The sequence below is a fragment of the Dioscorea cayenensis genome, chromosome 19, assembly GCF_009730915.1.
Source record: "Dioscorea cayenensis subsp. rotundata cultivar TDr96_F1 chromosome 19, TDr96_F1_v2_PseudoChromosome.rev07_lg8_w22 25.fasta, whole genome shotgun sequence".
Lineage (NCBI taxonomy): Eukaryota > Viridiplantae > Streptophyta > Magnoliopsida > Dioscoreales > Dioscoreaceae > Dioscorea > Dioscorea cayenensis.
Window position 1 is genome coordinate 110,281 of NC_052489.1, and position 116,164 is coordinate 226,444.

Genomic DNA, 116,164 nt, shown 5'->3' on the forward strand with positions numbered 1-116,164 from the left:
ACAAGACAAATAGACTGGGGCCGATCCGGCAGCTGAAATAAACGAACGAAATACTCCCAAATAAATTGGGCAGAGTGCGTTTTTTACATAGCAAAAATAATAAATAAATAAAATAAAATGCCAAATATATGTTCACCATAGGATTAATCTTGATCTTGATGGATGGTCATGAACACCAATAGTCTTTCAATCTAAAATATCATTATTGGGGTTGAATTGAGGGTGGCGCACTCATAAACCTCTGTAATTCATCTACTACGCACCATTAAAGTTTGCTCATCCTCTAAGCCCTCTCCCTCTTGATGTCTTATGCCCCTTCTGCAAGCTGACCAACAAGTGGTGGTGTCTAAGCTCAAATAGATGTTTCACAGTTAGTCTTTTTATTGGTTTTTAAACAACACTGGGCTACATTGTGGCATGACTTTGATCTTTTGGAAGAATTTTAATAAAGAACCTCTCAATAGAGAAGCTGATTTATTGAAGAAAGAAAAACCGAATTGCTAAACAAACACCAAAATACAAATAAAGTTACAACTAACGACGAACTGAATTAAAAGACCCGAAATCAGTGAAGGATCTCATTATCCAGTAAGGTAATTCCCTGCCAAACAAGAAAAGATTAAGAGATTGATGCAAGAGGCCATAAGAAGCCAAATTGATTGTAGGAGTCATCCAAGAATGAGGAATCTCATGAATGTGGGCATTGCTAGTCATATCAAGAAGAAATCTGATATTGGAAATTTGAGTGTTTAGCCGCTAGGTGATAACGTGATTCGAACTTCTTAGGTTGGTAAAATCAGGTTGATGGACGCTAAAGAAATGCTTGACGGGAAGTTGGAAGTCTAGCGCAAATTGAAGGGCAACCTCCAAGGCAAGCAAAGCATATGAAGAATTTTCATCTGCAAGCTGAGAAAGGCATCCTGCGAATGAAAAGATGTAATTAGCATTGGATAGGAAAAAACCGATAGCTCTTACCTGGTTGCTACCGTTAAGAATCACATGAGTGAATAAAAAGTGATCATCAGCGCCTGTGAAGTTATTTAAAATGAGCTTCTTGCCGAGGAGACTTCTGCTACTGTTGGAATGGTCCCTTGCATGAGCAAGAGCTCTGCTGACAATGGCGTAATAATTTGGAGGGGTGTTTTTAAAAATAGCATCACAACAACTCTTCCAAATAAACCAAGCACCAGCTACAATTGCAGCAAGTATAAACTGAGAGTAATTGCAATCAGTGAGCTAATTCCTGAAGAGAATCCATCAGGGAAAAAGATGGTGATATTTACATTGTTACTGATATGATCCCAAACCAAAAGAGCTTATCACCTTTGGTCCCAAAAGGGCAACTGCATTCCGGGATTCGAGTCTCTGCTTACTCTGACTCTGACTCTCCTCTGTCTTGATCCTTTGTACTCTCCTCCATCGTTCCCCTCTTGCCATGACAAGCGGGGACCGGCCCCCGGTCCCTCCTCCTCATTCTTCGTAGCCCAAATACTGGGCACAAATTGCTTCCTCCCTCCGGCAGTCGACTGATAACTCTCCTCTTCATAATGCCAACATTCTCAACAAGCTCAAAGAGACCACTTCTGATTTCATTCGAATTGATGGTGATAGCATGAGTCGAGCCAGAATGAAGTTTCAACATGAGCTTTGCAGGAAACTCTTCGGCAAACCTTCTTCCTTCAATGAAGTTAAAATAGAACTGCTCGCCAAATGGAGTGCCTATGGCGAAGTCACAATCTCCGACCTCCCCAACGGGTTCCTCCTAATCAGGTGTTCCTCTCAGAAAGCTATGCAGCACATCTTTCTTGACGGGCCCTGGTCCGTCAACGGCATCATGCTTCAGCTATCTCCGTGGAAACCCTTCTTCGAGCCCACCTTCGCCAAACTCAGCACCGCAGCCATCTGGTTGCAACTCCACAATCTTCCTGTGGAGTTCTGGGACGGCGAAATGTTAGAGACCATTGCCAACCAGTTTGGAACCTTACTCAAGGTTGATGATTTCATAACCTCTCTTAGTAGGTCCAAATATGCTTGAATTTGTGTTGAAATTTATCTATCCAAACCACTAAGTCGCGGCTTCTGGATCGGTGAGGATCTGCACAACGTGTTTGTTGTCGTTTAGTATGAGCGTCTGCCGACGTTTTGTTACTCATGTGGAATGATCGGACACGGTAGTAATTCTTGCTCTCGTTCTGGAATGACTGGTGCCGTTAGAACCAAACTGTCCCACCCAACCTGGTCGGTTGGGACTGGTCCTAGCCCGGTACCGGTTGACCAGGACCAACGCATGGATGATGATCCCCCTCTGGACCGCCCCTCGTTGGAAAGTTTGGAGAAAATAGTGCAAAATCCTTCTGATTCCGACTACGGACCCTGGCTTCTGGTCTCTCGCCGGCGTGGCAGTGCTCGGGGCCGCGGAGGCGGCACACGTGCCACTCACGTGACTCGCAGAGCCACAGCTGCACCGAATTCTGAAGTTGCCTTGTCCCGAGGTTCTGACATGCGTAACATACATGGCGGGAGGAGAGCTATTCCTAGTGGGCGGCCGCCTCCTTCCCCTGTCACGTCCCCTGCTGGCGTTGTCGTCGAACAGTCACCTAATCAATGCATCTCCACTAACCCACCCGTTGTCGCTTCATCTCCCGATGTTTCACTTATTGCATGTGAGGTCCAAGATGGTGAACAACCCCCACTTTGTGCTTTGCCGCCCGTAACGTCCAATTAAGAGTCCTCTCTTCACACATCCCCACATACAGAGATAGGCAGTGGATCTCGCCGCCCATGCTCTCCACCTCTGTGCTTTGTTCTTCGATACAACCATCAATAGACGTCCCCTCTCGTCTAATCAACACCCCCACTTCATTCTCGTCGACAGGGTCTCCAATGCTCTCGAAGAAGAGGATATGGACGAATATGGTAGTTAGGGTGAAGATGATGGTGACGATATGTCCTTTGATGAAGATGATGGTGATGATATTTCCAAGGAGGCCCCTTCGGATATCACAGCCCAGATGATGACATGACTCTTTTCCAGTATCAGTCGGAGGCCCGTCGAGAAGCCCTAGTTCGAAAAGGATCAAACATGCATAGTACCTCTCCAAAGAAGGGAAGACTGGAACCTGGAGAGCCTTGCTCTTAGCCGTCATTCGTTCTTCTTCTTCCTTAGGAAGTGTCTCTCCTTTTTACCTATTTCCATGGTTTTTATGAGTTCAATTAAAATTATCTGCTGGAACTGTAGGGGTATCTCTGCCGGAGATAACTCTTCTCGTGTTCTCCGACTCATTAAAATGCATAAGCCCGCTATTGTTTGTCTTGTTGAAACCAGAGCAAATACTGATAGACTGGAGCATTTTTGCAGGAATGTACCCCGAAGCTGGGATTGGGTTGCTATCCTCTCCGATGGATATTCAGGCGGCATCATTGTGTTTTGGCTTAAATCCATCGGCGTAGTTACTCCCCTTGCAGCTTCCAGACGGGCTCTCCATATTATTATTACCCATAATACTTCTAAAACTTTTCTTATTTCTGTTATTTACAACTCGTCTCGATTTCGAAATCAATGCTTCCTTTGGCATGAGCTCTCTAAGCTTTCTTCTTTGCAGGTCCCCTAGCTTGTTGTAGGAGATTTCAATTCTATTCTCCATCGGGACGAGCATTTGCGGGGTCCTTTTATTCATTACCATAGAAAATCTCGGTTCTTTGGCGACTTTGTTGAGACTAATAACTTGATTGATCTTAATTATTCAGGCCCTCATTTTACTTGGTGCAACAATCAGCTGGGGCTTGCTCGTCGCTAGGCTAGACTCGATAGATGCCTGAGTCTGACTTTTTCAGGATCAATACTCTCAAGCATCTCCCCCCGCCCGTTTTCAGATCATTCCCCTCTCTTTTTGACTTCCTCTCTTTCTCTTACTACTTTTAAAAATATTTTCAGGTTTAATAGCGTTTGGTTTGACTTTTTAGAGTGCCATAACGCTGTCCGGGCGACTTGGAGCAAGCATCCTCATGGCAACCCCATGCAAGCTTTCACTCACCTTCTTTCTTGTGCTCGCAACAATCTTCGTCAGTGGCGTAGAAGTGGTATTAACAAAATTAAGTCTGATTTGATGAATATAGAAGCTGAGATCAGTAACCTGGAACATTCCGACTTTAATCTCTTTTTGCAAACTCTTTTAATGGATTCCTACTCTAACCTCTTGGTCTTGCAGCGTCAGAACAATAATATTTGGGCCCAGCGTGCTCATTTGTCGTGGCTCAAGGATGGCGACAAGAATACCGGTTTTTTCCATGCTATGACTAGAATTCGCGCTCATAATAATTTCATATCTCAGGTTGATGATTCTTTTGGTAATCGTTGCCAGAACCAATCCAGTATTGAGAATGCTTTTCTTGCTTTTTATCAAAATCTCTGGAGCGCCCCGACTGTCTATTCGGTTAGCATTTTTTATACTTTTCCTAGTACTTTCCCTTGCATCTCAGACCTCGATGCTGCATCTCTCATTTGGGAAGTTACTAAGGAGGAAGTCTTTCAAACTATTTTAGACCTCCCCGCTGGTAAGTCTCCAGGCCCTGACGGCTTTAGCGTGGAATTTTATAGAAATTTTTGGTCTGTTATCAGTGATCATTTGTTCTCGGCCATCAGTTTTTTCTTCGATAATGCGGTTCTTCCTTCTTCGTGGGGTAAAACATTTATCACTCTTATCCCCAAGAAGGATAGACCCAAGACGGTTTTGGATTTTCGCCCCATTTCTCTTTGCAACGTGAATTTTAAAATCATTTCTAAAATATTGGTCAATCGCTTGAAGCTTGTTCTCCCTAATATGATAGGTCGAGAGCAACCTGGCTTCGTGTCTGGCTGGTGCTCGTTCGACAATATTATTGTAGTGCAAGAGATCGTCCATTCTTTAGAAACTGATTTCAAAAACCCCCCTAGGATGATCATTAAGCTCGATATCGAAAAAGCCTGCGATAATGTAAATTGGAGTGCAATTCTTGTTGTACTTACTCATATGAACTTTCTAGCGCTTTGGATCTCCTGGATCTCTACTTGTTTACAATCTTGTTCTTTCTCTCTTCTTGTCAATGGTAACACCTCCCCTTGGTTCTCTTCGTCCAGAGGAGTTCGCCAAGGGGATCCCATTTCTTCTTACATATTCATTATGGTGTCTCAAGTCCTTACCTCTTTGTTCAATTCCAGCCTTGTTAATGGTTCGATCCTTGGCTTTTGCCAAAGTCTTAATTCGAATTTTAATCATCTCATATACGCCGATGATTTAATTGTTGTTACCCAAGCCTTTAGGCGTGTCGCTCGGAGCATTAATCAGTGTTTAGATGTTTATGGTTCTTTTTCCGATCAACGACCAAATTTTTCCAAGTCTCAGATCTTCTTTCCCACCTGGTGTAATAAGCATGTGTCTTCTCGTATCTGTTCTATCTTAAACCTCACCCAAGCTTCCTTCCCTTTTAAGTACCTCGAAATTATCATTTCTCCCAAACGCCTTGCCGTCTCTACTTTTAATCCCATGATTAACAAAATCAGGCACCAGTGTAACCGTTGGAGTAACTTTAATCTTTCCTCTGCTGCAAAAGCCACCTTAATTAACTCCTCTCTGCTTTCCATTCCCACTCACTACCTCTCTGTATATTCTATTCCTGAGGGTGTTATTTCTGAGATCACCAAAGCTGTTAGGAAGTTCTACTGGAGTAGGAATGGCAATGGAAAGGGCATCCACAATGTGAGTTGGAAAATTATTAGCGAAGGTAAGCCTGAGGGGGGCATTGGAATCAGAAACCTATCTCTTGCTAAGTTTTCTCTTTTAGCCAAGCACGTTTTTGGTTATTTAAACAAGGAGGATAAGATTTGGGTCGACATTGTGTGCCATAAATATGGTAATCTGAACTTTTGGAACAACTCTGCTCCCGTGACTTGCTCGTGGTTTTTCTGAAGCCTTTTTAAAGCTGCTATGCACATCAAACCTTTTTGCCGTATTATTTAGATCAACCCCACCCATACTTCCTTTTTTTGGGACCCTTGGATTTTTGACATCCCGATTGCCGTCAAACCTGCATTTTTAAACATGAGTATCGATGAGATTTCGATTACCATTTCTGATGTTATTATCGGTGATCGCTGGTGTGAGGCTAGTTTGCTTCATGTGTTTGGTCCTAACTTGAATATGCAGGATCTGTGTTCTTCCTCTATTGATTTTATTTCTGGTAATTATTGGATGTGGAATCCTCCTACCAAGCAACACAAAATTTCCTCCACTGTTTACACACATTTAAACCATAGTACTCCTCAGGTGGATGCTTGGCATGGCTGGAGATTAATTTGGGAGCTCTGCATTGCCCCCAGAACTAAACACTTTATTTGGACCCTCTTCCATGGTCGTTTGTCTACTTCTAACTTTTTATATCATTTGAATCTTGGTCCTGACAATCCTTGTATGCTGTGTGACACCTCCCCTGAAACTATAGACCATCGTTTTTTGTCACTGTTTCAAAACCAAGCAGATTTGGTCCTATCTCAGTTTGAAAACTAATACTTGTATTCAATTTCCAAACGGTTTTGGTTCATGACTCTGGCTCTTTGAGGGCATTTACTCAACTTATATTACTTCAGTCATCGCTGCCACCTCTTGGATGATCTGGAAATCCCATTGTGATATTATTTTTCGTAATGCTCGTTTCAATGTTCCTACTGTTGTTTGTAGAGCAATTGCTCATGTGCAGGATCACGTCGACTGCAGTGGAAGTTTATTCGGTCAAAAGCTCATTCTGAACAATCTCTTCAAGTTCGATGACTTCATTTTGTTCTCATACACCAATGTCCATCAAGCCTCCAAGGTATGTTCTGTGGGATTCTTTATCTCCAATACTAACTACATCATTCAATCTGCAGGTTGTTGCTCGTTTGCGTTGGATGATTCATCTCTGGAGGATCTCTCTGCACTCATTACTGCTCTTCAATCTGCCCATGATCATCGTCTTCGCATCAAGCATATCTTTGTTCATTCTCCTACAACGGCAACTACAATTACGACTCCTAATCCGGTCATCACTTGGAGATTCAATTCATAGATTGCTAATATTAGACACCTATTGAACGTCCATGATTCCCCTGCTATACATTGCATTCCTCGACATTGGATGATGCAGTTGTTCAATTAGCCTCTTACGGACTCAATTCCTCCTCCTTAAATCTCTTCCTTTTTGGACGAGACCTTCCTCGTTGGATTAAGAATGCTTTCAATGAGTCTGGGTTTCTTTTCTAGATGTTTTAGCATCCTTGTTCAGTTGTTCTGGTTCCTTTGTCTTTTATTTCTTGCTTAGTTCTTTGTATTTCTTCTTAGTTTCTCTTCAATATATTAGCCCTTGAGGTTCTTTAAAAAAAAAAAAACCAAAAGACCTTTGGGGCATTGACCAAATAAATGGTCAATAGATTCCCAAGAGATGCCACAGAGAATACAAGGATTATCTGGGCCTAAATGCAAATTATAAAGTAATGCAGATGTAGACAAACGGCTTTTAAAACAAAGCCAGGAAAAATGTTTCAAAGGAGGTGCAATATGAAGATGCCAAAGCATTTTCCAGCCAATCCAATTCTCAGTTGAAGAAGAGTTAAGATTCAAATGATGATATACAGTTGCAGAAATTTTGCTGCAAATAGATTTCGGTTGCCACACCCAACAATTATCAAATTCAAAATTAATTGTACCCAAGCTGCTAGAAGAAGAGTCAATATGAATCCCAAAGATGAAATTAAGGCTATTAACATCCCAATTATTGCCAGAAGTCATATCAGAGATGTTAATATGATGGAAATCAGCATTTATATTAAGAAAGGTGGGTTTAAGGGCAATGGGGATGTCATAGCACCAAGGGTCCATCAAGTGTTGATGGGATTAACAGAGTGAATTTTACAAAAATGCTTGATATGAGCAGCATAATTGCAAAGACAACGTAAAAACCAAGAACATTTAGCCAAAGCATGATCAATCCAGAAATTAATCTTCCCATATTTAGTGTTCAAGATGTCAACCCAGAGAACATTATCATTATTCAGGTATCTAAAAATATGTTTCACCATAAGAGAATGCTTGGCTCACCTGAATCAACCATATCTTAACACTAGAGAATTTAACTAACAGGAGATATAACAAGTTATTGATTGCTACATATGTTTTTTTGTCACATAGTGGTTGAATCAGCTGACCACCTATTCATCCACTTCCCTTTTGTGGTGCAGGTCTAGAATCACTTATGGTCCTTACTTTGATTATCCTTTTACCCTAGCTTTACAAGCGACTTGTGAGCATCTTGACAACTTTCTTGGATGTCGGTATATTTTAAAGGAATGTTTGCATTTGTAAAAAGTAAAACTGTTCACATTTGGTGATTCTCATAAAGATTAATCACTTGTTTTTTTTGGATGTCGGTATATTTTAAATGAAGCTGAAGGACTCATTCCTAATGATCAAGCAAAGTTTCGATTTCTTGTTGTCCCACGCAAGCGAAGCGAGTAGTCTTAAAGAACCGACCTCCAAAATAGGTGCAAGTGATACATAACAAGCCAAAATATGCATTCTTGGAGTGATCCTCCCATCTCTCGGTGTGCAACGTCATTCTAAGGATTGTCTTATATTTCAATTTTTTTTTATGTTTTCTTTCTCTTGTTTGATCCATTGCTAGTGGATGTGTTTGACATTTTAATCGTATATTCCCCGTGTTGTCTTATCTTTATAATTATATGAACATGTTTTATCCATTTTTTTTCAAAAAATAAAAAATAAAAAAATAATCACCATATTAGTTGAGCGTAATGCAATTAAAAGGTCAGAATTTGACTTATTTCTAAATTATTTATATATAGTTGGCTATTTAAAATGTGTGGGATAATTTATGCCTATTATAAGAACCAAGGTATAGTCTAGTGGTTTCCTATCTTGTTTGTGTTTGGAAGGTCTCGAGTTCGAAACCTCTCAAACACATCTACAAATAAATAAAAAAAGATCGTTTATCGCTAATTTGTCGAAATATTCCTATTATCGTGTATATATACACACACAAATATGTTTTATACTTTCCCTAAACCCTTTAACCCTGAAGCAAACGGAGTGAGAATCCAATTCCATGGTTTTTCCATCTTTTAAATAAATAAAACAAAAGCGTGAAGAGATCATAATGTACGAGAAAGACGATGCGATGCTTCTTCGACCATTCTCAATTCCAGTGTAAGTGCAGTAATATCTAGATGCTCCTTTGATGTCATTGTGCCTGTTGGGTATTCCTTTCTGATATTTAATTAGTGTTGAATGCTGGGTTTCTCTCTTAGATATCATACTTGCTCGTCTGAAATCTTTATTCATAGTTCTGAGTTTCTTCTCTAGGTTCATGATTGTGAAATTACCCAAATTTGATTATGTTTATAAAACTCAAGATAGTGAGAAAAGGAAATGTAAAGCTTTGGTTTTTTTTTTAAAAACAAAGTGGATAAATCACAGAGTCAGAAATCACAATGATTTGGTCTATATTCATCTGTCAATGCCCTCCAAATAAAATTCAACAATATCTTCTATATTGATTCTTTCATTATAATGCATTGCATTGCTAGTGGCATGTATCTCACTTCACTAATTTGGAACAAGATGATAGATCTTACTCTTTATCTTGGATGCTGTAGTGGAATTGGGAGTTGGACCGAGGATGTTGGTTGGTCAATGTTGGATGAATTGTTGAGATGTTTGCGTTCTTTTTTTTGGGGATTTTTTTAGGTGGTTGTTAGATTAGGATTTTATATAGAATAAATTGTAATATGATAAAGAAGTTAAAGTTTTCATTTACAGTTTCTCATAATGTTCCATGAATTCACTCACATGTTACTATAGAAAAATATTTTGGGTTGTCTCAAGAGTTTTTCACTGAACTATAGTTAATATTTGCATGAAATTAATATATATTAGCAAAATTTGCATGCTTGTTGCCTTATCTACTGTTAGAAGTTAGAATTAGGTCAACATCTTCTGTCTGTCCCTAATCATCTGCACTTACCAGAGCTGGGCTACCACCTTCTATCTAGACAGTTTATACATCTACACAACCTGACTAAACACTGGGATGTACAGAATAAGATACTTGCTGAAACAAATTGCTACTCTAGACCAAATCATTTGATTTGAGCTGCTGATTGTCTTTCATTCAAGCAACATAGCTTATCAAACTGTCTGCTCTGTATTATCATTTAAGTCTTGTTCTGATATTCATTCAAAGACAACTGATCAATTAGTTGGTTCTGGTTGTCTTCAATTTGGTGTTTTTAATTATGTAAGTACAGCATATACCTATTTAATATGGGCATGCCCTTGGCATTCTAGATCACTGTTGCACATGTTGGTATTGATAAAAGTTTTGATTCATATTTATGCAATGATAACCTCTAAATACAATTGATTTTACTCCATTAGCTTACCTTTGGGAATTACTTATTTAATATTGTAAAGCTTGAAACTTCCTGTATACCATTGGGGATTTCCTTTTTGTTTGTCATTTTTGTTGTTTTGTGTGTGCCTCTCATTCTTCTGTTCTAAATTCTTTTAACAGAAATAAAAACTCACTTTTCTGTCACTATTAATCCTTTTGAATCCTAAATTAAATTCCTCTATTTATTGTCTGTTTCATTGTTAATGAACTTGTGCACATTCAGCAGTTTCTTGAATAGATTTTGTTTTTGTTCTCCTTTGTTTTTGTGTTTTTTTTTTTCCCAGGCTAACAACTTCAGGCAGCAGGCTATACAACAAATACGACAAATACTTACAATGTGGCAAGCTGCAAGTGTGCTTATTGCCACCAGCGATTATCAGTCATACCTTCTCTCCATGGGTTCTTCTTGGAAAACGGAAATATAACAGAAGCATGGCAGGTGAGTTGGCACCATCTGATCTTGGTGAACCAATGCCTGTGTGATGAAGGTAGCTCTTGTTTGCAATCATTCGACAATTCCCTTAACTAGAGAAGATGAAAGAAAATGCATTGTATGATGCTCGTGCTTGTTGTCGTAATTGTCAATCCTTAGACTATTAGTTTATCATAGCATGCAACTTGGTTATATGATATATCATAAAGAGTTTTGAGCCGGATATTTTTACAGTAGAACTATCTGAGACCTGCTCAATTTAGCTTGAGGTGTTTGGTTTAGTTGATTTATTAAGCTGCATAACTTCTAATAAGTTGCTGATCATTATCGAAATTTTAGTGATGGGAGGAGTTATCTCAGCTGGTGTTAATTTCTTTTGCCACAACAACAATGACATGAACCTCTTACATCTTATTTCTAAGTTACTATTGATCATTAGCTATTAGTTTAGCAAGATCGAACCTTGAGATACAACTTCACCTTATAATATACTTCTTTTAGTGATGGCAAACTCTGAGCCTACTGTGTACTTATTAATGCATTTAAGTTAGAACCCTTATAAATCTAGTTTAGTTTTCAATCTTAATTTGGTAATCACACATTTAGGGATGAGACTAGTAAATTCTTGATAGCGCCAATCAAACACTGTTTCAACGGAAAGTATAAGAATAGGAATATTTGTTGATCTCTTTTATTAGCTACATTTAGGAAAAAAAAGACTCATGCAGGATGGCTTTTTTTATATCTATGAACTCCTCTTTGATGATCTTCCTTATATCAAAAGTTGTTTTCCATTTCAATTTTTGAATGTTATTTATATTAATTTGTTTGTCTATAGTAGGTTGCTGAGTTGCTTCTCTGTTATGTGCACACACACACTCCAATCCTGCAGTAATTGTGATGGTTTTTTTTTCCCATTCATTTTTATTATTGCTTATTTTTCTCCTTGAACATCCATCTTCACTTAGGCATATTTATTCTTTCGATTGACAACTGATTCAGGAATAGCATCTTCAATATTTGGGACATCAAAATGACAACAAATCGCTGTACAATGTAAGGCCGAACTGTGTTGTAGTATCACTTGACAACTGAATCTAGGATATGCACATCCAAGTGGGTGTTTTTTCAAGAATTAATTGTCAGATACCTTGGTCACTAGGTACTAATGTTACTAGGATATGGATAAAGGGGTATCCAAGTATTCAAGACTATTTGGCATGTTAATTTGGTGAAAAGCATGCGCACCTCGTAAAAACAAGGACACCAATTGCATTGATTTTAGAGAATAAAGGACACTGTGCCAGAACATTTTGTTTTTAGAAAAAAAGAACACTGAAGCAAAATACACTATTTGTTTTGGTAGAGCAAGGCATCATGAAGTAATAATTTATAAAAGATTGTTGTTTATCTTCACTTCAGAAGGTTTTGGACGGAAATGCAGCCAATGTGAAATGGGAGGTGTTGTTGGGGAAAGAGAAGTCCAACTTTCTGACTTTCCCAACTTAATTCCCTTAAATCCTTGATCTAAATTGAATTTGTGGAATGATAAACACCATCTAAATAGGATTTGAGAAATAAAAATTAATAGAAAAAAATTATGGGAAAATTTAAAAAAACAACAGAAGCAGCAAAACTATCTTTTTCAGCCTGTAGTCCTGTACTACTGCAAATACAAATAGTGAAGTCCCATTTGATATTAAGAAATTATAATAAAAATTTACAACTAGGGGAAGACAGAGGAAGAAATTCTCTCTCGTGGTTAAGTTTGGATTGAAGGAAAATGGGAGAAAGTAGAGATAAAAAAGTTATGGTTAAACTGACTAATTTACATTAATAGATAGACAGAGGCTAATCCTTCTAGATGATCATTTAAACATGTGATCAGAATTAACATCATCCATGATGAAGACTAAGATGCAAAATGTCAACTGAGAAGTTGCTTCATCATTTCAGTCTTCTTTTCTTTTTTTTTTTATCTTTTTTTGCTTTCTACGGTTGGAAAACCATGATGTTAATCGTTCCATAATTAGTCCTCCTTGGGATTTCTTTTATCTGTTCCCATCCCCTACCCAAATTGTTCAACTGGCGGTTCCCTTTTGCATTTGTATATCTCTTGTATAAGTTCCTAAATATATTTACATATATAAAATGCAACGAGTGCAAGTGATTTCTAACAGATCAGGCTACTGATTTATCTCATTTATAATTGAAAATGGTAAAATTAGTTAATATGGTTGGTTTAACTTTTAGAATCATTTTCTTTTGTCAAACCATATTAGGATCTGTTGGTGTTGCAGGGCACTTGGTTAAGATTGCAACTTCTTAATTCCATACTTAAGTTCACTCATGAAGGCAGACAGAATTTTTAATTGTTTAAACTGTCAGTTCTTGCCCCTCTGATTTTTTACTTCCGGAGCAGCTAGCTTGTAGTTGAGAGATCTTTGTCCTATCTGTCTGAGAGAGTCTAAATCTCTTACTAATAATTTGCTGATGCGCACAAATGAGTGGTTCAGTATAAGCAGCCATAGTTGACTAACATGGCTAGAAGGACCAATCGTTTTAGAAGACAAATTTTTAAAAATACAAATAAACAGACGCGGTAATGAGGAAGAAGGAGAAGAGATTCCACTTTATTCCAAAAAGCCTCACAAATTCCCCATAGGAATTTTTCTGAAACCTTCCCTTTGATCTCTCTATACTCACATTAGAGAGATGGCAATGGCTTGCTGATATCTGACAGACTGACACCATGGCTGGAGAAGCAGTTCTATCAGCTTTCATGCAGGTTCTCTTTGACAAATTGGCTGCTGCTGCTTTGGATGAATATCGATCACTCCGTGGCGTAAAGAAAGAGCTGCAAAACCTATCCGGCACGCTCTCTATGGTGCAGGCTGTGCTTGAAGATGCAGAGGAGAAACAACTGACAGAAAAACCAGTGCGGCTTTGGCTCATGAAGCTCAAGGACATTGCATATGAGATTGATGATTTGCTGGATAAGTACGCAGCAGCCGATCTACATTCAAAGTTGGAAAATCAAAAGGTCAGTAGTAATTTCCGTTTCACTTGCTATTGCTGGAAAAAGTGTTTGCTTGACCATAAAATAGCACACAAGATAAAAGGTGTCCACGAGAAGTTAGAAAAAATTGCTAGAGAACGAGATGTTCTTGGCTTGCAAGTGTTGGGCAGCATGAACAGGCTTGGAATTGAACAGCGGCCGCAGACCAGCTCCTTGGTTGATGGATCAAATGTTTTTGGAAGAGAAGAAGATAGACAGAAGATTGTGAGGTTGTTGCTCGGAAGTGAAGGATCTACTGCTTTTAATAATGTTTCCATTCTCCCTATTGTTGGTATGGGGGGACTTGGGAAGACCACCCTCACCCAGCTTGTCTATAATGACAGTAGAATCAAGGAACACTTTCAGCTGAGGATGTGGGTGTGTGTCTCTGAGCACTTTGATGAAAGGAAGCTGACCAGAGAAACATTGGAGTCAACTGTGAGTGGCTACTCAACCACCACAACAAACATGAACCTTTTGCAAGAAGAGCTGTTTGAGAAGTTGAAAGGGAAGCGATATTTGCTTGTTTTGGATGATGTTTGGAACGAGAACCATGAGAAATGGCGAAGTTACTATGCTGCATTGGTTGCTGGAGATAGAGGGAGCAAGATCATTGTGACAACTCAGAATGAAAATGTTGGGAGGATCATGGGTGGTTTGCCACCATACCATTTGAAGCGGTTGTCTGATGATGACTGCTGGTCATTGTTCAGAAATTGTGCTTTTGTTGGTGGCAACTCAAGCGGCCACCATAAATTGGAGGAAATTGGCAAGGAGATCGTCAAGAAGCTGAAGGGATTGCCCCTGGCAGCGAAGGCACTGGGAAGTCTATTATATTCCAAACTAGATGAAGATGCATGGAGAAATATACTAAGAAGTGAAATTTGGGAGCTGCCAACAGATCAGAACAACATATTGCCGGCTCTCAGACTGAGTTACAAGCATTTACCACCAAATCTAAAGCAATGTTTTGCATTTTGTGCTGTGTTTCACAAAGATTATGTGTTTGAAAGGGATAATTTGGGGCATTGTGACCAAGGATCTCAACACAGCTGGGCTCGCGAGCAACCGTCCTCTCTCTTTGAGTTAGCTTTGCTTTCAGCCCTGCTCTGCTCCTCTCTCTTAGTCGCTCCCCCTTGCCATGGCAAGCGGGGACCGACATTCGGTCCCTCCTCCTTCCCCGGCGCAACCCAAGTCTTGGGCTCAAGTCGCCTCTTCCCTTCGTCAACCTTCAGACAATTCCCCCTTGCATAATCCCCATATTCTCTCCAAACTCAAAGAAAACACTTCAGCTTTCATCAAACTTGATGGTGATTCTTTGAACAGAGCCTGTCTGAAGTTCCAGCATGCTCTTTATGGGAAGCTCTTCGGCAAGTCCCCCCCTTTCGCCGAAGTCAAAGCTGATCTTCTTGCTAAATGGAGTTCCTTCGGTGAAATTTCTATATCTGATCTTCCCAATGGCTTCCTTCTTATTCGTTGTTCTTCGCAGAAAGCAATGCAAAGCCTTCTTCTTGATGGACCTTGGTCGGTCAACGGAATTATCTTGCAACTCTCGCCGTGGAAGCCGTTCTTCGAGCCCACATTTGCTAAGCTTTCCTCTGCAGCTATTTGGATACAACTTCACAACCTTCCTGTTGAGTTCTGGGAAGGAGAGACCTTGGAAGCCATTGCTAGTCAGTTTAGGACCCTTCTGAAAGTTGATGAATTTACCGCTGCTCTTACCCGATCCAAATTTGCTCGCATCTGTGTTGATGTCGATCTGTCCAAACCTCTCAGTAGAGGTTTTTGGATAGGCGACGATCACCATCGAGTCTTTGTCATCGTTTTGTATGAGCGCTTACCTACCTTTTGCTATTCCTGTGGTTTGATCGGTCATGGGACCAACTCTTGTAATTCTTCTGCGACTCCCGGTGCTACTAGACCTAATCCGTCTCGCCCAGTGTGGCAGACTGGAACTGGATCTAGTTTGGTATCAGGAGTCGAGGATCAACAAATGGATGACTCTGACCCCTCTTCGGACGCTCCCCCGTCGGCTCTTCTGGACGGCAAGAATTCTGATACTGATTATGGCCCTTGGCTCTTGGTTTCTGCCGGGCGTGGTAACACTTTCGCGGTCGTGGCGGTGGCGCTCGCTCCATTCGCACGACCAGCGGTGTTGCGACCCGATCCGAGTCCCGAGATTGTCGCCCCCCGAGGATCCGCTCCTCGCAGCCTACGTGGCGGTAGATCCTTCACCCATAGTGGGCGGCCCCCCACTACTCACATCAATCCTACAGTGGAGACAGCTGTTTCCCCAGACCCTTCACTCATTGATCCCTCGGTTCAGAGATCGCCCGTTATCTCCCCCTCGATTTTCGCTCCCACTCCCCTCTCCGAGTCCCAAGATGAGACCTTGCTTACTTCCAAAGTCCCTCCGCCCAGCTTGACCAAGTCCCAAGACGGGACCTTACTTGCTCCCAAAGCCTCACCGCCCATCATGACCAATCAAATCACCTCCTTTCACCCTCCCCCAGAAAAAGCAGAGCGCTTCATTCCAAGGCGTCAGACCTCCCCACCTCCCACTCTTCGGTCCTCTCTCCAGCCCCCTTTCACCTCCTCTTCCCATCCAAACCCTTGTTCTCATTCAGTTCTAGTCGAGAAAATTTCTGCTGCTCTTGAGGTGGAGGGCACGGAAGAAGATGACTGTCAGGATGAGGATTTCTCTGATGAAGATGATGACGATGAGATGTCGGAGGAAGAGATCCTTCCTGATAGTCCGGATGATGATATGACTTTAGCTCAATACCAAACCGAGGCCAGACGTGATTCTCTTGTTCGGAAAGGGTCTAACATTCCCAGTTCGTCTCCCAAGAAGGGGAGAGTGGAACCCGGAGAAATCGAACCCTGCTCCTAGGGAGTCTTTCTCTTCCCTCCTTATTTATCTTGTTTTTCCATGAATACAACTAAAATCATTTGCTGGAATTGCAGGGGTATTTCTGCGCGTGATACCTCCACTCGTGTCTTCCGTCTTATGCGTTCTCACAAACCAACTGTTGTTTGTCTTGTTGAAACCAGAGCTAACACTGATCGTCTTTTTCGCTTCTGCAGGAAACTTCCCAAAAACTGGGATTGGGCCGCCATTCTTTCCGATGGTTTCTCTGGCGGCATTATTGTCCTTTGGCTTAAATCTGTTGGGGTTGTCACCCCTATCTCTGTGTCTAAACGCGCTCTCCATCTCATTATTACTATTAACTCCTCTAAAACCTTTCTTATTTCAGCTATCTATAACTCTTTGCGTTTTCGTAAACAATGTTGTTTGTGGAGTGAGCTTTCGAAACTTTCTGCTTTACATATCCCCTGGCTCATCCTGGGAGACTTTAACTCTATTCTCCACAGGTTCGAGCATAAAGGTGGCACATTTGCTTACTATGATCGTAAAGCTAGATTTTTTAGAAATTTTATTGAGCTTAATAACCTGATTGACAGTAATTTTTCTGGCCCTCATTTTACTTGGTGTAACAATCAGATGGGTCTTGCTCGTCGCTGGGCCAGACTTGATAGATGTCTGTTTAACCTTGATTGGGCCAATTCCTTTGCTTCTAACTCTCTTAATCATCTTCCCCGGTCTTTCTCCGATCACTCGCCTCTTCTTCTCTCCTCTTCCCCGTTCCCTACCCGTACTTCTAGAATTTTTCGCTTCGATATTAATTGGTTGAATTTTGTTGGTTGCCACGATGCTGTTTGTGATGCTTGGAACTGTCATCCCCATGGGAATCCCTTACAAGCTTTCTCGCATCTCCTCTCTCGCGCTCGTTATCAACTCTCCAACTGGCATAGATCGGGTGTCAATTCGCTTGAGACGGACCTTTTATCCAGTGAAATCACCATTAGTAATCTTGAGAATTCTGATTTCAATTCTATTTCCCAATCTCTCTTAATGCAAGAATATGCTAATTTCGCTTCTTTGCAGAATCAATGTAGTATTAAATGGGCCCAGCGTGCCCGCATGCTTTGGATCAATGATGGCGACCGGAACACCAGTTTTTTCCATGCCTCTACTCGCATTCGCGCTCACACTAATTTCATCTCTCAGGTTATCGATGCTAATGGCTCCCGCTGTCAAAATCACTCTAGTATTGAAGATGCTTTTTTGGACTTCTACAAAAACCTTTGGTCAGCCCCCACCACTGATAACGACATCTTAATCGATCTTCTACCGGTCAATTTCCCCCGCCTCACTGACTCAATCGCTCGCTCTCTAATCCGGGAGGTTACCAAGGAGGAAGTATATCTCACTCTTCTTGATCTTCCCACAGGTAAGTCTCCTGGTCCTGATGGTTTCAGCGCTGAGTTTTATCGTAGTTTTTGGCCCATTGTTGGGGACCATTTGTTCATGGCTGTTCGCTGTTTTTTAGAAAGATCCATTCTCCCTCCGTCTTGGGGTAAAACTTTCATCACTCTCATTCCTAAGAAAGATCGCCCCCTTTGTGTTTCTGATTTTAGACCCATATCTCTTTGCAATGTTAATTTCAAAATTATTTCCAAACTTTTAGCGAATCGAATGCAGCTTGTTCTCCCTAGTTTAATCGGTCGAGAGCAGGCTGGCTTTGTTTCCAATCGTTGCTCTTTCGATAACATTATTGCTGTGCAAGAGATTGCCCATACTTTAGAATCTGATATCAAAAACCCCCCCAGGATGCTTATCAAACTTGACATTGAGAAAGCCTACGATACTGTTAATTGGAATGCAATTCTTGCTGTTTTTGCCCGCATGAATTTTCCTGCACTCTGGATTTCTTGGATTTCGGCTTGCCTTCACTCTTGCTCCTTCTCTCTTCTTATTAATGGTAATCCTTCCCCCTGGTTCCCCTCGTCCCGGGGTGTCCGTCAGGGGGACCCTATTTCTTCTTACCTTTTTATCCTGGTTTCCCAGATCCTAACCACCAATCTCAACCACGGTCTCTCTTCTGGCTTGATCCCTGGTTTTCTCCCGAATCACAATCATAATTTTAACCACCTTATGTTTGCTGATGATTTAATTCTTATAACTAATGCCTCTAGGAAAGCTGCTAGGAATATCAACCAGTGTTTAGAGTTGTATAATCACATTTCCGGTCAACGACCCAATCGCACCAAATCTCAAATTTTCTTTCCAACCTGGTGTAACAAACATGTTTCCTCCCGTATCTGCTCTATTCTCAATCTCACTCAATCTTCCTTTCCTTTTAAATACCTTGGTATTTTAATTTCCCCTAAGCGTCTTGCTGCTTCCTCATTTAACCCCTTGGTTGATAAGATTCGTCACCTTTGCTCTAGATGGAGCAACTACAACCTCTCTCAAGCAGCTAAAACCATTCTGATTAATACTACTATTCTTTCTATCCCCATCTTTACCCTTTCAGTCTATCCCATTCCTGACTTCATTGTCTCTGAGATTTCCAGAGTTGTGCGAAAATTTTTTTGGTGTAGAAGCAGCAATGGAAAGGGCATTCATAACTTGAATTGGAACACTGTCACTGATAGTAAGGCTGAGGGGGGTATTGGTATTAGAAATCTTTCTCTTGCTAAATATTCTCTGATGGCTAAACACTTTTTTAATTTTCTTAACAATGGTGATGCTATTTGGGTGGACATTTTGCGGTCTAAATATGGTGATTTTAATTTTTGGAGAAACAATCCTCCTTCCAAGTGCTCCTGGTTTTTTCGCTACCTCACGAGGATTGCTACTCGAATTAAGCCTAATTGTCGTATTAACTCCATTAATCCGGACAGAACATCTTTTTTATGGGACCCTTGGTGCTTTGAGATCCCCATTGCCCTCAAGCCTACCTTTCTTAATGTTGATACTGATATTGATTCTCTTGCTATTTCTGATTTCATTAGTGGTGATTGCTGGAATGAGCCTCTGTTATTCCATGTTTTTGGCCAGAACTTTAATTTTCATGATCTCTCCTCCAGTATTATTGATTCCAATTCCTGCAATCATTGGGTTTGGAACCCCTCCACTAAACAGCACAAGATTGCTGCCACTGTCTATAAGCATTTGAATAAGTCTGGTATTCTGTCTGAATCTTGGTCTGGTTGGCATGTCCTCTGGAAACTGTTTATTGCCCCTCGGGCTAAACATTTCCTTTGGCTCTTATTTCATGGGCGCCTCTCTACTTCTAATTTCTTATTTCAATTGAGATTGGGCCCTGATAACCCTTGTATTTTGTGTGGCTTATTCCCTGAAACAATCGAGCACCTTTTTTGTCAATGCAGTCTTACTAAACAGGTTTGGAACTTCCTCGGCTTGAAGCTTAATGCTAGTATTTATTTCCCTAATGGGTTTGCTGAGGGCTCCTGGCTCACTAATGGGAACTTCTCTATGCATTACATCTCTGTCATTGCTGCTGTCGCTTGGTTCATTTGGAAATCCCGCTGTGATGCCATCTTTCGAGATACTCCTATTAACATTCCTGTCATTGTCTGTCGAGCTCTTTCCCATGTTCAGGAATACACCACTTGTCACAGTGGCCTTGCCGGACAAAAACTCATCCTTCACAACTTTACCATTGCTGACGAGCTGTTCTTGTTCTCCCATTCCAATTTCAATCCGGCTTCTTCGGTAAGTTCTGCAGGTTTTTTCCTATCAAACTCTAATTATGTTGTGTCTCTTGCAGGTTGCTGCACTTTGATTCAATCCAATTCTGCTGTTGATGAGATCTCTGCCCTTGCTGTTGCACTTCAGTCTGTTCTGGATAATTCTCTGAGCATCAAGCACATCTTCATCAATTCGAATGAAACTATCTCTTTGCTCAGACATCCTGATCTTGTCACCCAATGGAGATTCAGCTCTCAGTTTACCCATATTCGATCTCTTCTCGCTGATTTAAACTTTCCTAAAGTCCATTGTATTCCCTCTACTTGGATGATTCCCGCAGTCACTCTTGCCGCCCACGGAGCCAACTTCTCTAACCTTAACTTGTTTCTTTTTGGTCGCGACCTCCCTCGCTGGGTTATGAAATCGTTCATCGATTCTGGTTTTATATTTTAATGTCTGTCTTGTTTTTTCAGTTCTTCTCCTTGTATTTTTGTTCTATTTACTTCTTTTCAATAAAACAGCCCCTGCGGTTCTTTTTTTAAAAAGGGATAATTTGGTGCAGATCTGGATGGCGCTTGGTTTTATTCAGCCTCAGCGAAGGAGAAGGATGGAAGACATTGGTTACAGTTATTTTGATGATTTAGTTAGCAGGTCCTTCTTTCAAGCACACAAAGGCAATTATGTGATGCATGATGCAATCCATGAGCTGGCACAATACATCTCTATCGAAGAATGTGTTAGATTAGAGGATGGGCTGCGAACCATTGGCTCAAGAAAAGCTCGCCATTTATCCTTTTCCTGCAGTAACTCAGTGAACACTTCATTTGAGCAGTTTTACAATTTTAAACAGCTGCGAACTCTCCTACTCTTGCAAGGATACAAATCTAAGACTTGCTTGGTTTCTGACGATTTGTTCTTAAAGCTGAAATTTCTTCGAGTGTTGGACCTGCATCGGCGAGACATTGATAAGCTGCCAGACTCCATTGGGAGTTTACAACAACTACGGTATCTATGCCTATCAGGTACAGGAATCAACACATTGCCCTTATCTATTTGCAGGTTGTACAATCTGCAGACTTTGAGACTGAAACATTGTGATGGATTGAGAGAGCTGCCGAAAGATGTGACTAACCTGATCAACCTAAGACATCTGGAGGCAAGAACTTCACTGATCACAGAAATATCAGGTATAGGGAAACTAACCTGCCTCCAGAAATTGGATGAATTTGTTGTTCGACAGAGCAAAGGTTTCCAGGTGACTGAACTCAAGGGCATGGTGGAGCTCCAGGGAAACCTTCGAGTCTCCTGTCTCGAGAATGTGACAAGTGTTGAAGAGGCAATTGATGCTGATTTGAGTAACAAGAGATCCCTCATTGCGTTGGAGCTTGTATGGTCCGATAAAAGCCAGTATGGTGCACAAGAATGTCTTCAAGAGGAGGTGCTTGGAGGCCTCCAACCACAAACTGAAATTAGAGAGCTTACAATCAAGGGCTATTCAGGATTCTACTTTCCGAAATGGCTAGGCAGTTCATCATTCTCCAGCCTGCACACCATTCGCCTGTCCAACTGTGAGAACTGCAAGTTCCTCCCACCTCTTGGACAGCTGCCGTTCCTGAGATCTCTAGATATCGGTGGAATGTACAGTTTGACACACATTGGGCAAGAGTTTTCAAGCAATGGTGAAATTATTAGCTTTCCATCACTGAATGAACTAGTGCTCGAAGACATGCCATATTTGGAGGAATGGCAAATTTCAGAAGGCCATAAGGCACAATTCCCCTGCATAACTGACATCTGGATTAGCCAATGCCCATTTCTGAGAGAGCTGCCACAACTTCCATTGACAGTGACCAGGTTAACAATATCAGAAGCTGGATTGACCTGCCTTCCAGAGTTGAGGCCGTCATCAACTTACTCAGCAGCACTTTCATTCTTGAATGTCTATGACTGTCCCAACCTGACATCTTTACAGGGAGGATTGTTAAGCCAAAATCTGGGTTCTCTCAAGGAGTTGACAATTGCTAATTGTCAAGAGTTGGTCTCATTGCCAGCTGAATGCTTCAGGCCACTTGTTTCACTGAAAAACCTTCACATCTACAACTGCCCCAAACTTAGTTGCGCTCATATGGAGTTTGATGCCAGCATGCTTCCAGGAACACTGGAAGGCCTGGGGATCAGCTCATGCAGTCTGGAGTTCGTCAACCCAATGCTAAAATCTCTGACCAGTCTCACATCACTGACTCATTTGAAGATTGATGAATGCCCTGAACTATATTGTTTTCCTGCTGGGGAGGTGTTACCAAGGATGCTCAAGTCCCTGGTACTGTGTAATTGTGCCAACCTCCAGTCTGTTCCTCCACTGTGGCATGTTTTGAAGCTGCAGAGCTTGTTGATCAGCAATTGTCCGATGGTGATGTGCCTGCCTGAAGACGGCCTGCCAGTGGAGCTTCAAGAAGTGAACATCAATGGGTGCCCAATGCTGAAGGGCGTGCTGGAATGCGAGAAACACGAGTGGGACAAGATTGCTCATGTACCCAAAGTGGAGATTGATGATTAGATGAGATGAGCAGACAAAGAGGAAGTTGAATGCTTATGTTTTTAGTAAGATTATTTGTTGAATCATTTTCAAAATTTTAAGATTAAGATTATTTAATACAATTGTAGAATTCATAGGCACGAGAATTTATGAACTATGATTTGATTATTCATTTATAATTTTAAAATGGACAAGCAAACTTTGATGCGTCTGAAAACAAATTAAGTTGAAATCCACTTCACCGGTACCCTTGCGCAAGTGATTCAACTCCGAGTTCCAAGCCTCCACTTGATAGAGCCAAATGCTGCCTTGCCATCCATTCCTGCTCTCCGGACATGATCAATCTCCACCTTGGATACAGGGGCAATCTTAGCCCATTCCCTCCCACTGTCATCTTCAAGCAGGTCAATCAACAATGGACAGCCATTGATGCACAATTCTTGGAGCTCCGCAGGGAGGCCCTCTTCCGGAAGGCAGCTCACTAATGGACAGTTGCTGATGACCAAGCTCTCGAGGCCTGAAACATGCAGCAACGGAGGCAACCGCCAGAGCTTAACGCAGTTCCAGAAAACCAAGAACTTGAGCATGTTTGGCAGCTGGGCTTCCTCAGGAAAATGGCTGAGCTGAGAGCAATCGGTCAAGTTCAAGTGCGTTAGTGATGTGAGACACGATAAACATTTGAGCATTGGGTTGATCAGCTCTGTACTGCATGAGCTGATTCTCAGGTCTTCAAGTGATTCTGGAAGCAGATCTGTGGCCTCCGGAAGACCACACTTGAGCTTTGGGCAGTTGTAGATGTGAAGGTTTGTTAATGAGACAAGCGGTTTGAAGCCATCCATTGGCAGTGACACCAGCTCTTCACAGTTGGCAATTGTCAATTCCCTGAGAGAGTTCAGCTCCTGGCTCAGCAATCCATTACTCAGTGATTTCAAACTGGAGCATTCATGTACATATAAGGATGAGAGTGCAGTACTAGTAGTATTTGCTGATGTCTTCTTGAGTTGAGGAAGGCAGTTCACTCCCACTTCTGATATTGTCAACCTGTTTACCGTCGGAGGTACTGGTGGTAGCCTTCTCAGCTTGGGACATTCACTAACCTGGATTTCGGTGATGCAAGGCAACACTATTTGGCCTTCTGCCACCGACCATTCCTCCAAGTAAGTCATGTCTTGGAGCACTAGTACATTCAATGATGGAAATCCCATGATTTCACCTTGGCCTAAAATCTCTTGCCCAATGTGTGTGACTGCTTGCAATCCATCTATGTCCAGGCGTTTGAGGAAGGGGAGCTGCCCAAGAGGTGGGAGGAGCATGCACTTGTTGCAGTTTGACAGCTGGATGGTGTGTAGACTGGACAGTGACGAACTCCCCAGCCATCCCGGAAAGCGGAATCCTGAGTATCCCTTGATTATAAGCTCTCTCAATTCTACATGCGGATGGAGGCCTCTGAGGACATCTTGCTGGATTGACTGGCCGTCCATGAGGCTTTCATTGCACCAAACAAGCTCCAGTGAGGAAAGGGAACTCTTGGCACTCAACATAGCCTCAACAGCCTCATCACCACTGGTCACATTCTCAAGACCAGAGATGCGAAGATGACCCCGAAGTTCCGCCATGTGCTTTAGCTCTGTTATCCTGAATCCATTGCTCCGGCGAACCAAGAATTCAGCGAGTTTTTGAAGGTGGGCGAGCTTCCCAATTCTGGCAATATCCAAGATCAGTGAGCTGTTTACTTCAAGATGTCTGAGGTTGATTAGGTTAGTCACATCAACTGGTAGATGGCTCAGTTCGGTGCAATATTTCAGCTTGAGCGTCTGCAAACCGCACAGCCTGGTAAGGGATGATGGCAGTGCTTTAATACCAGTTCGAGATAGGCAGAGATATCGCAGTTGTTGCAGATTTTCAATTGAGGATGGCAGCTTATCGATGTCTCTGCGCTGCAGGTCCAACACTCGCAGGAATTTCAGCTTTAAGAATAGATCATTTGGAATTGGCCTAGTCCTGGATTTGTATCCTTCCAGGACCAACAGAGTTCTTAGGCTTTTGAACCCATAAAACTGTTCAAAGGAAGTGTCCATTGTGTTACTGCAGGAAAACGAGGAATGGCGGGCTTTCTTCGAGAAGGTAGTGTTTTGCCAACCATCTTCCAATCTAACACATTCCATTGCAGCGACTGATCGCGCCAGCTCATGGATTGCATCATGCATGAAATAACTGCCATTTTGGGCTTCAAAAAAGGATCTGCTTACTAAATCATCTAAATAACCATTTCCTATGTCTTCCATGCTTTTCCTTCCTTGAGGCTGAATGAAACCAAGGGCCATCCACATCTGCACCAAATTATCCTTTTCAAACACGTAATCTTTGTGAAACACTGCACAAAATGCAAAGCACTGTTTCAGATTTGGGGATAAATGCTTGTAGCTCAGTCTAAGAGCTGGCAATATGTTGTTGTTCTGGTCTGGCTGCAGCTCCCAAATTTCACTTCTCAAGATGTTTTTCCAATCATTTTCATCTAATTTGGAATACAAGAGACTCCCCAGGGCCTTTGCTGCAAGGGGAAATCCTTTGAGATTTTTGACAATCTCCTTTCCAATCTCCTCCAGTTTCGGATGCCCGCTTGAGTTACCATCAACAAAAGCACAATTCCTGAACACAGACCAACAATCATGGTCTGACAATGGTTTCAAATGGTAGGCCGGCAAGCCACCCATAATCCTCCCAACATTTTCATTCTGGGTTGTCACCATGATCTTGCTCCCTATGTCTCCAGCGGTCAATGCGGCATAGTACCTCTGCCATCTCTGATGGTCCTCATTCCAAACATCATCCAAAACGAGCAAAAACCGCTTCCCCTTCAACCTCTTGAAAAGATCTTCTTGCAGCATGTTCATGTTTGTGGTAGTGGTGGTGGTGGTGGTGGTGCTGTGGTTGCTGTTGTTGTGGTTGTAGTCAACTAGAGTCCCCTCCAGTGTTTCTCTGGTCAGCTTCCTCTCATCAAAGTTCTCAGAGACACACACCCACATTCTCAGCTGGAAGTGTTCCTTGACTCTGCTGTCATTGTAGACAAGCTGTGTGAGTGTGGTCTTGCCTAGCCCACCCATGCCAACAACAGGGAGGATTACAACTTTACGACGATTGTTGAATCCCAATCCTTCACTAGAGGTTAGCAGCAATTTGACTACATTTTCTTTATCTTGTTCTCTTCCGAAAACATGAGAACCATCAACCAGCGAGCTTGTCTGAGGCCTCTCTTCAATTTCATTTTCAATTTCAATTTCAATTCTTCTGCCCAACACTTGAAGACCGAGAACATCTCGTTCTCTAAAGATATTTTCTAACCTCTTATTGATGCCTTTGATCTTGCGTGCTATTTTAGAAGTAAGCAAAGCTTCGTTGACGCAAAAATTGCAAGTGAGAAGATGTCTTGTTACCTTTGGACGTGGAGTTGCCGCTGTGTACTCGTCTAGCAGGTCATCGATGTCATAGGCCACATCTTTGAGCTTCATAAGCCAACGCCGCACCTGCTTCTCCTTCACCTGCTTATTCTCTGCATCCTCAAGCAAGTCTTGTATTGATGACAATGTGTTGCGGAGGCTTCGCAGTTCTTTCTTTGTGTTCCGGAGAGATTTGTATTCATCCAAAGCAGCAACAGCCAACTTCTCAAATAGAACCTGCATGAAAGCAGATAGAACTGCTTCTCCTGCCATTGTGCTCTTCGTGTTGACAGAGTTGACTTGGCCGGAGGAGGTTAGAGATGGGTGATGGTAATTCTTTTAAGTCTGGATATTGATAAGCTTGAGTTGTTGTTGACTGACCCTTAATCGAGCACTTGACTTCCATTGCCATGTAATTTCGAGAGTTTTGTTTCCATTACCATATGATTTCGACGTAACTAGTTTATAATGTTTTGTTATTTAAATATTAGAGTATGACCTTTGTTCTGTTAGAAAAGGACGAAAAGGGCCCTGCTGCTGACACGCTGAGGCTGAGCTGCCGCGGAGCACATGTGCTCTTAGTCTTATAGGCTAATAAGTAAAAAAACCCTGCATCATAATGTAATTTTGCTAATGTTTAATGCAAGGAAGTCTTTGTTTCATACTCCACCAACCATAATAGATCCACCTTTGTGACTTGTCACTCAAAAAAATTTGGCCACCTGTAAACTGGTGTGTATGTGTGTATATATATATGCATACATATACATATACATATGTATAAAAATAACCTGAGACATGTAGACACCATAGGCAACCAAAGTTGACTAAGAAACTATCCAGGCAGGACTCGATCAACAAGTCAAGCTTATCAAATTTCACACAGAAATAGGCACCATCTCTCTTTCTCTCTCCCTGTGTGTGTGTGTCTGCCCCGATCGAACAGCACAAATCACAATGGCAGGAGCAGCAGTTGTATCTGCTTTCCTGCAGATTCTGTTTGAGAAATTGGCTGTTGCTGCCTTGGACGAATACCAATCCCTCCGGAATGCTAAGAAAGAGTTTCAGTACCTGTCCAATACGCTGTCATCCATACAAGACCTGCTTGAAGATGCAGAGGAAAAACAGTTGAAGGATAAACCAGTCAGAGGTTGGCTCGTGAAGCTCAAGGATGTCGCCGTTGACATTGATGACTTGCTGGACAAAAACAAAACTGCAGTTCAACGTTCAAAATTGAAGAACCAAAAGGCAAGCAGGTATCTCTCTTGCTATTTCTTCAACAAAGTTTTTCTTGATTATAAATTGGCACACAAAATCAAAGGCATCAATGAGAGATTAGACAAGATATCTAGAGAACGAAATGTTCTTGGCCTGCAAGTGCTGAACAACCACGCGAGCAGGCTTGAAATCGAAGAGAAACCTCAGACCAGCTCACTGGTTGATGATTCTCGTGTTTTTGGTAGAGAACAAGATAAAGAGAATATAGTGAAATTGTTGTTAGCCACGGGTGACGGATTCAACAATCATTTTAATGTTCCAATCCTCCCTGTTGTTGGTATGGGGGGGCTTGGGAAGACCACTCTTACCCAGCTTGTCTACAATGATAATAGAGTCAAGGAACACTTCCAGCTAAGGATGTGGTTGTGTGTCTCTGAGAATTTTGATGAAAGGAAGCTGACCAGAGAGACATTAGAGTGCACTCTGAGCGACTACTCTAACACCAACACAAACACCACAAACCTGAACTTGTTACAAGAGGATCTGTTTCAAAAGCTGAAAGGGAAGAAGTTTCTACTTGTTTTGGATGATGTTTGGAATGAGAACCGGGAGAAATGGAGCAGGTACTATGCCGCTTTAGCTGCAGGAGAAAGAGGAAGCAAAATTCTGATGACAACTCGAAATGAAAACGTCGGACTGATCATGGGTGCTTTGAAGCCGTACTACTTGAATCAATTATCAGACGAGGATTGCTGGTTATTGTTCAGAAGTTGTGCATTTGTGAATGGCAGCTCAAGTGGGCATCCGAAGTTGGAGATAATTGGCAAGATGATTGTCAAGAAGCTCAAGGGATTGCCCTTAGCAGCAAAGACACTGGGGAGCCTCTTATATTCCAAACTCGATGAAGATGAATGGGAAAACATCTTGAGAAGTGAAATTTGGGAGCTGCCAACTGACCAGAACAACATAATGCCAGCTCTTAGATTGAGTTACAAACATTTGCCACCGAATCTCAAGCAGTGTTTCGCATTTTGTTCTGTCTTTCATAAAGATTATGTGTTTGGAAGAGATGATCTGGTGCACATGTGGATGGCTCTCGGTTTCATTCAGCATCAAGGAAGGAAAAGGATGGAGGACGTTGGTTACAGTTATTTTGACGAGCTAGTAAGCAGGTCCTTCTTTCAAGCTCAAAAAGGCAATTATGTAATGCATGATGCCATCCATGATCTAGCACAATCTATCTCCATTGGTGAATGTGTTAGATTGGAGGATAAGTTGCAGAATGATATGACTGATAAAGCTCTTCATTCATCATTCTCATGCAGTCACACAATGCATACTTCATTTGTGCCATTCTACAGGTTCAATCGACTAAGAACACTACTGCTCTTGCAAGGTTACAAATCTAGTACTGGCCTGATCCCAGATGATCTATTCATGAGACTAAAATTTCTGCGAGTTCTGGACCTAAACCGCCGAGATATTGATGAGTTGCCAAACTCGATTGGCAATTTAGATCAGCTAAGGTATCTAGGTCTCTCTGGCACTGGAATCAGAGCGTTGCCTTCTTCTATCAGCAAGTTATACAATTTACAAACACTGAGACTGAAACATTGCAATGAACTGAGCCGTCTGCCAAGAGGAATCACTGGTCTGGTCAATTTAAGGCATCTGGAAGCAAACAGACTACTCATATCAGAGATAGCAGGAATAGGGAAACTAACCTGCTTGCAGAAGCTTGGGGAATTCAACGTTCGCCAGAGGATGGGATTCCACATAACTGAGCTGAAGGACATGACAGAGCTTCGGGGACATCTTTGCATCTCTGATCTTGAGAATGTGATCAGTGGAGAAGAGGCGAGAGAAGCTATGCTGAACGCCAAAGCATCACTCACTTCACTAGAGCTTATATGGTCTGAGGAAATACATGTTGCTAGTTTAGAAGAATGTATCCAAGTAGAGGTGCTCAGATATCTGCAACCACAGAATGAGATCAGAGAGCTCTCAATCAAGGGCTATTCAGGATTCCTCTTTCCAGATTGGCTAGGCAGCTCATCACTCTCCAGTCTACACACCATTCACTTATCCAACTGCAAGAATAGCAAGTTCCTCCCACCTCTGGGGCAGCTCCCATTCCTCAGATATCTAGACATTGGTGGAATGGATAGTGTCACACACATTGGGCAAGAGTTCTTGGGTTTTGAAGGATTTCCATCATTGATCGAACTAGTGCTTGAAGACATGCCTTGTTTGGAGGAATGGGTGATTGCACAAGGTGAAGGCGTGTTCCCTTGCATCACGGAAATTCAGATAAGAGAATGTCCGGAGTTGAGAGAGCTGCCACAACTTCCTCCAACACTGATGAAGCTAACTGTATTGGAAGCAGGAGTGAGCTGCCTTCCGCAACTCAAGACAGCAATCTCATCATCATCATCATCATCATCATCAGCAGCAGCAGCAGCAGCACTCTCATATATGTACATACATGATTGTCCGAATCTGACATCGCTGAGAAATGGATTGCTGAGCCAGGAGCTGAAGTCTCTAAGGGAATTGACTATTGCCAACTGTGAAGAGCTTGTATCACTGCCAATGGATTTGTTCAAACCACTTGTTTCATTAAAAAACCTCCACATATACAATTGTCCAAAGGTCAGCTGCAGTTTTCAGGAGGCCACAGGCCTGCTCCCAGCATCACTAGAAGACCTCAGGATCAGCTCATGTAGTGTGGAGCTCATCAACCCAATGCTCAAATGTTTAGGGAGCCTGACAACATTAAGACATTTGAAGATTTGTGACTACTCTGAGCTCAACTATTTTCCAAAGGAGACCAGGCTGCCAGACATGCTCAAGCTTTTGACGTTGTGCAACTGTGCTAATCTCTTGTGCTTGCCTCCACTGCTACATGTCTCAGGCCTCGAGACTTTGGTTATTAGTGACTGTCCATTGGCGATGTTACCTGTAGATGGACTGCCTGCAGAGCTGCAGGAGCTGCACATTGACGGCTGCCCAGTCTTAAAGAACCTGTTGGAACAGGATGATGGAAGAGAATGGGCTAAGATCGTTCATGTACCCAAGGTAGTGATTGATAGTGAAAGGAGGACGATAACTGGGAACACTTCCAAACATATCTGACATCCCAGCAACTGGCAGAGCTGTTGGTGATGAAGAGTTTCAGATTGAGGGTTCTTTACTCTGCTATGGAATCAGAAGGATTGAAGAAATTGTCAGGCTGAGGTTACTCTGAAGCTACTCTGATTTTCGGAGAGGATTTTGAAGACTTGAAGCTGAAACGGTTAACTTGGTTGATGCTGAGTCAGCCTCCAGATCAGCAGAGTTTTTTCTGTTTCATTGGTCGACGTCATCATAAGTTTGTTATAACTGTAGCCACGTTAGCTAAATTACTTATGCTTGTACTTATAAATATCATTGTATTCACTTCAGAGTTCAGACAGCGATTAAACAATGAGAATTTTGAATCCATTCTCCTTCCTTTCACTCTGATTTTTCATTTGATTTGCTCTTCCTTCATCTAAACAATGGATTCTGCATTGTTTTTCTCAAAAATCATCATGTTATCAGAGCTACAGGGGTGAATTTTTTGGTTTTTGTACTGAATTTTCTTCAATAGTTGTTCTTTTTCTGCTGCTGGTTTCTTGGTTTCCTGGTTTCTTGGTGTTCTTGTTGTTCAATCTCGCTTCAATGGCTGATGTGAATGATCCTTCTAGCCCTTTGTTCTTAAATCCTTCTGATTATCCTGGAAACATTCTTGTTTCTCAAAGCTTTGATGGGACTGGTTTTGGTCCATGGAAAAGAGCAAGGACTATAGCTTTATCTTCAAAGAATAAACTAGTGTTTGTAGATGGATCTTGCCTGAAGCCTGATGATAGTTCACCATATTTACAGCAATGGATTCGGTGTAATAATATGGTGATTTCCTGGATTTTGAATTATTTAACAAAAGAGAAATCAGAGAGTGTTCTCTTTCAAGTTTGTCTTATCAGATTTGGATAGAACTTGAAGACAGATATGGACAATCTAATGGGGCTCAACTCAATGAAATCCAAAAGGAATTATCTCAGACTTCCCAGGCTGCAAGCAGTATTGCAGCAAACTATACAAAGATCAAAAGATTATGGGATAGAGTACAATTTTTATGGGTCTTTCCTCCTTGTTCTTTTGGTTCAGTTGCTATTTTACTGAAATTTGAAGAAGAACAGAAGTTAATATAATTCTTGATGGCTTTAAATGAGCAATATACCACTGTAAGAGGCAATATATTGATGATGAAACCATTACCATCTGTCACACAGGCTTATTCTTTTTTTAATTCAAGAGGATCAACAAAGAGAGATATATTCAAATTCTAGGAAGAAAAAGTTGATATGTGATTATTGTAAGAAACCAGGACATGCAAAGGAAAGATGTGTTACAAGTTACATGGGCATCCAATGTGGTGTTGAAGGTCCCAAGGAAAGGAAGTTTGCATCTCAGGTTCATGCTGAGGTCTCTAAAGACACTGCAGGAGTACTCACATACCTGAACTCACAGAGGCTCAGTATGCTAAATTGCTGCAATTCTTGAATCAAACAACATGAGGGGAGTCATCATCACAGCTCACTGGTTCTTTTTTTTTTTTTTTGATAAAGAACTTCTCAACTGAGAAGCTGATTTATTAAGAAATAAAGGACAGAGCTGAACAAAAAAACTACAAAAAACACCAATATAAACAACTAGAAACAAACAGAATTAAAAAAACAAAACCAAAATCAAAGAAGGATTTCATAATCCAATAGGGAAGATCTTTTCCAAACAAGAAGAGGTTAAGAGATTGATGCACGAGACCATAAGAAGCAAACAAAGTTGCTGGAGCCATCCAGGAGTGAGGAATTTCATGAATGTGAGCATTGCCAGTCATAGCCAGAAGAAACCTGATATTGGAAATTTGAGAGTGTAGACGCCAAGCTATAACATGATCAGGTCTCTTCAACATGGCTAAATCAGTATGATAGGCGCTAAAAATATGCTTGACAGGAAGTTGAAAGTCCAGCGCAAATTGGAGAGCAACATCCAAAGCGAGCAAGGCTTCTGAAGAGTTATCATCTGCAGGCTGAGAGAGGCAACCTGCAAATGAAACAAGGAGATTAGCACTGGATAAGAAAAAACCAATTGCTCTTACCCGTCTGCTCTCATTGAGAATCGCATGGGTGAATAGAAAATGATCATCAGCTCCAGAGAAGTTGTATAGAATGAGTTTTTTGCCAAGGAGGCATCTGTTGCTGTTAGAATGTTCTCTAGCATGAGCAATAGATCGGTTAACAATGGCAGAGAAATTTGGAGGGGAATTGTTGAAAATAGCATCACAGCGGCTCTTCCAAATAAACCAAGCACCCGCCACAATAACAGCAAGAGTAAACTGTGAATAACTGGTTCTGAAAATTTTGCTTGTATAATTACTAATACTTGTGAGCATTTGCCCTCTTCACATAACCTTTGGACCCTAGACACGGGTGCTAGTGACCATATATGCCATGATCCTAGCATTTTCATGAACCTATCAATCACCAATAACAAAAACCTTCAAAATTAATAACCTTACCAACTGGATACAAGGTCACAGTCACTCATTGTGGAAATGTTCAAGTAGCATCCACGTCAGCATAAGTTTGTTATAACTATGGCCATGTCAGCTACATTGCCTATGCTTGTACTAATAAATATCATTGTATTCACCACTTCAGACAGCGATTGATGAATGAGAATTTTGAATTCATTCTCCGTCTTTTCACGCTGATTTTTCATTTAAACAATGGATTCTTCATCGTTTTTCTCAAAGATCAACAAGAGCGGGTATGGATGGATGATCAAACGAGTCATCATTTTTTGCCCGGGTTTTCTTCCAGTTACTAGTACCTTTTATGTTATCTTTCCAGTACTCCTCTCTTTTTTTACTGCATTCCATTTACCTTTTATTTGTAGCAGCTGTATTTTTAATATGTTTTGTGTGATTTATTTAAGCTTGAGCTGATGAGACCCTTCTCCCCTTGAACATGAGCTGATGATTTCACGAGCTTGGTTGACAACAGCATTTATACCATCGTCATAACAATGAATGATAAGGTCATTAACTCTAATGTTGAAGATCAAGAGTTCATTTTTTTTTTAAAACAAAACTACAGATTTAAAATATTTGTATCGAATGGCTTGCTACTTTGTCATTAAAAAAAAATTCATGTAATAGTTTATCTTTTTGAATAAGGTGGATAAACCACTAATTTATTAAAAAAGAAATACAGGGAAGTACATGAGTACAAAAGTAGCAGTGAGAAAAAAGCTAGAAAGATATAAATCAGTAAAACCCTCACCGGAGATGAGGAGAGCAGAGAGCGGAGGAAACATGAAAAAAACACACAATAAAAGGGAAAAAAATCTAGAGCTGCAAGTCAATCATCTGAAGACATAGGCCTGTCCAGAAACGGATGTAACAGATTACTCCTGGTTTCGGCTGGGCGCCAGCTCGCTGGAGAAGTCGGTGGATCTGGAGCTCGTGAAGCTTAGGAGCGCTTGATCTTCCGAATGTCCTCTCAAGCTTCCTGCGGATGAGATTCGAGTCCGCAGATAACCAAGTAAGAACCAAGTTAGCTGTTTTGTATAAGATAGAAGAAATAGTAGAACAACTATGATTAAAAATACGATTGTTGCGTTCCAGCCAAATAATCCAGAAAATGGCTCTGGTACAAAGATCCCAGAGATTTCTAATGGAGGGATTCAAAGAGGTAATCCAGTTGGTCCAGATAATTGAGACTGAGGAAGGTAGGGTTTCAGAATCAAAAAGGCACTTGAAAAAGGACCAAATACGAGAAGAGAAGATACAGTTTATCAATAGGTGATCCACTGATTCAGAATTATTGTGACAAAGAATGCATGTGTCAGTGGCGTTCGGATTGCAACCTTTCTTGAATAAGTTTTCAAGTGTAAGAATCTTGTTATCCTAGGCTAGCCAACAGAATAAAGTAATTTTGCTAGGAGATTTAGATTTCCAAAAATTGGAATAGAGTTGGGAGCGGAGACCTCCGTCTATTAAGAAATTATAGAAAGATTTGACGGAGAAATTTCCGTTTTTATCTAAAGACCAGGAGTATGAGCCTTCAGTATCCATTGCACAATCCGGTAAAAAATGTGATAAAAAGTCATAATCTTCAGTTGTGGCTGTTCGAAAAGGATTAACATGGGAATTAATCATGAATAGTTTATCTTTCTTTATCACTCTATTATTTTATTTTTTTTTTTGAATAAAGTGGATAAACCACTAATTTATTAAAAAGAAGGAATCAGAAGAGTACAGTAGCACTCTATTATTTTTTTATTTAATTTTTTTTAAAAGATGGATAAACTATTTTAAATTTTTTTAAAAAAAAGGCAAGGTACAAAGAGCGCACCACAAAGAAGTGATACGAACTTTATCACTCTGTTGAACTTGGAATTTGTTTTTTATTTTTGACTTTTTTTTTTATATGCCTATTATTTAACAATTTTATATAAAAAATAATTTTTTTTTTTTTGAAAAAGTGGATGAACCACATTTATTAAAATAGAAAACATACAAAAAAAGACAAAGCTCTTCAAAAGCACCACCAGGAATGGTAAGAGGAAAAAGACCAAGGTCCTACAAAAGGAGAAAGAAAAAGAGAAAAGAGAGGGAAGACCCTAGAGGAGGAGGAGATCCTTTAGGGGTACATGACAGAAGTGCTAAGTCTCGCCCGGGGAAGGAGGCCTCGGCGGCAGAACAGTCTGCTCAGCAACTCTGGGGCTCAGAAACTCCAGACTTCTCTTGATCTTGGAAACGGGATCCTCAAGTTTTGCCTTTTTAGGCTCGCAAATCCCAAAAAGGATTTTTTTTTTGTCTATTAGATGTTTTTTTTTTGAAAAAAATGGATAAACCACAAATTTATATGTGTATTAGATGTTAAAAATTAATTTAAAGTTGAAGATCCGTCCCAATATAAATGGTGGGAGAAGAATGAGGCTGGACTAGGAGTTTGCTAATCTTATTTTTTATTTTTTATTTTTTTACATCGTATTTGAGATTTCATAAAGTGATAATTTCTATTATGTAATATATATATACAAATGTGATAAACCTAATTTGATAATTTTGTACTTGTTTTGATTTGAATTTCTATAACTGTTTTTTTATATATTTTTTTTTTTTGAAAAGGTGAATAAACCACTTCAATTAAAGATAAAGACCCTCCATAACTTAGAAATTACAGAAACAACCACAAGAAGTGGAGAAACAGCCTTTTTATGTAATTTTATGTTTGATTTTTAAAAAAAAAATGTTTGATTTTTTTTAAAAAAAAAAACATGAATATATCATTGAAAATTAAAAAAAAATCAGCTGAAATATTAAAAAATTAAGAGAAATAACCCTTAAAAAGAGAATTTTTGGCCACATGTTATTGGCGCCATAAAAAAAAATTTAAATGGTCTGTTCATGTTTTTTTTTTTATCAGAAAGAAATATTTTTAAAAAAATCAACCATTAGATAGCCCAATGGTATGACACCAAAGTATAAGGGGGAGGTCATGGGTTCAAATTCCTCCCCTGACAGTACTGTTCATCGTACTGTTTATATACTGTTTATCCAGGATTCTTATACTATTCTCACACTGTACATATACTGTACATCCGAGTTCCAGTACTGTTTGGTACTGTTTATATTCATATAAAAAGGGCGCTTGTCATCTATTATTATTCAAAATATTTTAAAAAAGTAATAAATGTAGGCTTTTTTTAAAAAATATTGTAGAAAAAATAAAAAATTACCGAAATACGCATGTTCTGTATTATTCACCGAAATGCGCATATTTGGGGAAAACGGAAAAAATTTTCCCGTTTTCTATTTTTTATTTTTTTTAATTATTAAATAGGAAAATGGGAGAGTTTCTCCCGTTTTCGTTTTTAAAAAGAAAATAAAAATTGGAAAACGGGATTTTCTCTCCCGTTTTTCATTTTTTTATTAAAAAAAATTGGAAAACGGGAGAAAATCTCCCGTTTTCCACTTTTTGATTTAAAAAAATATAATATATATATATATAACCCTTGCTTTTAAGTCAGGAACCCATATTATTTATTTAATGGCTATAATTATTTCCATTGAATTTTATTATTATTATTATTATTTTTATATAATACCCACTTCCCACTTCATATCATCTCCCCTCCATTCTCATTTTATCCCATTTTAGTTTTATTTCAACTTTTAATTACTGATTGGTGCAGATTTGATTGATCTACTTTGTACTAATTATTGACCGGTGCAAATTTGACCAACCTACTTTGTGCTAAAGTCATCGACCGTCGCAGGGTTTCACAGTCCCTACTTTGTGCTAATTACAAACCGGGTCAGGGTTTGACCGACCGCTTTAGTATTAATTCATCGACCGGCAGAGTTTGATCGACCTACTTTGATGCATTATCGACGTGCGGCAGTTTGATCGACCCTACTTGATAGTAATTACATACAAGTGTAAGTACTTAGTACAAAGTAGGACTGGCCAAACCCTACACCGATCAATAATCAAGACAAAGTAGGTCCTGGAAATTTGCGACCCCGACAAGAATTAGTACAAAATAGATCGGTCAAACTTGTACCGTTTGTAATTAGCACAAAGTAGGACTGTGAAACCCCGCGACCTGGCCAAGATCTTAGCACAAAGTAGGGTTGATCAAACTTAGACGGCTCAATAATTAGTACAAATTAGATCGATCAAATCGCACCCATCAAGAATTAAAAAGTTGAAATAAAATTAAAATGGATAAAATGAGAATTGATGAGATTAGATGAGTGAAGTGGATTATATAAATAATAATAATAATAATAATAATAAAATTCAATGGAAATAATTAAAGCCATTAAATAAATAATATCGGTCCTGATTTAAAAGTGAGGGTTATATATATATATATAATATTATTTTAAAATCAAAAAGTGGAAAACGGTAGATTTTCTGCCGTTTTTCAATTTTTTTTTTTAATAAATAATGAAAAACGGGTGAGAGAATCCCGTTTTCAACGGGGAAATTTTTTCCGTTTTCTTCAAATATGCGCATTTCGGTAAATAATACAGAACATGTGTATTTCAGTAATTTTTTATTTTTTTTTACAATATTTATAAAAAAAAAAGCCAATAAATGTATAGTGTCTTGTTTTCCATTAAATCAAGGTGTTAACTTACGAATCAGAGAGAGAGCCGTCGGACAGAAGCGTGAAGTTTCTGCCGAACTCTGCGTCGCTGGCCGAGGCCCGGTGTCGCGTGATTGATTTCTTTAAGAACGCACGCCGATCGATCCCTACCATAATGGAGATCGATGTCATCACGGTCCCCCAGCTTCGCTAAACCATCTCCTCCAGGATCCGCAAAAACGCCCACCTCTCTAACCCCAACCCCAAGGTATCTAATCCGTCAAAATTCCATCTTTTGTTTTACTTCTCTCAATTACTTATAAGTTCTAGGTCGAGTTCATCTATATTCGTTCAGATTGTGTTTTCATATTTAGAAATTACGAAACTTTTTGAAGTTTTAGGCTGAATTTGAACAATTAAGCTTGATTGGAGGAAATTACAAAACAAACAGAAACTGCTTCCCCTTCAACCTCTTGAAGATATCTTCTTGCAGCTTGTTCATGTTTGTGGTGGTGGTGTGGTTATTGTTGTTGTGGTTGTAGTCAGCTGGATGTATTCCTTGACTCTTCTGTCATTGTAGACGAGCTGTGTGAGTGTGGTACCCATGCCAACAACAGGGTGGATTACAAATTTACGAGGATTGCTGAATTCTAATGCTTATATTCTCTTTATCTTGCTCTCTTCCAAAAACATGAGAACCAGCAACCAGTGAGCTGGTTTGAGGCCTCTCTTCAATTTCATTTTTAATTTCAAGTTCAACCCGGTTGTGCCTGCTTCTGCCCAACACTTGAAGACCAAGAACACCTTGTTCTTTAAGAGATACTTTCTAACCTCTTATCGATGATGCCTTTGATCTTTCGTGGAAGCAAGCAAACCTTTGTTGACGCAATAATATCAAATGAGAAGATGCCTTGTTACCTTTGGACGTGGAGCTGCCGCTGTGTACCCGTCTAGCAGGCCATCGTTGTCATAGGCCACATCTTTGAGCTTCATGAGCCAACGCGGCACCGGCTTAAGGGGTTGTTTGGATTGGTTTTTAAAAAAAGTGTTTTTTTTTAATTTTGCAGAAGCACTTTTGGAAAAAGTACTTTAAGAATAAGTTAAGTGCTTATGCATATTTTTTCGTTTAGATGTATTAGTTTCAGAAACACTTCTGTAGTTGTGAAAATGTTTGGATGTTTATTTAAAAATTATTTTTACAGCAAAAAAATTACTAAAATACTTTTTTACTGGATTGACTGAGGGTATTTTAATAAATGCACTTAACCAAATAGCTTATCAAAAACAGCTTATTTCCATAAGCTAGTCTTTGGCAGCTTATAAAATAAGCTGTATTTGAGTTTATTTCACAGCATGAGCTTATTCAAAAAAGCCCATCCAAACATAATATAAAATCTCATAAGCACTTAACTTATAAAATAAGTGTAGCTGATCCAAACAACATCTAATTATCCTCTGCATCCTCAAGCAAGTCTTGTATGGAACCATTATGCTCTTCTTGACAGAGTTGAATTGGTCGGGCGAGCTTCGAAATACTGGTTATTCTTGAAAGTCTGGCAAATGATAACCTTGGGCTGTTGACTGACCCCTCCAGCACTTGACTTCCATTGCCACTTGGCTCCTACAGTTTTGTTTATATCAATATGAGCTTTGTTCTGTTGGAACGGACGAAATGGACACTGCTGCTGACACGCTGAGCTGCTGCTGAGCACATGTGCTCTTTTAGGCTAAAAAGTTTCAAACCATCGCATCATTATGTAATTCTGCTGATGTTGAACGTAAGGAAGTCCCTGTAGACACTATAGACAGCCAATAAATTGTGGCCAGCGGTAGGTGGTGTATGTATGTGTGCGTGTGTGTGTGTGTGTGTGTGTGTGTGTGTGTGTACACTAACATTCATACATTCATAGAAATGTTATGTGGACACTATGGGCAGCCAAAGTTGACTAAGTAACCAACCATCCAGGACTCGATCAAAGCCAAGCTTCTCAGTTTTCAAAGGAAAATAGCCATCATCAGCCTCAGGAAAATAAGCATCATCTCTCTCTCTCTCGGCCCCGGTGAGCACAGCACAAATCACAATGGCAGGAGCAGCAGTTGTATCTTCGTTCCTGCAGATTCTGTTTGAGAAATTGGCTGTTGCTGCCTTGGACGAATACCGATCCCTCCGGAATGTTAAGAAAGAGTTTCAATGCCTGTTCAGCACGCTGTCATCCATACAAGACCTACTTGAAGATGCAGAGGAAAAGCAGTTGAAGGATAAACCAGTCAGACGTTGGCTCGTGAAGCTCAAGGATGTAGCTGTTGACATTGATGACTTACTGGACAAACACACAGCTGCAGTTCAACGTTCAAAATTGATGGTCCAAAAGACAAAGGTACGCAGGCATCTCTCTTACCATTTCTTCAACAGAGTTTTTCTTGATTATAAATTGGCACACAATATCAAAGACATCAATGAGAGATTAGACAAGATATCTAGAGAACGAGATGTCCTTGGCCTGCAAGTGCTGAACAACGGCACAAGCAGGCTTGAAATTGAAGAGAAACCTCAGACAAGCTCACTGGTTGATGGTTCTCGTGTTTTTGGAAGAGAACAAGATAAAGAGAATATAGTGAAATTGTTGTTAGCCACCGGTGACGGATTCAGCAATCCTTTTAATGTTGCAATCCTCCCTATTGTTGGTATGGGGGGACTTGGGAAGACCACTCTCACACAGCTTGTCTACAATGACCATAGAGTCAAGGAACACTTCCAGCTGAGGATGTGGTTGTGCGTCTCTGAGAATTTTGATGAAAGGAAGCTGACCAGAGAGACATTAGAGTACACTCAGAGTGACTACACAAACACCAACACCAACACAACAAACCTGAACTTGTTGCAAGAGGATCTGTTTCATAAGCTGAAAGGGAAGAGGTTTCTACTTGTTTTGGACGACGTTTGGAATGAGAACCGGGAGAAATGGAGCAGGTACTATGTCGCTTTAGCTGCAGGAGACAGAGGGAGCAAAATTCTGGTGACGACTCGTAATGAAAATGTCGGACTGATCATGGGTGGTTTAAGGCCCTACTATTTGAAGCAATTATCAGACGAAAACTGCTGGTCATTGTTCAGGAGTTGTGCATTCGTGAATGGCAACTCGAGTGGGCATCCAAAGTTGGAGGAAATTGGGAAGGAGATAGTCAAGAAGCTCAAGGGATTACCCCTGGCAGCAAAGACACTGGGAAGCCTCTTATATTCCAAACTTGATGAAGATGACTGGAAGAACATCTTGAGAAGTGAAATTTGGGAACTGCCAACAGACCAGAACAACATAATGCCAGCTCTTAGATTGAGTTACAAACATTTGCCACCCCATGTCAAGCAATGTTTTGCATTCTGTGCTGTGTTTCATAAAGATTATGTGTTTGGAAGGGATGATCTGGTGCAGATGTGGATGGCTCTCGGTTTCGTTCAGCCTCAAGGAAGGAAAAGGATGGAGGACGTTGGTTACAGTTATTTTGATGAGCTAGTAAGCAGGTCCTTCTTTCATGCTCACAAAGGCAACTATGTAATGCATGATGCCATCCATGATCTAGCACAATCCATCTCCATTGATGAATGTGTTAGATTGGGGGATAAGTTGCAGAGCAATACGACTGATAAAGCTCTTCATTCATCCTTCTCGTGCAGTCACTCAATGCATACTTCATTTGAGCCATTCTACAGGTTCAAAAGACTAAGAACACTCCTGCTCTTGCAAGGATACAAATCTAGGACTGGCCTGATTCCAGATGATCTATTCTCAAGGCTGAAATTTCTGCGAGTTTTGGTCCTAAACCGCCGAGATATTGATAAGGTGCCAAACTCCATTGACAATTTACATCAGTTAAGGTATTTAGGCCTCTCTGGTACGGGAATCAAAATGTTGCCATCTTCTATCAGCAGGTTGTACAATTTACAGACACTGAGACTGAAACATTGCAATGAACTGAGCTACCTGCCAAGAGGAATCACTGGCCTGATCAATTTAAGGCATATGGAAGCAAACAGTTTACTCATATCAGAGATAGCAGGAATAGGGAAACTAACCTGCTTGCAGAATCTTGGGGAATTCATAGTTCGCCAGAGGATGGGATTCCACATAACTGAGCTGAAGGACATGACACAGCTTCGGGGGCATCTTTGCATCTCTGATCTTCAGAATGTGATCAGTGGAGAAGAGGCGCGCAAAGCCAAGTTGCACACCAAAGAATTACTAACGTCACTAGAGCTTGTTTGGTCCGCTGGAAACCGTGTTGCTAGTTCAGAAGAATGTATCCCAGAAGAGGTGCTCAGATGTCTGGAACCACAGAGAGAGATCAGAGAACTCTCAGTCAAGGGCTATTCAGGATTTCACTTTCCAGATTGGCTAGGCAGTTCATCACTCTCCAGTCTACACACCATCCACCTATCCAATTGCAAGAACTGCAAGTTCCTCCCACCTCTCGGACAGCTTCCATTCCTCAGATATCTTGATATTGGTGGAATGGATAGTGTCACACACATTGGGAAAGAGTTCTTGGGTGTCAAAGGATTTCCATCATTGATCGAATTAGTGATTGAAGACATGCCTTGTTTGGAGGAATGGGCGATTGCACAAGGTGGAGTGTTCCCTTGCATCACTGAAATCCAGGTGAGAGACTGTCCGGAGCTGAGAGAGCTGCCACAACTTCCTCCAACACTGACAAAGCTAACAGTATCAGAAGCAGGAGTGAGCTGCCTTCCACAACTCAAGTCACCAACCTCATCATCATTAGCAACAGCAGCACTCTCATCCATGTTCATACATGATTGTCCCAATCTGACATCACTAAGAAATGGATTGCTGAGCCAGGAGCTGAGTTCTCTAACGGAATTGACTATTGCCAACTGTGAAGAGCTGGTATCACTGCCGATGTACTTGTTCAAACCACTTGTTTCATTAAAAAACCTCCACATATACAATTGTCCAAAGCTCACCTGCAGTTATCAGGAGGCCACAGGCCTGCTTCCAGCATCACTGGAAGACCTCAGAATTAGCTCATGTAGTGTGGAGCTCATCAACCCAATGCTCAAATGTTTAGGAAGCCTGACAACATTAAGGCATTTGAAGATTTCTGACTGCTCTGAGCTCAACTATTTTCCAGAGGAAACCAGGTTGCCTGACATGCTCAAGCTCTTGGTGTTAAGCAACTGTGCTAATCTCTTGTGCTTGCCACCATTGCTGCATGTCTCAGCCCTTGAGACCTTGGTTATTTGGCATTGCCCGTTGGTGATGTTACCTGTAGATGGACTGCCTGCAGAACTGCAGGAGCTGCATATTAACGGCTGCCCAGTTTTGAAGAACCTGTTGGAACAGGATGATGGCAGGGAATGGGCTAAGATCGCTCGAGCACCCAAGACAAAGATCGATTGTAGATGATGTGCCGTATATCAGAATCACTCTTTTTTAGTCAGAACTACATACTATTTGTCCTATTTAATTTTAAGCTTGAGCTGATGATTTTCTTTTTTACTTTCCTTTTTCCTGAATATCAGCTAATAATGATTGTATCAGCCAGGTTGACAACAATTATCTAATGGTTTATCCTTGCTTTATCATTCTGATAAATTTGGAAAATAATTATTTCTTGTAGTTTGTAACTCACTTTTTATTAATATATGATTTTGATTTATCAATTTTTTTTTTTTTTTGAGTAAAGTGGATAAACCACAAATTTATTGAAAAGGAGCAAACTGAAAGCAACAAAGTACAAAAGAAAGTACAACAAGCATAGGAGCTAAGCAGAAGTCTGTTATCCTCACCAGAGATGAGAGTAATAGAAAACAAGGAAAGCAAAAAGAAAGATAAAAGAGGAGCGATCTGAAGCCGGCGAAGTCAACCATATGGAGGCACAGGCCAGCTCAGAGGAGGAGGAGACGGACTACTCCTGAATCTGATTTATCAATTTTTATTTAAAAATTTAAAAAATAATTACTTCTCTTGTTATTAGATTTTAATAGTAAAAAATTGATTTTCAGTATCCTGTTTTGACGAATAAAATTATCGAAATATAGGTTAGAACTTATTGTAACATGTGTGAGTTGTAAAGAACATGGGTGAGAAAAGATTTTCCATAATTTTAAAAATAAGAAAAAAAATTTGTTATTTAAATTTAAATAGGTTACATATTAAAATATTAAAATGTAGAATTTTTGGGCATATCTTAAAAATTTATGGTCAAATGATATTGCTTCTTTGCAATCAATATCATACATAATTTTTTTTTATAAAAAATAAATAAACCACATTCATTAAAAAAACATAAGATTCAATTCAACTATGGTATGCAATGTTGGAACTTGTACCCTAGGCAGTCGGGTCGTGTGTCCTTCTTTTGGAAAGGGGTGATGAGCTGTCTGCCGGCTCTTAGAGGTTGTGTTTTGCATGGAGTTAATTCTGGAACGGAGACCCTGTTTTGGAAAGATCGGTGGGTTAATGGCAAGGCACCTATGTACATCTAGCCGGAGGAATTCAGTAGGACACGGGCGCCCAATGGTACTATAAGTGAGCTCTTGAGCTTCTTTGATACTGCCCCCTTCTCGGCTGATCTTGATATTCAGGCAATTAGCACACGTATTAGGGGGTCTGTTGGTTGGGTGGGGGACAGAAAATGGTGGAGACTCACAGGAAATGGAACATTTACTGTGAAATCCTTTTATTATTTCCTGATTGATGGGGGGGTTCGGTGTCCGGTTACGAGATTCTTCTGGCGTAATCTCTGTCCCAAAAAGATTACTGTCTTCAACTGGCTAGCGTGGAATGATCGTATTCTCACCCTTGAGAATTTAGAAAAGCGTAGATGCAACAAACTCCCTACGGCTACTTGTGTTTTATGTCATGCTGGCTTGGAAACGGTTGATCATCTCTTCCTGCATTGTGATTTTACAAAGCAGGTGTGGAGTCATTATGTGGAGATTTTGCGACTCCCGGAACCTCCCAGTTCTTTGAGTTTGATCTGGGGTTCTTGGAGATATTCAGTTAGACCTGCATGTAGGGATATGGGGGATCTTGTGGTCAAGGCTGTTGTGTGGAATATTTGGATTGCTAGAAATGATTGCATTTTTAATGCTACTTGCTTGTCTGCACATGCTCTTATGATTAAAATTGATCGTATGTTATTGGCGTGGTTCTCTACAGTGGCGGAGGGACCTAGAGCGAAGTTGGTGGAGTCTTGTGATGCCATCCGGCGCAGTCTAGACTTTGCTGGACCTCGGGCGGAGGTGGATAGAGGGGGTCTTCCCCCTAACGAGGATGGAGGAGATATTCCTTCTGAGGAGACGCAGATGCAATCCACGGGCTAGCTAGTTGCTCTCTCCAGGCTCGTTGTGGTGGCCTGTTTTTCCGTTGTGTTGTCCTGTTTTTCTCTTTTGGTTCTGTCCCTTTTGGTTTCTTGTGCCACTTCTTGTGGTTTGTTCAGTTTCGCTTTTGTCCTGCGGTTGTTTGTGTGACGCTATGGGGTGCTGTTTTTTGTACTTCGTTTATGTTTCTTTCTAATTGAAGTGGTTTATCCACCTTTTCAAAAGACAACCATATCACTAATACATAAATTTTAAAATAATAAATTTAAATTTTGTTTGATATGATAATGATAATGATAATGAATTTCGGATTGTAGGTTGGAATTTACTATCAAAACCGGTATCACCATGTGTGGATTCATATTATTGTTCAAGTACCACATGCACAATTCACTTTTATTTTTTACAAATGTCCACACATTCATGAATGATGAATTCATTTTATATATATATATATATATAGATATATATAATATTTAAATAAAGAGAATACATGATTATATATAATATAATATTATTTTAAAAATAATATTTTTTTAAAAAAAATTAAAAAATAGATAAATTATAAATTCATTGCAAGGAAAAGTAATAAATTTTAAACCAATGATTTATATTTATACAAGCATCTTGTTTTCGGTGAAGTCAAGGGGTTTTTCAATATATGTAGAAAGAATGAGGGGCTATTTGTAAGCTACCCAACCCCGATTAAGGCCAGCCCAAATCCGATTCCGCTTACAAGCGAGAGAGAGAGAGAGAGAGAGAGAGAGAGAGGCGCCGGAGAGAAAGAAGACGAAGAGAAGAGGGATGGCGTTCACTATGAGAAGCGTGAAGGTGCCGCCCAACTCTGCGTCTCTGGCCGAAGCCCGAAGTCGCGTTATTGATTTCTTTAAGAAGTCATGCCGATCGATCCCTGCCATAATGGAGATCTACAATCTCCACGATGTCGTCACGGTCTCCCAGCTCCGCTCCACCATCTCCTCCGAAATCCGCAAAAACGCCCACCTTTCTAACCCCAAGGTATCCAATCCGTCAAAATTCCATCTTTTGTTCTATTTCTTCCATTTACTTGTACGTTCTGGGTCGAGTTCATCTATATCTGTCCAGATTGTGTTGTTTATTTTAGAAATCATGAAACTTTCCGAAGTTTTATAGCTAAATTTGAACCATTAAGCTTCTTCGGATGAAATCGCAAACATATTTTGAGTAAAGATGGTGCATTGCCGTCAAGTTATGACAGAGCCTTATGACTAATCCTTTTTAACCAGGATAACTGGTCCTTATGATGGAATATATTGATTTTCATTCAGTGGTAGGAATCGGTAGATTTGGGTGATTAGGCTGCCATCAACGGTGGTCCATTTATGGTTGGAATGTTATATAAGCTGATAATGGAATTAAGAACCATGAAATTAATGTGGTCTTGATCCACATTGTTCACCATCTTGCCCAAAGACAGGAAGATCTCATGTGGCTCTCACTTTTGAGTGCTGGTCAAATGTGTTGTATTCTTCGTGCTATTTACATGTCTGCCTGCCAAGTACTGTGATTCACCTGGGTTTACTTCAAGACACTTAAGTAGCAATACATATTGATAGCAAATAATTATGATAAAGCCTAAATGCTATATTGCTATCATAGAAAATCTAGTAAGATAGGCTATACCATTGCTGTTGACTGGTAGTTTGTAGTTGCAATCATGACAGTTGTGGTATTTCTATGAACACCAATAATGAGGATCTTCTCGTTCTTGTATGTTTCATGGTTCAAAGGCAAATAGAAATCATGCCTTCGGCTGTTTTTAATCAAAACAATTCCTTTTTACATCTGTATCCAAAGTTAGGTCGTTGTCCTTCTCTGAGAATGACCCTTTAGTTCTAAGTTTCTTAGGAGTTTGATGATTCAATACCCAAGGTATTGTATCACTGTGAAATTTTGACTTAGTGTTCATGTACTTGAAGGCTGAATTCAGTTCTTAATCTAAGTTCATGACTTGAATTGCCAAGTTCAAGAGAATTTGAGAATGCAATCCAGAATCTTAAATCTTAACTTTTCTCGAATTAGGTTGTTAAGAGTTTAAATAAACAATGTAAGTCAAGTACTGAATTCCACAAGTTGCTTATTAGTTATTAGAACAAATTAAAAATCCTTATGCAGCATCCTTTACAATGGGGTTGCTAACTACTAACATGGTGAAAGGAGTGATAAACTTTGATATAAAATTAGTAAAATTTAAATTTGTGATTTATTAAAATTATAGATTTACTGTACTATTTACTTGTCACTGCATCACTTACTAGTTCTGAGTCAGCTACACAAGCCACAAGCTAACATTTTCTACTAGGTGATCAGTTATAAAGTTGTCCTTTCTGATGCTAAGGTATGGGAATATTCTTTTATAAGTTATCTTGTTCTTGACACTTTGTAGACAAGATTTCAACACTTTTCCTACTGCCAATGCAAACTGGGCAATGGACCATATAGCGTGTTGATCTGAATTTGTAATTACATAAATGCATAAGAAGAATAACCAATCTTTTCAAAGTCTTCCTATATGTGTAAAGGATGTTTTCAAAGATATGATTGATTATGTTGTTACAATCATCTAGCCTAAGAACTTAATCCTTTTTTCAGGCATCTTGAAACATGTCTCAATGTCTCATTTACTTTTGTTTTGACGGATTTGAAGCTTTTATAATTGCATTTCCTGAGAATATATTTTGTTAGGAGTTATATCCATATAATTATGTAATGTCAAAGCTTGTCATTGATTTCTTAAAAAAAAAAAAATGATCAATGACATGAATTTTTCATTTCCCCTAACTGCTAATATTTTGTCCTGGATCCTTTTTTTTTTTATTTTTTTATTTTGCATTCTAGTTTTCCAATAATTTTTATTGATATTTTGCCACAGACTATCTAGATTTTGGTTCAGCTACAATTGATCTGGTGGGTTATTTATATCTCTTGGCTACTAGTAGTTGTGTTATGTTATGTTATATTTAAATGAATTTGCACAGGGGTATTGAATATATACTTCATTGCCTGCTTTAAAAACCAGAGAGGACTGAATTTGCATAATTTTTTACTTACAATTCATACCTCTTTAACGTGAACTGCATTTGCATCTAACTTTTGGAAATAAACAAGAATACTTGATGGTGTGTCATTGTAGTTTGAACCCTTGTTTGCACATTCTTGCATCCAAATCTCCCAATTCATTTACATCTGGCTTTTGTTATATTTTGGAGAAACTATTAGTGGTGTATGTGTGTCCTCAGTTGCACATTCTTCTTAGGGATGGAATGCATTCAAATACATTAGCTTTGTGGCATCTGTTTATTCATATCTTGGAACCATGATTGCTGAAACTTCGTTTCCATAGAAGTCAATCAGAGTTTTGGGAAGGCTAAATTTGAGTTTTTCTAGACCAATTGTGTAGACTAACTTAAGTAAATTTTTCTTCAACCTCTGTGCCCCTGTACCCTTTCTCTTCCTGGTCCTCCTTTTCCTTCCATGATTGGGAGTGTGAGTGAGTAATATCTTCTAAAAGATTCTTGATGACTCTCCATTCTTCTTTCGTTTTGTTTGATGTCATCATGATCATAGATAATGACTTAAAATAGGATGCCATAATGATCGGTGGTTGGTGGGAGTTTTCAGTTATTAATGCACCTCCGCAATAGGTGAGATATTAGTAAGCAGTTACCTTAAAGGCAGTGAGGCTTGAGCAAATGCATTTGTAAATGAAAACTTAAGAATATTTGTTGTGGGATTGACTTTGTATTTATTTTTCTAAAAACAGGTCATTGACATGCTGCTGTTTAAAGGCATGGAGGAACTGGGCAACATTGTCGAACATGCAAAGCAGCGACACCACATCATTGGCCAATATGTTGTTGGGCGTGAAGGGCTCATGCAGGATGTGAGCCCGAAAGACCAGGGGGCATCCGAATTTCTTAAGCAGTTTTACACCAGTAATTATTTCTGAGCAGGCAGGATTTCGACGGACAGTGTATCTGCGCTTGTGTCTGCCAGTCCTCTGTTTTTCTCTGTAAAACAAGAAATAAGCATCCCAAAGTATCAAAACCAGTGTTTCTATCTTGTTATGTTATTCTTAGACTGTAGAAACTGGAGCAAAAGAGCAAGAATCTCGTGCATTTCTTGAACTAATTTCCTTTGTGATCAGAAGAATTGTTTTAAGTTGAGTTGAAGACTGAAAAATGTTCCAGTGGGTTCCATGCGTTGTTCATCTGGTTTTTGTTGATTCATGAATCATGATTATATTAATTACAATTTCAAAGATTAACTCTGTACTAAGGGGAGCTGAGCCGGGTTAATTATCTTAATGAGTTACATATAAGCTAACAGTAAATTTGCCTTATTTAAAAATAAGGAAAGTGATTTATTTTTGGAACAGATCAAATTATAAGAGGACCTTTATATATAATTTTCACTTGTGGTGAACATCACCTTATTTCTAAAGTAAAATAGACAAGAAAATGGAACTGGATGGCCTTCATTTCTTTTTTATAATAGTACTAATTACAATGGCAAAGAAGACAACCGAAGGTGACTCCAAAACAATGATAAAAGGGTCCATAGATTTCATTTTAATAATAATAATAATAATAATAATGAAAAAAAGACCAGACAACCCAAGGTATAAAACAATGACTAGGAGGGAGTCGGGACCGAGGCGGCGGCGAAAAGACCCACGCGGGTGAAAAAGATATCCCCAATCTTAACACGTAATATCAAATCCTTGCTGGAATTGATAAAATCAATACATAGCAACTTTGGATTACTAAATTAATTGACAAACAAAACAAAATTTGCATTCTGCTACTTAATCCAAATCACATGTCTATTACTTTCTAGCATTTCTGGTCCATTCTTTATTCTTTAAGCACGCTTGATAAAATCTCAAATCACTAAACTTCATTCAATATTTTAAAAACACTGATATAAGCTATGTTGCAATGAGCAATCACAACTTAATGCACCGTATCCGTGACCGGGCCTATGTGATGAGATAAAAACAAGGTCCAACATAATTATAATAATACTAAAAATTAATTTGGGTTGCATAATGGGGCCACTGATTGCTGGTTGTGCGGCGCATTTACTTGTTGGAACCACCGTCAATATAATTGTCAGGTCTTGTCTTGCCTTGCTTTTTGCCTTGTCCTCAAGGTTGGAAAAAAATATTCCCAGAAGGAGAAGGCGCACATTACATACAGTTATGTTCCTCAGGTCAGTTTGGCCAACTCCCACCATCCAACAACTACTTCCCACCATTTTTTTTTTATTCAAACCATCTTCTTCCACATTTTTTTTTCATTTTCCATTTTCTTTTTGAATTTCCATTGCTTGTAAGACCAGAATTTGTGAGTTGCTGTTTATTGTTGAAGTTTGGAAGGAGTTTCTGGGTGATAAAACACAATTTCGATTGTTTTCGTGTTTCGTTTGATGTGTCCATTCTCAACCACTTGTATGATTATTATTATTATTATTTGGAGTAACTTCATTTTATGCTGTCTGTCCTGACACAGTTGCAGCTTCTGTTCACCAACTTTCCAACCCACTTCCCAACAATACATATTATTTAGTACCCATCTTCTCTTTATTAACTACCAGTGCAATGTTCCTTCGTATATCAACTGGAACTGGAACTGGAACTGGAAAGTTGAGCTTGCATTTGCTATAGTTAATCACCAAGCATTACTAGTATGTTGGCTTTCTTAGTTTCATTTCTGCCCTTCTTGTTCCTCCTCTCCAGCCCTCTGCCTCTGAAGCCTTTGCCTTCATGGGTGAATGAGCTCAGGTTGGTGTTCTTCCTGTTTTGGCAAGAACTCATATACTACTCCTTCCAAGGGTTGAGGAATTATGCTGAGGATATGCCCAGCAACCTTATCAATATGTTTGCAGTGCGACCTTCCACTGCTAGAATTACTGCCCATGTGGAGGAAATGCAAGAGAGGACAATATTGGATTTGCCTGAACTGGCTTTGGACTGCATCTTGGAGAAACTGTCACCTGTTGGGCTGTGTAACATGGCTGGTGTCTGCCATGCTCTCAGGGATAGGTGTGCAAGTGACCATCTCTGGAAGAGACACATGAGGGAAAAGTGGGACAGAGTGTTTGCCTTTACAGCAAATAAAGATTTAAGCTTGAATTTACCTTCAAGGAGAGTGGAAGCTAGTGATAAAGAGAAGAGTCTTGCTCAACCAGAGGGTTACATTGGATCCCTGTCTCATCTCTGGCCTCTATCCTGGTTCAAACCAAGGACTGATGATGGTGGTAACAACAAGTCTCCTTCTTCTTCTTCTTCTTCTTCTTCTTCTTATACTGCTCTGCCCGTTGATTCAATCATGTCCTGCTATTTGGCTCTTCAAAGTGGCAGGATTTGGTTCCCTGCACAGGTTTACAACCGTGAGGTATATGATTCTTTCATCATCCATGCTCCATTTGTTTTCCATCTTACCATTCTTGTTCAATGTGCTTGATTTATTTTAATTTCAATTCCCCATTTTTTTGTTATCTACCTCTCACCAGTAATACATTGTTTATGTAGAATGGCAGTGTGGGGTTTTTGCTGTCATGTTATGATGCAGAACTCAGTTATGACTCGAGGACAGATTCGTTCTATGCAAGGTATATAAACACTTGTTCCTTGGTAGAAATTTTTATACCCCCTTAAGAAGAAATCAGCCAAGTGAGAATATGATCAAGCATATTAATTAAAGATCTGAATGGCTGGTATGGAAATCAGGAGCTGGATATGTTTGCTAACTCTTTAGTAGCTTCTTGCTGCTCAGGTATCCACCTCATGGAATAAGGACAACAAATATAGAGGATGGAGTGAAATGGGACAGAATTAGAGTATCACCAGTTGATACTTCTGCGCATGATCTTCATGTGTCCGATTGTTTGAATGACTTGCACCCTGGTGATCATATTGAGATTCAATGGAGAAAAAGCAAAGAATATCCATATGGTATGAACTAATAGACAGTATATTGATGTTTCTATACTTTTTTTTTTTTTTACTGATTTAATTGCCATCACTTGTAATGTCTACTCTTCACCAATTCTTGATATTATTATGGTGCTAAATTTTGAACTTATAATTCAAATATTTTTGGCAGGTTGGTGGTATGGAGTTGTTGGCCATTTGGCTTCATGCAATGGAAATAAGCATTTTTGCCACTGTCACGATAATGGTAAGGAACAAAATACATTGGCTTCATGTTATTTCTCCTTTGTGACAATTTGCGTATGTAACTAAACATAACACTTGCTGCATAATTGTTATTCCTTCAAGTTTGATATTTTGAATTACTAGACAAATCCACATTGCCTTTTATACCTGAGTATTATCAGAGAGGTTAAGAATTTGCTAATGTTTTTCATGTCTTCTAACCATCTGATTTCATCCTCATCTCTGTTTAATAGTAAAATTGTTGTTTAATGAAATAAGATATGTGTCAGGCTTTGTTTATGCACCAGTTGGCATAATAACCACAGGAGCAACATAACCTTTTGATCTCATCTTTGAGCACAGTTGATAGTGAATATCATAATGTTTTATGATCAATATATTTGTGAACGGGTTCCATTTTATTGAGTAGAAGAATTATAATCATCCAATTGTGAAGCATGCTTTACTGCAAGCTCTTATGTTGCAATGGCACTCCTATGTGATATATATGCTCCTCATCTCTTCACAGAAAGCATCATATTAGAATTCAACCAATACACTCCCAGTTCAAGATGGAGGCAGGTTGCCATAGACAGAAAAGATCATCGGGAATTTGGGAATGAAACCAATGGATTCTATGGAGGAATTAGGAAACTACATAGCAAGGACGAGATCTCCGCATGGAGGAGTATGTGGCCCACCAAGACATTAGAATAGATCTTGTCTCTAGTTCATTGCTTGGTATCAGCATTCCTCTATGTTGTCTGAGTTGCTAGTGCCAAGTATCAAAAGTTTGATCGGTTTGTGTTGACCCAACACGGTTTAATGCACAATTGTACATAATCCATAGATTAATTTTGATTGATGTTTTGAGATTGAGGGGACATGTAGTGATTTTATATCATCGCTCATCGCTGCCACCTCCTTTATTTTTTTATGAGATTGTATAGAAAGTTGTTGCTTGGTTCCTTGTTGGAATAATGTCATAGAACTTGTCACACATTTATATATGGCAGATAGATGGATGAACTTGTGAAAATTTCAAGATGGAAATGACAACTTTATCACTCACTGATGTACACTCTGTTCTTGTACTCTTTGATTTTCACCAATATTGAGCATGATTTATGGACTTCACCTTAAAACTAAAGTGTATAACTGGTGCTCATTTTTTATGCAGTTCAACTTAGCTTTATCAGTTATCAAGTTTTTGTTTGTTATGTTGGACATGTTAGTCTCCAGAAATGAAACATTGATGATCATCTGAAAAATTTTATATACTGATGCCAGAGTCACAATGTTTGTCAAGTGCAATATATAATACCCGTTGTGGCCTATGGGTTATAACATATTCGAGCAACTTAATACCATGATGAAGATATGGATTTTATCTTTTTCTTTTTATACTCAATTCTCTGTATCATTTCAGAGTTGAATTTTAGGATGAAACACATGTGATTGATTAACAATTTATTCCAAAAAGAGTTCCAATTGGAATCATGGCGACTAAACAACAATCAATAATTCGTTTTGTTCATTTGAAAACTGAAAAACTGAATACTTGTTTGAGGAAAGCAGAACAATACATGAGGATCTGTTTTGTTTATTGTTACAGAAAGTCATACAACAAAGTAAATGTTAGAATAAATGTGAAATATATCAAACCATAGTAGCAGATTGGCTCAGGCATTGATGGTGGCAAGTGGATAATAGTAGATCATTAAGAGATCCAAAATTTAAGATGAGGTCAAGTGGCAGCAGAGAATCTAAAAGCAGATGGTCTGCATGTGCTTGGCAGCTGCTTGAAGGACCATTCCCTGTTCATGCTGCCTCTGTTTTCATTTCTCATTATTACATCAGACAAACACATCCTGCTTCAACATCCAGAGCTGAAAAGTCTCTCTTCTTACCTTAAAACATCTTCAAATCTAAACAACAAAAGATATACAGTCCTTAAATTTTCGCCAGTCATACTAACCATCCCATGGTTTGTTATTGTTTTAAAACGAAGAATGTTTAGAAGGAGGTTGTAACACAAATTAAGCACCATTACATTACTAGTAGAAACATTAACTGATTCTAGATAATGGAAGATTAACCACAACAAAACTAAAGTTACTGAAGTTGCAGAGGATGATCACTCAAGAGAAATCGAAGCATTCCTGAAACAACCAAAGAGATTTGAACATGGAAGACTAGTTTGTCTGCCAAGATAACCTGATGATGCATCATCTCTATTGATCTTCTTCTTAACTTGTGGTTTTCCTAATCTGTTATGATGAACAAGAAGTCTCCCAGTTGACTCATATTTCTTCTTCTTCATGGTAGAAACTATAATTCTGACTTGGTCCTTAACCAACCTCAATCCATTCCTTGCTTTTGATTCAATAACTGATCCAATGATCTTCATTTTCCTCGGCATATTGTTGAAGTTGAGAGGCAGCATTTGTTGGTTATATGATCTCCATTCTTCTCTGCTGGTTATAAATGGTTGATCCATTGACATGGTTCTACAATGATGATGATGATGATGACGATGAGGTTGTGAGCATCTCCATGGCATGTCCTCTTTCTTAACCAACTCAGCTGCAGCCATAAAAGGATCAACATCCTTCTTCAAGGTAAGGCTGGAGAAGCCCCACCTTAGCACTGAACCTTGTGTTTTATATGAAGAAGCACAAGGCCTTGGAATTTGAAGACGGGGCGGGAGAGGGAGCAGATGACCTTCTTGAAAGAGCTCATCAGCACAAGCCATCATCTCTGAAGGTTGATGATCATGATCATGACCATTTGCATGATCATAGTTTTCTTCACTTGCCATCTTGTCGAAGCTGAGACTGGTTATCAACTCAAAACTGTTGAATTGCAATGATGATGATGATGATGATGATGTTGTAGATGATGATGATGATGAGTTGCTCATTGTTGTGCTCAACTTGGATTCACAAGAAGCAACAAATTCTGAAATTCTCATTCTTGTTGTTGGACTTGTTGGAAAGCTGTTCTACTGTTATATACTGATGTCATGAAAACACAGGGACATGTTAATATGTTTAATTTGTAAGTTGAAGCATTGATGTATAGTTATGGCGGGAGACAAAGGTGGGTCCAAGAGACATATGTAAGGTGGCAGAGGAAAGCAGAGGGGATAAGTTTGCATGTCTTTCACGGCATTACTTTTTTGTTAATTGATTGGGAAAGTGTTAAGTGTTAACAAGATACAACTGTATATGAGGTCACAAACCATTTGTACAAGTTAAAATTTTCAAGGTTGATTAGCTCTTGACTAAGTCTCACTCAACAAGCATTCAATTAAATGCTTGTTTTTCTGTCTCTTCTTTTTAAAATATCAATATCTATTTCATGAAGTCTTGCATGAGAGCGACTGGTCAAGTCTGCTGCTTAATTAAGAGGTCATCACCAAGTCTTGTTCTTGTTTTTGTTTCAATATTTTTATCTATTGACAAATTCCTACTATTTCCTGGTTGATGTACCTCCATTTGTAGTCATTCCCACACATATTATTGGTTGCCTTCTTTTTTACTTCAAGGATCATAATACCAATATAACATCAAGGAAACCAGGGAAAAAGCTACTTACAAAAAAGAAAACACTATGGTTCATCCATTCAGAATAAGATGAAAACAATTCCAATCATCTATCTAACTTCTATTGCAATTAGACCACAAAATCCTTATGGATGAACACAAAATGTGTGTGTATATATATTTATATATTTGATTATTAAGATTTAACTTAGAACTTGTTTGGATTGGCTTGAAAAAAAAATGCTTTTTTTTTTCAATTTAGTAGAAGCATTTTTTTTTAAAAAAAATCCTTCTCATAAGTTAAGTGTTTCTCTATATTTTATGTTTGGATAAGTTAATACAAAAGCACTTTTATATGTTTAAAGTTGTTTGGATGTGCATTCTGAAAATAACTTTTTCAATGTCAAATTATTAAAATGAGCGTTCATTGAGTTACTAAATACCTCGACTATTATGTATTGAAAATGTAGTAATTGCTATTAATAATGATAATAACAACACTAATAATAATAATAATAATAATAATAATAGGGTTGTGAAAAGATTGGGGAAATTCTTTATTTCATAAGGTTAACATAGTAATTTCATAACCCAAAACAGCTTCTGAATCAGAGCACCACATGACCCGTTTCTTAAAAAAAAAACAGTATTTCAGTTTATTTTTTCAACTTCTGCTTCTTTAAAAAAAAATCAATACAAATATGTTTTTCTTAACCCAGAAGTACTTAATTTATAAAAAAACACTTCTAGGCTTTTCGGAAGCCAATCCAAATAAATCCTAAAACAAGACAGCTAATTTGACTATACAGATGATCAAATACAAAGCATTTCAACTTTTTTAGCATATCAAACTCAAGGAAAATCAAATTATCATCTTTAATGAAAAGCAAGCCCAAAATCTTCACTGTTCCACTCATCTGAGAGCTTAAAAATATATTGATTTCTTATTATTCTTTTTTTTTTCTTTTTTTTTCTTTTTTTTTTTGGCTATTGTTCACAAATAGACCTCTTAATCCTCTAAGTCTATTGGCTCAAGAAAACTCTCTATGGCCTTAAATAGGCACCCAGAGCATGGTGCTCTAAAATAGATCATCATTTTAGAGTTCAGGAGTTTAGCAGAATTGAAAGTGAGCACACACTCTATAAGAAGGTGAGCAAGGATGGTGATATACTGATAATTAGTTTGTATGTGGATGATATAGTTTATACAAATTCTTCTGTTACTCTAATTAGGGAGTTAAAAGGTGACATGATGAGGACATTTAACATGTCTGATCTTGGGGTCATGAGCTACTTCCTTCGATTGGAAGTGAGGCAGTGTTTGAGTGGAATTTCATTGTCTAGAGGAACTACATTTCAAGATATATTGCAACAATTCAATATGATGCACTGCAAACCAGTGACAACACCAATGGAGGTGATTGGAAAACTACAAGATGATGGAGGGGAAGATTTCATTGATCCAAGCATTTACAAAAAATTAATTGGCAAGCTATTGTATGTAATTCACATACGACCTGATATTAATTTTCTTGTGAGCTATTTATCAAGGTTCATGAGTAGACCTACCAAGGATCAGTTCAATGCTGCAAAACGAATTGTTAGGTATCTTGTTGGTACTAAGGAGCTTGGATTGTGGTACACCTGAGGAGACGAAGGTGGTTTAGAAGCTTATTTTGACAGTGATTGGGGTGGGACTGTTGTTGATCACAAGAGCACGACAGGATTGTTGTTTCAATTGGGTTCAAACCCAATTTCGTGGGGCTCAAAGAAGCAGGAGATCGTTGCATTATCTATAACGGAGGCTGAGTACATTGCAATCACTAGAACTACATGCCAAATTGTTTGGCTCAAGAGAATCTTACAGGATTGTGGTAGAAAAAATGCAGAACCAACTAAGATATGGTGTGATAATCTATCATCTATAGCAGTGGCGCAAATTCTAGCACATCATGGGAGAACCAAGCACATCGTCGTGAGGTTCCACTTCATTCGAAACTTGGTTACTAATAAGGTGCTATTTATGCACCATTGTTTTACTGAAAATAAACTTGGTGATATTTCAACCGAAGCATTGCCAGCATAGAAACATCTCAAGCTAAGAAATCTTCTTGGTTTGTGTACTCTTCAATCAATGGGATGTGGGGATGTTGAGAGTTGATTGAAGGTATAGGTGTAGCATGGTTCCCGGCGGTGGCAGCTGGCGGAGCATGGCAAGAAGCGTGGTGTACAAGGTTCTGGTCATGTACATGGATATGTGCAGGTTAAGGTTTTTTGTGTACTAGAGTATCAAGTTAAGGTTGTGTGTTGGTGGATGAGAGTATGGGTGGCAAAAATTCGGGTCCGGACAAAACCGGGTCCGGACAACTACTAATATAAATAGAAAAAAACATGATCCGGATCCCGTCCGGGTTTTAAATCCGGACAAACATGGCATGTCCAAACCCGGTTTATTTTTAAAAACCGGGTTGTCTGAGATCTCAAATTTGTCCGAATTCTATAAAAGTTTATTTTTTTAAGTTCGACTCAAATATTAAATTATACAAAAAAATAATTTAATTCACATTAAATGCAAAAAAAACATCAATAATCCAAAACTCAACTCAAATTATAGAAAAATTTAAGTCTTAATAGAAAAAAACAATATATGTTTAAAGTTTTTTTAGAAAAAAATGGAACTTAAAAACAAATGGGCTAAGGGTTGTGAGACTTTTTAAAGTTTTAGGGGTTAAAAAGTCGGGTTGTCCGAATTTCTATGTCCGGACCCGGCCCGGATTTTATACCGGACAACCAAGCCATGTCCGGACCCGACCCGCATTTGCAAACCTTATGTCCAAATCTTTTTTATTCCGGGCCGGACAAAATCGGGCCGGTGGGTCCGGACAGATTATTGCCAACGAGTGTTGAATGCTCAAATCCTTTGTTCTCTGGGCCCAACTAATAAGGATGGGTCTTAGGGGGTGTTTGGATGCCAAGATTGGAGTGGGAGTGAGGGGGGAGTGGTTGTAAGCAAGGTTGTCAGACCCGGCCCGGACAATGACCCGGCTAAGCCCAGGGGTCAGGGGTCAATGGGTTCGACCCAGGGTCGAGCCCAGGGTTGAACCCAAGGGTCAATAATTAAATATAAAAAAATATAATAATAATTAATAATAAGCAAATATAATATTAAACCCATAATTATATTATAAAAACCTACTCAAATTTGATATTTAAATTGATAAATTACCTATATCTGATGAGAGTTTTTCTAATTATGTCATTTATTTTTTTACATTTTTTTAAATATTTACAAATTTAATATATTAATATATAATTATTGAACTTCTCTCGATGTTATTTATTTATTTATTTGTTTATTGGTTGATTTTGTTAAAATAAATAAGAAATTTAATTCACTAATTCTTATATCTCAATTGAGTTTTTTTATTTTTGTTTTTAGATTTTTCTTATATTTTTTTATTTAATTAGAATACTTTTAATTTTTATATTTTTTTATAATAAAATTACACTCATTTATTGTTTTATTTTTTTAATAAATTAAATTTTTTTAGAAAGTATTTACATAACACATTAATATATTTTTATTTTTTTAAATGTTAATTTTTTTGTAATATATATATTGTAATTCTATTTATTGATTATAAATTATAAATTAATATTAATAAATATACACGATTTTTGTGATTTTAATGAGAAAAATAATAATAAATTATTAAATAATGTAAAAATTAAACATTGTGACCCTGATTGACCCGTACGGGTCAACCGGGTTCCCGGTTGAACCGCCCGGGTCACCGGGTTAACACCGGGTTTTTTAATACCCGGGTCGATGAGAGTATCCCGGTAGGCCACATGGCCGGTTCCCGATTCCGGTTGAGCCGTAGGGCCGGTCCGGGTCTGACAACCTTGGTTGTAAGCCCTTGTTTGGGCATACATCAGTGGGAATGAGGGTGGATTGTGGAAGGAGTGAGACTCACCCATGTGAGTGAGTCTCACTCCCCAAGAATCAGGGCGGATTGGCCAAGATTGGACGGAAATGACATATATGCCCTTCTTTGTCTTTTTTTGCTTTGGAAACATGATTATTCTATCGCTATATATGGCAAGAGAAAATAAAAGAGATAGCGAGGAAAAAAATTTTTCATATTATTATTATTTTCAATGTTATTACACATATTTATTTTTGATAATTAATTAGTTAATTTTTTATGTGTTACACAAATATAATTAAAAAAATAACTCATTATAGTTAATACCATTAATTCCTTGCTAATTAATAATATTAATATTTGAATATAATACTTATAATAAAATTATAGTATTATAAAATTAAATAGTTATTTCTTATAATTAATTAGTTACATTTTTTCAATGTTTTAAAAATTATAATTAAAAACAACTCATTATATTTAACACCATTAATTAATAGCTAATTAATGATATTAAAATCTCATCCCAAAAATTAGAATGAAATTATATTATAATAAAATTAAATATTTATTTTTGATAATTAAAAAATATATATAACTAAAAATAACTCATTATTATATATACAATATCATTTATATGGATGAGGGACATAAGTATCATTTTACCATATATATATATATAACTAAAAATAACTCATTATTATATATTTATTTTTACCAAAACTCAACGTGATTATTTATATGTATGGCCAATAGTATGGGTGTTTGAAAAGTCAGGTCAACAGGGATGGCTGCTGAGTGTGTTTTGTTCCCTTGCTTTTTGAATATATAATGAATGGAAGTGGTGCTTTGCGGTTGGCCGGTTTGCAATCTCTGAAAAGTCTTCCACTAACTTTGCCTTGCTTTCGAAACCGGTACGTTCTTTTGATTATTCAGCTTCCTAACAAGCATTTCATCAAACACTTCAGTTTTTTTCCCCGATTTTAGCTCATCTTTGATCTAACAGAATTAACTCCTCTCATGCACTTGCACACCCCTTGCCATAACTTGTTCACATTGTAACAAAAAAAAAAACCATTTATTATGTTAGTGCAACCGCACTATTTATTGGCATGATTTGACACCTAGACCAAGTGACATGGCAACCAAGGTGACAAAGCATAATTGATGATGTAGCAGACGTGGTGACATAGCAAGGGAGACTTGGAGTGCAAGGCAAACATCTTGAAGATCTTGATGGAGCTATTTTTTTAGTAAGTCTCTAACATGGAGTCAAATATCTTGAAGATCGTGGTGAAAGCTTTATCTTAAAGATCTTGGTGGAGTTATTTTTAAGCAATGCATTACATTTGAAGACAAGATCATATCAAGACCATATTTAGGTGATTTGATTGAAGACTAAATATGGTGGAGCTAAATTAAAGAAAGATCTATTCATGGCATGAAGGAGATATGATTTGAAGAATCCTCGATGAGAATCATTGAAGTCTATTAACTGAAGATTTGAGGACCAAACTTGGGTGAATTGAAGATCAAGTTTGGAGAATCTTTGAAGACCAAATTTAGGAGAATTTGGCAAGTTTCATGGAAGACGCACAGGACGTGCGCCCCTTGCGAGGGGACTGCGTGATGAGGAGGCGAGGAGGTAGGCTAGTTCTTGGGCGATCAAGATCGGGAGATTTGGGTCGCATCGACTCGGACTAAGCATGACCGGGAGGTTGATGGGTCTTGAGGTCGTCCGCAATGTAACGGAACTCGGTCAAGTCGCTGATCGAGGGCCATGTTAGCAACTTATGTTACAACGGGGAGTTGCAATGACTAATTTCAGCGGGTTTTTAAATTAGTAGCCTGGAGATTCTAAAAGAGGTATGTGCTATATTTGGGACGTTGAGGCGTCTATATAAGCTCACCTTGCTCGTAGATTGTAAGGTGTGACTCTTGAGTGACTCTTTGAGGAGAGTGTGTGAGCACCAAACAATCTAGAGAGGGTAGTGATCTTCATTGTTGAGAGTGTGGGTGACAAGTGTTTGTACTCATCTATTTTTTTACCTCTTTTTAGTGGATTGTTTATCTCCGGGCTTGGCCCCCAGACGTAGCGAGTGGGCCTTGAACCCGGGTTATCAACGTTGTGTGTCTCCTTGTGTTTGTTTGTGTGCTTTTTTTTCTTTATTGGTTTGTGTGAGACTTCTATGAGTGATTAAGTGTTACTTAATACCCACAAACCACACCGGAGGAACTAACATATTATTTTTTTTTTATATATATCCATGAATTAATATTTGTTACAAGATTCCATGACTTCAAACTAATGAATGAATAACCAAGAAAAAGTACTCCAATGGCATCATAGCTTAGAGCCTTTATTATATATATCACAAGTAAAAACAGAGAAAAAGCTTTATGGATGAACACTTGTTAATAATTCAAATGACACCCTTGTGGTGGTTTCTTAGCTGATCCAAACCATGCAGTGAGACTAGTAGGGTGAGTGCTTCTCACGCATCTTGCTAGTGATTCCCATCTCAATCCAGCAGTACTAGACCTATTTCTAGTAATTGTAAGTACTACTTTATTTTTTATACCAATCATCTTTGAATCCAGCAACTGATCAAATGATTTTGTTTTGCTTTTAATTAACTTGTTGGAGGAGCACTTGTTTTTACTAAGAGCATTCTTAAGTTGCTGCTGTTGCTGCTTTTGTTGCTGCATGAACTCATCATGCACGTCTTGTTTTCTTATGTTCTCCACTGCAGCTGTGAAAGGATCAAAAGCACCCTTGTTACTAAAACTCATGAGTGATGATGGCAATGATGCTGCAACAGATGACAACAGCTTTCGATACTTGTTGGCCGGTGAATTTCCTGTTGATCCTCTGGAACAAGAGATTGGGGATGATGTTAAAGACCGCAGGCGAGGTGGGAGGGGGAGGAGACTTGTGCCATTCATCAAAGTTGATGGAGAGCTTAGAGCAATATTCTCTTTGAAGTACTGAAAGTCATTATACTGATCACCATCATCATCATCATCATCATCATCATCATCAGTAGTAGTAGTAGTATGATGATGATCAGTTGTTGACAGGGGAGTAGACGGTATTGCATAGATGTAGTGTGGGAATGAACTGATGATCATATGGCTTCTTGGAGTACTCTGCTCAGGAGCTTCCATTGAAAAGGGAGTGATTAATTTGTATATCTCATTTACAAGAAATCATGTATATATATACATACACACACACACACACATACATGCATGGTCAAACTCTTTGATTATGGGAGAAGATTGAAGTAATTAAGGTTGATAATGGTTGTTTTTTGAAGACTTGGTGCTCTTTAATTCATTAGTCCATGTATGCCAACTTGTTTGACCAGTTAAGGATGTGTAGTATGTAATTAAACATTGTATGAGAAGAAAAACTGTCTTCATATGCAAATTTATGTACGTAAATTCAAGAAGCTAAAAAATAAAAATGGAATATCAATTTTGAACACTAGCTAGAAAGATAAAGTCAATAAAAGCAATTAAGAAACTGATGATGAGTTATAAATTAAACTATTTATTAATGTCTGGTTTCTTTGGAACTCCATTGTTGACACTTTGACAGATATGGAATTAGTTTGGATAAAATAACTGGCAACTAATGACAGCATTAACAGAAGATATAGATGAATTAATATTACACAATACTTTGAATATGGTTATGTGTGTTTTCCTAATGAAAACCATCCCATTCTATAAAATTGTGGCGCTAAGGCGAGATTAGAAGATATCATGGCTACTGTAAGGTGCAGCCTAGAGTTCCTTGAGTCGAGGAGCCAGCGGGACAGGGGAGATAGTACGGCCGAGGAGGCACCAGATCGGAGCACGGAGTGATCTTTTTGTCTATCAGTATTGGAGGATGATCTTTCATTCTCGTGGGTGTACCGTTTTGTTTCTCTTGTATCACTTCTTGTGGTATGAGTGGGTTTTGTTCGCCAGATTTTTCTAGTTGGTGCTATGTACGATATTTTATTAATAGAAGTGGTTTATCCACTTTTTCAAAAAAAAAATAATAATAATAAAATAAAAATGAAAATAAAAATGGTTAGTTGTGTGAAAGTACAAGTTCATTTGATATAATGCGTAATTGCTCAAATTTAATTAGAGCTCAACCTGTCCACTTTTTTCACTGAACATTAATTATACTCATTCGAGATGCTTCAATTTTATTTTTATTTTTATTTTTATTTTTTATTTTATTTTATTTTATTTTTTTTGAGAAAGTGGATAAACCACATGCCATAGATAAAAGTGAAAGAACCACAGAAACACAAAATCCCACTAGAAGTGGGAGCAAAACAAACCAGTCAAACACCCGACTGGCCAAGACCCATACATTTTTATTTTTATTTTATCATTTTACAATATTCATTAGATTTAAATTATGATTTGGTTTTTTATGTTTTTATTTATTTTATTTTATATAATATGGACAACTCCACACATTTTATAAATTTTTTATTATGTTTTGAATGAGAGTCGAATCATCAACTTAGTTTTTTTTTTTTTTTTTACAAACTAAAGTTTTGCATGAATTTGTATTAAAAACAAAATAATTTATGATTAATTTGTTTTCTAATTAGTTAAAAATAAAAATGCATTACATAAAAACTAATATTATTAGTTTTAAAATTATTACTGAATTTATATGTATGCATATGTATATATGACTAATAACATCTAGATTTATCAAATGAGCCTAGTTATGTTAAAATTTGGCTCGTTTATGTGTCTAACATAAAAAAATATTACTAGTTTGTATGTAGCTTTATTTTTTTAAAAAAAATATAGATAAATTGCCTATCAAGATTCAAAACCAAAAAATAAAAAACAAAACAAAATATCAACTCTGCATTGATAAGACTCATAAGAGTAATACTGTGCATGATAAAAAAAAACCCCCTAAATTTATAAATATGCGTGCCTTCGCAATATTTTTTTAAAAATCAAAATTATAAAATACTCACATCATTATTTTGACTCGTTCTCAAAATTTATAAACAGACTCAAATATTTAATTTATAATAAATTTTTCAGACAAATTGCCTTCCACATCTTCCAACTAACCAACCGGGCTATTATTGATGAGTAACATGAAAGAGTTCTTTTGAAGATCTAACTTGATGAAGGACAGACAGCTTGGGTGTTATTTTCAAAAGTATGTATTTAATTTATTGGTGTTAAAACATTGCTTTCTCTAACTTTTTCTTTTTAACATAAAAATAACTTTCTTTAATTATGTATTGTTTTTTTAAGTTTTTTTAGCGGATAACCCATTAAAATTAATATTAAAAAAAAGTCAATGAGATTACACGGAGAGGAGACGAAGATAAATAAAATCCAATAATATGAGAGGTACTAACTAAAAAAAGAGCTCAATGAATAAAAAATAGTTGAGACTTGTTGTTTCTTCTCCGTTGTATTACTCCATATTCTTCTTATTTTAATAAATTTGTAGTTTATTCATTTTATTTCAAAAAAAAAAAAAGTTGAGATACAAACTTAAAAAAATGACTTTTTTCAAGATGGTAAGATTGAGTTTGTCTACATAATTAATTGGATCCCAAGTTGACGAACTCCTTTCAGAATCACTCATACTACTCATATCGGACCCAATAAACTTTAATTATTTTTTTTCTCCGTAATAATCAAATCCTCTGACTTTTGTCTTTTCTCACCGGGAGATTCAACCACCTAAAGTAAAAATATATGATTAACTTTGATTGTAATGTAGATAATTGCTCTAGTTGAGAATTCCAAGTTCTCCTCCAGTGGGATATGCATGGAAGATATCTTCAAAATTTCTATAGATCACCTAAGGAGTTGGGGATTAGAAGTCTGTTACATCTCATAATAGTAAAGTTATGTAGTGGTTTGAAGTTTGTTACATCTTATAATAGCAAGGTTATTTAGTGCGAGAATTTCTCAGGGTACATTGCAGCAGGCTGCTTCTTCTTAGCTTTCATTTATTTCATTTATTGAAGAGGGAATCAAGTCAAGCATTGGAGAAACATGGAATCCAAAGATTTGAAGCATATTGAGAGAAAAAAAGAATAAATGAAAACAAACTTCTCTATTGGACAAACAGAGGAAATTAATTATTGAGTCCAAAGATATTTTTTTTTTATTGATATGCTTATGACCAAACAAATGGCATCACCTGTGTCTCATTTTATTTGGGTGGACCAGCAATTTCTTCATTGTCGCTTCCCGCTATTTGTTTTCTTCCCCCTCACAATTTTTAGTGATTCAATTATATATATTATGATCAATAAATTCCAAAGTGTGGCATGGAATTTATTCTAAAGTGTGGTCTAATTATTTCTAATGAGAAGTTTATTTTCGCATTAATTTGTATTTTTTAAATTTTTAATGGAAATGGATTGATGCTGAGTACAACTACACCATTTTTAATCAAAATATTAAATGCTTAATCAATTTTATATGAATCATTCTACTAACTAAAAAGAAATAATAACTTAAACACTTTATTAACTTTATTTTTTTTACCATATATAAAATAAATTTTTTATTAAATAAAACACAGATTCTTCAAATACAAAACATAAGTTACACACCATACAATACAATGGTGTAAAATAAAAAAAAAACAATAACTAGTATGAAATAAAACAATAAAACCATACAAACCAAACAAAAAATAAAAATAAAAATAAAAATAAAAATAAAAGACTAAATTTGAATAGGGGAGATTGTTTTTCTTTTTCTTTTTTTTTTTGACAAATAATAGGGGAGATTGTAGATATCCAAACATGCAGCAAATTATAGGGTGTGAACAAAAATTAATTTACCTATAATTTTATTTTAAAAATTAAAAAAAAATCTTTAGAAGAACATAACAATGAACCAAGTCTTTTGTGAATAATCATATATATCTATATCTATATATATATATATATATATTGGGGGAGCTATGAAAGACTTGGAGTATGAGTGGTCCGCTAATGAGTAATGACTGAGTGGTGAATGAAGAAATGGAATAAATTGAAAAGACCACACTACCAACACTGCCCACAACCATTTTAACATTTTTATTAAAAAAGCAATTCGTGTGGCGTATGATCACCGCAACCAATCCAATGGTGGTGGATGAATTGAGTTGAGTCAAACCCAAACCCAAACCCAAACCTAAACCCAAATCTGAACCCGAACCCAACTCTATTTATTTTTCTCTTTCTGACATACACCTACCCAAAGACTCAAAAACTGACAGACAGACAGACAAACAGACAGGCGCTGTTTAGCTACCGAAACTTCTTCAAGCGATGTCCTTCTTTTGACGCCATTCAAAGTCCTTTACGTTTCCCCTCCCCAACTACCCCCCATTCACACCTTCTGCTTGGGTTTCTCTTTCCTTTCTCCGGTGATCTTCTGAATTGCTTCGATTTTCAGGTCAGTGGCTCGTGCTTTTCCTTGGATTTCCAGCTGAGGGGGTTGCAGCTGTTTTTATCAATGTTTACTTTCTTTTTTATGATGATTTGTTTGGTTTTGTAATTAATTATTATTATGTTTTTAATTTGGTTGTTGTTCATGGTTTTGCTGTATTAAGATCATCTTGTGGTTGTTTTTTGATGTTGAAGATCAATACCAAAAAGTTGATTTTTAACAGGAAAAAATTGGATAAACTACATTCATTGAATTAATATAAAGTTGCTGCAATTTGGAAAGTTTTGGTCAGGTGTAATGCAACTCTAATTTGTTTGGTTAAATATCGGGAAGATTGGAAGAACTAATAAGCCAAAATTTATTAGATAAAAGTTGAACTTTTTTTCTTTTTTTTTCTTTTGGGACAAGATATTAGAAGATCCTGTGGGTCAATGTGGTGATTGTTATGATGCAATTTCAATTTAAAAATTGGTGTTGCTGTTAGATGGTAACTTATGTGTATTGATGCATGGCAAGTGGTCACCTTCCTATCTTCTTGTTCTTGTTTGTTGCTTAACTATGATGTTTGGATTTATTTCTTTCACTTCTTTAAAAAATTTAAGCGTCATGATGACAAAATTTGTTACATTGTTTAATGGGATTTATTTTCTCAAATGATTCTCTTCTTATTGTTACAATATGAAAATGGTCTATTCACTTATTTCATATATATTTTTTAAAATTAGTTCTTACACATCTTTTGCTTTTCTGTATTCAGGTATTTGAATTATTGTGTTATGCTTTTTTATTTTATTTTTCTGAGATGCATCAATCTGTCCTGATTTGCTGTTTGAGATGCTGACATCAAACATTTTGTCACCATGCCTGCGGTGGGCTACCCATCTTTCGGCTGCACTTGTTCCATTTTCCCTTTCGACTTTGTTTCAGCAATGTCGAGTTTGGAGGAGCCACTGAGTCTGGAGAATTTTCCAAGCTTGAGTGTTGTTGGGAGGCTGCAAAGAGTTACTTCTGATGCTTGTAGACCTAGAGTTGATGAAGCAGAACTTGATAATTGCATGGCTGAATGCAGGCAGTGCAGCTCTTCTAACAGCTGCCAGTAAGTGCTCCTATAGCAACTGACGCTTATTCTCTTCCCTTATGATTTGCATTTGAAAGTTTTCTTATTTTATGAGATTCATGACCTTATGGTTCCATAGACCTCACATTATTTTTTCTTTGGGTAAGTTTTGAAATCTTGCCGCCTACAAGATATGCCATTTATGTTCTTTTACCCATGCATATGTGTCTCATCTTTAATTTGTTTCAAACTTTAATATTCTTTATAAACAGTAGTTCTGTTTGAAGCTTAAAAGTCTTTGAGATTTGAGAATGTGACACTTCCATAACTTTTCCTCCTCCTTCACACTGGACAAACTCTAAGCTTTTATTGCATTATCAAATGGTTGCATTTGCCAGATTTTAAAGGAAACAATCTTGGACGTGTGGTTGCAAGTATTTTGTACAGCTGCATGGCTGAGTCATTTTATCAATCATGTCATATGCTTGATGTCTTCCATTATAATCAAATTAAGAAGCTTTTGCTAATTAATGCCTCTACTCTTCACTTGAGGTGAGCTATGATGCTCCATTAACTCCCAACTGGAGCATGAATCTGCTTTCTTGAGCCATATGAAAGGAATTTCTGATCTTCATGAAAGACATTGGTGCTTGATTATTAATTGGTTTGGGCAGAGTGGAATAAATTGCACCAAAGCTTAATTAATACTTGCATAAGATCCTGTTTTTTAAATTGCACAGAATTGGGAAGGCCATGGCTCTGGCTTACCTCAGGCCCTGCTTGAGCCCATACCCCTTCCTTATTATTATAATACCACTTAATACTATGTTTGTGGAAGGCATAGATATCTAAGTGTTTCTTGTATCTGCAGAGACTTTGACATGTATGCTTGGAGAAGGCAAAAAAGGGACATGCTATTCTCAGACACCATCAATTTGAGGAGAACATGCTTTTGTCGGGATCGCGGTGTAATGGACAATGCCTGCCATTCATGGTATTCACAAGATCGTGGGTATTGCTCATCTTGCAATCACATGGAAATAAGAGATATTGCTCACAAGGTGCCTGAACATTGTCACACACTCTATTCCTAGTTCATTTTATACAATATTTTACTTTGACATGCTTATCTGAATAATTTCAAAATCAAAGGTTGTTGTCAAATATTACATCACATCATTTAAAAGCTTAAAATGGTCTTGTACAGTTCTTCAGAGGCTTGCCTAGGTTTGTAAAGATTGTGGAAGTTGGGCCAAGGGACGGCTTGCAAAATGAAAAATCTACTGTGCCTACAATGGTGAAAGTAGAATTAATACAACGGCTGGCTGTCACTGGGTTGTCTGTTGTTGAGGCTACCAGTTTTGTTTCGCCAAAATGGGTACCTCAGGTAATTTTATTTGTTTTTCTAGTGTTAGATTTGTTTTTTGTGTTGACAACTTTGATTTTTAATTTGATCTGTCAACAATACAATTAACATGTTGTTCTATGTCAGTGTCTCAACTCCTACCAGAATGAAACACCATGTTCAAGTCGTATTCGCATAACTAAATCTTGCACCTAGACCATTGTTAGCTAATTTTAGCTTCATGAATTGTAGCTGGCAGATGCGAAGGATGTCATGAAAGCAATCCGTAACACACAGGGTGCCAGGTTTCCTGTGTTGACCCCTAATCTTAAGGTAAATTATATGTTCTAAACTGCATCTTCATGCGGACATAATTCTTTGCTAGGGAAGGTAATAGGTTATCGCATTTGGCAGGGATTTAACGCAGCTGTTGCAGCTGGTGCAAAGGAAGTTGCCATATTTGCATCAGCATCTGAAGCCTTTTCTATGTCAAATATCAACTGCAGCATTAAAGATAGCCTTGCTCGCTATCAAGAAGTTGTGTTTGCTGCTAAAAAACTTGGAATGCCAATTCGTGGGTATGTTTAATGAACAGGAAAAAAAGCTAATATGATTCCATTGTCTTCTAGAAACTTATAATGGGAAATTAATAATCAAGTAATAAATAAATCAAAATAGGATAAGATAATATGCCAAACAGAATCTCAACTACAACCACTAAGAGAAACATTTCTAACACTTGTTTTATTAAGATAAATATATGTATGTATGTGTGTGTGTGTGTGTTGCTTGATCACCTTAGGAACAATGAGATCAACTGCTACTAGAAATTATAACATTAATTGAATGAAAAGCTAATGGTAATTTAGAAGGTGACAATAATAGGTAATCATCATATGCTTGCCTGGTTGTTATAAAATTGTTAATGGAAGAATGTGAGAGATAAATGATATTCATTAATTATTAGTTAATATTTTGAAATTATTTGTTCCCTGTTATTTTCGAATTATATTTTCATTGGACCCAGGTAGTTGTCTTTGGCAGGATATTTTTCACTCTTATTTTTGTCCTTTCGCATCATGTGGGCTCTAACAGATATCAGCATATCTCGGCCAGCTAACAAATCACAAAATTGTGTTTAGCATCTTGACGAGTTCTCAGGGTAGAACGCAATTTCCATGATATACTTAACAATTTTGCATTTCCTCTAGATTGAATTTCTCCTTCTTTACTTTTAGAAAGGTTTCCAACTGGTTAAAAATCTACCTGACTGGATTTTGGCTAATATGATTATATAAGTGATTAGTAAAGTGATTTGTATGTTTTTCCTTTCATATTTGTGAGCAAACATCAGAATGACTCAGGTAAGCCCTCTGCAGTTAAATATTGCACATAAAATTTTGGCAATGCAATCCGTTAAATGTTTAACCAACAAATTCATTATCTTTATGATGTCATACACCATAAACTTAGGACTAATTTATCCTTTTAATACCAATGCTTGTTCATTAATTCTCCATTAGGTATGTGTCATGTGTCGTGGGCTGTCCTGTAGAAGGAGCGGTGCCTCCTTCTAAGGTGGCATTTGTGGCAAAAGAGCTTTATGACATGGGATGCTATGAAATATCACTTGGTGATACAATTGGTGTTGGCACTCCAGGTATGATTACCTTTTCAGCTCAAATGCAGTTCTTTTCTGTATATACTTGACAAAAGAGTACATTGATGATCTTAGGATTTTGTATTCGAAGCTTCTTAAGAATTCTAGGATCATAGATACATTTTAATTTTCCATCATCACTCAATCTGTTGTGGCTGGACAGTTGATAAAAGTTCGAGACATATCTTAGCATGTATGAAAATTCATTTGAGAAATATCATATATTGAAGAAGAAAGTTCCTTTTCAACCCGCTGCCTTCTTGAACTAGTTTTAATATTGGCCTACTCATAGTTGATGCATGAGAAATGAGAAACTCTGCAGCACTTGCAACATGTGGGTCATTTTGATATGTTTGTGATTGTGAAGGAACAACTGAAAGATGAATTATAAGAAACAGAGGAACAGTAACAAGGATAACTTGATTACTTATAGACAAGCAAGATCAGGATTCTGAATTTATATCTAGCGCATATCTATTTCTAATACGTCATTGGTATGATCTCTTGTATGGTATAGGCACGGTCATTCCAATGCTTGAAGCTGTCATGTCTGTCGTTCCCAGGGAAAAGATTGCAGTTCATTTTCATGATACATATGGGCAATCTCTTGCCAATATACTGATCTCTCTCCAAGTAAGTAACCTCCTTGAAGAGTGTTGGTGCATGAGAGGCTTTCCAAGCCATGTAATACAACCAGCCTTCTAACGGAACGCCTTTTTTTTTCCTTAATTTTATCAGATGGGGATCAGTGCAGTGGATTCCTCAGTTGCCGGCCTTGGGGGTTGCCCTTATGCAAAAGGTGCTTCAGGAAATGTGGCAACTGAAGATGTTCTGTACATGCTCAATGGACTTGGAATAAAGACCAATGTGGATCTAAACAAGCTCATGGCAGCTGGTGATTTCATCTGCAAGCATTTAGGGCGTCAATCTGGGTCGAAGACCGTCATTGCTCTGAGTAAAATTACTCCAGATGCCTCCAAGATATAGCTCTGAATTGTGGAGGACAATTATATTCCAATGAATAAGATGTGATTATCCCTTTAAAGACTGATAAATAAACTATGTTGTACTGCTCTTTGTATTATCGATCCAGTTCTCGCACTGCAGCCCTGTGATCATCCTGTGATATCTGGATGTTCACATGAGATGTGACGAGTAATATCTTGAAATATCGATATATTGTTCTATTAAAATCAATTTCATATACAAGTATAAGTCATTGTATCAGTTATGTTATCTCCATGCTTCAATAAAAAATTATTACGGTTTGGTACCTGCAAATGCAGAGCGCCTCTGGTTCAGCTGTTGTGTGTAATTGAAGTAGCTTAACATCTTTTTAATGCGAAAGTGGATGAATGGGTTTTTGATGAAATTCAGATCCATATTTAATTTTTTTGGAATCTTCCCTCCCAAACAAACCTCTGCTTTATTTTATTTTTTATTTTTAAATAGAACAAAATGTGCAAAAAAAAAAAAAGAAAGAAAGAAAAAGAAAATCTCATTGACTGTAGAAACGTTTGCCAAAAAAGAGAATTTGGCAGGACATAGGTCACCACTCCGTTGCTTAAACCTTTACATCTTTCCAATTCCAAAAGGAATTGACCTTTTCCCTTTTGAAATCTAGACAACACACAGCAGGGAACTCATTTTTCAGAAGCACACACAGCTCAGTTCTCAATGTGAGAAACAGGACAAAGATTTCTGAAATGAAAGTGGTGATCACATTTAGAAACCTTTTGAATCTTTTGTACTGGAGAACATGATGACCACCCCAGAACGTATCCAATGGTCACAGATATTCACCATTGTCCGATTGATTGTCTTCCAATTCAGCTGCCTTTTTCTGCTTTTTGTTGTTGGTGGATGATGGATGGTTCATGGCCTTTCAACTTGTCAGTGTCTCCATTTTTTGTCTGATTTGGGACTGTTTTTTATGTGACACTAGCTTTCTTCAAAAGTATTATTATTATTAATAATTCCATTTTACATTTATCTAATTTATTAACATTGATTAAACATCAGAAATAAAGAATTTCATTAATCTCCAACATCTGTTTCCCTTCAATTCAAAGAAAACAAAAATTTCCATTGATAGAAAACAAAGGTGGCAACAAGCCAACAACAACACATACATGAATCAAACACACAAATAAACACCAAGAAACAAAAATGTATGGAAACTATATGCATGGATCAGCTTACAATGTAATCAAAAACTTCAAAAGAAGTGAAAAATGCTTAGATTTACACCACTCTTTTCATACCTTGATATTTTTTTTTAAAATAAAATAAAAATAAATAAAAACAAAAAAGACTCTTCCAGTCTTCCTCTTTGTTTATTTATTTATTTATTTATTTTTTTTTATCTGTTGTGAAGAGGATTAGAGCCACTATAGACCTTCCTCTTATCATCAGCAAAAGCTCCACCTCCAACAAAACCAGCTTTAGTAGATCCAGTAGTAGAACCAAAATGAGAACCATGGCCAGGCCTATGATGAGAAGCAGAATACCTGACAGATAGCAACTGGAACAGCATGATCATGAGTAAGATGATGATGATGAAACAGCAGGAGGAGGAGATATTCTTGCAAGCCATTATTGATCTTCTCTCATATCATTTCTCAACACCAAGTGTGTTGATCATTTGATTATAATTTCTCAAGTAGTGGTAGTAGTAGTGGCAGTGGTGGTGGTCGTCGTCGTACCAAGTGCATGTGATCCCTAGAGGAGAAACAGAGCTGACATTAATGGCTTGGTGGTGGGATAATGGGGGCAAAGATGACAATTTGGTCAAAATGAGATGCATAGAGTCCACTGCTACAAGGATTAAACTATTTCTTTTGTAGCAGGCTTTGTTGGAAACTTCTCCTTAGTTTAGTTTGGATGCTAAATATACAACTTGAGAGAGAGAAACAGCAACTAGCTCTTGCTTTTCTTCTTCTTCTTCTTCTTCTTCTTCTTCATTCATGTGCAAACAATCATTTATATAGTTGAGAAAAGAAATTTTATTAATATTATTATTATTATTTTTTGTATAATATATATATATATATATTATTTATAAATAATATAAATTTGTTATAGTGGAAGTAAATAGGAGAGCATTTCTAAGATTATTCTATAAATGAAGAAAAATATCTAATTTATATATTATATTAATTTATACTACAACTAGCCACATTGTGAGTGAAACATCAATTATTTGTTTTAGCATAATTATTTTATAATTTTAAATATTATAAAAAGAATCAAATTAGTACCCTTTGATTTTTTTAAAAAAATAATTAAATAATTAAATAAATATTTCTCTGTTCTCCCTCACCGACCCTAGTCTCTTTCTCATTCGTGCTTGTTTTGGCAGCGGTGGAGAAGACGAAGCCAAGTCGGTGGTGTCTCGGAGGATGAACGGCGGGCCTTCTGGTTTCCGTAAGCATTGCATTCCTCTCTTGCCCTAATTTTTCAATTTATTACCAAATCCAAGTCTTGCTCTCCATCTCCTTCAATCCTAGACAATGCTCCGGTCACGAGAACCTTTGTTGTCGCCAGCGCGCTCCTCACGGTCCTCTTGAGCCATTCTCTTCGTCTCGGATTATCCTATGAGGTACCTTTCTGTTTCTTTCGATTAGATCTATTCTATTCTGCTTCATTTGTTCAGCTTTCTACTTTCAATCAGTGCTGCTGTTGGCTTGGAAGTCATTATTAAATCAGTGCTTGTGTTTTTCCGTCTACATTTGTTGCCTTTCTTTGAAATTGTTGTTCAAGAGTCCGCTTACTATAAGCCTTTGCTGTGAATGCAGGACATTTTTGAAAAGTTTCGATTTTGGAGGTTAATTGTTTCATCTCTTGCCTTCTCATCTACGCCGGAGTTGATGTTTGGGCTGTATCTGCTCTATTATTTCAGGGTGTTTGAGAGACAGATTGGTTCTAACAAGCATTCGGTAAATTTTGTTGTTTCTTCTTTAACTCTTGGTAAAGGGAAAAAAATCATTACTTTCTAGTGCTTGCTTGAGAAATTATAATCTAGCAATAGTTTTTCTTGCTATTTATTGCTAATTGCGGTGCTTTAGATTTGCTTTGTTACTTTCATTGCACCATTTTAGCTTCTAAAACAAACGGCTGTTGTCTGATGCACTGTGATATGTGTGACCTTAGAAATATTGCTAACTTGTTTCTATGAATTCGCAGGTGTTCATTGTATTCTCTATGATGGTGTCATTATTACTAGAGATGCTTACTTTGACATATCTTCCAGGTATGCCTTTCTAAATAAGACTCTATCATTTTAACTTGTTCTGAACCTTGTTCATCGCTTTTGTCATCGTTTTATCTTCCTAGTGATGTGTTCTGTAATTCATAGCATATTTTATATATACAGTGTCATATTTCTTAAGTATCTTATAACCTTCATTACACTGGATCAATCTCAGTCAGCAAAGACCACCTGTTAATGTTTTGTTGTCTTACATTTTTTTTTTGGATTTAACTGCCAATGGACAAATATTGAGAAAGAGATTGTATTAAGTAATTTATTGTTTGTTACTCACAGTTGTTTGCCATGTGATGGTAAATCTCTACTTGAAATAGCTAATCAAATTTTATTGCTTTCTCTGCTGGTAGCTTAGTTCTGTATTCCCTTTTGATTCAGCAGATCTCTCTTGAAGTCTGCTGGTATCACCAAACAAATTCCACTATTTTCTCTAATAATATTCTGCTTTTGATTTCTGCAGATCCGTCTTTAAAGATACTTGTATCTGGACCATACGGACTTATATTTGCCTCTTTTGTGCCTTTCTACTTTGATATTCCTGTTTCATCTCGGTTTACTATATTCAGCTTACAGTTAAGTGACAAGTCATTCATATATTTGGCTGGTCTTCAGGTCAGGCATTGATCAAATCTTTATCTGTTATAGAGTGGTGGTGTTGTACATGTCTACTGCTGCATGTCTTACCTTTGATTTTTTATTCAGCTTCTTTTTTCATCCTGGAAACGGTCTCTTATACCTGGCATATGCGGTGTATTGGCTGGTTCCTTATACCGTCTAAATGCTTTTGGCATACGTAGAGTAAAGGTTAGTGTAACCATCACTATAAATTTACAAACTCCTGTACTTTCTCCTTTGTTTGAACTAATGCCAAACTCTTATACATTGCATGCATGATTTTATTGTCTCGAGCATATTTAAAAATCGGTGATTTCATCTAACCGGAAATTGGCTCCAATCATTAATTCCTAGGAGGAAAGAATTAAGGGTTATTGCTTGGGCAACTTCTGTTGATGATTTACTCTCATAGCAACAGAAAATGCCTTTTGGAGGTAACTTTATTTTGTATGATAGGCACGTTTTAAACATGACATTCTTAGCCAATTCTTTAGTTAAATCCTTGGTGCAATATCGGGCCTACTGGATTGTTTCTTGGGATTCTCTTCAGTAAAATTTGTGCTCTCTGCCTCTCTACACACACACGCACATTTTCTTTTTTAACAGAAAGGATTTATCAACTTCTTTTGCTGAATATGCCTTCCTGAACCATGTGAGTGCTCACAGTTTCCAGATGCTTTTACGGATTCTCTGTCAAGGCTATCATGGCCTTCTGGTAATTCAAGGCAGACTTCATCAAGTGCCAATGTTATAGGAAGCATACCATCTTATCCTGGTCATCAAGTGGAGGTTAGTTATTTGTATCATTTTTTAGTTGCACTTGTTTTGCCACTATTGCTCTTGATTACCAGAGAAAGTATATAATTACAGGCAGTAAAAAAATATTTTCCTTTGTAGTCTCACTTATCATTTTGTTTTTAATGTTGATTACATTGACATTTTGTCTTTTTTAGATGTTCAAGAGCACTACTGCCACCTAAATGGCACCTTCCCGCATGTCAGCTAAAATTAAAAAAAGAAAAAGAAAAAGAAAAATAGCCTATGCTTATCCCCATATCCAGCTTTAATGTTTGATAGGAATTAAAGTTGATAGAAAACAGAAAGATATATTTCAAAAATAAAAGTAACTTATGGAGTTTCTGTTTGAATGAAGGAATGCTGAAAGCGCTTCATGATTTAATTACAGTGAATGAATAGATGTAAAGGGTCTCCACTGATAGAATGGATTTCTGTTTCTATCAAAACTGACTCTGAAGTGCTTGTTTGAATGATACCTGTACAATGAAAGAGCTTGGTATAAGAAATACCCCAGGTCTGTCTCCAGACTGAGATTTAGCTGATTCTGGTGCATGCCTGATGCATGATAGATGTACCACAAGTTGGTTGCTAGCTGATTTGAGATATTTTATAGCTGTTGCATACCATGGTGCACTTGGTCAATCGGAAATTTAAATTTTAAGGAATGACTCCATTGAAGGGATCTAATGTTTTCTTTCTTTTTTCTTATTCATTAGCTATAGAAGTTGGTCGAGCTTGAGATCTAGAGAAACTTCTGCTTTAATTAGAACAAATTTCATCGTGAGAAACTCATTTGGTGGAAAAGCATGTTTAACGAACGTGAACTTATTCTTTATCATTATGTGGACTGAATGATGCAGGGAGACGACTTTTTTCCTACTGGAGTTGCAGTTCAGGAGCCTTTAGAGTCTGCTGTTGCCACACTGGTCTCTATGGGGTTCGACAGCACTTCTGCCAGGCATGCCCTTGTTCAGGCTAGGAGTGACGTCAATGTCGCGACTAATATTCTACTTGAAGCACAAACCCATTAGTATGAGCACCAAAACTTGTCAGCAAGCCGAGCAATTTGATGTAATGTATATATTTCCATAGTAGCGAGTTTGAAAAAGAAAAGATAAATTGTTTCGAAGTGGTCTGTTATAATGATTTCGGAATTAGCAATTGAAACAATGGCTGCACAGCATACAAAATCTTTTCCACCAGTTGATTTCGTAGTTCTAAAATTGCTGGCAATTGTCTGATACTGTTTTTGATAGCTGGAGTTTTTCTCATTCTGTAAGTATGACATGCTTTGAAGAGAAACAGGAATTCTCCATGCTTTGCAAAATGCTTGTACCAAAACATCACGTCACTGGGAATCTGTGAGTAATGTGAGTTATCTTTTCCTCCATAATTGTTTATTAATGTAGAACAGCAATTCTATGTATGAATGAAGTCCATGGCTACTCCTGGAGTTGGTATTTCATTTGAGCAGGACCATCCTTGTTGCAACAGGATAGTTGGTTTCTTTCTTTTTTTTCTACTACTATTACCCTTGGTTTGTCAAAAATGTATGGGATAATTGTAAGAATATAAGATCATAAACTTGATACTAAACAAACCAAATTTACTAAAAGAAGAATTTCTTAGGATAAAACTAGGAAAACCAAAATTATTTGTAATTAACCAATCCATGGGACGGTAAGATAAAGAAAAAAAAAAAATTTCTTAAAATAAGATAAAATGGTTCTCATTAATCTTGCTATCCATTGCTTGTAATTTTGTTGTCTTTAAAAATTTAAACGAGAAATTGTTTAATTAATTAATTGTATAATAATAACATTTCAATGTGAATATACGGATGATGGATGAGTTGCAAAGGCATATGAAGCAGGTCACTCGTAGTAGGTGCCTGCCTAATAAATAGAATTTTTTGTGAAGAGACTTGAATCTATTGTAACTCGTGTCATTAGTCCTTTGGGCGCAACCCCAACCCCAACCCCAACCCAAAAACACCAACACCACCTCCTCGTCCCACTGCAGCAAAGCAAAGCAAGGCCCGCGTGAACAAAGAGCCGGAGATGATGTGACACAACCCGAGGCCGAGAAGAACCACATCGGACAACGCCCTCCCCCTCGCTGCCCTGCCCTCCTCCTTCTCCTTCTCCTTCTTTCCCCTTCTCCCAATTCCAAAACCCCCCCATTATGGGCCAACCCTCCGGCACTCCGCCTCTTCCCGTCCCTCCGCCACCGCCTCCCCCTGGAAGTTGCCAGGTCCGATGCGCGAGGTGCCACTCTATCCTCACTGTGGCACCGGGGATGGTGGAGTTTAGTTGCCCCAAGTGCCAGCTCGCCCAGATGCTCCCGCCGGAGCTTATGATGACTGGCGGACCCCCACGTCGCCCCCCGCCTCAAGCCCAGGGCATCGATCCTTCCAAGATCCAACTCCCTTGCGCCCGATGCAAGGCCATCCTCAACGTCCCTCATGGCCTTAATCGCTTCAATTGCCCCCAGTGCGGTGTTGACCTCGCTGTCGACCTTTCCAAAGTCCAACACTACTTGGCCTCTTCTACCTCCTCCTCCGCCCTCCCTGGCCTCCTTTCCGAGCCCCTTGAGGAAATCAACGAGGTAATTGTCCAGTAACTTGTTCTTTTCATTCATTTACTGCAAATGCGGTGTTTTCATTGGTTTGAAGGGATGCCTTTTGTCTTACCTGCTCTTTTCTGAATGTCAGATGGCCTTTTCTTGATAATTTATTAGTTTATCTTAGACAAATATGTTACAATTGAGATTAGATATTTCTGATGTCCGAGTTAAAGAGCTACTTGACAATGGTTTGAAATGCTTTAAAGGTGCGTAATCACCTTCTCTTCGATTTTATCTATATGTTTGTAAGTTTGGGCTAAAAGGAACCCATTTTCTGCACGCTAAATACTTTTGTAGACAAAATGGTTCTCAAGATAGGAATGCCTACTGCAAAATGGATGAACAAAACATGTTGCCTCTTTTCCAGTTTATTTGGAAATGATTAAGGGTTGAGTAACTTTGTTGAGAGAGATAGGATTATGTATGGTGATTTGAGGAATGCAAGGCTTTCAGATAGTTCTCTACCATGCTTTGAATCTGCAAATGTACCATCAACATTGAGCAGAAATGTGTCACCTAGTTAGATTATGCTGAAAATGCTGTTTACAAATCCATGGTTTACCGCCACTTTGTGTGACTCTATTTGAATGTAACTTATTGTCCATTGAAATATTTGGTACAATTATTATTAGCCAGGGATACACACAGTTTCTTTGCGAGAAATAATCAGCATTAGCTGGACTTTGTTTTTTGTTATAAATGTGCTGACTTGGGTGCTATATGTTGGTTGTCGGAGGTGGGAGTCACATCTATTACATGAACTGCAAGGATATATCTCCTGCTTGTATGAATATTCTTTATCTGCTCATTCTGAAACCTTGATTATTCTTTAGCAACTCATTGTTCATCCCTTAATTTTCTATTTGAATTTTAGGTTGCCATTGATGTGGAGAGAGAAGAAGATGAAGGTGGTACTGCTGGAGAAACCTTTATGGATTATGTAAGTCTTATTTATTTGAATCTTTGTATGAACCTTGTTTTGGTGACAAAGGATCTTTTACTATGGATTTTATTCTCTTGAATTTTTTGCTTGTAACAATATTTGGCTTATGTTGTTGATTTATAGAATATTTTTATTGTCTGTGGACTCATTTCAGCGACCACTGAAGATATCTCTTGGTTATCCTCATCCAGACCCAGTTGTGGAAACATCATCCTTGTCTGCTGTGCAGCCTCCGGAACCAACATATGATCTGAAAATTAAGGACGAATTGGAGAAGTCCAGGGCACTTTCATGTTTGCAGATTGAAACAATAGTTTATGCCTGCCAGGTCACCTTCTTTTACCCGTTTTAAGTTCCTATTACGTGTTTACGGTTTTTGTGCCAGGTTTTACTAAGTAGATGTGACAGTAGCGCAATCATTTTCAATGACAGAGGCATCTTCACAAACTCCAAAGTGGTGCAAGAGCAGGTTTCTTTATTGGTGACGGAGCTGGTGTGGGCAAGGGTCGGACTATTGCTGGACTGATATGGGAAAATTGGCAACATGGGAGGCATAAAGCATTGTGAGTATTTTCAATGGAAAATTCTGCGCACCTCAGTTAAATAACTCATTGTAGATGCCTGAATTTTTTCCATGTTTTCTTATATGAAAATTTGTTCTGTTATTATTATTATCTGTTCATGTTCTATATTCACCTCTTCTCTTTGGCTTGCTTTTGTTTCCTCTGTTGAATATCCTTAAGGTGGATTTCTGTTGGTTCGGACTTGAAGTTTGATGCACGCAGGGATCTAGATGATGTGGGTGCTATGCCTGTGGAAGGTATAGAGCATTGAATCTTAAGGCACATTTAACATGATTTGTTTGCTTGTCGAGTTCTGATTATCTTGTGAAACAGTGCCATCTATGTTTGCTCATCTATTTCTCTAGTGTATGCTACCCACTTCTCCCATGCTAGTATTTTGTATACTTCAGCTTTTTATAGAGTTATAGTTTCCTAAGGTACCTCCATTCTCTTTGTGCACAATTGTTCTGTAAATTGATCCTGATCTGTTATAATACATGAGAAATTTGACTCTACATAATAGAAAAAGGAAGAAAAAAAAAACAAAATAAAAAAAAAGATTCAGAAGTTAAAGTCCTTTTTGTGAGCTTAGTGCGTTACATACTGAATGATAGGTATCATGCCAGTTCTTTAGTATTTTTTTGAGTTTGTTTAAATTGTTCAAAAAGAATTCAGGTATTTATTGACCTACATAGACTTGTACCCAGCATATGCTGATGGATAAATTAGTTTTCACTTCTTTGGATGCAGTGCATGCTTTGAATAAACTCCCTTACTCTAAGCTTGATTCCAAAGCTGTTGGTATCAAAGATGGGGTCCTTTTTCTAACATACAGTAGCCTGATAGCATCGTCCGAGAAGGGACGCTCTCGTTTGCAGCAATTATTGCAATGGTGTGGTTCAAATTTTGATGGTCTTGTGGTGTTTGATGAGGTACTGGAATGCATGATTGTTGTATATTTCTGTTCCTTTTAACTTGGCCATCCTTCCTGTTACCTGCACCTTCTGTGAAACACACCTGGCTGCTCCGTATTGTTTTTTGAATATCTTCTGTGATCCACATCTCTATTAATTTTGCACAATCCATTGCAGTGTCACAAGGCCAAAAATTTGATTCCTGAAGCAGGAAGTCAAGCTACTCGTACTGGTGAAGCAGTCCTTGAGCTCCAGGTGTCTAATACCTGCCATTAAATTTATATTGTACATACTAGATTGTGGATAAATATTTTGCTTTTCTTATTAGCCATGATTTTGTGCATAAATTGATGAAATAATTTTGTCTCTATATAAACATATAAAATTTGCATTGTGTGATATTTTGAAGATTTATTACTAACATTATGCAATATAAACTGAACCTGAAGCTTTCTTTGTGCCATTATTACAAGATGAAATTTCAATTTAAAACCATATCTTAGGTGTAAAAGGCTCCCTCTTAAAATTCGAAATGCCTTTTAGATCTTTTTGAACTTCATTTTTTTTTTTTTTTGGAAATTCAGTGATGGCATCTTATGGTGTTATCTTGTTCAAGTTATATATGCATGTATATTGTTAAACTTCATAAATTTACATTTGAAATCAGAGAAGGTTAAGTCCTTAGAATTAGCTGAAGTTTGTCTAACATTGCTGTTTCTGCTTTAAATTTTGTCCTTGTTTTATCCAATTGCTTGTCTCACTTTGTTACTGTAAAGTATAAGCTTTTCTATTGGCAGGCTCGATTACCTGAAGCCCGAGTTGTTTATTGCTCTGCAACTGGTGCATCTGAGTCACGTAACATGGGTTACATGGTTCGCCTTGGCCTCTGGGGTGCTGGAACGTGTTTCCCTCGATTCCATGACTTCTTAGGTTTGCTTTTTTGGCCAACTCTTTGTACGCTTCCAACTATTTTGTTTTGTGGGTTCAGATTCTTGTGTGTGTGTGTTTGTGTGTAAATTTTTTCAAAGTTGATCCTCTACTAGGATATGGATAGGAACCTACTCATAACATTAAGAACTTTCATTTAAAAATCAATACTGATTATGCTTAATACTATTCATGTTCACCATTATGCCTTAGCATGCTTATTACAACAATGATTCTATCGACATGCATGAAAAATTTAATATGTTTAAGCTTGGGCAACTATGCCAATTTTAAACTGATTTTTTATCTATTTCCTTTTGTCTGTGTCTGGTTATCCTCTCTCTCTCTCTCTCTCTCTCTCTCTCTCTCATTGGACATGGTAATTGGTAAATTTGTGTAGAGGCTCTTGACAAAGGTGGTGTTGGCGCGCTGGAACTTGTTGCAATGGACATGAAGGCAAGGTTAGAGAATGCGTAAATTTGTAGATGCTTACCTTGTGTTTTCTGTTGTTTCTACTATTGAATGTCTTTGCATTGTTTAGGGGGATGTATGTTTGTCGTACTTTAAGCTTTAAAGGTGTAGAATTTGAAGTGATCGAAGCACCGTTGGAAGAGAAAATGAAGGTATACTGCCATATCTTTTGCTGTATAAAGTTCTGTGCGAGATATGTGGGCCTTTACTTCAGCTTTCTACTAGGTGTTGTCATAATTATTCAAATCCTCAACTACAAATGCTTGAGTTGGGTTATGTTCCTTCTCAGAGATGAAGCCACTACGGCTTAATATCCTCTGATTCCATTTGTCAGAGTTGATGTTTGTATGCTGAATTGTTGATCTCATCAATTAGTCTGCATGATTTCAGTGAACTTGTACTAAAATTTGATTCGAAATTTTTGTTATTGCCATGGTTTTTTTATGTTAACTTGATTTGATTGGTTTACTGTGTGGTGCCTGGTTGTGGTGATTTTGATATGTTTTCATTAAAATGTTTTGTATTCATTATTAGGAAATGTATAAGAAGGCAGCAGAATTTTGGGCCGAATTACGTGTTGAACTATTGTCTGCGAGCACATTTCTTTCAGAGGAGAAGCCCAATCCTAATCAGGTGTGGCGGTTATACTGGTCCAGCCACCAGGTATAGTGTTTGTAAATTTCTAGGAATATCATGCTCTGATGCTGCGATGTTTTCATCTCTTATGTGTTATGACGTAGCCTAACTTTTATTTTGATTCTTTTAATTCCCTCAGCGCTTCTTTCGGCACATGTGTATGTCAGCTAAGGTGCCCGCTGCTGTTAGACTAGCTAAGCAGGCATTAGCTGATGGTAAGTGTGTTGTGATTGGCCTTCAGAGTACAGGAGAGGCTCGAACAGAGGAAGCTGTGACAAAATATGTAAGTTTATTCTTTGCATTTGTGCCTCAATCTCTGTTTATGGTTGCATTCTTTGGTTACACTATTCTTGCTGATTTGATCTTTTGCCATCAATAACTGACATTTTAATTACCAGAGCAAATGTGCACCATAAGAAGGTTTTGTTGGTTTGGTCATGATGCAGGGCCTTGAGCTAGATGACTTTGTTTCTGGTCCACGAGAGCTGTTGCTTAAACTTGTGGAGGAAAACTACCCTTTGCCTCCAAAACCTGACCCAGTATCAGGTTGTTCTCAACTCTTATTTTTTGCCATTTCAGAACACCATACTCATTTCCAGTTTTTTATTTTACATGTTCTCAGGTGAAGAAAGTGTTAAAGAACTTCAGCGGAAGAGGCATACAGCAAACCCAGATGTATCGTTTAAAGGAAGAGTGCGAAAGATTGCGAAATGGAATGTTACAAGTGACAGCGAAAATGATCTGGAGTCTCTAAGTGAGTCTATTTTGTTGATCATGATGATAATAGAAGTGGATGACAAATGAGGCAAATTAACTAAGTATTTAGTCTGAACCTTGTTTTTGTAAGACCTGATTTATAAGATTCCTATTTGGTTATAAATCATATTTGGCCTTTGCCTGTAAGCCCTCTTATGATCCCTTTTGCAGATTTGTCAAATTCTTGTTTGGTTGATCTATAATATATACTAAGGGTGGGTGAAAAGGGTTATGGCTGGCAGCTAAAAAATAAATGAAAATGAATTAGGAGGTTGCTGTTACGGTAGTTATATCATTTTAGATTCCGGTGATTATCTATAAGTATACGTACCAAAGTTGATGTAGTTATTGTTTTGGATCCTTATATTGGGTATTAAAGACATCGGCCTTACTGCCTCAGAATATAATACACTTTTGGTAGAACCTTTGATTTAACAATGGTGCTGACAAGAAACTGGTCACTTTTAACAAGAACTCTGAACATAAATGGTCATCCTATGGCGGACCTTAAAATAAATTTCTTCCAATTTTTTAGCCAGACAACTTTATTAGAAATGCATGTGTAGTGCTCAACGTAAAATGTATTTAAAATGGGTGAATGGTGCAGTATATAATTTCAAATTTTATATTATTTATGCAGCTGAGTCTGATCATGATTCATCTGAATCTGATTATGATTTTCAAATCTGTGACATTTGCAATGGTGAAGAGGTAACTCTAGTGTTGGAGTGTTGAATTCTTTGTATTTTCTTTATTTTTTCTATTGTGACTGATTTTTTTATTGATTTTCAGGAGAAGAAGAAGCTACTTCGCTGCACATGTTGTGGACAGTTGGCCCATCCCTCTTGTATAGACCCTCCATTAACAGATGGAGTACCTGCTGATTGGTTATGTTACTCATGTAAAGAAAAGACAGAAGACTACCTGCAGGCAAGAGATGCCTACATAGCTGAGCTTACTAAGAGGTACTCAGAATTTTCATTGCAGTGTCATGATAATGTTTGAGCAATCACTTTCATTGCAGTACAGAGTTAATGGATAAATGATTAGGTACGAGGCAGCTGAAGAACGTAAATTGAAGATATTGGACATTATTCGTGGTTTGGACCTGCCTAACAATCCTCTCGATGATATTATTGATCAGGTTAAATCCTTGTTGTCACTATTGTTTTGTTTTAGCTGTAGTATTTCTCAATTCTTATGTTCCAGAGCAATTTAAGGTAAATACAAGGTATTCATTTTCTTTTTAGTTGTGTTATTACATGCAAAATAGATTTGGAACTCAAAAATCATAAGCTGAAAGTTTGATTCCTATTTTTTATTTCAAAATCCTTCCAAAGAACAAATTTCGTTTGGATAGAATGTGGGGAATGCTTCAACACTTACATGTCATACTATGTTAATTGTCCACTCATTGAAATTTGAATGAAAATGCTTCTTATAGATGTTCTGTTTATTTGGTGCAATATCTTGATTTGAAACATTATGATTAATCATTCAAGATATGTTAGTTTTTTTAGTTTAATCAATTAGAGGGAGAAGAATTCTATATCTTGAAACTAGATGGAGCACAGCTGTTCTTTACCTTTATATTCTACCTTGGTTAATTCTTTCTGTAAAGATCTACAAAATGAATTTCCAAACTAATTAACTCTCCCTGTGCTTTTTACATATTTGGAAGAAATGTCTTCCTTTCATAGTTTCATACTTAGGTTTTGCATGTGATTGCAAATCAGAGGTTGCCTGGTATAGGAAATATTGCAAATGTGGATAGTGATTCATATGATTTAAGTTATTTTGAAATGCTATTTTCATAATAGGATGATTCCTGGTTAACTAGTGGCTATTCTAGTTCTCTTCTTCCTGTAGGTTTGACAAAATTCTAGTACCTATTGTATGCTGCTGTTTTGTCTGTTTAGTTCATTTGCCTTGTGGCTTTTCTGGTGATATTTGTTTACAGTTCACAACTTTATTAGATTACAATTTGACTCCGCATATGCAATGTTTTCTTTTTCTCTTTATTTCTTTTGTAAGCTGAAGTGATGAGTTAACACTGATCAGTGTCTCATCCAAAATTGGTATGATATTTTGTATATACTTTGCTGTTAATATCAGCAGCTTCCTCCATTGTTTTGTAGCCTAGAGGTATCTGATTTACCACTTATCAAATTTTGTATCACCTGAAATTATGCTTCACATGATTACCTGCAGCTGGGAGGCCCAGAAAACGTTGCAGAAATGACTGGCCGACGAGGTATGCTAGTAAGGGCTGCAGGTGGAAAAGGTGTTGTGTATCAAGCTCGAAACACGTGAGCCGTGATTTTATGGACCTTGTTTCTTTATCTGCATTAATTCCATTGACATCAAAGAAACTTTGTTACAGAAAGGATGTTGCCATGGAAATGGTGAACATGCATGAGAAACAATTATTTATGGATGGTAAAAAACTGGTTGCTATCATATCTGAAGCTGGATCTGCTGGTGTCTCACTTCAGGCTGATAGAAGGGCCTCAAATCAGGTATTGCTCTAAGATGACTCTGGCTTTTCAAAAATTGAATTCTTTCATTTTTTGTGAGATTATAGACTTCTGAAAAATATAGCTTCAAAAATTTAATGTTTATTTCTCAACATGTGAACTTTCACATGCCAGAAAAGAAGAGTTCATTTAACTCTTGAACTTCCTTGGAGTGCTGACCGTGCCATACAACAGTTTGGCCGAACTCATCGTTCTAATCAAGCATCTGCTCCTGAATATAGGTAGATTGGTATTCCTTAAGCTCATCTATTTCTCATACATGCTAATTACCCCATCTTTGTTATTTTATCATATACTCTGTAAGACCATTCTTATTGGCTAATTTCTCTCAATTGTAAGTTTAATGGTTTTGTTTGTAAATTCTAAGCTGTTACGATGCTGCAAGAAAACCCCTATCCTTGTAAAAATTGTAGGAAATTTGAAGATTTGAAAGTGTAATTCTCAGATGTCCTGCTATCTCTTAGATCCTCCAATACTATTCAGTTTTGACCATCTGATTTTTCCAGCCAGTCCAACCTACATATGGATGAGATTATCCTTGAATGCCCTGTTTCTACATGTCATTTGCAATATATCTTATATAAGGTGATGTGAAAGCTAATAGAAAAGGCATGTCTGTTTAAGTCATTTGCACATGACTTAAGATTTCCCTTTTACTCAACTGCAATGTCCTAAAATATCTCGTATGTCCATATCTAAAAATTTTTGATAAAAAAATCAAATAACCTTAGAAATTATTTGAAAATAATAAATGCACGTATTTCACATGTCAAATCAATATCTTTTTTATGGTTGAATTTCAAAGATTGATTGGAAAATATATATTTTTTGTTAAGTTAGTTCAATTAAAATTAATCAAAATTTGTATTTGAGACATTGATGAGATTGATTAAATTACTTCATGGACATTAATAACTATAGTATTCATTAAAATGTAATCAATTTGATGTAATATAATTCTATATTTGAAGTAAACTTCACTAAGATTTGTTACAGAATAATTAGCTTAAATTTTTTTAAATTTTTTTATAAATGATAAAAATGTTGATCGTAAAAAAAGTAAATTGCATGCTTGATTAAAGTTTATTATATTTTAGTGTTTGATTTAATGCATAATTAGCGGAAGTATGTTCCATTTGTTATTTGGTATATATTTATGAAGCATAGCTGGTTGAGCTACCCTTTATGTGAAAATATTTACACTATTTAATGTGTTTAATTTTCTCTTATTATATCACATCTCTTCCTAGTGCTGAGGGTACCATTATTCTTTGCTGAAAGGAAGCCGTTTTGGATCCGCACCACATGAAATGCTATATTTATCTTTCTGGCCCTTTTTGGTCTAGAACACCTCATTACAGGTTAATAAACAAAATTTAGAAGAATGCTTATTATTTGATGGTTGAAATAACAGGGGTGTTGTTAACTGTGGTATGGTCAGTTTATTTGGGTCTTAGAGCCCATTGTGAACTGCAATTTACATTATTAGTTAAGAATCTAACCATCATTTTAGTTTTGGTGCTATTTTGTATTCTTTTAATTTTTTTATGATTAAATTTCATTGAATTCAGGAAAATTTGGAAATTTTAGCAAAGCATGAGAAAATGTGGGCATGCTCCATCAAAGATGCTTCAATGGTTTATAATCACGATAGCTATTCACAGTACAATAGTACCTTCTATTACCCTTGATTGCAATATGAGATACTGGAAGGCATAAGGAACTAATAACTAATAATAACATTAGATAAACGAAATACTTAAATGCAAATTATGATCTAGCATAAATGGCTGTTAGAAACATATGTGATGCGCGGACTTTAGTTTATGGTAACCTTCAGTGTTTGTATGGTAATAGTGGAGTTGGATAATAACACCATTTTCCAACAGGTTCATTTGTTGAATGCACTGTATATCATCACTCATGGTTTTCTGAATCAGTTTGTGTAAAAAGTATATCATTCTGAGTTCATGTCATATCCATGATTCTTGGAATTCAATGCCACCACAGTTGGCATGCTTAATTTACTTCTTAAACAGGATGCTTGTTTTTCATTCATAACTCAGGCTTTTGTTCACAAACCTGGGTGGTGAACGCCGCTTTGCGTCAATAGTTGCAAAGAGACTAGAATCCCTAGGTGCCTTAACACAAGGAGATAGAAGGTGAGGTTATTCTGAACTGGATACTTTCTTGGAATATGTATCCTACTTAAATTCGATGCTATTATTCATGTTACCAATTCATCTATACAGGGCTGGGCCATCTCTGAGCGCTTTTAATTATGATAGCTACTTTGGGAAGAAGGCCCTTATGATGATGTATAGGGGGATAATGGAGCAGGTTCAGAATTTGATCTTTGCTCAGAATACTCTTGTTGCAGAGATATGCTCATTTTTTAGTTTTTCAGGACCCTCTGCCAGTTGTCCCACCTGGATGTTCTTCTGAAAATCCAGTTACCATTCAGGAGTTCATCATGAAGGCAAAAGCTGCTCTGGTATCAGTAGGAATCATCAGGGATACAGTTCTTGGCAAGTACTTGTGATGGTCTATTTTTTATTTGTTTAATTTGGAAAAACTTAACTAACATGTATTACATTTTATGTTGTGTGTCACCTTGGTATTTATATAAGGCAGACGACATATGATTTTAATGCTTGATTAAATCAATTGTATAAATTTGATACAACTTATTTGCAAATGCACGTATCTACACTATATCTATTTAGAGCATGGATAAAGATTGATATTTTTCAGCTATTAATTGCACATGACATTAGAATTTGTGCTAGTGGGTTTCAATTTGACGATTTCAGGTTCATGTTGATTTTTCTTAATTGCGCTAGCCTTGATCAGATAGTTTTTACAGGATTCTCCTAACTGTCTTTATCATTTTAAAGCTAAATATTTCATACTGATCCATTAATACGCTTGCACTTAAAAAATGACATCTTAGGAATTTTTTTTTGGCTTTTGGAATTCCTAAGAATATCAGGCACTGGAGGGAGTTTCCTGCTGTCTTCAAAGATTATTCTTTTCTCTGTTTCAAGTCAAAGGATAACATGTGCTTTGACGCAGGCAATGGAAAGGATGCTGGCAAGGTTTCTGGTCGGATAGTGGACTCTGATATGCATGATGTTGGTCGTTTTCTAAATCGTCTTTTAGGGTTGCCTCCTGACATTCAGAACAGGTCTATGATTTGATTTCATGTTCCATAGTTTGGGTAGAAGTTATTGTTTAGAATACTCATTGACATTTCTTTGCCAATTTTCAGACTTTTTGAGCTTTTTATTAGTACTCTCGATGTGCTTGTGGATAATGCACGTAGTGAAGGACAGTTTGACTCTGGAATTGTTGATGTTAAAGCTAACACTATCGAACTGCAGGGACTACCAAAGGTACTATCATCAAGATTATTTATTAATAAAAATTCATTTACGTACTTGTATATTGCATCTGCAGACGGTCCATGTCGATGAATTGTCTGGTGCTTCCACTGTATTGTTCACCTTTACTGTCAATCGTGGGATCACCTGGGAGGTAGAAATTCCTACAAAATATACTTTTTTCTTCAATCCATATTTGTTAAGTACTCCCAAGATCAATAATGATTTCTATATTTGACCATTATAGTTTGCTAAAGACTTACTTGATGAGAAGCAAAAGGGTGGACTTAGTTGCAATCCAGATGGTTTTTATGAGTCCAAGAGGGAATGGATGGGAAGGAGACACTTTATTTTAGCATTTGAAGGGTAGGCGGTCTTTTTTCATACCTTTTACCTTCTCTCTCTCTCTCTCTCTCTCTCTCTCTCTCTCTCTCTCTCTCTTTTCTTTTCTTTTTCTTTTTTTTTTTATAAATACCATTGTTTGGCTTTACCATGATTTGGGATCCTCATTATGCTCTCATAATATGATACTAGACAGATATTTACATGTTACTTTAATATGAGAACTTTTGAATAAGCATTTTTGTTCAGTTTGATTTGCTGTTATATCTCCAAATGTTGGTGGGAAAATTAATCTGCTTTTCTTCTATTTTTCCTCACAGTTCAACTCCAGGAGTTTTCAAAATATTTCGGCCTGCTGTTGGTGAAGCACTAAGGTAGAAAGAATGGTGATCATACTTTTTACCCCCTTCAAGATTCTTCATTTTAAAAGTCAAGTCTCATGACCCTATTTCCTTCTCTCCAGGGAAATGCCTTTGGCTGAGTTGAAAAGCAAGTACAGGAAGGTTTCTTCAATAGAGAAAGCTAGTAAAGGCTGGGAAGATGAATATGATGTTTCATCTAAACAGGTGCTTGTCTTATTTATTGTTTATTTGTTGCAGTTTATGTAGCTTTTAAAAACTCCATTAGTCACTTCCTTGCTATTACTTGTTTATCGGATTAAAGTGCATCGCCAGGTCAAAGTTTTTGAGCTAATTTGTTCCTCCTTTTTTGTCTGAAGTTATGCTTAAATTGATTAGATCACCGTTTAATTAGAACTATACTCTTATTGCCATTATACAACTTTTTGTATTCATATTGTAGTGTATGCATGGCCCAAAATGCAAAGTTGGCAGCTATTGTACAGTAGGGAGAAGATTACAAGAGGTGAATGTTTTGGGTGGACTTATTTTTCCTGTGTGGGGAGCTATCGAAAAGGCCCTTTCTAAGCAGGTACCTGTTTCTGCTTCTGGTACATTGGCTTTTCTTCGTCATCACTATTTCTGCACTGTTATTTTCTTCTATTCATATCTTTGGTTTTCAGCTGCTTCAAATTTCTACAGCTTTTTCTATTCTCTTACACAAGTTCTTGACATTTTCTTTAGATCATCAAATTGGTTCTTAATGCTTTTGGAATATTAGTGTGAAAGGATCAACTAACTTTTAGTGGAAGCAATATGTTTATACTTCAGTGTGAGATTGCTCTTATGTTTGATCATTTTAAGTGGCTAAATTCTACTTACTTTCAGTTGGTTGATTAGCGGACTTAATTCTTAGTCCTTTTTGTTGGGCAAATCCATTAATCTTTATGGCTTTCCCCAACTTTAGTCATTAAGTCTTTTAAAGGAGTATTTTCAATTTGGTATTTTACTGGTTGTACTGCTCATAATAAGCAGAACATCATTAATTGAAAAATCAACTTGGTTTAACAGTTTTTGGGAAAAATTGGTATCCCATCAGGGGTATGGCATGCCTTTTCTTTTTATTGTTTCTTTTCCTTTGCTTTTGTGGCTAAATGCTTGCTAGTGCATGATTAATTCGAGTAAAATTTGGGTATACCTGTAATTGAGATGCAAAATTTCATTTTCTTTACCCTACTGATATTGTTGGCCATATCAAAGCACATGCCAATTAAGTGTTTTAAATTTCTTACAGGCTCGTCAAAGCCATAAGAGGATACGTGTTGTGCGCCTAGAGACAACAAGTGATCATCAGCGGATTGTTGGGCTTCTTATTCCAAATGCAGCTGTTGAGTCCGTGCTGCAAGGTGTGTTCAACTCAACTATATTTGAGTCCACAATCTTGAGCTTTTGCAACTTTTATTTATTTTATTTTATTTATTTATTTATTTATTTTGCAAATAAATAAAATCCATTTTCCCCATGATTTCATTATTTCCCTTAGAGATGGTATCAATCTTTCATGTGAATTAACAATCTTGGTTGGTTTGCTTCATACATGAAATTCATCTTGTTGATTTCACATGCTCACTGCTATAGCTTTTGTTTTCATGTGCCAGATTTATCATGGATTCACCAGATTGATGATTGACATGCACAGCAGAATCCATAGTTCAATTTATTCTGATCAAGTTTTGAAATGACTAGAGGAAAAAAAAACTACAAATATAACTAGCGCAATCCAGCTGTGTCCCTGCGCATTTTGTCACTGAGATCCAGCATTACTGGAAGTCAAGTTACCCTTCCCTTAAGAGCTTCAGTTGTGTCTTGGGAGAAGGGGGGAGGGGGGCCCCTTCAAAGCCGAGGAGGGTTACTTAACAGTTAACGTATTGCCCTGTAATATTTGAGAGCTTACCACCGTGTAAGAAGTTAGTACCACCAATTCATCACCAGCCTTAGCGAGCGGAATAGGCGGTGCTGGGCAGGCCAATATTCTTCAGAAGCCTGTGGTTCGGGCATTGAGGGGGTTACTGATTACTTTGATCATAGCACTCCCTGTTTTGTATGTAGTATCACCTCAACAAATACTCTTTTTAATTTTTCTGTATATTGGTGTTCATGCCTCGATCAATTACGAGTAAGTTTTACCAGCTCCAACTTATTTTTCAAAAGATCTTTTATGGTAGTAATTTTTATATATATATATATATATATAGCTCTTTTTCAGATGTCCCATCTCATCCAATTATGTAAACTTGACTCTATTTTTGTGTTTCATTGAAACAATCTTATCTGTTAGTTTCCACTTTCCACCACCTTGTGGACCAACAATCTTTTAATTAAATCAAGAATTATTTTAAATAACTACAGACAAAATAAATTAAGAGTTCTGTTTCTTTTTTTGCTTACAGGGCTAAACATATTTATATAGTACTAGAAATGAGGGGGCAAGGATATTGTGTTTTTTTTTTTAAATAAAAAATAAAAAATAAAAAATAAACTTTTTTTTTAATGATAAATCATGCTGAGTTAAAGAGGATGAAAATCCAATTAAAAAATAATTACAACAAATTATATTATAAATTTCAATAGAAAAAAGTAAAATATAAAACAAAGGTCATATTTATCTTTCTGTTTCTCAAAGCTACATCGAATTAGGAAACCATTGCCAATCGAGTCGAGTGACTGTGATTCAACTCAAGTGTCGTGTGTGGTCCGCCTAGAGAGAGACCCACAGTCCACGGTTCACACTTCAAATGCCGAGAGAGTGAGAGAGTGAGACTTCATCCTCGTCATCGTCCCTGCTAGCGACGTGGAGCCCACTGTCTTCTTTTGTTATTCTAATTATTCTATAAATATCGAACCTCTTCTTCCCTTTTTTTTGTTTCCCTTATTTCGCTGTCTTCTTCTTTCGCGGGCTCTGCTTTTTTCCTCTCTCGTCTCCTCACCCACCCAACCCAATCCCACTTCTTTCTTTACATCTAAGAACCCTAACTCTAACCTCTCTCTCTCTCTCTCTCTCTCTCTCTCTCTCTCTCTCTACATCCCCAAACCCTAGAATCATCACTCGCCGTGGTATCTCTTTCCCCCCTTCCCTTTTTTTTTCTTCTGTTTTTGTTTTTTTGGGGGGTTTTTGTAGTTGGTATTTCTTCAAGAGACTTGCTTTGCAGCATTGTTGCTAACCTGTTTCTTGTGTTGATTTTTCGCGTTTAATCTGCAGGTCTTCGGCTAGGTTTACCTACAGGGAAAGCTTGACTGCTTAATCTCTACTGTTGCTGCTTCAATGGCTTTTAACTCAAGCAACCAAGGTTATACTCGTGTTTTTTTTTCTTTCTCTTGTTGTTTGAGTATACCGGACAATATCTTGTGGTTTTCTATTTGTGTTTCATGTTTGATGACTTCTTTTTCCCCTTTTTCACTCAGCAGCACACTGTGCTTTCACTTTTCAGAGTTTGTTTGAGGATTGAGATGAAGGGAGAGATAAAGAACATAGTTAAGTCAATGAAAAAGAGTAAATTAATATTCATAAAATTTTTTAAATTAATTATTAGCAGAACCATTAATAACTCAAGTTAGTTCTCAATTTAGTTTGGTATTAATAAATACAACCACAAAGATAGTAGAAAATTTATAGCTTGAGTAGATCCTCATTGTTACGTTAAAGTGTGTTACTCTGTTGTTCAGCAGAGTCTCAATTCCAAAAGGATACTCTAGTGGCAAGTTGCTATTGATTGCGACCTCTCTTTGGAAATGAAATATTTGATTTTTGTCTCTCTTGTTTTCTGCCCTTCACTTTCCTTTTATTTCCAAAGTTTTCTTTTTGGTCTTTTTATCAATGTCTTCATCTTGTGCTTACATTGATTTATGGACTTATTTCTTGTTTTCAAATGGGATCTGGGATCTGGCCTGCATATTTTCTTTTAACAATTCATATTGATCTTCTACTGTGCTTGTGCACATTGTTTTCTGCTCTTGGGACAGTTTAAGGGCTTTGCTGAATTCATACATCACAGGACTAGTTTGACCTTTAAGATTCTCATCCTCAAATCTACACATATTTATTTGATTGTTTTCACTGCTTACTTTTGCCATTGACATGCAAGTGATATCCAAAACTTTCCTTGTTTTAAGGTCACCTTGGTGCTTCAAAGAGATGTAAGTGTAAACTTGGTTTCATAAAGTCTAATAAGTTCTTGAGTTTATCCAATCTTGCCAAAGAAAATGGATTACTAGGTTCACTGAGTTGAAACCTTGTTAATCAGATCTTATTTGACATCTGATCTGCAGCAATCATTATGGAACCAGATGTTGCTTCTGGTCAATCTCATTCCCAGCTTCTCAAAGAGATTGAATCATGGAAAGCGGAACTCCTGACGAAACGGATTGATTTGGTTGAGAAAACTTGTGAGCAAAGAATTGAATTACTGCTTCAGAATCAACTAGAAGAGGTTACAGAATTCTGCAGGTATAGGGAAGCAGAAAGGGTGAAATTACAGAAAGCACATGATATGGATTTGGACCGTATGCAAGCTCTGCGTATCGATACTTATGTTAAAATTAATAAGATGAACTTATTGCATGAGAAGTTTTTGGTAAAATTGGACGCATTTGATCATCACATGAAGGGCCAGCGTAGGAAACTTATTGTCAAACAGTTAGATGCAAGGGCTAAGGAAGGGCGGTTGCGTGATCGTTGGTTGGAAGATGTTAAAGCTGGTAGACTCTCAGAGACTTTTGATGAACTTGCTTTATCTGGTACTGGATTTTGTCTGGAACGGTTCAAGTATGGTGAGAGTGATGGAGTTGGCGATGAATGCCCTGGGAGCAAATTGCGCGACTCTGGTCTTTCTTTAGGCAAGCAGAGTGCTGATAAAGTTTCAACTGGATCAGCAGAACGTGCTGACATTTGTGGAAGTTATACCAAAGCTTCCATAAATTCTACAAATGAAAGTGCAGCAGAGGCACCTACCGAACCTGGAAAGTTTGTTTCTCATTCCTGTAGTTTGGGTGCAGCAGAAACAATCGTTCAACCTATTAAAACCGCTGAAGTTTTGGAAATTGGTACTAATACGACAAAATGTGACGCTTCCCATCAGACTGAGACCCTATTGTCTTCTTTTGTCGTGATAGATGCGGCAGTACACAAGCGTGATGCATTTATTTCTAATTCAGAAGCAGTCACTGAAGCTGGAATTGCTGTTGAAGCTAAGTCATCTCATTCTGAATTGGGTGGCGTAAGTAATCTACTTAATGAGTTTGATGCTATCCCTTCTAGATTAGTGACACCACCACCAGTTGACAAGCCCGATGAGATGGGAACTTCATTATTGTCATCTTGTGTCAGGAATAAAGCAGACTCTAAGCATGATTCAGTGGTTTTTAGCTCTCAAGGAACAGATGGAGTCTGCATCCCCATTGTAAACAATATACTTCAATTAGATGGCATAAATGCAGCATCAGATGAAGTTGAAGAAATCCAGCCTAAACTAATGGCAAAAGCAAGAGTTGACAATCCTCTCGAGACTCAAACTCCTTCTTCACCAATAATCAGGAGTTCAGCAGTTAATGAGCTTGATATTATCACTAACGCAGAGGCAAACTCTGGAGTTGGCATGGTCCTTGACAATGTAACTCTTTCATCATCATCAAATAAGGAAAAGGTGGTATCCTGTGATTATGAGCCAACTCCTGCCAAACCAGGAGCAGCATCAGGAGTCGGCAGTCCTGTTGAATGTGAGTCTCCATCTCTATCCACTGTTAGAGATGCAACAGTCAATGGGGTTGGTGCCTCTGTTACTAATTTGGAATTAACAAATATAGTTGGGATACCGCGTGAGGAGAAGATTCTGCATTTGTCAGATGCGACAAATGTAGCAGCAGACAAACCTAATGCGGTTAACATTGAACTGGGACCTGCTGCTGAATTTGATGGCGAGCTTGATAATGTGGTTACTGATTTGGAAGCGGCAAACAGGGTTCGTGTGCCTCTTGTGACAAAGAGTTTGCATCCATCAGATGCGACAAATGCAGCAGCAAACGTACCTAACGAAACAATTGACTCTATCTTGGAGCCAACTGCTAGAATGGAAACAACCTTCGGAGCTGAGATGCCACCTGCATCTGATGCCATGTTTGCAGCAGCTGGCAAATTTGATGCAATTTATACTTCCTCTGCGGGGAGACAACTTAATAATCCGCAATATCAATGTGTGTATTCTGATAGTGCTTTTTTGACATCCCTTCCTCTACAAAGTCAAATAGAGGTCCCTTCCTCGAGCCAAGTCTGGCCAAGCTTTGCATTAGAAAACCCTATGGCATCTAATCAGGTACACATGTCTGGCCAAACTTATTTTGCATCAGGTTTTAAGTAGGAAGATCTTATATGCATTTGCTTGTAAATCCTAAGTTTAAATGAGCCTGCTAACTTATTGACAAAATTGAAAAACAAATGTAAAAGCATGAAAACTGGTGTGCATGTCTCAAAGATATTCAAAGTATATTAGAAGTATGGATGCATAGTTAGTAATTTTGCTTTATCAAAGAGAGGAACGGGTAGCTATAAAATTATATAAACTTACCTAATGATGTAACATAAAGCGTCTTTTATTAGATCAAGTTAAACATAGCATTTTGACAAGTTCTGGGAAATCATTCCCCAAAAAATTCTTACTATGCGTGGCATATTTGGCTGTGGCCAATTAGTTTTGGAGGCGTACCTTCTGCTGCAAAAGTTGAGGGCGAAGTTCTGGAGTTTTGGGGGAGCTCCTCTAATCCTTAACAACTACTTGGGTATGCATGGAATTATGATTGTTTAGGAAGTGTCTTGGAATTTGTTATAATAAACCGGAAACACTGTGTGTTGGGTGAGGTGGTCCTAGTTTCCTATCTCCGGAAATAAGACAGAACTGTGCATTTTCTTACGGGAATGGTGTAATTGACAAAGTATAACATATTCTGGAAATTTTGCCTGACCAGGCTCTGGATGCTAGCAACCAAGAATGTGGCATCAATAACAGACCGGTGGTTGACCAAGAGTTATCTCCTCTACCAAGCATGTTTCCTGCATTGAGGTCTATTATTTCTGAGCCTTCCCAAGCACCGCAAATCAATCATAATTTGGTGGGATCAGGTTGTTTTCAACTGAACCATCCCACACCTAATGAAACAGAACATGGTGACAATCAAACAAGCGCAACTGAACAAGGACCTTACCAAATTGGTTTTTCAAATCCAGATATCTCAGAGCCAAACATTGCTTCCCTCTCACAGTTTGAACCATCTAATCAACCATTCTCACAAGCTCCTGTGCAGCCAATGTCTTCACCTGCTAATATTCCAAGAGAAGGAATGCAATCACAGGACGTTGGAAGCATCTCTTCGGTGTCAGGCAATCTATTGAATGAACTTCAAGCACAACTGAGAATGCATCCACAATGTCTGCAATCAAATCCATTTGACAATGAATTGACGAAGATTTCTAAACTGAATGAGGTTTTGAGCCAAATGCATGAAGATAAGGTTTTCCTCTCGGACCCTTGTATTGAGGCTTCATTATCCTCTCATTTTCAATCCCTTTGTACTTGCCTGATATCTATGCTTTGTCTGACAGAAACAGAAAATCAAATTGGAATGTGAGAAAGATCTTGAATCTGTCAAGAGGAAGTATGAGGCACTGATTCAGGAGGCTGAGCAAAATTTTGTGCAAGGGAAAAAATTATTTCAGACAATATCAGAGAGAGTGAATAACAATATAATTTTAGCAGCACAATTCAGGGACAAATTCTACGAAAGCAAGGGAAGAACTCCTGCCGCATCTTGTGGTATACATCTCAGCATTATTCCCTGCTTGTCTGTCTGATTGTATTCTTTCCTTGTCTTGCTCAGCCTTACGTAATTAGTCCTATTTGGTACATGTTGTCCATAGTTAAAAGTTGATGTTGATAATCTGTCAAATTCTACTTCCTGTACTCGTTTTCCAGGTGCAACGATGACACAGCAGATTCCTCAGGTATGGCAGCAGCCAGCAATTCTGCGGCCCTCTTCACCATTAACCTCAGCACCAGCTCCTGCCCGAGCTGGTCTTCCTTCAATGCCTGCAGGTTCTCCTCAGTTAGCAATGCGGCACCAAGATGCGGCCTTTCCTCATCAAATGTTCCAGTACACTCATCCAATCTTTCCGGGCAATTCAGACAGATGCAACTTCAGCATGGCACTACCTTCACAACCACAACCACCAAGTCGGCAAATTGGAAGGGATATCCGATTACCTGCTCCTCATCTCCAATCATCAAGATACCGACCATCATTGCTCACCCCAAGTCAAACATCTGGGCTCCAAACTGGCAGTTCAATGGGTCGTGAAAGTACTTGCACCGGCATGGGGCTTGGTGATAATAATATCCTCTAATTCTGAGAATGCGCCCCTTATAAACTGTATGTCCAGCAATGCTACATTCTTGTGATGCTGTTCAGGTTGGAGGTTTGCTGGCATTGCCTGCGTCTAGGACTTGATGCTCCAGATCTTAGTAATTGTTGCAGCAGGTGGTGTCTGCTGATCAAGTTTGGAAAGGGTGATGCTGCGCATCTTCTAACATTTTGCAACATACTTGAGTTTTTGTTTTTATTGTCTTGTTGTTAAGAAATGCAGGCATGATGCACATGGGGGTAAGTTGCTGTTGTCGTTTGGAATTCTGTTTCTGTTTCATTGTCCCTAATGTATAGACATTAAGATAAATTTATAGTTAGATGGTAGTGTTCATAGCTGTTGCGTACTGGGCTTTTTTAACTAGAATTTTTATTTTATTTTAAATTATTTATAAAAGTTATTATATATATATATATATATTTTTTTTTTTTATAAAATGGATAAATTCACAGGAGAGAAAAATGAACATTCAAATATTCAATCATGCACTCTTACTCCTGGATGTGTTCCACTCTGGTAGTAAATCTGAATTTACGTCAAAGACTCGTTATTATTATTATTTTGTTATTATTATTTTATTGAGAGAATTTAAATTTACGATAATAAAAGTTTCCCACCTCTTAAATAGTGTTGTGCGGTTGAGTTATAAGCTTGTTGGCATAATTATATAAATTATTTTATTAGCATTCCGAAAACCTGGATGGGCGGCCAAGCATTGTTTAAGCTAATCAGCGTTGTGGACCAGGTCTCACGGTGTTGTGTTAACCTACATGGCCACGTGGCCCAAAAATCCCGTCCAATCTGAATAAAACGCACCGTGGAGCACGCGGAAGAACGCGTGGAAAACCGGCCTGACACGTATCCGTACCGTGTCACATCTTCTCCGCAGATGCTCTCGCGCTCACTGCTGTCCCACAACACACCTCAACAGATAGACACGTGTACGGTCAGGATATGGGTTTTCTCATGTAGTAGCTTAGTAGTAGCAGCAGTAGTACGTACTACTACTAGTAGTAAAACAGCAATAAGAATAATAATAATAATTATATATTATATATTACAAAAAAGGGTGGGACAGCAGGAGGCGGTTGGAAGTGAGTGGGTGGAGGGGTCCAGCACCGAGTAAGACCCAAACTACACATCTGGCGCGTAAACGTGAAAGGAGAAAGGGCCAAGTGGCTGGGCATAAGCGGTGCACGGCTCTTGCCCACTAATTTCAAGACAACAGTCACTAGGACGACGGCAGGAAGGACACATTAGCCGCTCTTGAACTCGTTGAAAACTCTTCATTACTTTAAAAGGGTAAGTAATCCTCTCAATGCTCTCATCCTGCGTGTCACCACGCACCGCGTGTCACGTTGTTTCCTCTCTCTTCCTTGTTTACTCGGAAACATCTCTCTTGTTTTTCCTTCTTCCCCCTTAACATTCTTATATTTACCTTTAAACTCTTTGTTTTTTTTAAAACTTTTTATATATATAATATATATATATATATATACATACGAGCACTTCTTTTGAAAATAATTTTTATATAAATTATATATAAATACACTTTATTAAAAAAATATATATTGTTGAATTATTTATTTTTTTAAAAAAAAATTATTTTCTCCAATATTTTGATATGTATATATAAATGGATGAATATCATTGAAATGATGGGGTTAATAGCAAAATAAAATATTGACATTTGAGAGGGGTATAATGGAAACTTGATATATTTATTTTTTTAATAGCAGCCATGGGAAGCCGGGGGCGGCGGGCAAAGGCAGTCAAAGCACTCATTGACCACACCGAATGTTCACTCTCTCTCTCTATCTCTGTTGTTTGCCGCTCCACCCGCAACTTCCTTTTGGTTCCCTCTTTCTCTCTCTAAATCTCTTGGTCTATATATATCCCCACTTCTCCCCCAACCTTTCTCACTGCTTTCCTCTCATCATCAACAACAACAATAAGAAGGGAAGAAGAGTAGAAGAGAAGATCCAGGTGGTACTACTCCTCTCTCTCTCTCTCTCTGTCTTCATTCATGGCTCCCAAAGAGAAGAAGCCCCGTGCTTTTGTCAAAGCTCCGGCCATCAACGACAAGGAACCGCACTACAGAGGCGTCAGGAAGAGGCCCTGGGGAAGATACGCGGCGGAGATACGCGACCCTGTGAAGAAGAGCCGTGTCTGGCTCGGTACCTTCGACACCGCCGAAGCTGCGGCGAGGGCTTACGACGCTGCCGCCCGTGACTTCCGTGGTTCCAAAGCCAAGACCAACTTCCCATCCCTTGATTCCCGTCCTGGTAGTCCTAGTAGCACCGTTGAGTCCTCCAGCCGCGATCCTTCCGCCACTCCTCCCGCGCTTGATCTCGGCCTTGATCTCCTTCACCGAAGCTTTCGGTTCCCCTTCCAGCCTTACACGCCCGCCTCCGGCATCCACCCCATGTTCCTCTTCGATCCTAATCGGCACCGCTTTGCCGTCGATCCGTCCATGGGATTGAGGGATCCTCACGGTCCGGCCCAAAGCGACTCGGATTCATCCTCCATCGTCGATTTGCACCACCAGCTGTCACCACCGCCGAGGAAGATGGTCTTGGATCTGGATTTGAATCTCCCCCCTCCTCTGGACATCCTTTGATCTCTGATTAGGGTTTCCAATCTTCTCTAATCTTTTAGTTGTTTTGCTGTGTTTTTTTTTTAAAAAAAATCTTAAACTTCTTTTTAAATTATTAAAATCTTGCTTGGAAAAAAGTATATGATATGTAAATACTAGAGCTTCACTTTTTTGCGCCGAGAAAAAAACTTGGAATAAATACTCGCAAGTTTTTCTCAGTGTTATATGTAGCTCAATATTATTATTATTATTATTATTATTAGTTTTTCCTTTGTTAATGTAACGCAATTTGTATTCTGAAAGAGATAATGTTGTTATTAATTCCATGTTCACTTCAGAGCCTGAGATCTTCTTATTTGTGTTTGTTTCTCTGGTTTCATATTAAAGCTTATATGGTGTGCTGCAGGATTTTGTTGAAAAATTAAAAAATAAATTAAAAAAAATGTAAGATTTAATCCCAAAATTGCAAGTGTTATCTGTTTTTATTTCCAAGAGGCGAAATGAAGATTAGACATGAAATAATTAATTAATATTTGGGCATAAATAATACATTATCATTATTATTATTTATTCAAATTATAATATCAGGTCTTGTTAATTGAATAGTAGTATGCTTTTTAAACCATCATCAAAACAGGATTTAATAAAAGCTAAATATATTACTAACAAAAAAAAAAAAAATTATGAGAAGGGGAAGCTAGTCAGGAAGTCGGTTAAGACTAGACAGGTATGTACAAAGGTGTGAAACTGAGACTTTGAAGAGTACAAAGTAAGCACTAAACAGACGAGCCATGGCATCAACATATATATTCATATTTTCATATTTGGACCACCACAAGCATAACAGTATAACACAACATCAAAAAGAAGAAATTAAAGAAGCAGGGAGAAGACTTTGAGACTTGAGAGTAGAGTTGAGGGACAGGGGGATGCGCGTTGATCTGGTCTCCGGATATGGAGCTAGGTGGTGGAGCCCACGTGTCGCGCAAAGCATTCTGGTTTAGTTGCCACTTGGCATCAACAACAACAATATAACACAATAAGAAAGCAAAGCCAGCAACCACTCGCTTTCGCTTTTAGCCTTAATTATACTTCTACTCTGTTAATATTTTCTGTTATTCTAAAACTTTTTCTTTATTCAAGTCCCACATCCGGTTCACGCGGGGCGGCTCAATTGCTCCTCCTCCTACTCCTAACTCCTAACTCCAGCCAATGACATTGACATGGTCGGCACCCTCTCTCTCTCTCTCCTCTTCCTTGGTGGCCCCTTTATTTGTCTTTCATCCTCTGTTCCCACTTCCCACTTCCCACCCACTATTAAATTGATATTTTCATAAAATATAAATTACGATTAATATAAAACTCTGTACTATTACATATATATATATATTTTGAGAGAAAGGGGCTCATAATTATTTAATAAATATATTTTAATCAATTTTTTAATTTATTTATAAATAAGTATAAGTAAAAAAAAAATTCAATGTGTTTCTACATGCAATAGTCTAGCTCCCAATGTATAAATGAAGTTTTATAATAAAAAGGAAAGTAGATGTAAAGTGGTTTATTCACACTCTTTTGAAAAAACCAAACAAGTGCTCATTAACCTCTAATAATTATTAAATGATTACCTTAATCTCATACATATATTTATAGATATATACACACACAAGTTGAATGGAGACTTTATGAGGTACACATTTAGGAAATAGTACTCTTATTTCAATCATTCAAATCAATTTATATATATATATATATACACACACGTGTATGTGTCTGTGTACGTGTGTGAAAGGAGAGAGAGAGTGTGTGTGATGGAGAGCTGGAGAAGTGGGAGGAAGCATCCGCAGGGCAGGTGACATGACAATGGCGCTTCGTGCAGCCCCGTTCAGGTGGGCCCCACACAACACCCGCGTGATGTCTCGTCATGTGCGTGTGGGGCCTACTTTGTTACTGCTTCTAAGAAGCCCGGCACAAAACACTACTCCTCGTTTAGTCTTTTCTTTTCTTTAATAATAGCTGGCTACCTATGTTACTTATCATCATCCCTTCTTACTTAATATACATGCTTATCACGTGCTTTTCATCCTCGATAATTTTTATTCTCTCATAACTTTGATTCTTTTTTCATTTTATAATAATAAAATGTGTTATAAGGTTAATTAGTGCAATGTTTTTTTTAGAAAATTTAGTACTAAATCATCTTTAGAAAATCACAAGGGTCATATTATTATTTTTTATTATGCTTTTGATAGTTTAATTTTCCTATCGGTCAAAAGAAACTTTACCATGTATGAATAAAGAATAGAGAATAGAATTACATAAATGTCACCAGAAAAGAGACACAATGAAAGCTTGCTACTTTTCTTTTCAAAAACATTTCTCCACCTTCAATTAATGGGACAACACATCACTCACTCTGAAAACAAGAAGAAAAAAAGGCCACACTGGAAGTCAATGTGATATCAGGCGCTAGAATTCACATGTATTCGTACTTGGTACAAACGCGTATTCTTGACTTTCAAGATCTAAACAACATTTGCATGATGATCACGTGGTGGATCGATGCTAAATAAAAATTAAATATATATATATAGGACTATATATACTACCTTTATATCATGATTAAAAAAGAAGGGGTGCCTTTGATCATCAGAAAAGCAAATAAATAATAAGCATCAGCACTTTGTGAGAACCTCTGCACCAGTCCGGGTGATTAATATTGTGTGCTCAAATTGTGCAGCAGGGCTGCCATCGGCGGTGAGTGTAGTCCATCCATCATCCCATGTAATGCAATCTATGCTTCCCATTGTCAGAATGGGCTCTGCAAAAACTTATCATTGTTAAAATACACTAGAACTTAAGTTGGTTATCATTCCTATTTTACTAAATGTTTGAAGAGAAACAAACAATCATATCTACATTTCTGTCTATGAATATGATAAAATATATAAGTTGCATTTTTCAGAGCTATACTACTATAATCCTCTTATCTTATTCGTGCTTTTTATTCCACCATTCTAATATTTAACTAGTCCAAAGCTACTAATTAATGTGACCCCTAAGAAAACATAATTCCTTGGTGAAAGTTCCTATTTATAAATCTAAGCATGGAATAACATGCACATACCTATGGTAAATGTTTGGCCTTCAACCATTCTTCCTGATCTGTCATTTCCTGTAGAACATCAGATCAGGAGACAAATTATCAAAGAACATTACAGTCCAAGATGCATGTTATTTAAGTGTTATTATTCAGAAAGAAAATTTGAAGAAGTCAAATTGCAACCATGTTTATCATTCTAATTGCAAATATATTTGAAGCGTAACTTCGGGTTAATTATAGATGACTGGGTGCCAGATACACCATTTATCATAAAGAAGATTACTAAAAGCAAAACACATCATGAAAATAACTTGAACATATCACTCACGGTGATGTAATATAATTGGTTCGGAGTGAAATACAGTTCCAACACCATGCCCGACAAACCGGTCGACAATACCATAGCCATATCTTTCAGCATGCTCACTGTGAAAATTAGAAAGTTGGAATGAAATTAAATTCCTCAGACAAACTTAAATCAAATAGAACACAAGGATGAAAAATAATCAACTAACATATCCAGGCATATTATACATGCAAATAACACTGTTTATTCTTAGAGCAATTGCCACGCACTGTAACTAAAGTGTTTCCATTAAACATTAGAAAGAAATCTGTGCATTTTCCAAGAAATGCGAACCAAGATGATGAGGCGTGTACAACGATAACAACAACAAGGGATATGCCGGCCTGGTTACTGGTCCTGGTTACTGGTCAGGGTGCAGGGTATAAGACCAATGAATGGCATATTCCAACCAAAGTGATGACACGAAAAGTGAAATTATGATCCGTGAATATTAAGGTGTATGCCAAGGTGCCACATGAGAAAAAAAAAACATGAATGCACAAGTTGCTTACAGAATTCAGGACGCATTCATGAACCCTAAAAAAAACAGGTTTTGGACTTTGATCCTCCCGTAGAAAGAAAGGTGCCAGTAACGCAAAATTCTTGGCATCACTAAAAAGAACTGTATACAACAAAATCTAATTGATTTATGGACTAGCAAACTACCATCTACAAGACACAACTGCCAGTGGAATACGATTAAAAACAAAGTATTCACATTTAATTATATATCCTCGAACGTTTCATTGGCAGCAAAGAATCTAGGGCACATGGCATGAAAACCACCTCTCCTTTATTATGAAGGAATAAGGCGGCTACATTTAACCATTTCCAAGCACTATACATTTGTCAACAACAAACGCGGTCATTAAAAATATCCCATTATAATGTTGAAAAGTATGAATGATTTGGTTGAGATATTACCAGGATCAAAGGAGATTTGATAGCTGTAATTTTGCATATCCCTATGAATTAGCAGAGTTTAAAATAGAATAACAGTAGTAGTTATTTCTTTCCTGATTTCATGCTCTGTATAGTCTATAAGAAGAGTCGTAAACATTATTTAATACGATAAGAGGAAAAGGTAGTAATTGGTGTTTGATTCCTCAACCCATCTTTGCCTTTTCATATATATTTCATCGGTGGTAGCGTCTGCATTAGTTTCAACATATCACTATAGCTGACCTTATTCTTTTGCCGATCTTTTTAAAGCTGGCGCCATCTTTGCAGACAGAAATTGCCCTTTGCAAACATTCTTCAGTCACCTAATGAGGAAAAACATAAGATACAGAAATGAGTAATTTCTGGATGAAATAATCATCAAAACCTAATGCTTTTACTATCTAGTAACTAAAAGGACAAATATGCAACAAGAAAAAATTTCAAATATTCTCAAATCTTTAACTGAAGTCTGTCTTTGAAAGTTTTGCTTAGCTGTGGGTTAACCTAATGTGGGAAATGGATTCTTCATTTTATGGGATCAGGATCCAATCTGTTTTGGATAGTTTTTGGGTCAGTGGGGCATAAAGAACATTGCATAAGGTTAAGCACTAATTCATAACTTTTACGCCTGAACAAATAGAAAAGTTCATCTGAAGAAAGTCTGCATAAGTTTTCGCTTCCTCCCTATTAAATTTGTGTATCTTCCTGACAATCCTTGGCATCCTTAACTAAAGAAGCCAGAGTTTGAAAGGAGCAAGATGCATAAAACTTTAGCTACAGCTTTTACGAGTTGCATTGATTACTTAATATCATGAATTATGGGTGATGAGCGTGTTAGATGTGTTAGATGTTCCCCATCAGACCTGGCTTTACAACCCAAAACAGTAAATTCATCAAGTTTTAAGTCATAAAATGAGTTCTAACAGCTAAAACTCTAAAACTAGCTTGTAACTTGCATTACAACGCATACTGGCTGAAGTCCTTAGCTCCTTGTTTTTCCCTCTCATTTTGTTTTTTCCCTCTCTACTTCTCTTTCATATTTACCTTTTAGTTTTTGCCTTGTCTCCACATCTAGTGGAGTGTTTAATGGCACCTCTCTTACTATCTTCTTCATTGTTCTTCTGCTTGTACCCTTTTTTGTCTTTTAATATATCATGGTTTATGCACATTTTCACAGAGAAAAAAACTTGCATTACCACGCGCACTTATTAATGAGCTATAGATCTATGGTAATCTATTTTTCAGTTATATTGGTTATGCTCTTGCATATCATCCATTTCCAAATCTCAACTTCCAAATGACTGTTTCCACACCAAAATTTGGCTCAAATAGTTGTGAGTTCAGAAAAAATATCTTAATCGAAAGAATTCAAGAAATAGTCTGCTTTTGCAAGTATGTTGCATCTTCCTAGTAAAAGTAAATTTTAATCTCAATCAGCTATATGAGATCTCCAAATTGCTAAATCTAATTCCTAGTTGACATTCAAAAATTTAAGGAACCACATAACACATGTATCATAAAAAAAGGTAAATGAAGTAATTGATGAACCAAGTAAATTCTTTACCCGCACAAGCCGTTGCATAGGTTCATTAACCTTGCCACACAAAAATGTTTTAGAAGTGTCCCCATGGTAGCCCTGAGACAAAAATTGCAAGCCTTAGCATTAGATAGGAAAGGTGTTAGTAATTACATTTACATGCGGAATTTGTATCTCCTCTGGGAACTATTCTTTAGCAGCATTGAAACTGTAATTAATTTAGAAAATGAAACTTGAGCTGAATTTATTTCCCACACTGAAGCATAAGAAAAATAAGTATGGGTATCAAGAAAATTACAATTAAAGGAGCATATTTAGTTGCCCATGTTCACTTTCAGCACAAAATCTATAGCTAATGCAATCTTTCGCATGATTTCCACCATGCCCATCCAAGTTTCCTCCAGTTTGTTTTTTTTCTGGCTTTTCTTAAGTCAGCTGACAATAAACTAAAATAACCGGTCTGCATGAATAGGTAAATCATAGATTATACATGAACAATCAAATCCCCTCAAGATGTATTTAATGGCACATTAGCAATCTCAAGAGGATGTTTGGCTCTCCCTATAAACCTAATTTAATAGCAGGCTCTTATTTGCTTAAACTCTTTGTACAATGGATACTAAAGCAATAGCTCAAGATCAAAGTTTATGTCAAAACGAGAACAATAGCACCTCAAGATAGGAAAATATCAAAGAATCGTGAGTAATCAAGCGCATAGAGTAAGAGGAAGAAAATAAATGAAAACTGGAACATACATTCAAATAGACTGTCACATCAATGTTGATAATATCCCCATCCTGCACAAACAAGGTAAAGTTTTGCAAAGAGAATTATATAGCTCATGTCTCTTGTCGATATGATTGAATAAAAGAATAATAAGATGATAGTCAAATTCCAAAACCTGTAGACGCCTAGAATCAGGTATTCCATGGCACATACACTCATTTACCGATGTGCAGACACTTTTTGGAAAGCCACCATACCCAAGGGGAGAAGGATAAGCCCCAGCATCAATGATCATCTTGTGTACTGCTTTATCAATTTCATTTGTTGTTATAGTTGGCTGACATAAAAGCATATCTTAGCAATCATTTCATGCTGTAGTCATAGTATAAAATGATATGCTAGGGAAATTAAAAATACTTAATTTGCAGTAGACAAAGAAACAGCCAAAAGAATCTTCTTTTAGGATCAAAACTAATAGAAAATTATAGTTTGTTTCTTTAAAGTTGATCCACGACCTGGCAAGATTAAACCAAGGGCCTTCCTGCAAGAATGTGCTGTCTGGCTCCTACTAACTATCATAAGAATTGATGGGCCAAAAAAAAACTCATGTTACCAGACTAATATTATCAACAATATTACTATGTTCCATAATATAGAAATTGAAAGGCAACTGGCAGATCACCTAAGTGGTACCTCAATTCATGGTCATGTAGTGGGCATCTGAACATGAAATGAAATGCATAAAAGTTTACTTGATAAATATACTTAACGGAAGTACAAGTATTGCAATTTCTTTCCCTGGTGACAAGTCTCATGACATATGTAATCATGCTACAAGTAATTAACTATTGTCCAGCAATGACATCATACACATTAATCCAATTTGTTTGGTGGCCCACATGATCAAAGTTTTACTTCCTAGAAAATTAATGTTTGGAGACACTTTGAAATGAAGACTACCAATTTTTCCTCCAAACATCTGACAGGAGAAAATATGCATTAGAATTGATGCAAAGGAAAAGAGATGAACCTTAATCTAAAGTGGCGCTCTGTGTTGATATATGATATCTACCAGCTACACATGTAGCAGGTACCAAAATCAGTGTATAAAGCAACTGTTTATGATGATGAGCTATTACAATTTAGGTCTGCTCATCTTTTTTTTTTTAAAAAAAAGGTGACCTTTCCTTCAGTAGGTTATTGAGTGAAAGCTAAGAATTTCATTGCCAATATAACCATACAAGAAGCTGGTAATTAATCAAAATAATCACTCATACACTGAAGAATCACCATGTAGTATTCCTCAGAAAGCTCACAAAGTACCATATACAGTTCCAGAGATAACCAATACACCAGCAAGAAGCAACTCTCAACAGTAGTGAACTATGAAATTATAATGTAAAAGCAGATACCAGAACAAAATACAGTGATAATGGTTACTTCAACAAAGGAATGAGTGTGACTTATATCAGAAGTTTGGAACTACAGCAAGGAAATATATGGAAGTGAAAAGTTCAAAGAAATCGTCAAAATTGGATGATATCATTGCAAGAACCCTGGCAAACTGACAAAGTAAAGTGCATGCTTACCCTGACAAGTGTTCCAGCAAAGTCCAAAACACGTGCAGCAAGCTCACAGGAAGCTCTCATACGTGAGATTCCCTCTTCATCATGAACTTGATGCTCAATTGAAAGTTCAGGCAACACTTCTGAACCAGCATAAGGAGGTTTAGGAATGTGGTCTGGCACAAGGAGGCGCCCCGTGACCCTCCCACGCTTTAATGGAGGCCTTTTTCTTACTTTTACTGATTCTTCACTTTCTCGTGACCTACAAGAAATTAACATGTTGAATTACTAAAATCGGTTGTCTGGCCTTTTTTCTTCCCTAATTAGTTAATGATATAATTGAGGATACATCAGCAATGAAGTTTGCCAGAGAAAATACTAAATTAGCATGGTTCAGGAAATTTTAATGGCAGTTCACTCAAATACATTGCATGAGGATTTCATGCAAATGAATGAAAACTCTATGGTATCATGCTCCCATAGGTTTTTGCATAGGTTATTTTCAGCTAGTAATACATCTCCGTCAGGCTTCTACTTTGCTTTTCCATCATTAAGTTGATTGTAGTAAGTCAATAATTTATGCAAAAGACCACTAAGACATCAAGACATGCAACATGATAGAAAGATGAGCTCTCACTGTGGTCACACCATCCTCAGATTAATCAGATAGATGCAGATTCCAAGAAGGTGAAATATGCATGTCTAAGGTCCCCAATCAGATAACGGTAAAGATGCAAGACTATGTTCTTCAAGCTAGACAATGTCATCAAGCACAGAAAGGAAATAAAGGCACTAGGAGAAATTAAAGATGGCCCAACACAGATGACCTACAAGATGAGCTTTTAAAATCTTACGTTAATAAAATCCACTATTAACTAGTCTTTCAAAACTTTTAGCAAAAATTCAAACTAAATGAAATCTTTTATCAAATGTAATGGATTACTAAATATCCAAGTCAAAATCCTATACTTGCCTATCTAGAGTCCATTTAACCAGTCAAGCAAGTAGAGAATATAATATTACATTAGCAGAAATAACACTCACAAGGCGCACAATATAAAGAATGAAAGCTCATGGCATACCTTCTTACCCTCATGGCCTCCTCTAACCCAAACAATCTTCTTGATACAATAACATTGTGCTTTTGATCAGGTGTTGTCCCTTAATCAAAGGAAAACATTATTACTATCATCCTACTCTAAAAAAAGAATAATATGATAAATAAGGATGAAAATTCTCCATTAAAACAAATCATGGTTGTGTACAGAATAAATGGAAAACATATGAAAATGGAATTTAGAAAGGATATATATTTCCATTAAAGAAGAATGTGAGAAGTTCATATCGCATAGTCCTACGAAGACAGTTTCCAATTGTTAAGACCAAAAACACAGACAACACACAATCTCTATACACTCGAATATAAGATCATCTTCTTTGATTTATCTCATGTTTTAGTTTTGATAAAAAAAAAAATATTTATATATATATACCAATAGAGTGTAAGCGAAATATCTAAGCATGACACAGAAAGGTAGAACCTTCAAACTGAAAAGTGGTAGCATTACCATTGGGCATTCGCCATCACAACATTTCTAGATACATTGATAGCATCCGAGTATTGTAAAGTTACTCCAAAAAAACTAGCCACCATGGTTTCATTTCATCACATGAACATCATTTACCAGCAAATCTTAGTTAAAATACTGATTGAAAACAATGAGTAAAACGAATCAATGCAATAAGCACCAATTGATCATCTCGAATTCATGCAATTTTCTCCATAACTTCCAAAATATAAGCAATCAGACAAAACAATAGAAGGGGGAATACCTCGGCGACTAATGGGAAGGAATTGGAGCCTGAGAGGCCGGCCAACAAGAAAAGGCCGCTCAGAGATATCTATAAAGGAGTGAGGCGATGGACAGAGCCCACCAATAGAGGCCTTCATCGCCATGGAATCAGTTTGGAAGAATCAAAGAAGAAGAAGAGCACAAAGAAGAAGGAGAATGAAAGCTCGAAGTATGTGAATACTTCTCTCGAGCCTGCGAGAGTGATGAGAAGAGGGGAAGGCCGACCTTGGCCCTTGAGTTGTGGATAATGATCTATTCATCAATTGGACGGCTGAGATGCGATGAGTTGCGTTGCGTGGATTCTTTCACACCCTCCGATTAGACGTTGTTAAATTTACATTGCTTGCGGTCTTTGATATCGAGTTATTATTCAAATATATATATATATATATATATGCCATGTTTGCATCTTTAATATATGTGAGCCATCCATTTTATTAAAAATAATAATAATAAACATAAAAATTGGATATGTATCGGGCTTCACATTTCACAGAAAATAATCATACAAGAAAATAACATAAAAAATAAATAAATATATACACGATTAACTAACCAGTGGAGACAGGGAGAGAGAGAGAGAGAGAAAGACTTAAAAGAACAGGTGTCTCTTTCTCCCGCGACGCAGAGGCAAAACTATCCAGCATGCAGGATACGTGTCACAGTGCCACCGCCCCACATTCCCACGTCGCTCCTCTATATCCTTTCCAATTCTCAAAACTCTCAACTAATTAAATCCCATCGAGTCTTCTGCACTGCATTAATTAATTAACCATGGCAGCCATATTGTTTGGAGCTCGAAGCACCATACTCAAGACCAATGTCACCAAGTCCCTCCCCCCTCTCCGTCCTAAGGCCAACAAGCTCTGTTTCCCAGCTGCCTCCAAATCCTCCAAGGTATATATATATACATATACGTATACAAACACTCTGAATTAATACATATATAACAATTAATGGGTTAATTACGGTTTGAATATTATTGTTTAATTTGTTTACTTGCAGGCCAGGGATGGTGGCACTTCCTCGTCTTCGGATGATGAGAGAGAGTTAAGAGACAAGACGAAGGAAGCAGCAGAGAGGACCAAAGAGAAGGCTAAAGAAGGAGTTCAGAAAGCTGAGGAAACGTCCGAAATGGCCAAAGAGAACACCAGAGAGAAGCTGGACAAGGCCAAGGAGGGAACAAAGTCCATGGGAGAGAAGGCCGAGGAGAAGGTAAAAGAAGGAGCGAAGAAGGCCCAAGAAGGAGCAGAGACTGCCAAGGAGAAGACCAAAGAAGGAACGAGCAAGGTGACCGAGACTGCCCAGAACTTGGGAGAGAAGGCCAAGCAGACTGTGCAAGGAGCTTGGGGAGCAGCCAAGGAAACCACGCACAAGATCAAGGAGACGGTGGTGGGGAAGGCGGAGGATGATCTTAATGCTGCTGCTGCTGCTGATGCAAAGAGGGAGGCTGATCTCAAGGCTGAGGCTAAGAGACGCGCCAGAGAGGCCACTACTAAGGATGATTTCTGAGTTTTTTTTTCCCCACTTTTTTACAATAATCTTTTCCTTGAAATGCCTAAAGCACTGTGCCGCTAATATGTTATCATTTACCCCAAAAATATATATCAATATATATATATATATATATATGGCTAAACATCATCTGCGGACGTTCGTAGAGTCGTCCGCAGATGATGTATAATATTTTTCGTAGGGTTGGATGACGCGATCGATTCGCCATCGCTACTGAGATCGACTGGGACTGGCTCGGATCAAAACACCGCAGCATCCCACTTTTTTTATGTACTTTATGAATAGTGCAGATAACGTTCATCGCTCACGTATCAGCGCTGCACCGCTGGATTGAAATTCAACGGCCCATATCAACGTTCACAGATTACGTTTCTGTGAACGTTGACAGAGGATGCATCCTCTATATATATTTATAAAGAGAATAAAAAATATTATAAAAAAATATATATTAAGTAGGGAGTTTTTGGAATTGGAGTGGATGAAGTCATAGATCGAAAAATAGTACTCTCACCAGAAGTGAGTAAAGAGCTGGTGAGTAAAGAGCTAGGAAAGACAGAAGGAAAAAAAAATAGATAGAAAGTGAGTAAAAAGCTAAGAAAGAAAGAAGTAAAAAGAGAGAGAAACAGAAAATGAAGGCAGCGAGATTGGTGAAGGCAACTGATAAAGCAACTAATTGGTGACACAAGTGACTCTGGAGTTCATGAAATCGAGAGAATGTTTAATCTTTGCGAAGCTTCAGAAAAAGATTGTTGATGTGTCACGTCCCAGCCCTACAACCGGGCCCGCGGATAGATCGGCCGCATCCAATGGGACTGGGCCCCACTGGGTGCAAGGCCTCAGTCTTGACCTGGTCAGAGTCAACCCTAACAAGCAGATATGAACAGTAACACAATAGCACAAATAGGATACTGGAAACTGAAACACTACAAGTACGGGCTTTAGCAGCCCTACAGAATACAAATACAGTCATAATACAAGCCTTACACTCACAGAAAAGAAAAATACAGAGATACTGATAGCGCAGACAATACGACTCCCTGACACCCCCAAATCTAAACTTGATCTTCTCCTGCGAGAACAGAATTCACAAAGTGTATGAGCCACAAGGGCCCAGTAGGATCTCAGGAATAAATACAGAATAATACAGATATAGCATAATAATTAATAATTCAGACAGAATACAGAAATAATAAAAAAAAATACAGAAAAACACGCAGAAAACATATATGTACATCTCCTCGATCGATAATGAAAATCAACAAAGACGAGGTCGGATCATCGATCGTGAAGTCGAATGCACGTAATATCAACAAATGGAGTCGGATCTTCGACCGCAGTCGGAACGACACGCATGTCCGGTAGCGCTACTACAGAAAACATGTGCGCATGGCTAGGACTTGCTCCTCCTAGTTGGGTGAGCCAGGAATGGAGATGTACAAAAACCGCTAAATACAGGGATACTGAATAATGTAAATACCGAATAAATAATGCAATAATAAAATAAATAAATAAATGAAAACATTAAACAATGCAATAATTAAATAATGATTATTGCCAGAAATATGGAATTATACAGTGCGAGAGCCTACCCGGCTCCGAGCTACGTGAGTTGGGTTCACCAAATCCCACGCACTAAGATTCTCTACGTAAATCTAACCCTAACAAAAATAAGCTAGCTTAGATTTACAAGACTAAGACCTGGGTTTATACTTGCAAATAACAGGATAATTTCAAGAGGAAGAACAAGCATTAAAAATAAAAATGATCATTTTAATTTCTAACTAACCACACACCTGCAGAACCCACTAACCCAACAAAAATCAAAACATATTATCAGGTTACTATGCAAGCTATATAACATTCTCCATGAATGCTATCAAAATAACAACCATCACAAAGCTTCCACTAACCCAAGATTTAAAATGAATAAATTTAAATCTATAAGCATACACACATTAAC

General features: G+C 37.7%; 12 protein-coding genes and 1 long non-coding RNA gene across 17 annotated transcripts; 11 read left to right on the forward strand and 2 right to left on the reverse strand.

The window, feature by feature from the left end:
- Positions 1–23,223: 23,223 nt before the first annotated feature.
- Positions 23,224–27,055, reverse strand: LOC120250393 (putative disease resistance protein RGA3). The gene has a single exon (XM_039259209.1). It carries the CDS (start codon positions 26,776–26,778, stop codon positions 23,332–23,334), a length of 3,447 nt encoding a protein of 1,148 aa, XP_039115143.1. The 5' UTR covers positions 26,779–27,055; the 3' UTR covers positions 23,224–23,331.
- Positions 27,056–27,333: 278 nt separating this feature from the next.
- On the forward strand, positions 27,334–31,200 carry LOC120249968 (putative disease resistance protein RGA3). Its single transcript, XM_039258687.1, has one exon. It carries the CDS (start codon positions 27,463–27,465, stop codon positions 30,856–30,858), a length of 3,396 nt encoding a protein of 1,131 aa, XP_039114621.1. The 5' UTR covers positions 27,334–27,462; the 3' UTR covers positions 30,859–31,200.
- Positions 31,201–37,824: 6,624 nt separating this feature from the next.
- LOC120249970 lies at positions 37,825–39,079 on the forward strand. The gene is made up of 2 exons (XR_005532921.1): positions 37,825–38,179; positions 38,307–39,079. It is a non-coding gene; the product is annotated as an uncharacterized LOC120249970 (long non-coding RNA).
- A 740-nt stretch (positions 39,080–39,819) lies between these two features.
- On the forward strand, positions 39,820–43,363 carry LOC120249969 (putative disease resistance protein RGA3). The gene has a single exon (XM_039258688.1). It carries the CDS (start codon positions 39,993–39,995, stop codon positions 43,332–43,334), a length of 3,342 nt encoding a protein of 1,113 aa, XP_039114622.1. The 5' UTR covers positions 39,820–39,992; the 3' UTR covers positions 43,335–43,363.
- A 2,591-nt stretch (positions 43,364–45,954) lies between these two features.
- LOC120283309 (NADH dehydrogenase [ubiquinone] 1 alpha subcomplex subunit 6) lies at positions 45,955–49,502 on the forward strand. The gene is made up of 2 exons (XM_039289954.1): positions 45,955–46,270; positions 49,056–49,502. Exons 1-2 carry the CDS (start codon positions 46,058–46,060, stop codon positions 49,239–49,241), a joined length of 399 nt encoding a protein of 132 aa, XP_039145888.1. The 5' UTR covers positions 45,955–46,057; the 3' UTR covers positions 49,242–49,502.
- A 991-nt stretch (positions 49,503–50,493) lies between these two features.
- Positions 50,494–53,333, forward strand: LOC120250605 (F-box protein At2g32560-like). 2 transcript variants are annotated; one of them, XM_039259429.1, is made up of 5 exons: positions 50,494–51,690; positions 51,828–51,907; positions 52,057–52,250; positions 52,402–52,476; positions 52,984–53,333. In XM_039259429.1, exons 1-5 carry the CDS (start codon positions 50,983–50,985, stop codon positions 53,169–53,171), a joined length of 1,245 nt encoding a protein of 414 aa, XP_039115363.1. In that variant the 5' UTR covers positions 50,494–50,982; the 3' UTR covers positions 53,172–53,333. The 2 variants fall into 2 exon arrangements, with proteins under 2 accessions (XP_039115363.1, XP_039115364.1); XM_039259430.1 differs by having other exon boundaries at positions 50,498–51,690; positions 52,072–52,250.
- Positions 53,334–67,175: 13,842 nt separating this feature from the next.
- Positions 67,176–72,720, forward strand: LOC120249686 (hydroxymethylglutaryl-CoA lyase, mitochondrial). Its single transcript, XM_039258281.1, has 9 exons — positions 67,176–67,383; positions 68,305–68,473; positions 69,306–69,495; positions 69,642–69,821; positions 70,032–70,112; positions 70,194–70,357; positions 71,303–71,439; positions 71,957–72,072; positions 72,178–72,720. Exons 2-9 carry the CDS (start codon positions 68,307–68,309, stop codon positions 72,424–72,426), a joined length of 1,284 nt encoding a protein of 427 aa, XP_039114215.1. The 5' UTR covers positions 67,176–67,383; positions 68,305–68,306; the 3' UTR covers positions 72,427–72,720.
- A 2,006-nt stretch (positions 72,721–74,726) lies between these two features.
- On the forward strand, positions 74,727–78,446 carry LOC120250515 (rhomboid-like protein 20). The gene is made up of 8 exons (XM_039259335.1): positions 74,727–74,865; positions 74,949–75,040; positions 75,237–75,377; positions 75,625–75,691; positions 76,167–76,318; positions 76,409–76,510; positions 76,988–77,110; positions 77,980–78,446. The coding sequence occupies exons 1-8, from the start codon at positions 74,841–74,843 to the stop codon at positions 78,148–78,150; spliced, it is 873 nt and encodes a 290-aa protein (XP_039115269.1). The 5' UTR covers positions 74,727–74,840; the 3' UTR covers positions 78,151–78,446.
- A 625-nt stretch (positions 78,447–79,071) lies between these two features.
- LOC120249261 (protein FORGETTER 1) lies at positions 79,072–93,416 on the forward strand. The gene is made up of 32 exons (XM_039257769.1): positions 79,072–79,726; positions 80,619–80,684; positions 80,842–81,015; positions 81,120–81,250; positions 81,431–81,507; positions 82,001–82,182; positions 82,342–82,419; positions 82,962–83,094; positions 83,492–83,552; positions 83,633–83,714; positions 84,097–84,225; positions 84,338–84,481; positions 84,645–84,744; positions 84,821–84,952; positions 85,595–85,665; positions 85,747–85,919; positions 86,005–86,098; positions 87,166–87,263; positions 87,338–87,473; positions 87,606–87,712; positions 89,558–89,653; positions 89,744–89,831; positions 89,899–90,019; positions 90,567–90,678; positions 90,763–90,886; positions 90,951–91,028; positions 91,122–91,240; positions 91,537–91,590; positions 91,680–91,782; positions 92,018–92,146; positions 92,849–92,960; positions 93,213–93,416. Exons 1-32 carry the CDS (start codon positions 79,304–79,306, stop codon positions 93,242–93,244), a joined length of 3,759 nt encoding a protein of 1,252 aa, XP_039113703.1. The 5' UTR covers positions 79,072–79,303; the 3' UTR covers positions 93,245–93,416.
- A 1,080-nt stretch (positions 93,417–94,496) lies between these two features.
- On the forward strand, positions 94,497–100,360 carry LOC120249584. 4 transcript variants are annotated; one of them, XM_039258139.1, is made up of 7 exons: positions 94,497–94,668; positions 94,814–94,901; positions 95,725–95,748; positions 95,881–97,919; positions 98,569–99,111; positions 99,203–99,413; positions 99,573–100,360. In XM_039258139.1, exons 2-7 carry the CDS (start codon positions 94,877–94,879, stop codon positions 99,998–100,000), a joined length of 3,270 nt encoding a protein of 1,089 aa, XP_039114073.1. In that variant the 5' UTR covers positions 94,497–94,668; positions 94,814–94,876; the 3' UTR covers positions 100,001–100,360. The 4 variants fall into 4 exon arrangements, with proteins under 4 accessions (XP_039114073.1, XP_039114074.1, XP_039114075.1 ...); XM_039258140.1 differs by having other exon boundaries at positions 94,497–94,574; XM_039258141.1 differs by lacking the exon at positions 95,725–95,748.
- Positions 100,361–101,823: 1,463 nt separating this feature from the next.
- On the forward strand, positions 101,824–102,892 carry LOC120250686 (ethylene-responsive transcription factor 11-like). Its single transcript, XM_039259519.1, has one exon. It carries the CDS (start codon positions 102,045–102,047, stop codon positions 102,636–102,638), a length of 594 nt encoding a protein of 197 aa, XP_039115453.1. The 5' UTR covers positions 101,824–102,044; the 3' UTR covers positions 102,639–102,892.
- A 2,142-nt stretch (positions 102,893–105,034) lies between these two features.
- Positions 105,035–112,923, reverse strand: LOC120250271 (methionine aminopeptidase 1B, chloroplastic). The gene is made up of 10 exons (XM_039259068.1): positions 112,670–112,923; positions 111,919–111,997; positions 110,861–111,098; positions 109,447–109,608; positions 109,301–109,342; positions 108,573–108,644; positions 107,252–107,331; positions 106,049–106,146; positions 105,745–105,792; positions 105,035–105,438 (listed from the first exon to the last, which is right to left on the reverse strand). Exons 1-10 carry the CDS (start codon positions 112,791–112,793, stop codon positions 105,293–105,295), a joined length of 1,089 nt encoding a protein of 362 aa, XP_039115002.1. The 5' UTR covers positions 112,794–112,923; the 3' UTR covers positions 105,035–105,292.
- Positions 112,924–113,445: 522 nt separating this feature from the next.
- LOC120250623 (late embryogenesis abundant protein At3g53040) lies at positions 113,446–114,334 on the forward strand. The gene is made up of 2 exons (XM_039259448.1): positions 113,446–113,586; positions 113,695–114,334. The coding sequence occupies exons 1-2, from the start codon at positions 113,464–113,466 to the stop codon at positions 114,199–114,201; spliced, it is 630 nt and encodes a 209-aa protein (XP_039115382.1). The 5' UTR covers positions 113,446–113,463; the 3' UTR covers positions 114,202–114,334.
- The last annotated feature ends 1,830 nt before the right edge of the window (positions 114,335–116,164 follow it).

Bases quoted from the DNA above. Each gene is read 5' to 3' on its own strand.
- LOC120249969 (XM_039258688.1), top strand. From the start codon at position 39,993: ATGGCAGGAGCAGCAGTTGTATCTTCGTTCCTGCAGATTCTGTTTGAG.
- LOC120250623 (XM_039259448.1), top strand. From the start codon at position 113,464: ATGGCAGCCATATTGTTTGGAGCTCGAAGCACCATACTCAAGACCAAT. The intron at 113,587-113,694 runs GTATATATATAT...GTTTACTTGCAG, and splicing joins CTGCCTCCAAATCCTCCAAG to GCCAGGGATGGTGGCACTTC.
- LOC120250393 (XM_039259209.1), bottom strand. From the start codon at position 26,778: ATGGCAGGAGAAGCAGTTCTATCTGCTTTCATGCAGGTTCTATTTGAG.
- LOC120250605 (XM_039259429.1), top strand. From the start codon at position 50,983: ATGTTGGCTTTCTTAGTTTCATTTCTGCCCTTCTTGTTCCTCCTCTCC. The intron at 51,908-52,056 runs GTATATAAACAC...ACTCTTTAGTAG, and splicing joins ACAGATTCGTTCTATGCAAG to CTTCTTGCTGCTCAGGTATC. The intron at 52,251-52,401 runs GTATGAACTAAT...TATTTTTGGCAG, and splicing joins AAGCAAAGAATATCCATATG to GTTGGTGGTATGGAGTTGTT.
- LOC120249686 (XM_039258281.1), top strand. From the start codon at position 68,307: ATGTCGAGTTTGGAGGAGCCACTGAGTCTGGAGAATTTTCCAAGCTTG. The intron at 70,113-70,193 runs GTAAATTATATG...CGCATTTGGCAG, and splicing joins TGTTGACCCCTAATCTTAAG to GGATTTAACGCAGCTGTTGC. The intron at 72,073-72,177 runs GTAAGTAACCTC...TAATTTTATCAG, and splicing joins ATATACTGATCTCTCTCCAA to ATGGGGATCAGTGCAGTGGA.
- LOC120250271 (XM_039259068.1), bottom strand. From the start codon at position 112,793: ATGGCGATGAAGGCCTCTATTGGTGGGCTCTGTCCATCGCCTCACTCC. The intron at 107,332-108,572 runs GTAAAGAATTTA...TTTCCTCATTAG, and splicing joins CTATGCAACGGCTTGTGCGG to GTGACTGAAGAATGTTTGCA. The intron at 105,439-105,744 runs GTATGTGCATGT...AAGTTTTTGCAG, and splicing joins AGGCCAAACATTTACCATAG to AGCCCATTCTGACAATGGGA.
- LOC120249584 (XM_039258139.1), top strand. From the start codon at position 94,877: ATGGCTTTTAACTCAAGCAACCAAG. The intron at 94,902-95,724 runs GTTATACTCGTG...CCTTGTTTTAAG, and splicing joins TTTTAACTCAAGCAACCAAG to GTCACCTTGGTGCTTCAAAG. The intron at 99,414-99,572 runs GTATACATCTCA...CTCGTTTTCCAG, and splicing joins AACTCCTGCCGCATCTTGTG to GTGCAACGATGACACAGCAG.
- LOC120283309 (XM_039289954.1), top strand. From the start codon at position 46,058: ATGGCGTTCACTATGAGAAGCGTGAAGGTGCCGCCCAACTCTGCGTCT. The intron at 46,271-49,055 runs GTATCCAATCCG...TTCTAAAAACAG, and splicing joins CCCACCTTTCTAACCCCAAG to GTCATTGACATGCTGCTGTT.
- LOC120249261 (XM_039257769.1), top strand. From the start codon at position 79,304: ATGGGCCAACCCTCCGGCACTCCGCCTCTTCCCGTCCCTCCGCCACCG. The intron at 82,183-82,341 runs GTACTGGAATGC...AATCCATTGCAG, and splicing joins GTCTTGTGGTGTTTGATGAG to TGTCACAAGGCCAAAAATTT. The intron at 90,679-90,762 runs GTCTATGATTTG...GCCAATTTTCAG, and splicing joins CCTCCTGACATTCAGAACAG to ACTTTTTGAGCTTTTTATTA.
- LOC120250515 (XM_039259335.1), top strand. From the start codon at position 74,841: ATGAACGGCGGGCCTTCTGGTTTCC. The intron at 75,692-76,166 runs GTATGCCTTTCT...TGATTTCTGCAG, and splicing joins TACTTTGACATATCTTCCAG to ATCCGTCTTTAAAGATACTT. The intron at 76,319-76,408 runs GTCAGGCATTGA...TTTTTTATTCAG, and splicing joins TATATTTGGCTGGTCTTCAG to CTTCTTTTTTCATCCTGGAA.
- LOC120249968 (XM_039258687.1), top strand. From the start codon at position 27,463: ATGGCAGGAGCAGCAGTTGTATCTGCTTTCCTGCAGATTCTGTTTGAG.
- LOC120250686 (XM_039259519.1), top strand. From the start codon at position 102,045: ATGGCTCCCAAAGAGAAGAAGCCCCGTGCTTTTGTCAAAGCTCCGGCC.